The sequence below is a fragment of the Podarcis erhardii genome (assembly GCF_964252035.2).
Source record: "Podarcis erhardii genome assembly, chromosome: 1".
NCBI lineage: Eukaryota > Metazoa > Chordata > Lepidosauria > Squamata > Lacertidae > Podarcis > Podarcis erhardii.
Genome location: NC_138497.1, coordinates 61,728,402 through 61,872,580, shown reverse-complemented (window position 1 = coordinate 61,872,580; position 144,179 = coordinate 61,728,402). Strand labels below are relative to the sequence as shown.

The 144,179-nt window shown below is 42.4% G+C and overlaps 2 long non-coding RNA genes across 3 annotated transcripts; one reads left to right on the top strand and one right to left on the bottom strand.

Moving 5' to 3' along the window:
- Positions 1–18,736: 18,736 nt before the first annotated feature.
- On the bottom strand, positions 18,737–18,933 carry LOC309337756. The gene is made up of 2 exons (XR_014154535.1): positions 18,837–18,933; positions 18,737–18,804 (listed from the first exon to the last, which is right to left on the bottom strand). It is a non-coding gene; the product is annotated as an uncharacterized lncRNA (long non-coding RNA).
- A 13,901-nt stretch (positions 18,934–32,834) lies between these two features.
- On the top strand, positions 32,835–143,845 carry LOC309327615. Of its 2 annotated transcripts, XR_014150593.1 has the most exons (5): positions 32,835–32,988; positions 41,132–41,317; positions 137,859–137,939; positions 139,664–139,807; positions 143,392–143,845. It is a non-coding gene; the product is annotated as an uncharacterized lncRNA (long non-coding RNA). The 2 variants fall into 2 exon arrangements; XR_014150594.1 differs by lacking the exon at positions 143,392–143,845 and having other exon boundaries at positions 139,664–140,396.
- The last annotated feature ends 334 nt before the right edge of the window (positions 143,846–144,179 follow it).

The window sequence follows — 144,179 nt, the reverse complement described above, 5'->3', positions numbered from 1 at the left end:
GGACTCAACTTCTGAGTAAAAATGCTTAGGAGTGCAATGTAAAATTGTTGTTTCTGGAATTATTAGATGTTTGTAAAACCTGACATGAGCCGATCTCCATTAAACATCTGTCTGCTCCTGGATCATGGTGTTGGCTATCCAAAGCTGTTCACGGGCAGAGCAGTTTTCTATTGCTATTCTTTCCATGCCGTCCTCTTGACACTAGCCACGCAGGAATGCTGTAGATTTGCAAAAATCCAAATAATGAAAAGCTTTTCCTTAAACTGATTCTGACCCTGCTGTGTCAAGACTTGATTTCAGTTAAGTGATTCTTCAGGCTTCCTGAGCACAACTCAGGCGTAACAGGCATGCAAACAAAAACAAGGACTAAAAAGCGGCATTTCTCCTGCCATTTGGGCACTTCATCTCTCAGGTTCAGATCCATGGAAAACAACTTGACACGGTTGTTATCAGCAGACCTTCTGCAATAAAACAATTTGTATTTTGAAGGTTACAGCTCACAGATTCCTGCTGTCAGTTCTGTAGATGGATGATGAAAGTGTTCCAGAAAAGCTATCAATGTATTAAATCTTGAACCAAAAATAAGTTAGTGTGGCGGAACAGAGGCACCCTTCAGGTGAGTTTTCTCTGCATAGGAACCTCCTTCAGTGTTAATAAGGCTCTGTTGCAAGTGGTACTAATTAGGTGTCATTCTCATTTCATAATGACTTGCCACCTTCCTTGTCCTTTGCTGTTGCCTTCAGGCAACTGCTACTCAAAGGTTGGATACCAGAAGACTAAGCCCTAAGGAATGGCTGGGTTTGGCAGGGAAAACCTAAAGGCTCTCTGTGTGGGCCTAGAGCTAGGAAGGACTAACTGGAATGTGTCCTTATCTGAGAAGGGAAATAATGTTATGAGTTTGTGGGTGTCATACCACTATGATCTCTAGATCAGGCTAATGTTAGAATTTAGTTAAAGCTTGGGTGTTAAAACTGGGTGCCAAACCAGGAGGCATGAAGTTATGTGCTAGACACTTCAAATCCCCTGGAATCAGCAAGTTTTAAAAGCTAATTAAGCTAGGCTAGCCTTCTGTGTTATGGTAATAGGCCACTAAGACTCGGTGTGAGATGGCAGATGGTTGGGACCACTCTCCCTCAATACATAAAGCCAGAGTTTAGAATAGGAAAGTTTGGGGTTATGTGACAGAGCAACAAAATGGCAGAGCAGGAAGGCTGATGGTTGTTTGAATCCAAGGCTGCAGCTGTGGTAAAAGCAAGACCCTCTAGTGGTGATTATACTGTGAACTCCTCCATAGGCTCAGGTTGTATATATGTGTAAATGAACCATATAGCATGAAGACCCCACAGTCTCCACTGTGCCTCATTCTCAAAAGGAGACCCTGGTTAAGCTGTCTGGAACCCCTGAAATCTCGCACCACTCGGATATCGGGGTGACATGCAACAATACATATGCAACCCAGGGCTTCCACTATCAGGGGACAGGAAAATACTGGACACAATACATGCATTATACAGTAGTACCTCAGGTTACATACACGTCAGGTTACATACACTTCAGGTTACAGACTCCACTAACCCAGAAATAGTACCTCAGGTTAAGAACTTTGCTTCAGGATGAGAACAGAAATTGTGCTCCGGCGGCACAACGGCTGCCGGAGGCCCCATTAGCTAAAGTGGTGCTTCAGGTTAAGAACAGTTTCAGGTTAAGAACGGACCTCTGGAACGAATTAAGTACTTAACCCGAGGTACCACTGTATACATGAAGAGGCATCATGCAAATACAGTGGTGCCCCGCAAGACGAACGCCTCGCAAGACGGAAAACCCGCTAGACGAAAGGGTTTTCCGTTTTGGAGGCGCTTCGCAAGACGAATTTCCCTATGGGCTTGCTTCGCAAGACGACAGCCCATAGGGAAATCTCCGGGACAGTGGGGAAGCGCAGCTCGTCTTCCCCGCTGTCCTCGGACCTCCTCCGAAGCCTGGCGGCGGGGCGGGGACACCTCCTCCCGCCGCCGGGCTTCGGAAGGATGCCCCGATGCCGGGCGGCGAGGCGGGAACGCCTCCCCCCGCCGCCCGGCATCGGAACGATGCCCCGAAGCCGGGCGGCGGGGCGGGAAAGTCTCCCCCCGCCGCCCGGCATCGGAACGATGCCCCGATGCCGGGCGGCGGGGCGGGAAAGTCTCCCCCCGCCGCCCGGCATCGGAACGATGTCCCGAAGCCGAGCGGCGGGGCGGGAACGCCTCCCCCCGCCGCCCGGCTTCGGGGCGGGAAAGCCACCCCCGCCGCCCGGCTTCGGGGCATCGTCCCCATGCCGGGCGGCGGGGCGAGAAAGCCTCCCCGCGCCGCCTGGCATCGGAACGATGTCCCGAAGCCGGGCGGCGGGGCCGCGAAGCCTGGGCGCGCTGGCAACTCTCCGCAAGGAGCACTCCCGCTGCTTGCCGCGAAGCCTGTCCTGGACCTCTTCTGAAGGCAGGGGGGGGCAAAAGTCTTTGTCCCCCCTGCTTGCCTTCCCAGGGGCTTTTAAATCGCCCGGACAGCGGAGAAGTCCTCCGCTGTCCCGGGCGATTTTAAAATGCCGCCCGCCAGAAGAGGTCGGGGGAAGGCGGTTTCCATAGGAACGCATTAATTGATTTTCAATGCATTCCTATGGAAAACCGTGCATCGCAAGACGAAAAACTCGCAAGACGAAGAGACTTGCGGAACGAATTAATTTCGTCTTGCGAGGCACCACTGTAAAGGGTGTGTGGTTCTCAAAAAAGGAGCAAAGCCTAGAAGAGCGGAATGGAGGCAAAGACTCAAAAGGCCTCAGTCCACTTTTAACCTTGTCAGAGCAAGTGTATGCCCCTCGCTGCTGCCCCCCTCAGCTTGCTGGAAGGAAATGCAGTGTACAGCTGAATCATAAACTGGGAATTAAAATAAGACTGCAATCAAAAATTTAATCTATATGCTCTTACCTGCAAGTGAACACAATTAAACTCAGTAGGGCTTACTAGACATGCCCTTGATTGCACTATTAGGCAGCCAGGAATGTCCGTGTCAGTTTAGCTCAGTGCATGCACTGCATTACAGAAAGCTGGATGATGAAGAGGTTCAGGGCGGCTGTAATTTCAGCTAGTCCACAAAAGCTTATGCCATAACAAATGTGTTTCTCTTTAGCTATAAAGTAGTTAACATCTGCTTTCTAAGCTGCATTAACAACACTCTGACATAGGACAAATAGCATGAGCAAAGCTCCAGTGTGGTCTTTGTCTTAAATATGACTCACTTTTCAATTCACAAATTAATTCTGCTTATATCAATTCTTCTTGTTCGCTGCTGTAACCTGGTCAGATCAAGTGATACCATACTGCAATTTACCAGAAACAAAGACAAGACAAAATGAAAAAGCCAATTCAAGGCCAGCTTTTCAAGTTCTTTTAGAATACCAATTATTTTAAAGGGTACTAAAAAACAACAGAGTTTACTAGTCTTTTTGTTTTTTAAAAAATTCAAATTCTTGCTGTTCTTACCCAAACAAAGTACAGTGGGCATGACTTCATCACATGCAATCATTGCACGAATTTCATTTACCAGGGTTTAAGGCAAAATAATATTATTCTATGAATAATACCTGTTGTATTTGACCAGCTTTACAGCTGAACAATATTAGCTGAATAATTTATTCATTGAGTGGTGCTGTATATTTCTTAACAGCAAGCCATTGCTTATTCATCATAAAAATGTACATTCTTAATAACTCAATGCCCCCAAAATATATATCATGATTAAACATAAAATATGTATTAGTGTCAGACAATAGATTTCAGACATTGGGTGGATTTTCTAGAAGCCCAGGGTGACTATGGGGGAATATTTAGCATTAAAATGAATAATGAGTAATTCCTGTAAATAATCTCTGTATTTAAATACCTAAACAACAATCATGCTGTATATAATGTTTTACAATGCAGATCCTGTTGCTTCTGTTGAGGTCTTTACCCATTTACACCAGTAGCATAATAACACAATGGGCCACAGAGAAGCATGTGCATTTCTATCACACAAAGAGTGAATAAAACAGAAGAAAATGGTGCCAGTCAGACAACAAAAAATAGGCCAGTGAGGAAATGTTCAAAAAGTTTGGGAGAAAATGTTTCCCCTCATCCATCGTCCTTTCTGGTGGGTGGATTTGCTGATGAATTTAACTCTTGGCAAAACAACCATGGCTTAGCTTATAAGAACCTAAGAAGAGCCTGCTGGATCAGACCAGCATCCTGTTCTCACAGTGGCCAACCAGATGCCTGTGAGAAACTCACAAGCAGGACCCAAGCACAAGGACACTTTCTCCTCCTGTGGTTTCCAGCAAAGGGCAGTCAGAAACATTGCCGCCTCTGACCACGGAGGCAGAGCACAACCATCACAGCTAGTAGCCATTGCTAGCCTTCTCCTCCGTGAATTTGTCTAATCCAAGTTGCTGGCTATCACTGTCTCTTGTGGGAGCAAGTGCCACAGTTTAACTATGCTCTGGGTGAAGACATGCTTTCATTTAACAAACAAGCTCAGGCACTTACCTGGGCAGTAATTCATGGGATTCTTCCCCTTCAAATCAAAGGGGGAGCCCAAAGGTATATGGGACTCCATGTAGTATCACCTGAAGTGATACTGCATGTTCAAGGTGGAGAGGGGAGTGCCCACTACTCATCTGCCAGATAAGTCTAACTGCTGTCTAAGTATATGAATTGAGTTTGTGTCTTGTATGTGTAAGTATACATTGAGCCATGCTCACTTAAAAGTTAGTCATACAGGAGAACTTGCAATGATGCAGCTCATACTTTGAATGCTTGTGTCAGGCTGCTGCCAGAGACTCCTGGCTGGTTGCCCAGGAACATAAAAAGACAAGGAAATGTTTCTTACCGTCCACTTTCTATTCAGTATTTACAGAGAAAGGCTATAGAACCCAGCCTCTTGGATAATGGCGTTGTCCCGAGTGAATCTCTCCCACTTCCTCATTGCTCATTCACATCGTCTCTCCTATGGGTGCTGCTACATGCCCTCTGTCTTTGAGCAATTTGCTCTCCTACTTTCAAGGCTTGCCGGGTTCTGGGAGAGGGTGGGTGTAATGGCTTGGCTCTCCCACAGAAGTGAGACACCGGTAGTAATTATCTCAGGTTTATTGCTCAAACACATAAATCACTCCGGAGCTCCTTCACTCTGAGTCTGACTCCAAGTTTGCAGTTGCTGAGTCTAAACTCCGCCCCTTCCTCTTCCTCCAACAGGGGAAAAGCCCATTTGCTTTCACTCTTTCCCCCTCCTGTCACTGACATTTTCGCGCCTTCAAGTTTTTGGGCCGACTATTCCCGGCCTCCCTACCTCTGTTTCTGAGCTCAGACTGCTATTTTGTGTATCTCTGCTCTGGCTCCCCTTTCCTTGCTCACTATGCTCAGGGATCAGGTTACCATTGCTATCTGCTGCCTGCTCTCTGTTCTCTGAAGCCATGCCACTAGGCTGTCCCTCCTCCCTCTCACATTCCAGCTCACATTCCTGTGCCCTTATCTCTCTTTGTCTGTTCTCATTCCCAGCCTCTGTCAGCTCCGGAATGAAGCTGACAGGGTGTCTGGAATGCTTTCTAAAGACACTGTGTCCATCTGCTGTCGCCCCCCTGGTGCTTCCTCTTCCTCCTCATCTCCCATTATTTCCCAACTTTCCCCCTCATCTGATTCTGAGCTGTGACCTCCCTCAAAGGCCTGTTGTAAATCTAAACTGTCTTCCTCTTCCTCCTCCCTGGAAGGGTCAAAGCTGGGGTGGGAGCCTCCTCCATTCCTCTTCTGCCCAGTTTCTGACAATAAGGACGCCTGTTTGATCTCTGGCATCTCCAGTTAAAAGAGCTCAATAGAAAAGACTGTGCAGTGTAGTGCTCAATGTGCAGGGAGACTAATAGATCTGGATCAAATACCTGCCCATCCATGAAGCTCTCTGGGAAACCTTGGGCCAATTACCACTGCTGAGTCTAATCTACCTCACAGGGTTCTTGTGAAGATAAAAGGTCGGTGAAGAGTGCTGCATGCTGCCTTGAGCTCATGTGGAGATATAAATGTAATAAAGAAAGAAGATTGGGGGGGAGGGAGTAAAGAAGGCTGCGAAGAACACCTGTGTTGTTGAGAGAGCATGATCCTCCACCATTTTGGTGGTTTCCCCATTAGATTGGGCTCCAAATTTCTCAATTTTGCTTTGAAAAGTGGGCTTTTGCTCATGAAGGGCAGAAAGGCTTCAAGCCTCTGGTAGCCTCTCTTGTATTTCATGGACAAGGGGATTCCTACCATGGCAGAGCAGGGAGGCAACATTTGCCTGACCTTCTGGATAGTGGGTCACTGCTGCCTACTGGGTAGAACAGTGGAAGGGGCAAGGCAGCAGGGAGGTCAGTGCTGTGAAGACGAACTGGTGGAACAAGAACTGTGTTCCTACTCCTGCATTTACACAGTATATGCATATGAGCCAGCCTTTAGATATATACCAGTTTAGCCCCACTGAAACAATCCACTCTGATCCAGTAATTCCTTCTGCATCCAAGAGCTTACATGGATCTCTATCTCTAAATTGGAACAAATGAGGCTATGTTGTCTTGAATGGAAGTTTTGGGGTTAGCTGAGTTCTGGATCAGGTTGATAAGGTCATTAACAGAAAGAAGAGCATTCTTATAAAGGCACCTGATAAAATAATAAAGATATTGTTTGCTTGTCAACTGCATGCTTCATTATGCGAAATCATTATTCTGCTCTCACTTGGTTAAACCTGACAGCTGTGAATGTTATACTCTATAAGAGTAAATCAATTTAAAAATACAACATTTGGACCAAATTCACTTCTCAGTTGTAAATTCTGCTATTGACTGCCTTAAACTTTTGGTGAATTTACTTCAAATTCTGAACATGTGCACACTTGGAAAACACTGAGTGCACTCGTTTTTTCTGGCATAATGAAAGCAACATAGAAATATTAGCTAAAAGCCCTCTTGAGTAATACGTTGGCTTGTTGCACTGGCAATGGTAGACAATCATTCTTCACCTCAAGGCCAACAGTTCAAAATCCATCGTAGCATGATCGGAAATGAACACTGATACCATCTGTTGACTGTAATATTTTGAATATGAGTATATATCACAGTCCAATTCCCAGTGTGCAGGTGGCTGTAATACAGAAAGCAATTACAGCTCCAATGGGTTAATTGTTACCTCCATTACTCCCTAATTAAGGAAAGCTACCTAAGAATCTATGGGATAAAAAAGTCATGTGTTCATGCAGGTGGGCTTCTGGTGATTCCATATATTGGGAAGAGCGACAGTGTTCTATACTTGAAATAATGGATTGTAACAATGCTGTACTTTGACCATGAGAAAACTCCTGAGAAGATTTGGCAATACTACGTAATTGGGATTTAGGAAAGTGTTGTTATGATTTGTTTTTCAATTGTCGACATCCTTTGAAGCTGAATGTTTTGAGATTTGTGACAGATGAAAGAAAGTATGTTCTTAAAGCACCTGCTGAATTTCTATTGGCAGAGATTTCCCAAATACTGGGCTGATGACGCAAAAGGCTTGGTTTCTTGTTGTTGTCCAATGAGCCTCGGCAACGCAAGGAACAATGATAGTCTCAGTGATCAAGCTGGCATATAAGGGTTCATCCTGGACCTAAGAGGCACCTAAGTTGTTTAGGGCTTTGTAAGTTAGGACATCTGTCTCCTGAGAAATCTCTATGTGGGACAAAAAGCTACAGTTAGAACTGGATATGGAACAACTGATTGGTTCAAAATTGGGAAAGGAGTACAACAAGGCTGTATATTGTCTCCCTGCTTATTTAACTTATATGCAGAATTCATCATGCGAAAGGCTGGGCTGGATGAATCCCAAGCCGGAATTAAGATTGCCGGAAGAAATATCAACAACCTCAGATATGTAGATGACACAACCTTGATGGCAGAACGTGAGGAGGAATTAAAGAACCTTTTAATGAGGGTGAAAGAGGAGAGCACAAAATACAGTCTGAAGCTCAACATCAAAAAAACTAAGATCATGGCCACTGGTCCCATCACCTCCTGGCAAATAGAAGGGGAAGGAAATGGAGGCAGTGAGAAATTTTACTTTCTTGTGATCTATGATCACTGCAGATGGTGACAGCAGTCACGAAATTAAAAGACGCCTGCTTCTTGGGAGAAAAGCAATGACAAACCTAGACAGCATCTTAAAAAGCAGAGACATCACTTTGCCAACAAAGGTCCGTATAGTTAAAGCTATGCTTTTCCCAGTAGTGATGTATGGAAGTGAGAGCTGGACCATAAAGAAGGCTGATTGCCGAAGAATTGATGCTTTTGAATTATGGTGCTGGATGAGACTCCTGAGAGTCTCACTGACTGTAAGAAGATCAAACCTATCCATTCTGAAGGAAATTAGCCCTGAGTGCTCACTGGAAGGACAGATCCTGAAGCTGAGGCTCCAATACTTTGGCCACCTCACGAGAAGAGAAGACTCCCTGGAAAAGACCCTGATGTTGGGAAAGATGGAGGGCACAAGAAGAAGGGGACGACAGAGGACGAGATGGTTGGACAGCGTTCTTGAAGCAACCAACATGAGTTTAACCAAGCTGCGGGAGGCAGTGGAAGACAGGAGTGCCTGGCGTGCTCTGGTCCATGGGGTCACAAGGAGTTGGACATGACTAAACAACAAAATTAGGAGAAGGACCTTGAACAGGACTTGGTACCACATTGAAGGAACTAAAACTCACCAGTATGAACCAAATCTGCTCCAAAGCCTGTAGCCTTTGGTATCCAGGATCCAAGGCTGTGAAAAATACACAATCTCGCATTCAGATAAAGAGAACTGCAGAGTGGGGTGGCTTATACTTATATCCCATGCTAGAACCTAGTTCAGATGCACATCCAAAAGTAGATATTGTCCATCAATGATTCTGCTTTCAAATGCATGTGCATTCCAATGTATTGAGAAGCCAATCCACATTCTAGCACAATTAGTCACATGTAACTGTGTAACTAGAGCTGAACTGGGGCAGTTATCTGGTCCACAATCCCATTCAGAATCATAGACTTATTTCCTCACTATGCTTCAGTCTTTATTTATTATATCTTCCTTATCTTGCATTCTCACAGAATTCACACTGATAACAAACTGTGTTTATTACAATTAAACTTGGCCCTGTTATCCACGGGGCAAAACGGATTCTGTGATTTCCTCCCCTTTTTGATTTTTACATTCCTGCAGAAAATTTTAGAAATAATTGCTGAACAATAAAGACCAGTGTTAAATCTAAGGCGCACCGAATGCAAAACAGTAATTGCATAGGTGATGTATCCACAGAGACAGCAATGATATATTGTATTGTCTGCTTTGACATAAAACACACACTATAAAGGGCTTGCAAAATGGCCTGGAATATGCAAGTTCATGAGCGGGAGGAAATGAAGCATAACTATAGACGCGAAAGAGGATATCAAAAATATCTCTAGCAAAAAACAGCAACAACAAACAGTAATTGCATATATTAGTTATACCTAAAAGTCAGGAGCATGATAAATAGTACTTGTGGAGCATTTACTCCAGAGTGCTATTCTAAATGAATGTCTGAACTTAGCATATTGCTTTTAAGGGCGAAGGGGGAAAGATAATATTGATGCAGTGCACCTGCCTCTAAGGACAAATATGCAAAGTCAATGTGGCAGTTCTACTAATATTGGCCGATCTTCCTTTAAGACTAAAGAAAATCATTTTTCTAGTTAGCAAGATCAGTTTCCATGTCCCACCAGGACATGGTGATCTGGTTAGAATCATTCCATGGCTAGAACATTCTCCTCTTCTGTTAATTGGGTCACCTAGCAAAATAATGGCCTAGGTTCCTTAATGGTAGGTTTACACCAGGGCTAGGATTCTGTGGCCCTGCAGACCACAAACTACAGTTCCCACCTTCCCAGACCATGGGCAATGCTGCTGGCGGGGGCTGCTGGGAGATCAATGGCATCCATTTTCTAACATTAATTGCTGGAGACATGTGCTGTTGTTTCGATGGCAACTGGAGCCCCCTGTGCACCAGACATGCAGCAAGCCACACAATTAATGTAATGTGTCATATGTCCTTAGAGTAGGAGAAGGTGTAGATATGCCAGAAATCCCACCTGCATTTTTCAGCTTTCTTTATTTCTTTCTCTTAATATCTTATATCTGCAACTACACCCTGAAGGGGACACGGTTCGCAGCTACCGGTAAAAGCAGGATGGGTCCAGGCATAACAGGATAAATAGCTTTCTCTCTATGAATTTCAACACATGTGCAGTTGAGAGACTCCACAGTGCCTGCAGTTAGCAGTATTGATTTCTAGAGCATTTGTAATTTCCAAGTTTTTCTTTTTTCTGGCAGTGCCTAATTGCTCCGAAGCCAGAGGAGAATCTCATTGGAGTTGGGGTTTTGACTTACCTGTCAAACTTAACTGCTAAAGTTACGTAAATGAGATACTGGCCCCCCACCCCCCCAAAAAAAACTGTCCATCAAACATGAAAACTAGTGAACATGACAATCATTCCTTCCCTTGTATCTGTGTCAGCCATTGGTACTGAACCCACCTTGAGGAGTTTGCAGTGACATATAAGATGGACATTCTACTGTTCAAAGTGACTAAAGGTACAGTTCTGTCCATGCTTATCTTCTGTACCTATGGAATATAATGACACTTGGCATATAAAAGATTGCAGGCTGAGTCAAACACCCATGGTTTGTTTCATCAGCAGTAAGTCTGGTTCTTGGGCGGGGGAGGGGTAGTGCTATGAGTTTTTGGGTGCCAGACCCCTATAATTTCTTTATCAAGCTAGTGTTAGAATTTAATTAAGGCTTGGGGTGTTAAAATTGGGCCAGATCTCTGTGCATTAAGTTGTGTGCTAGACACTTCTAATCTCCTAGAATCAGCAAGTTTTTAAAAGCTAATTAAGCTAGGCTAGCCTCCTGTGTTGAGGTGATAGCCTCGGTGATGGGCCATTTAGAGAACAAAGCATTCAACCATGGAGACGGGGCATAGCCATCTAGCGATTGTGCTCTGGCAAAGCCATGGCTTCCAGATCCTAATTTCTTCATTCTTGGGATGTTTCTAATTATCAAGGGATCCTGCTGTGCACTATGAAAGGAAGGCCACTTTGGTGTGCGAGTTTTAATGTGACATGATGCGTCATCGCTTTGCATGTTTACTCACTCCAGCTACTGACAGCACAGCTTGGCTCCCATTTCTCCCTGCTGCTAAAGTTGCAGAGGTCCACTCTCTGCACAGAATCGGAGAATTAGATCCTTTCTGCAGTCCTTGCAGTGGCTTCTGCTGTGTTATCTGTGGTGGGTTGGAGAAGCTGTGACTTTGGAAGGGCATGAGATGTGGTCTTCCAGCCCTTCAGTAAGCATACAGAAGACTGAGTGTACAATTTAGCAAAGTTATCTCCATTTAGTGTGGGAGCTCAAACAACTTCCAATCACAGGAAGAACATCCAGGAAGTGTTAATGGGTTTTTTTGCTGGGTGGGGGCAGATAAAATTCCACTAGAATGTTCATGAAAATACTTGCCAGGTTGAGGCAACCAAATGTTTTAAAAACCCTGCACATAGCAGTTTGTGTCAGTGCTGACATATAAAATTGATCTATTTATTTTTTGCATATGCTACATCCTTCTCCTGGGAAAGCTGATCTTATCTTAACATGACATTTCAAACAAAACAAAACAAACAAGCATCTATAGGGGAGTGCAATACAAAAATTTACACATGGGCTGACCTGCTGTTCAGGTAAGCTTTCCAAAACAAATCACTCTAATACCATAAGATGCAGATCTTTTGATATGCATCAAAATCTGCAAACTCCTTCAAAATGATACAGTCTACACTTTTCAGGCAGGAGATATTGCAGATAAGAGGCAGAAGTTCATTGTGGTACATGAAATCTGTATTAATCACTCCCCCAGAGTAAAAAGCATACTTTTCTCCAGGTTCTGTGGCACTCCAGATGTTGTTGAACTACAAGGCCTATAATTCCCAGTCACTGGCTGAAGCTGATGAGAGCTGGAGTCCAGCACCATCTGGACGGCCACAGATTCCCCCAATGCAACTCTAAGATGTAAATCACCAGTTTTCATTTACAAGCAAGATACATGCCCCTGTTGCCATTTAGAGATGTCACATGAGAACTGCAACAAAATGTTGCAGTACGCCATGATGTTGTTCAAGATTTAAGTAATTTCTATACCCACCTGAAGCAGTTGGCATTTTGGGCTACTAAACACACACGTCCCACACTGGATTGTTTTGGGGGGGGTCCCCCTTAGGTCCCCCTAAATATTTAATATTTTGTAAACATAGCAGTCCCCCTCCAAGTCAGCTGCGTGGTACTTCTTTTGGCACTCACAAAATGAGCACTGGAAATGAGGTATGATAGGAATTCAGGGTAGATTGTACTAGTGGATGACTATAAGTGTCTGCTTAGAGCTGTGCTACAGATTCTGTGCAACAGACAACCATTTTATTTTATTTTATTTTATTTTATTTTTTATTTTATTTTATTTTTTTGCAAAATATTCAACAGAAAATACTTCATAAAACACTTCTCCTGTTCTACAATATTTACAAGTAGCAACTAAAATGTTTCTATGAAGAGGTGGAGAGGGTTTGAACGTATAAAGTTTCCATTAATAGTATATCTATACACAGATCAAGTCCTCCCTAGTCCTGGCATATTTATTTTATTTTAAGAACAAACTGACACTGTGTGTAGTAATTCAGAGAGAGCAAACACCTCTTGATGACTCCCCAGGTCCTGCTTATCAGCTTTTTCAGCACAATACACCAACCATTGCTACCTTAAGCAGCAGGGGAGTTCCTGCTATGTGACTGTTTCCCACACCTCTCAGTCACAACCTGAGGTCATGCGGGATCATTCAGGTCCTCTGGTTGGGTCAAGACGACATGGGGTTGGGGGGTAAACTCCCATCCCTTGCGGGGGGGCAATTAGTGCCAGCACCTTCTGTCAAGAGTCTGGGTGTAACCCTCAATGCTTCCCTATCTATGGAGGTGCAGGTTACAGCTACAGCAAAGGCGGCATTTTCCCATCTCCGCCGTGTTAAGCAGTTGGTTCCTTATCTTTCTCGCCTTGATCTAGCCACTGTGATCCATGCGATGGTCACTTCCAGGCTTGATTACTGTAATTCGCTCTACGTGGGGCTGCCCATGAAGCTGACACAGAAACTCCAGCAGGTGCAGAATGCTGCGGCGAGACTACTTATGGGGGTCTTCGCCATGGGACCACATCCAACCAGTGCTATATCAGTTGCACTGGCTCCTGGTGGAATGCAGGGTCAGGTTTAAGGTGCTGGTTCTAACCTTTAAAGCCCTATTCAATCTGGGACCCTTGTACCTATGGGACCGTCCCTTCTGGTATGCCCCACGGAGGACCTTATGGTCCGCAAACAATAACATCTTGGAGGTACCAGGCCTCAAGAAGGTTAGTCTTGCCTCAAGCACAGCCAGGGCCTTTTTGGCCTGGCCCCAGTCTGGTAGAACGCTCTGTTGCAAGAGACCAGGGCCCTGTAGGATTTGACATCTTTTTGCAGGGCCTGCAAGATGTTGCTGTTCCGCCAGGCCTTTGGTCGGGGCTCAGTCTGACCCCTCTCCTTTTACAAGACGCTGCATATAAGTGGCCTCTCTAACTCTTCTCACAGGCTCATACAAATAGCTGAGCCTGGTGAGTACTTAAGTTTCCCAACCCCTTTAGTTATAGTTATAATTTGCGGGTAGCCATCTGATCTTATTGTGATTTTAATCCAATTTTAAGCTGTTTTTCAGTTGTTTGCTGAATTTTATGTCTTAATGTATTATTTATATTTTTGATGTTAGCCGCCCCGAGCCCAGTTCTGGCCGGGGAGGACGGGATATAAATAAATGTTGTTGTTGTTGTTGTTTCACACTGTTAAGAATTTGAGCATTCCTGCTGTGGGCAGCATTCATGGCAAGGCCTGATTTAACACTCAAATAACTGCTTTGCATGTTCCATACACAGAGAAAGAGCTTTCCAGCCTACCAACTTCCCCTATACCAATAGTTCTCAACCTTTTGGGGGAGGAGTCATGGACCACTTTAAGAATCTGATGGGAGCTATGGACACCTCCCCAGAAAAATACACACAAAATCTTGCATACTATTTATTTCATTTCATTGCGGGGGAAGGACATTTTTTGTGCCCAGTTCACAGACTTCCATGGACCCCATGACCAGTAGACTGCCACCCTGTGATAGCTTTCTCCACAATGGCACTGAGCCTCTGGAATACCCTCTCCTGTATCACCCAGGGAGCACCAACTGTGGCATGTTTGAAACACTCTTTTAAAACTTATTTGTTTATTCAAGCTTTCCTTCATTATTTGAAAGGGTTTTTATTTTCCCTGATTGCACTGCTGAATGTTATAATTTAGTATTTTACTGCATTTTGATACTGTGTATCTCTCATGTGGGTTTTTGTTTTAGCTTTCTGCTTTTATAATTGTATTCCTTCTTGTAAACCAATTAGATATTTTTATGTTAAACCATATAGAAGGTGTATAAATAGAGATCGATCGATGGGTAGTGGTTCTCCAGGATCTCATGTCCTGGTCCTTTTAACTTAGGATTCCAAGGATCAAACCAGAGACCTTCTGCATTCAAAGCCTGTGCCCAGCTGATGAGCTATGCCCCTCCCATGACACCAATAGAGCACAGATTCACACAACCATTTCCCATCCAGTTCTGAAGACCTCTACAGTTCAGAAAAACCACTCTCTACTTAAACAGCCCACCATCCAACTAAAGGGCTTAAGAAACCTGGGCACAAGAAGTGTGCCACCCAAAGCCCCATTAATGCCCTGGACAGTGAAAGTCTCTCTCTCTCTCTCTCTCTCTCTCTCTCTCACACACACACACACACACACACATAAACACACACACATACGTATATGTAATTACATTCAGAGCTTTTTTTCAGCCAGAACTCACCAGAACTTAGTTCTGACACCTCTTAGGTGAGCAACATTGCCATTATAAGATGACAAGGGAAGTGTTCATGGTGAGTTCCAGCACCTCTTTTTCTAGAAAATTAATGTATTTTAATATTTTGTTGGAAGCCGCCCAGAGTGGCTGGGGAAGCCCAGTCAGATGGGCGGAGTATAAATAGTAAATAAATAAATAATAACAACAACCACAACACTGCTTATATCACTATAATACAATATATCAGGAGAAGACAATGTGGTCCCTTCTATTTTTTTTATTTTTTTTTTTTATAAATATTTATTAAGGTTTTTTTTTAAAATATAAATGCACACATAAAACAATCTTACTTTTATAACAACAAATTCTTCGCTTCTTTGGACTCCCTCACGTCCCCCTCTCCCATTTACATCATTAAAAAAAAAAATTTTTCCAAACAAATTATCAACTTGTTTACAATCTCATGTCCACACATTCCAATATGATTTAACACTTTTTCCAATGTGGTCCCTTCTAAATGCTGGGTAGATTCTAACTCCCACCAGTCTCAGAGAACATGGCTAGAGGTCACTTATGTGAATGGTACTCCATTCTGTTTTGTGTCCAGTCCTTTGGAGTCCTGTATCTGCTGCAGGTGTGCCTACACAAATTGTACTTTAACCCCTATGGCCTCACTTAATCACAGATACAGAGAGCGGCTTTTCAAAGTAGAAGCTGTTTTTAAAAAGAAGCCTGTGCAGATCGAATCTTTCCTCCGGTTTCTCCCTATGAAATATTGATGGTTCACATCTCACAATGACTTTACGGTGATGAGGTTTAGTAACACTAAATAGTGTTATTCCAAATGGTTGTCGATATTATGGAAAGCAGAATTTGGCCTGTCGAATTTGCTTTCCTGGGCAGATGTAAGTAAGACACCAATGTGGATCTATAGCGGCTAACTATTTTCAGCACGTCCAATGAATCAGTGCAGGGTGAATTCATTCATATAGTACATGTCTTCTTGCCCCGAGCTTCCTTTTCTTACAATAGCTGAGCCTGCTAGAATGTTTTGGCAATTTGGATTTTTAAAATTTATTTTACATTTGCTAATCTTGTCCAACAGGCCCGGCCCACTGATGAGGCAGGGTGAGGCAGCTGCCTCAAGCAGTGGAAGCCCAGGAGGCAGAACCTGCCTCACCACTGCAAGCAGTGGAGAAGAAAGAGCAGCAACGGTTTCTAGTGTGATCCTGCGAAAACCTCGCAAGATCTCACTGAGTGCATGAGATCTACATGTCATGTGACAAAGACACATGGAAGCAGAAGCAGCAAAGCAGGCTGGGAAGTGCTGGGACTTCACAATCATTTGGGCCTACTAAAGTTATTCAGGCCTAACTACTAACTGTTGTGTCATTCTGACATGTGACTTAGTAGTCACTTTCACTTTGTGCTCTCTGTAAGTTTTTCAGCAGTCTGTCTGCTTCAGTTGTAAACAGAGTCAGTATGTAATCTCAGTCAAACTGTTTGGAATCATGTTGTTTATGAAGAAGTTTATTTTAACTCAGTAAAGCTTTTATTCTTTAAAACTCTGCATTATTAATTTACGCCGCGTGTCACTACATTCTTCATGCTGCCTCCATTCCTCTTTAAGTAAGAGTTTTTTAAAAAAGTTTTGAAAAAGTTTTTTTAAAAAACTTTACAAAACAAGAACCTGGTTGTGTACACATCATACATTTAAAGCATGTCCCCAAGGATCCTGGGAACTGTATTTTGTTAAGGGTGCTTGGAATTGTAGCTCTGTGAGGGGTAACTACTGTTCTCAGAATCTTTTGGAGTGAGGATGTGCTTTACCTGTATGATGTACACAGCACCTGTCCACCAAGGGTAACTGCATGTTTTTTCTGTTGCTATATATGCATTTGCCACCTCCAGCATTATCCCTCTAACATCCAAAGAAGCTGAGACAAGCCTTGAAGTGGAAGGATAGCTTCTGCACAGAGAGAGTGAGAACCTTTTACAAAGTTTGTTTACAGAGTCATGCAGTCTACTGTTGGAAAGGACAAACATAATTTCTTAAAGAGGAAGGAGGAAATAAAGACAGAACAAAGGTATATCACTAGTAAGCTCTAAGAAAAGAGGTAATAATGCAACCAACAGATGCCACATGAATCTCACTTTAACATCTTTGCAACAAGGGGATGAAATGGCCACACTTTGGGGGATTGTGATGTATTTACCAGTATCCTAGATTAGCACCATGAAATAAAGTGCTACTGTGAACCATAACAGGAGTCCTTCTGGGGCAATATCATCCAGCTAGTTCTATTACTATAGCCTTCAGGCAGCACTTCTTCACTTCTTAAGTTTTAGCTGACTCCATCTAACTCTACATTCTCCCACATCCACTACTAAATTTTATCACTCCAATCCCTCAGTACTATCCTGACAAGTGTAGTAGCCAGCCTTGCCCACAGTGGCTGAACTGACCTGTGCTATGAGCAGCCACAGCTGCCAAAACTCAACCGCATAAACTGAGCTGACTACAGAGGAGGATTGGGTAGGACTTTTTCCACCTAGCCCAGGGTACAACCTTTCCCAAGACACAGGAAGAAGGTATGGTGTGAAGAGCTCCATCTTGGGTGCTGGCCAGGCAGAGCCAAGCAGCAGCACCAGTAATCAACCACAGCAGCTGCCACTCTTGCCCATATGAGACCTGAAGCTGGGAAGTCAGGAAGAAGGAATGGTGGTCCTTCCCTCCCTGTTGTGAAAGGATGGTGGATTGACCTGAAGTCTCCTCCATTTGAGATAGGACTTTCGTCATTGAACTGGCAGAGGATTTGCTCAATGCTTAAAGCCAGCAAGTCTTCACCACTAAGGCTTTCTGATGGAATCCCAATAAGTTCCTGCTTCTTTACACCACCCAGGGGGCATGGTTCTTCCAGATGCAGCCCTACTCCGTGGATCACACCTTCAGTCCCTGGTACACTGCTGTGTTGACCAGTCAAAGACAGATAGTGAACCTCCTAGTACCGACCAATTCATGTGCTTGATGCTGTCTGTCCTTGAAGAAGAATGTGAAGCCTGAATATAAGCAGTCTATAGTAGTTCTCTAGAGGAGGTCAAATCCTAAGACCGTAAAGCTTTTAGTCCTATGTGAGTGATAAGCAAAAGATTGTCAAAGGCTTCCTTGTATAATTTGGTGGCGCCTCTTTCATCAACAGTATTCAACTTTGAAAGAGCTTCTTTTTTATATAGCACAAGAGAAATACATAACTTATGGCCTGGTTTGCACAAACTTGAACTAACAGCATACTGGTGGTGCTCAATCATGCCCACTTCATTTTCTCCCTTTCCAGAGCCGAGAAACAAATCATGGTTTTGTATTATAAGCAAATAAACAGTCAGTTTGTTTCTCTCTTTCTCAAAAAAGAAAAAAAGCCAGGAGTGCAAGCCAAGGTTTGTTTCTGGCCTACTGAGGCATCTGATCAAGGCCTGTATTTTAAAATGAGCTTAAAGATATATTTGCAAATGTTTGTATGTTTCATGCCAGCCAGAAACCAGCTGGCTAAGTACTTTGGCAGTTGTTTATCTTCCTGCTCTCCTGAACAAGGGCCCCCCGATTTATAGCAGTAGCAGGAGACAAGTTTCTCAAAGTTGTAAAAGGGAATTACAGGCTGGGAGCAAATGTTACACTGACCCTACATATTACAGAATATAATCAAGCTGCAAAAACACTAATTAAGAGTTGGTAAATAGTAAGATTTATTGTTTAACAGAAAATAATACCATGTACCTCCCATCAGACTCTAGCCATATTTTCCTAAGGTTTAAGGTATACTGAGAGAGTTAAAGGGCAATAAATTTTGGGAAGAGCTAATGGGAAAAGCAGCTGGCTGGGAAAGGGGGGGTGTAAACTGAAGAGGCTTCTTTTGAAGCTGTTTTTTACTAAGTTCCTATCTTACTTTGCAAAGGCCTTTTCTTCTAAAAAGCTATCTATGTTATGTATGAGATTTGTTGGCTTAATGTAATTAGGCAAAGGATTTAGAAAGTAAGAAATGTTAGATTCTTATTTCATTGATGGTGTGTGAGAATGTGAACCCAAGATCTCTGTTTAGATAGAATTTAAAACCACGAACCATTTGTTTTAGCCATTTGTTTTGGAATGCAGGGGCAACAGGGGCAAAAGGTGATCTGGTAATTAAGGTGCCTTGTCGAGGCAAATGTAAGATATATGGCTACTTGTCTGCCATTTATGGATAGAAGGAAATATAGCTCTTTGTCTCCCATAAAAGGTAATAGGAAATGGGTGTATCTTTTATGATTGGTTCTAGCAAACAGCCAATAGGAATTTCAACCAGGCTGATTGGACAGAGGCAGCCAAAGGAGGAGCAAGGGGGCTGGGCTGAGGAAATATAAGTGCTGGCCATCAGGGCTGGAAGGGGCAGAGCTTTGGTAACCATATACCACTGTGCCTATCATTTATTTGTCTGACAAATAAATTATTATTTTAATTTCTCTATTGCTGCGTTGAATATTTCATTCCAGCTAAGCGTTAACCACAAGCAAGGTGCTACACTACCAGCCATGGTTTGTTTGAGACAAACCAGAAGTCCTGGGCTACATGTAACATTAAGCCAGAGGGTAAGGCAGAGTAGGCAAGGCTGAAAAGTCTGTGCCACATTCCTGGTGAATTATGGAATATTTTCAGCTGTGACTTAACATTACATGTAAAAGCAGCCACCTTACACTCTTTTGCCCAATAATAATAATAATAATAATAATAATAAATTTTATTTATACCCCACCCTCTCCGGCCAGAGCTGGGCTCAGGGCAGCTAACACCAGTAAAATTACAGTAAAAACATAATAGAGGGGGGGGGGGAAACCAATTTAAAATACAGGTTAAAATGCAATTTAAAATGCAGCCTCATTTTAAAAGTAGCCCATAGATCAAAACCATAAGGGGAGGGAAACATAACAGACCATTTTCTGTTTTTATGGGTCACTAGAAACTGCAGCAAATATAGCTTTTAATAAACAATTCAAATGGGAACAAATTAGGTTAGCACAGCAACTGGCCAATGTGGGGAAGCTTAAAATTACCCACCACAAACATTTTGCTAGATTTCCAGCAGTGACCCAGCAACTTTCTTCCATACTTTCTTTTAAATACTCTTTTACTGTGCGCCCTAAGAGTTTGCCGGTTGAACTACATGAGCACTGTATTCACAGAGCTCCGCAGATGGATCAGCTATTAGGAAAGTTCAGTGGTTGCATTTTATCACGAGACCTAGCAATGGCTTCTTTGTGGTAGTTAGCTTAAGAAGATGCTCACCAGGGGATCCTTATGCTCTTGCTCACAGACTTTAGAGGAAAGCTATCTGCTATCTGTGCCCAAAAAATCCAGCAGCTTTGCTAAGTGTGAGTAGAATATTGAAGCAGCTCAGGTTATTTTCCATAGTTATATTTCCACATTGCTGTGTACTATTGCCAGGATGCATACCCATTATTGAGATTATTTTCAATTTTTGGGTCACTAGCTTTGTTCCCTTGATCCTGCCAATTTGCTAAAAATATTATATTTTATCTTGCTTTTGTAAACCATCCTGGAGGTATTGCTGAATGAATAAACAAGGCTGCAATCCTATACCCTTTTACTTGGAGGTGAGCATCACTGAACTTGCATATATATCTACTCTGACTTATTTCTGGACAGACTTGTTTTATATATATTTTTTATTAAAGTTTTACAATTTCAAATACTCATTTTACATTGCTAAAATATCAATGACTTCCCTTCTTCTCTTTCCATGGTTCATTTTACATATCTTGAATCTCTCCATATTTTACAAACATTATAACAATCAGTATTCCATTAGTGCCTCCATCAAAACTTATTTACACTGTTGAATTTATCTTAATGCTGCCAGCGTTTTCAGCTATACAGAATTATTTCCCATATATTCAATAAATGTTTTCCAATCTTCTTTAAACGTATCTTCTTCTTGTTCTGATATTCTATATGTTAAGTCTGCAAGTTGTCCATATTCTGTCAACTTAAGTTGCCATTCTTTGGTTGGGACCTCACTTGTTTTCCATTTTGGGGCTAACAAAACATGTGCTGCAGTTGTTGCATACATAAATAACCTTTTCTGACATTTGGGACTTCCGGGTTGGCGCCATCGCCGAATGGCGGACTCCCTCCGAGCTCCGGAGAGAGCCTGCCCGGCAGGGGCTGGGTCCTACCGCGCCGGCGACGCGGGGACCCTCAAAAACCATGGGCGCTGAAACCCATGGACATGGTGACTCGGCTGGCACCTTTTGCGCCCCCCCGACCCGCGAAGGAGCCTTTTTAAAGGCTGCGGAACGGGTGACGGGGGGTGGTGCTTTGAGTCCTCCGCTTCCCCTGCCGAGCGAAGCCGCATGCCATTCGACGGAGAGCGCTGACTTCTTCTATTGAAAATTTGGACTTAAAAGAATAACCCGTGAGTTATTGGAACCTGGACTAAAAAGGGGGATAAATTTTTAAAAAATTCGGAGCGAGCGGGGGAGGCGCAAAAAGGAAGTCAGCCCCCCCCCCGTTGTAGAGGCGTTAAAGTAATGGATTTGACAACTAAGATCGAGTGTAACCCTATGTTGACAAAGTTACTAACTTTGCGATGGAAAATTATAAGACTGAGCTGGAGGAGAAAAGTGGAATTGAACTAAAAAGCAACCCCCCCCCCCGGAATCCTGGGAGCGATTTGTGAGAGCGCCGGGAGAAGAGAAAGAGAGGTTTTGACAGCTGTCAAAGAGCTGTCAAAGCGGAAGAACAAAAATGAGAACTTTGTTACGAGGACTTTGCCGGTTACATTTGTTATAAATTGGATACAAATTGTTTAAAACAAGGAATAACAAGTTATTTTGACTGGTGGGCGTGATCTGGAAGGGAACTGAGTTATTGCAATCCACCTAAGGAGCTGAGGGATATTACAAGTATTGTTGGCTTGGAATCTGAATAGAACTTTTTATCTCATGGGAAACTGCAGAAATGGAACACTATTTTGTCTACAGAGGTCTACACACTAAAGGAGACAATAGATTTATCTATTGAAGAATGGAAGGGACTTGGCATAATGTTTTGTTCCTGAATAACAGAGCCTCTGCAGAGGAATTAGAAGCTTTTGGAATTAGAACATTTGTGCAGGAGAGCAGGGGGGGGGGAAAGGAGAGAGATCAACAAGAACAACAAGAATTGGATAAAGTTGGAAGTGGGAACATTTGGGACATCCAGATTTGAAAGGTCTAAAGAAATAAAATTGGAGTTTTTACTCCTAAATATAAAAATCTGGATGGAAGAAATGGGCCTTTTTGAGATAGGCTCCTTCCAAGATTGGACATTCCAAATTAAAGATGACTGGTAAAGGACTATGGTCTAGATAGATGTGGGAGCTCCAGGAAGACATCAGACGTTGATGAACATTGGGAACGCAACCGGGAAAGGGGGGAGGGAAATTTGGAATCCAAAGGGCGTAAAATTATATTTGATTATTTTAATTATATTTTATAATTTTATCCTAATTAATTATATTTGATTATTTTAATCTGTATTGTGTATCAAAGGGGGGAACGCGTGGAAGGGAACAGGTCGATTTTAGGGGATGGGAAAATATTTTTAAAACTGGGCTAATGATAATAAGTTCAAAATCTGGGATAAGAACTTGCTGAATTTATTTGTAAGAATTGGAATACAAGAGGGGGAGGGGAGGGGAAGTCCTGGAAATATGTTATTGAAAATAAGATTTTAAATTCGGATGTTTTGTTTTTTTTATTTTGTTGTAATTGGAAATTTCTAATAAATATTATTAAAAAAAAAAAAACCTTTTCTGACATTTGGAGATTTCATTCTGAATTATCCCCAACAGAAAGGACTCTGGGGATTTTTTTGGGGGGAGGGAGTACTTTTAAACATTTTTTTCAATTCATTATTAATCATTTCCCAATGCTCTTTTACCCTTTTACATGTCCACCACATGTAACGTTCCCTCTGCCTCTTTACACCTCCAGCAGTTATCTGATTCTGTCTTGTACATCTTAGCAAGCCTACTCGGATTTAAATACCATCTGTGAATCATTTTCAGGTCGTTCTCCTTCAAAGAACAGCATGCTGTAAATTTCAAGTCACTTTTCCAGAGTTTTCCCCAGAGGTTAAGGTCTATACTGTGTCCTATATCTATATCTATTAACAAGCTTGTCTTTTGTTTCCCATTCTAATAACAAAACATACATTTTAGACAAAAGTTTATCTTATTTCTGGTCAAACTTGTTATACAGTTGTATACAATGTATACAAATCCTGGATCTCTCAGAAACTAGCAGCAAGGTCCTTGCACACAACTGTTAAACCAATGCATTAAGAACTAGTGTGGTACAGTGGTCAGAGTATGGGGCTAGGACCTGGGAGACCAGGGTTGAAATCCCTGCTCAGTCATGAAACTCAGTTGGATGAGTCCGTTTCTCAACCTAACAGGGTTGTTGTGGGGAATAAAAGGGGGCAGAAGAGAGCCATGTACACCACATTGGAGAAAAAGTGTGCTATGACTGCAATAAATAAATCAAAGCAACAAAACCTAAAATAGCAGTCAGTTCAACAGGACTCACTCCTTGTAACTGTGTTTAGGATTTGCAGTCTGCACTTTGCTATATAGAAGAAGTATCTGGCCTGTTGCACAAACGTCCCCTGCATTTCAGGAATGTCCCCTGTGTTGGGCTTCACCTTGGATGGAATATTTTTACTCCATTGGCTGCTGAAAACAGATGGTGGTTGTGGAAAATGACAAAGCTGTTTCCTTCAGCACACAGCAGAAGAAGAAACTCAGGGCAGAGCTTTCCAGAGTAGTTGGAAAGGGAGGTCAAAGCTTAGGATATTCTAAGCAAAACTGAGAGGGGGGAAACAAATTCTGCAGAAAGTAGAAGAAAAAACTTGAGATGTATGTAAAAGACATCATCTGTTGTTGTACTGCCACCAGACCTTTAACACCTCTCGTTTTCTTTTGGATAAAATCATAAAAAGAGTGTGCAGGCAGCAATGCTTTACTGCCAACTAAGATAACAAAAGCCAATCAGAAAGAAGTGATAGGGAAACATTTAATCTTGCCTGCTGAAAAATAACACCCTGCTCTTAACAGAAAAACAAATTGGCATAAAAATAATTCATGTCACCGTTACCTGCTCTTGAGGCACTCAGACAAGTAAAGATTCACAAGCCTGTTTTCAAACTTTTCTCCATAATAGAAATTTCCTTGGGTTTTTTTTTTAAAAAAAAAACAAAAAAAATCTGCCACCCTAACGATTTTTATCTTAAGCTCTGAATGCTTTTCAAAACTCCTCAAACTACATGAAATGTGACATTTTAAAACTCAGACCCTCTATGCTCCTTCCAACGTGTGGGTAGTTAAGAAATCAGACAATGTGCTATGTCTCTTAGCCTGTTGTGAAGCTGTCAAAAACAAAACAAAACAGGCTACTTCACATAGAAGAGGGCTGGGATGCAATCCTGATCTCTGTTTGCAGGAAAGGTTTTGGGGCTTTGCATGCGGAAAAGCAAGGGCAGTAGATGTTATGCTGGTTTGCCCTTCTTCCTACTGTGACATAGGGTAAAAATCTTAGGGACATAGGTACAAGTATCTAAGAAAATGGAATGTGTGGAAGCAGGAACACTCATAGCAACAGGTGCTAGGGAACAGTTGCTAGGGAGGAGAATTCAGTTAGGGAAAAGATGGTTGGAAGAGGAGATGGGGCGGGGGGACGCAAGTACCTGACAAAAAGGAAAAGAGTTTTGTCTCTCTGACGTGGGTGTCCAACCAGCCTTACAACTGATAGTACTGGCTCTGAAAACCCCCTGATCATAGAAGATTTTAAGGTTTTAGCGCAAGAGAATTCTATAGTAGTGAGAGAACGCTTAACACATCTCCCCATGGCTTTTTATTGTCTAAGCATGTTGAAGATGGATTAATGTAATTAAGAGGGTATTCTCCATAAATCAGAGAGGACACAGCAGGATATGGATAAGGAGGTGGTCTTCTAAGCACTGATGATACTGTAAATGGGACAAAACAGAAAATAAATGTGTATATATATTTACCTCCAGCAGGATCCAAGCATCAGAAAATGGTGACTTTCTCCCTGAATTGAGTCATTTTCCAATTTTTTAATGAGTATTTTCACATTGGTTTCATAAGAAATACTATTAAAACCATATTATCAATGGTGCATCCTTATCATTTCTCCTCAAATTGAACACGGCTTCACATAAATATTCATGGGGGGAAAGGCTTTCATTTGCACATTCTAAATCCTTGCTGGATGGTCTAGCGCTCAGCTTCCAGCACTGTTCAATGTCAAGGGCAATGCATCTTTCTCTGAGCAAAACCTTCACGTTCAGCTAAAAACATGTAGCTGTCACCTTTTCATTTTTCAAATAAATAAAATGAAGTTGTGGGTGTGTGTTGTGTGTGTGTGTGTACACACACTCTCTCACTCTCTCTCTCTCTCTCTCTCTCTCTCTCACACACACACACACACACACTAGCAGAAGCCGCTACCTCTTTCTCAATTTTTTGAGATGTAGTTCTCAGACATTCTAGTTTTTAAATCAGCCTTGCAAATTTATCCACCATAGTTTCTAGCCCATGATATTTTTAACTAGTCTACTTGCCCATATACATTAATTTAAGGCACACTGATAGCCTGAAAACAATATTTTATTATTTAACTCAGTCTAAACGTTAGTGCTTCCATTTACATACTTTATGGTCTGAGAAATTTCTTCCATAAAACCATTCTATCCCATGTCTCCCAAGGGCTTCCTAATAAACCATGGAATTCCCTCTGCACAAAAGCACACATGACACATTTGAAGCACATTTGAAGCACATTTCCTCCTTCAGAGAATTCTGGGATGTGTAGTTTACCCTTCACAGAATTACAATTCTCAGCAACCCCTATCAAGCCACGGTGCCCAGAATTCTTTGAGGGGGAAGAATGGGCTTTAAATGGGCTTTAGGGGTACAGTGTGTATTTACTCTATGCTTTAATATAAATCTCTGGATCACTGCTTCCCTAAATGTCAATCAAAGTGGCGACTATTTTCATTACAGTGGTACCTCGGGTTACATACGCTTCAGGTTACAGACTCCGCTGACCCAGAAATAGTACCTCGGGTTAAGAACTTTGCTTCAGGATGAGAACAGAAATTGTGCTCTGGTGGCGCGGCAGCAGTGGGAGGCCCCATTAGCTAAAGTGGTGCTTCAGGTTAAGAACAGTTTCAGGTTAAGTACGGACCTCCGGAAAGAATTAAGTACTTAACCTGAGGTACCACTGTAACTGAAAACACTGAAAGGTGTGGCTGGGCTTGTTTATTGCAAAACAAATGGGCAGGAGAGTGCCTACACAGTTTGTCTCCTATCTTTGAATCTACAAGGACTAGAGATTAGTTGTTTCTTAAAAGGAAGATTGAGGATTTGGGCCAGCAGCAGGGACCCTACCCAGCGAGGGCCCTGGATCAATGGCTCCAACCATTATAATCTGGCTTTCAGCAAGAGCTCTTTAAACAATGGAGAATGGCGTAGGAGAAAAGATCACCTACAGGAGTGTACCAAGATCTAAGAGTAGAGAAAGAATCATTCTCTGTTTGTATGTCTGTTATAAACATTTTTGTATAATTCTCTGCTTCTGCCCCAGATGCAGCACCCATTACTTCTGGTCTGATTAAGCGGAACTGCTTAATTGGGGAGGAGGGTGGCAGAATGGACTGTTACAGCACTGAGGTACTCCTTGTATATAGAACGTGTTGTTGCCTTGTGTGTATTTTGTTCACATTTATTAACGTCTATGAAATTAAGCACTACCCTCCATATCCTTGAACAGATTTGCTAGATCTCAAGTTATCTGCACTTCCACACAATGTAGAACTATAAATAAGAAAGGCAAAGCAGTTTCAGAAGCTAAAATATATTAGGCAAAGTGACACATCTGTTATGCTGATTGACACTTCATTATCTAAATGCCTAACATCCTTTTTGCTTTTCAATAATGAGTTGTCAGTGTGCTAAGCCAATTACATTTTAAATGTTGCCATAGTTATTGAAAGGACAAGGAAAACTTTCTTTGCCTTTTCTCGCAGCCGAATTGGTGTTCACATCTCAGCAAAATATATTGCACTCCGAGGGATATGCACTGGCAAACAAGAGCAATGCCTAGAAACCGTTCACGTCTCTCGGACAAAGCAAAGATAAATAACGTTTTCAGAATCAAGTTAGCACATGCTACCATGCTGAGTACAAAGTAATTCTTCAAACGGAATTACTTTGCCTAACCTTGTACTATAGAAGCAGACCATTTGTTTATCTTAGGTGCCTGGCCTTGTATGCAGGCTGTGTCTGGTTCAAGCCCAGTTCATTGGGGCTAATAATTGATTTGAAAGCTCACAGGAAAGGTGGAGGGAATTACAATTTGGATTATATTCAACAGCAAAAGAACAAGAAATCAAAAAGTCTCTAATGGCTGTGCTAAGAAGTAAGATTTAGACCATTTAAATGCCAAAAAATCTAGCAAAGGCAAACTTGTACTTGACATTGCATTTCTATCCTAACCTATCGCTTCACTTGGTGATTAAGTAAGGTTGGATTTTTTTGTTCCACTGAACCGCTTTGTGTTTTTGAAGGGTCAGTTACTAATGACACAAGTGCACACTGGAAGAAAATATTGCCAGGAGATGCAAGCTATTAAGTGAAGGATATTATCCTGGGCAGGAGCTGTCAATCAAGAAGACATTTCCCTCCTTTCTTTTGATATTTGCATCTCTTCCCAGTGCCAGATTTAGGGTGGCATGAACAGTTCTTCTGCACAGGGTGCTGAGTTGAGGGGGTACAAAATTGAGAATATCCATAACTGAGAAGATCCATTTGGGAGGTGCCAAATTTTGGCCTCGCACAAGGTGCTGTATTGTGAAAGATGACCAAAGTCTGCCACTGCTTGTCACACCATAAACTAAAGGCTGGCCCACTTTCTTTAGCCTTCCATCTAGCTCAATAGGGGCCTTCATCACATATTAGTGATGTGAAGGGGACACCATGTAATGGAGGAGGGTCTATGCTTCTTTCCCTAGTATTGGGCATGCTGTTGGCCTATGGTTGCTGACAGCGAGCTCATCTGCAGGAAGGAGCCTTTGCATGAGAAGGTGAAAGTTCCATGGAATTAGAACATTCAATCACTCCTAGTAATCCCATGATGCCTCATTCACAAGAATAACATGTGAAGCAATGGGAAAGTTGCTCCTTTATTGACAGAACCAGCCTATTTGAATCAAAGTTTGTCTTCTTAGCTCAGTTGGTTAGAACGTGGTGCTGATAACACCAAGGTTGCAGGTTTGATCCCCATATGGGACAACTTGCATATATCTGCATTGCAGGAGGTTGGGCTCGATGATCATCAGGGTCCCTTTCAACTGTACAATTATTTTATTCTTTTTTTAAGAAACAAAACAAACAAACTCCAAAGCAAGAATGTCATTGAAAGAAATGGGAACTGTTTTTGCAGTGCAATTTACAAGCACAGGAGGGGGTAGATTTAGATTGGAATCACAGCAGGGGACAAAGGGCTAAAGCCCATCTAAAGCCACATTAGGGTATCAATCCAAATCTCACCCTATGCTGGCATTGTGTGGGTTGTGGGGAAAACCATACTCAAAGATAGAACCACATCATTAAGGTCTTGTGTAATTTGCCTCTCATTCAGTCTTACATCAGGTTTTCCTATTCCGTGAAAAGATCTGGAGAGGGGAGCTACAGTACCTAACCAGAAAAAAATGGCCCTAGAAATGATACAGATCTAACAGCCCTACTGATCAAAATTAGCCTCAGTTAATCTGCCAGTTAAAGCTAGCAAGTTTAAGGACACTACTCATTGACCAAGGTCCGTATAGTTAAAGCCATGGTTTTCCCGGTAGTGATGTATGGAAGTGAGAGCTGGACCATAAAGAAGGCTGATCGCCGAAGAATTGATGCTTTTGAATTATGGTGCTGGAGGAGACTCTTGAGAGTCCCAGGGACTGCAAGAAGATCAAATGCATCCATTCTTAAGGAAATTAGCCCTGAGTGCTCACTGGAGCCTGGACAGATCCTGAAGCTGAGGCTCCAATACTTTGGCCACCTCATGAGAAGAGAAGACTCCCTGGAAAAGACCCTGATGTTGGGAAAGATTGAGGGCACAAGGAGAAGGGGACGACAGAGGATGAGATGGTTGGACAGTGTTCTCGAAGCTACAAACATGAGTCTGACCAAACTGCGGGAGGCAGTGGAAGACAGGAGTGCCTGGCGTGCTCTGGTTCATGGGTCACGAAGAGTCGGACATGACTAAACGACTAAACAACAACACTCAATGACCAGAAACAAGAGCCTTTTGTTGCCTTTGTAGGAGAAAAGAAGATGGGCTAACAATTCATACCAAATAACTAAGGTTTGGTGAGGACCCAATATAGAATCATTGGTTCAAGCAGTTAGTCACAGAAGCAGATGTGAATATTAACCTGGAAAAGGGTGGGCAAGAATAGAAACAGAAAGTCAAACAATTTGACAAAGTGTAAGAGGAACCTTTGCTTAGCTTGTCCAAAGCAGGCAGTGAACCCAGTTAAAGACTGTCACTAGAGGGGAGATAAAATTGAGAGACTCAGTAGGATAGAGACACCCCAAATTTGATTGCAGATAGAAAAGGGGATATAAGCTATGATCTGAGTCATGAAGAAAGAACTATAGGGTAAATAAGTAAGTGCAGGAGGAAGATCTGGACCTTTGAGTCAGATGAGTTGTTGAGGCAAGCGGAGGGCACCTCCGCTTGCAAGTTAAGAGAACATTGGGCAAAAGAACTTAGTGTGTAGCTTCACAGGCCCAATCACAAGCAGCACACTGCCCAGCGGTGGGGGCCAACCAAGCCCCCACATCAGTATTGAGATGAGAAAGGCCACAACTTTATTGATTACAGATGTAAACCAGTTTTGGCGAAGGCATTGGACATGTATCCATTATTAACCAGCCCACCTGCTGGTTAATAATGGATGGGTTGGCCCTGAGACAAGGAGGCCACCCCCCTGACGTACATCAAGTGTGGAGCTCTCTCTAGGGCTGCCTCTCAAAGGCATGCTCTGGCCAGTCGGCCGCTGTGTGGGCTTGTGGGCAGCCTTACCCCTTCACAGAGCCTAAATGTTAAAGATCCAGACACAACGCCTTAACCACCACCCAAGCTGGCCTTCCTTTGATGGTTCACCACCGAAGTGATCACATCTGCAACTAATCCCTAAGGCCCTTTGCCACATCCTGGAGCCAAAATTTGTTAGCCATATCGCTGTGGGGAAACAACTCTCTCTCTCTCTCTCTCTCTCTCTCTCTCTCTCTCTGTGTGTGTGTGTGTGTGTTGTAGCAATAGCTTTAAAAAAAACCTTCAAAAACCTTCGAACTTTTCCAATCTATCATTGCTCAGTTCAGAGGGTGGGAAGACTTCAATGGACAATAGGTAGCTATGGAAAAAAATATCAGTTTTGGTTTTTCTCTAGGAAAGCATAGGCATAATATTACATTTTAATTTCTAATCATTTTCCTAAATCAACCCTCAAAAACCTCAGTCTGGCTTTAAGTATTCAGAAGATGTTGCTGCACAGCCATTTGGGGTTGCAGGATAACATTCAGAGCGTGTTATTGTGATGAAGGGTTGCAACCTGCTCAGCTTTCAATTGACCCGACTGGTTCCCAGTGTTAAGACAACTGGCAGATGCACATATGCAAATGAGCCACCACAGGCAAATATGCCCTGACCTTTTCCTTCCCTCTAGAATATGTGAAAACATTGCAATAATTTTATTTCTACATAGAATCATAGAATCACAGAATTGTAGAGTTGGAAGGGTCCCCAAGAGTAATCTAGTCCAATGCCATGTAATGCAGCAATCTCAGCTAAAGCATCCATGACAGATACCCACCCAGTCCACCCTCTGCTTAAAAACCTGCAATGAAGGGGAGTCCACCACCTTCTGAGGGAGTAGCAGTAGCTCTCAATGATCTAAGTCTGATTTCTATGAAAATAAGAGCTGGTATGCTTCACTGAGAAGGTCAGAAGCTTATTACATAAAGATGTTTCTTTGGTGTGCTTTTCTTTGAGGGGGTTGTTTGTTCAGTTCACAAAGGGTTTGGTAGGCATGGTTTGCTCATAGCATGTGGTCTTAAATCAACACACAGTCTAGATATGGGCCAAGTTATAATTGTGTCCATGCTCCGGAGAAATTTCTCATAATGGCAGTTGAAAGGACAGAAAGATGAATTGGCGCTGCAGGTTTTGGTATTCAAATGCATCCTTTCTGTGCGGAAGTAACTAAATCACCACAGCCCCCTAAGGAGCGTTCAGTCCACTGACAGACTCTGCTAATAAAGGAGAACGCAAGGCTCAAATGTGCAAAGTTTCTCTATTGCAGAAAAGCTGCCACATCTCCTGCTATAGGAAAGCAGTCACATCAAACATGACACAGCTTACTTTCACAAATGCCACCTGAAATTGCAGGATCTGAAAAACACAGACCGCTTTTCATCTAAGCTTCTCACAATATCACAGAGCTCTGCACTTAAGGTTTATTCTGTGCCGGTTAAACAGCCTCTCTCCTTCTCGCCCCCACCCTCACCTCCTTTTACAAAATAAACTCACGTTACTTATTCATTGCATAGAAGCCCCTAGATGAAGTCTCTGAAGATAAAACTCCTGTGGTGAGTTTGCTTTATTGTCCCAATGCTCAGATTGTACTAGAGATACGTGCATTCATTTTGGGACAAATAGAAAAACAAACCAGATGTGCTCCATTTGGTTTAATCTCTGTTTGTCCTGCGCTGATTGCTGAGGGGGGATGAATGTCCATTTCGTCAGGTGTGGGGAGCTTCTCTAGCAGTGGAAGTACAGTGGTACCTCGGGTTAAGAACTTAATTCGTTCCGGAGGTCCGTTCTTAACCTGAAACTGTTCTTAACCTGAGGTACCACTTTAGCTAATGGGGCCTCCCGCTGCCGCCGCACAATTTCTGTTCTCATTCTGAAGCAAAGTTCTTAACCTGAGGTACTATTTCTGGGTTAGTGGAGTCGGTAACCCGAGGTACCACTGTAGCTATATTTGGCTTCTTTTTACTTCTCTCTTTGCTTTACTATGCTTTGTTGCTTTATCTGACAGCACAGTGGAGGCTCATTCTACAGCTTCTCCTGGCAGCCACCATTTTGTTTTTCCTACAATGCCTGAGATCAGGCATGACCAAACTTGACCCTCCAGCTGTTTTGGGATTACAACTCCCATCATCCCTAGCTAACAGGACCAGTGGTCAGGGGTGATGGGAATTGTAGTCCCAAAACAGCTGGAGGGCCAAGTTTGGCCATGCCTGCTTCAGATGATGCATTGTTTCATGGTCTGCCAGGAAAAAGATGATGCCCACTAGTGGAGGAGCTATCATTTCAGTAGCAGCCGCCATATTGTTTTTCCCACAATGCCATGGAATGAAGAGACCTGCAGGACCTTGTCGGAAAAAGTAAATATGGGCTGCCTGGATTGGTTAGAAAAGCCAACTCCTCCCACTTCTACTACCACGGCCAGCTGCAAAAAAAACAGCGAAAGGAGCAGGGTGGGGAGTATGCTAGCGAATGCCTGCCAAAATTAATTGAATGTTGCCTAATGAGATTAGAATTTCAGTAACCTAAATTTAACAGTAACCCCCTCCCTTCAGTTCTCACACATTCCTAAACTGTAACATTTTGACAGTGGAAAAACAGAGTTCTCCCAAGCTACAGCAACTATTTTCAATGCCTTATCATACACAGCTCAGATCACAAGCGCCATTATACACCATTCATTAATCATCTGCGATTTATTTATTTACTTGAAATATTCATATACAGCCTTTCTGCCTGACAACAGGGCTCCAAGACAGCTGACAGTAAGTGAAAATGAATTCCTAGGAACACATAATACGATTATTTTACAAGGCTGTGGTGTCTTATGAGGGCTCTGAGGGGATGGTAATGGAAAATGTCCACTCCTCAGGCCTTAGATATTGCTGCTGCTCTGTCTGTTTGCCCCACATTCTTATACAAGTCATTGATTAATTATATGATTAAATCTAAATAATGTATATGCTGCCAACTTTGCAATAGAGGGGTCTTTCTAAGATAGTGAGCTTACAATTTACAAGCGCTCGTTGTACAAGGCCGTCTGTAATATTATCTTCCATTGCTTCCACAGACAGGGAAAACCTTTTTATTTAAACAGGCATTTGGACTAGTGGCTGTTTTCTTTTGTTCTGCAGCTCTATAGTTCTAATTTGATTATGTTTTTTTCAACTGGCTGTCTTTTCTTTTTTATCTGCTTTTATCACTATGTGTGTGATATTAATTACTTGTTTGTGGATTGCTTGGTTTTATAATTGAGTTCATTGTTGTTTGCCACCTTCATAATATTTAATGGAAAGATGGAGTATTAATGTTTGTACTTTTTATTTTAGAAATATATTATTGGGATACATTTTATTGTGTAGTTCATATTTTTATGGTCATGATCACTCCAGGCTCCCATGAAAGGAAGGGAAATAAAATGAAATAATAATACAATTATATTCCTACAACCAAAATAACTGTAAAAAAAATTAGGCAAGTGTGCCTCTAATTCAGTAGGGTCCATCAGTAAAGACTAATTAACAAAATGTTAACTTGATTAATCTACTGGCTAAAAGTTGCAGGTTTTCTCACTTTTCTTAAACATTCTCCCTGCCTTGCACCCCACACATAACTGCTGTTCTCTCCCAACTGATAGATCACTTCAGATACTTTTACTAGATACAGTGGTACCTTGGATCACATACACTTCAAGTTACATACGCTTCAGGTTACAGACTCCGCTAACCCAGAAATAGTACCTCGGGTTAAGAACTTTGCTTCAGGATGAGAACAGAAATCGTGCTCCAGTGGCGCGGCAGCAGCGGGAGGCCACATTAGCTAAAGTGGTGCTTCAGGTTAAGAACAATTTCAGGTTAAGAACGGACCTCCAGAACGAATTAAGTACTTAACCCGAGGTACCACTGTATTTTTAATCTTCTTCTCAGAGTACCTGTCCTTCCCTTTGACTAACAGAACAGACTAAGGGGCAGATCCACACTGTACATTTAAAAAATATTCAAAACTATTGAAGCAAATTACTTCATTCAAAGATTCATAGGAACTATAGTTTTCCTCTCAAAGAGCTAGCCTTTCTAGCACCCTTAACAAACTAGAATTCCCAGGATTTGGGGAAGGGAGTCATGTGCGTTAAATGTGCTTTAAATGTATACTGTAGATCTGCCCTAATAGACACTTACCATATATGCTGAATAGAAGGCTTATCTTCCATTATGTAAACATGAGATACTACACCATCAACACTAGAGAGATCCACTGAGGTGGGTGGGGCAGACTTCTTTGTCATTATATGTCAGGTGCCATTTTGAATCAAGATGACAGATCAAAACATGACTTCAATGTCACTTCACCCATTTTCGGGCATAGGTTTGGTCTCCTCTTGAGAGATCCCCAAACTTGGCAAGAAGGTTCCTGTTGTGGATCAGGAAACTTCATTGTCATTTGGACACTGGGATCCATTTTAAATCAAGATGGTGGTCCGAAATATCACTTGAGCATGACTTCACCCATTTTTTACATAGCCATCTCTCACAATACCATTGCCAAACTCTGCATGAGCATCCCTGAGGTGGGGTTGGCAGTCTCTGTCAATGTTTAGCTGCCAGTCACTGTATATTGTCTCCCTGCTTATTTAACTTATATGCAGAATTCATCAGGCGAAAGGCTGGGCTGGATGAATCCCTAGCCGGAATTAAGATTGCTGGAAGAAATATTAACAACCTCAGAGATGCAGATGACACAACCTTGATGGCAGAAAGTGAGGAGGAATTAAAGAACCTTTTAATGAGGGTGAAAGAGGAGAGAGCAAAATATGGTCTGAAGCTCAACATCAAAAAAACGAAGATCATGGGCACTGGTCCCATCACCTCCTGGCAAATAGAAGGGGAAGAGATGGAGGCAGTGAGAGATTTTACTTTCTTGGGCTCCATGATCACTGCAGATGGTGACAGCAGCCACGAAATTAAAAGACGCCTGCTTCTTGGGAGAAAAGCAATGACAAACCTAGACAGCATCTTAAAAAGTAGAGAAATCACCTTGCCGGCAAAGGTCCGTATAGTTAAAGCCATGGCTTTCCCAGTAGTGATGTATGGAAGTGAGAGCTGGACCATAAAGAAGGCTGATCGCCGAAGAATTGATGCTTTTGAATTATGGTGCTGGAGGAAACTCTTGAGAGTCCCATGGACTGCAAGAAGATCAAACCTATCCATTCTGAAGGAAATCAGCCCTGAGTGCTCACTGGAGCCTGGACAGATCCTGAAGCTGAGGCTCCAATACTTTGGCCACCTCATGAGAAGAGAAGACTCCCTGGAAAAGACTGTGATGTTGGAAAAGATGGAGGGCACAAGGAGAAGGGGACGACAGAGGATGAGATGGTTGGACAGTGTTCTCAAAGCTACCAGCATGAGTTTGACCAAACTGCGGGAGGCAGTGGAAGACAGGAGTGCCTGGCGTGCTCTGGTCCATGGGGTCACGAAGAGTCGGACATGACTAAACGAATAAACAACAACACCACCACTATTTTGAATCAAGATGGTGGACTAAAATGTGATTTTGGCATGATTTTACCTGATTTTTGGCATGACAGGTCTCAACTCACAAATTGCACTATCCATTTAAAAATCACATTTCCGTGTGTCAGACACTCCATGTTGGTTGTTCACAGAGTATAGAAGCTGTGCATAAGCCGAAAAACATCAGAGTAGGAAGCAAAATGGTTAAGAACACCACTCTCCTTTCCCTCATTTTCTCTGGTCTATTTAGCAACTAGTTAGCTATAAGTTGCTAAAATTACACAGAGTGCATCTTATTCACCAAATTAACACAATTAATTTGCATAATATGCAAATTTTCTTGGCCTGAGCTGGGAGTTTTACATATGGCAACCTGCTTAGGAAGCATTCATAACTGTGTGTGGATTATGCATGCATGTTCTTAGCTAATGAAAATATCAGATGGCGTGCCCCAGGAAACAACAGCAACCCTATACATCAAAACCTGTTCGTTTTCATACGGTTCATGGTGTTAAGTGTAAATTCTTGGAATAAATGTACCAGCAAAGTATACACCAATGAAATTTTTGTTTTTTAAAAAGGAGAAATCAGTCTTAATATCCTACTGCATCCTACTGCAAGTAATGAATCCTTATGTATATGCATATACAGTGGTACCTTGGGTTACAGACGCTTCAGGTTACAGACGCTTCAGGTTACAGACTCTGCTAACCCAGAAATAGTACCTTGGGTTAAGAACTTTGGTTTTTTTTTAAATATAATTTTTATTAAGTTTTCTGACACATCACAACAAAAACAAAACAAACAGAACACAAAACAAAAACATATAAAACATGACTTCCCCTTACCTCCCTTTCCCTGCATCCTTATTTCACAATTCTTTAGCAACCCTTTGATCAATTTCCTTGGGTTAAGAACTTTGCTTCAGGATGAGAACAGAACAGAAATCAGGTGGTGGTAGCGCGGCAGCAGCAGGAGGCCCCAAATACCAGGACACGGTGTGTGCCTCACAGATTAGGTTTCTGAACGGAGGTCTCAAGACAACAAAACTTACTCAGCAGATCCTTACATAGCTTGGGTTATATCTGCATAGGAGTCAATTGGAGCAGCAAGGTTAAGCTTCAGTTTAATTATTGCACAAGTGCAGCCATTATTCAAATGAAAGAATGAAAAACAAAGTCACTGCAAGGGGGAAACTAGCAAATAAGTGCTGCATCAGACATCTTCTGTTTTTTACCTGCATAGAGATAATCCTGTGTATCATGTCTTGTGAGTATAATGTGTACAATGTCTTGTGTGTGTAGCTGTGCATGTTACATACTCTGCAACTGCTCTGTTTAGTCAACTGCACGGCTCGTAAAAAAGTGCGAGATCACAGTGCTAAAAAATGCACATGTATAAATTTTATGGGATAAATAAGAAATATGTAAGAAGGGGGGCGGGTGCGACAACCGAGAAGGCCCTCTCCCTGGTTCCCTGTGACCTCTAAGGGAAGGAAGAAAGGATGCTGTTTGTAGTTTCCTGGGAATTGTACCCCATCCCCACCCAGTCCACTGCAGTACCACAAAGCCAGGTAAGGGAACTTGTGTAACACCACTAAGAATAAAGCCGTACAAGATATGGAGAGCTAATTTCAAAACCTGCTGGAAGTGAGGTTGTCCTTGGTTTAACTCAATAGAAATTGGCGAGGAGTGGAGCAGCACAGCTTTACCTCTTGATAACCTGTGTTGTTTTGCAGTGGTCTGTCCTTTGAGTATGATTCCATTAACTTTGAAGTGACTTTGATAGCAAGACTCTTTAATGCAAAGGGAATCCAAACTTGCTCAGTTTATGAGAACTGATGAGCAACGAGCCAGAGGTGATATGAAAGTAGGCAAACATTTAGCTGCTCTTAATTACTATTTATAGTTCTTCTGGCAGTAGCTATCTTCTCACTTTATAAATGACTTGCATAATTGCATTAAGCAGGGTTGCACATAACACTTGTTGGTCAATTACTTCTTAAATTATGTATGTTTACTAGATTAGAAAACATTATTTTTTCCTTTCACATGTAAGCCTCCAGTTCTAAATATACACTTAATGTATCCACAATAGTGTTGGCCATTTGTACTTAGAGACAGTATGTGGATGGGTTTTTTGCTAACAGGGTAAGCTCTCGTATATAAACACCTGCCTTTATTTCTCCAGGTATGAAAGAGGTTTTAACTCAAATACGGACAAATCGATGGGTGCCTCATTCCAGTCTCCAAATTGTCTGTGAGACAAATGTGTTCGCTCCACCAGGGCAAGAAATCTGCATATTAATTAAAAGAGTAACAATACCAAATGATGCTGCAAAGTTAATGTTGTCCTGGGGCTTAATTGTCAGAAAGTTTAGAAGTTAACTCTAATAAAGTCAAATCATTTGTGATGTTATTAGAATTAACTTTTGAACTTCCTTACAAGAATGTTGAATCATTTCGGTTATGTGTACACTAATATTCGCAAATCACATGCACACACACGTAGCTCAGTGACTGAGCTGGTTAAACAGGAAGCAATGGAGTCCAAGGATTGGTGATGTAGCCAGTGGAGATGAGTCCATTAGGGCTAATGGGTCACTGCTGTAGCAACCTCACCCTGTCCCCAGCCAGCCCCCACTTGCTTGGCCTTTCATTTACAACTTATCCAGACATTGGCATAGGCTGTTATCTTCCTGCTCCTCCTTAGTCTCAATGTTGCGCTTGTACAAATCAGCAGCGAGGACAATGCAAACAAAACTAGAATTGGCTCTGTCTGTCATTGGCTCTGGCTCCACCTACTTTTGATCTCCACCTGCCTTATGTTCTACTGGTCTCCCTCCACCCCTAGGGAAGAAATGGCAGGAGCTGCCCTTTGGGGTCTCCTGGGCTCTGTAATTCAGAGCACCCTCCCCCTACAACAGCCTTTGATTCCCACTTCAACCACCCAGTTAGCTTGATTTGACCCCCCCCCCTGCCCTGTTCCTGATGTAAACCTTCACTCCCCCCTTCTTTTCTGGCTGGGGTGTGTGTGCCACTTTGTGGTTCACCTCAGGAGCCAAAATATATTGGGTCAGCCCTGCCTGTTGGGCAGAAGCTACAATTTTATTTTATTTTTGCACATCTGACAACATTCAGATGTGTGAACTAGTGTGTTAACTGAGTGGATGCTATCTGCATACCTGGTTATACATGATTGCTATCAGAGGCACCATCTTCACAAGTTGATTGAAGGGGTCCGTCCTGACGTTGCACATGCCACTTCATGCAGCATTGTGAGGAGCCAGGGGGCAGAGCTGAACACCCTCTGAATGCCCAGTCCCTTAAAAAAAGGGGGGTGGCAAAACTGCCTCGGCCCTTAGGAGTGTATGCTATAATTTCCAAAATTGTGATAGATCTTTGAAGGATAAACTCAGCAATCACTTGTAGACTAATGTTTTGTGTTTATGGCAGAGTGCACAAACACAAAAAGACAGTTGCTAAATTGTACAAAACCCACATAGTACACAAAGACACATGAGAAGTAGACAAATATTATACAATTTGTTACAAATCGCTAAATTGATTGAAAATACAAATGTCCTTGTGAAGAAGTATCTAAGAATGGATTGCAGATACATTGTTGTATTGCAGATTGCAGATACATTGTTGGACTCCCAACTTCTGGACTCCCATCATCTCTAACCATTGGCCACTCTGACTGGGACAGGTGGGAATTGGAGTCTAATGCACCTGGAGGGCACCAACTTGGCTATCCCTGAACTAGATCAAGGTGGGTGGAATGTTCTATCTCTTCCCCACCAATGCTACCATTTTATCTATTGTAGCTTATTCTAAACTTGGGGCTTGCCCTTTTTCACCGCAAACCAATCTCAGCCTCTAAGCACTTCCAAGAAGGGAAGAATACTGAGACAAATTGCCTGCCTTCCTGCTTGGACATCATTCCTGAGATTTTTTGGGGACTGGGGGAATATAGTTGTCTCCCTCACAAACTTGCAGTTATTTTCAGTTAGGGATGAAGCACATTGCTCCAAGGGAGGTCCATTAGCTCGAACAATTTATTCTTTTAGACATCTGGCAAAGCCACAACTGTTGCAGAAGGCTTTTAATTGATTGTTCTCTTGACGTTTGCCTCCATGATTGATGTTTTATTTGATGTTGTTTGATGTTGTTGTACTTTTATATTGTATTTTTACTTATTGCATGATGTGTTCTTATGTAAGATCCCTTTATTGCACTCTGGGAAAGAAAAATAGGATATAAGCACCTAGAAAACAGCTTCCTACCAGTGTGATACAGGCAGTGGCTTTCTCACTGTCTCTCTCCCTCTCTCCCTCCACACACACTGATTTATATCATACACTTGGCATGCACACACAGAAAGACTTGTATATTTCCATTGTGTGTTGTTGTGGAGGTGGGGGATGACTAACAAAATCAATCTTCCTGGCAAACTAGGAATATCCCCTCATGGACTCAAGTTTAGGATATTCCACCATTCTTGGGCAGAGTTTCTTTTTATTTGAGAAAAATAAGTGGCTCACGTAAATGTGAACTAAGCTTCAATAATGAAGAAAACGGTAACAAAATAACATGAGGAGAGAAACTAAATACAACAACTTGAGGCAAGTCTGAGGCAAGAAAACAAGGAGAGGCAGGGGAGGGGCTGATTCCGGAGCAAAACACACAAGCCCCGCCCAGCAGATAACAAGCACTCTACTATTCAAATTAGGCCCCAGTGTTTTTCTTACATGTGTGATATAAATTGGTATTACTGTTGGGGGTGTGGTGTGTCTGTGAAAAGACATTCAAGAAGGCTGGAACACCATAAACCAAGAGTGAAGGGCAAATTTTGCCACCACAGCAGGAGTGTCTCCCAGGACACCTTATTCAGTCTTGTGGGGAAAGATACTGGGCACACTGTTCTTTCTCCTTTATTTCTTTGAGGCGCTACTGCTCTTGCCATTGGTGACCCCAACTGAGAAACAAGCCCATCCCTTCATTTGTATAGCACCATCCTATGTTCTGTTTCTTGGTCACACCCATATGTGATGAATAGTCACAGATTAAGACAGAGTGTTGAGAGGTGGGAGAAAAAAAGAGACACCCTAAACTCCAGGGAATGCAGCAAAGCTTCAGAAATGCATTGTGGAACTGTAGCTATGGATACAGGGACAGATCTGTGGCAAAAAGTGGCGAAAATTAATTTTACATATCATACAATGTTTTTAAAGAGAGTTATGATTTTATATCACACTTGCAATAAATGGATAGAAAAGGCTTGGAATAAAACTGGAAACAGATTAGGCTGTCTTCATCCTCCCGGCAAAGGGAGGCCTGCCATATCAATTGTCTACTTTAGTTCCCTAATCCTGTCTCAAACACCTTCTTTGCAGCCCTTCAATCACTTCTCAGACACACATGGACTTTTTGCCACCTAATTCATTCGCCAATCTATCAACATTCGGGCTAATATATGATTCCTCTGAGCATCATCCAGCACCACCTGTTCTCTCTCACAACGTTGGGCACACTGGATGCATCAGCACAGATTCTGACAACTGGTCAAAGCTATATTCACAGTAAGCTATATTTGAAATCTTCTACATTGTATTTCTTTCTCTTCTTTTGTATTCTGTCTCCTTTATTCCACTGGGAGAACAGAGTCCATTAATTCAGAGATCATAGACAAGAGAATGCTGCTTCTTTTCATATTCATTCTAATGTTAATACACAGGAGGCTGTATAATTCCATAGGAAAAAATTCTACAGTATCTTATAATTTATCCTTTGTCTGTTTCACTTGTCTTAATGTTCTCTGACAACAAGAGCCCAAATATTTTTAATTACCAGTATCAGCCTTTCTATTTTTTATTATTTTTGCTTAACTTTATTTAAATTCTTAAAGCTCTATTATAATTCTCCAGCCAATTTCATTCCACAGTAATTGCATAAGTTTGATGTGCAGCCAAGAGGTGTGGACACTGGTGACATTACTGAGAGCTGTGGATTAGAATTTTACATTGTGTCGCACAAATATGATGGCCTTAAACACAGAAAACTACAGATATTCAATGTGGAATCTGGACCAGAGGCAGAATTTGACTTCCCAATAAATCCAGCTACCATTATGAACCAAACACATCACTACACCTCATGTCTATCTTGTCTGAGGATCTGCGTCAGTTGGCAACCAGATGAAATCACAGGCAACCAGTATCATAGGTCAGCAGTGTCTGGGATCCATACCCTAACAGAGGAGTAAGTAGCAGCACTAACTATAACCCCTGATATATGTGATATATTTGTGCTGTAATTCAGACATCAAATCTGTTTATAACCTGTTAGGTGAGCAAATTGTAGCTATCTCTTTGAATAATGTTGCTCTTCATACTTTGTGTTGCTGATTTTTTTATTTCCATCATGTTATTTTTCAAGGGTGGGAAAAAATTACAGCCTGAGGGCTACATTCCATTCTGGGAAAACTTTTGGGTGGGAGGGTGGGATTAAACTACTGTACTTTACTGTACTTAGTAATGGAAGCATTAGAATTGCAACAGCAGGGACCATTTAAGGGGTTGGTTTTGTTATTGGTCTGAATGACAGCAGTCTCTACTTAGCTGGAGGTTTTAGTCAGTGGGGGATATCAGCCATTTAGGAAAATGGTTGAGATTTAACAGCAGAGTTGGGTGGGGGGAGTCTGAAAGAGTTTTTCTACTGTGCAGGCTTATATATGTCTACTCAACATATTGTTCTTGTTCAGGTTACCTCAGTAAAGTAGGATCAGATCCTTTTTTCTTCTGAACTCCATCTGCTTTATCCCAGTCATTCTACTAATGCAAAGGATACCATTTTCCCTTCGGAACAAATTAGCATGACTGTGTTTTTGACTTGACAGTCCTCTATTTGAAGAGATCCTCTACTTGAAGGGCTGCTCGGTCCAAGCCTGGATGAAAAATAAGTAATCTTAAGAGGGGGAAGCAGGAGCCTTCAAGTTGTCCATCAGCAACTTGGTCCTCAACAAAAAAATTCCTTCCAGTAGCACCTTAAAGACCAACTAAGTCAGTTCTTGGTATGAGCTTTCGTGTGCATGCACACTTCTTCAGATACACTGAAACAGAAGTTTCCAGACCTTTCTATATAGTGAGAAGGTGGGGAGGGGTATTACTCAGAAGGGTGGTAGGAATGGGTGATTGGCAGATAGCTGTGATGAGCCTGTTGACGACTCTTAACGACTGCAATAGGTCTTACAGGAGGAAGCAAGGGGTGAAAAGGTGAAAAATGGCCATTTTTCACCTTTTCACCCCTTGCTTCCTCCTGTAAGACCTATTGCAGTCGTTAAGAGTCGTCAACAGGCTCATCACAGCTATCTGCCAATCACCCATTCCTACCACCCTTCTGAGTAATACCCCTCCCCACCTTCTCACTATATAGAAAGGTCTGGAAACTTCTGTTTCAGTGTATCTGAAGAAGTGTGCATGCACACGAAAGCTCATACCAAGAACTGACTTAGTTGGTCTTTAAGGTGCTACTGGAAGGAATTTTTTTGTTTTGACTATGGCAGACCAACACGGCTACCTATCTGTAATTGGTCCTCAACGTCAGCCTGAACAGAGATATTCAGGTCAGCTGGTCACAATCTTCCCCACTGTCGTAAGCGGTGCTGTATTTCTATTGAAGATAGCAATTATTTCTAAATTTGCACCTATACAAATAAATTAGCACATGCAATTTTCTGCAAATCTGTATTTTGTGATGCATTTCTTCTTCTTTTGCAATGTGTAAGTGCTTACCCTGGAACAAATCAGTTTTGTGAGTTTACCAGCTCAAGTGACCAGTAGGTCTTGAGGCTAAGCTGATCTGCATACTGTCTTACTCCTTAATGGTTGCCACAACAGATGTTCCAGGTTAGGTCTCTATTTGCCCTCTTCCAGCGTAAAAATCACACAGAGCACTTTCTATGAATCAAGATGAACAGCCTAGAAAGAAAGACAGGTCTTTAAGGCATTTCCGCTTACGCCAGAGCAGAGACAGGAATACCTGACCCAGACAAGCTATTTCCAAAAGGAAGAAGAGAACAGAGGCTGGAGGTCTTGCAGTGGGGAGTGTTTTGAGGTGAGGCAAGAGTGGGGAGGTTACAAATGACAGCCAGCAGGAATTAGAGTGCCGTCATTCCATCTCCTAAAAAGCCTTAGTGGACAATGATGCCTGTCTCTGTGGAGATGAGACATGCATTTCAAAGAATGAGAGCATAAGAAAGAAAGCCAAGAGATCTCTTGTCTTGTCTGAGGTGCAAAGGGCATCTTTCCCCTGAAAGTGCTTGGCAAGAGATGAGTGTGGAGGCCAATGTCATTCTCTTTCAGGTGAGTGCCTTTGTGTAAGGACACGTTGGCCATTTTTGCTCTCTTCTTTAGGTGGACAGCATCAGTGTGAGGGTGCATAGGCCAAATGTTCTTCTGGCAAGCAGCATCAGAAAGAAGGTGTGAAGCAGTGATCCTTTTCTAACCCCGCCCCCACCCCCACTTTACAACCCCAATTTAACCCATGGAACCTCCACAAATAGCAAAGTCTCCCCTGCTTCACAAGTTTACTCTCTACAACAGAGCTTTCCAAACTTTTCATGTTGGTGACACACTTTTTAGACATGCATCATTTTGCGACACAGTGATTCAGTTTTACTAGCAAACCAGAGGTAAAACTAACCCAATTCCAGCCCCAGGAGGAGCGCAGGGAGCATTCATATGACACACATACAAACTGCAGCTGACACACTAACAAGTCACGATACACAGTTCGGAAAGCTCTGCTTGAAGAGTGACAGGAGTAGCAGTGGAGGGTGGAACTAGTGTGTATCCCTGCTGCTCCTTCCCTCCTGTATCAGTGAGCTCTTTTAATAATGCTTGAAAAGGGATAAGATTAATTGACAATGTCTCAATTTGGAAAACAAATCTGAAAGCTAAGATTTAATTCCCTCCTGGAAACTTAATTATATCTGTCGGAATGGCAAAGTCAGGTAGAGAAGACTGGTAATTTCACTAAATGTGGCTAAAACTTATACCCATAGCTACATGTAGTTGAGTCCAGCTTGTATTCAACAGTTCACATTTCTTGCACATTCCAGAATCAAGAAAATGTTGCTGTAGCAAAATGATGTAGCCACAGATCATCTCTTATAATTCCCTAGATTCTGGTATATGACGTTTCATAATCGTGGCAGTATCATGCCATCAAATATACTGAACCTAACAATTCATTAGTAGGGTATGAATCACTGCCAAAATAGTGCCTGGTTATTGACCCAAATATGAAAGCAAGGTCTCCTTGGTGAAACAGATTGTAAGATGCAAATATAGCATCAGGCTTGTGAATAGTTTTGTGAGGTGTTTTTTTTCTGGGGGTGTGGTAGGCTGTATGCTTGAGCCCCTTCTAATTTCTGGATCCAGCAAGGATTCAATGGTCAGAACAGCCACGCCAGCTTCTTGGTGAATTAATGCCCCCTAAGTAACAAAGGAAGTAGCTTTGTGCCAGAGAGAAAATAGGTGGAACCCCTCCTTCACCTGGCTGTTGGTAAGAAGGACAAGGGTAAAGGTGTGAGAGAGAGCTGAGCTATAAGCAGCCTGTAAGCAGAAGCTGGAGAGGGAGAGACATGCTTGATTTCTGCTTGAACCCAAGGCTGTGACTATGGCAGAAGCAAGACCTTCTTGAGGTGTTAATGTTGCAAGTCACTCTCTCATAGGCTCATGTTGTATATATGTGTAAATAAACTATATATAATAAAGATACCATAGTCTCTACTGTCCAAGGAGACTGAACCTTGGGTAAACACTTCAAAAAGATAAACATTATTTAAATTCACATGCCCTATTTAAATTTACTTGTCCACGAGGTCGCTAAATATCTTACCTGCTTTCACAGGGGGCAAATGTTTCCACACTTAAAGGGGGACAGGGTGGTCAGCACACCTTTATTAAAAGTCTTGAAATAAGTCTTGAAATAACAGCAACTCACCTATTCATGTTAGCCATATGTGACCCCAAAGAAGATGAGAACCAACTTTGGTAAAACATAGTAACCTAAGAGGCAGTTTTTACACAACACAGTATACCAAGAAAATGCCTATTTTTGCACGCAACCCCAATCTCTGAGTGTGAGATTTATCTCTTTTAACATCCCTACCCCCTGCAGATCCTAAAACATTCTGGACAGTGACTTGGTTACTCTTGACTTCACTGTGTTTCTCGAACAGAATACCTCTCCAAATTATTTTGCATTATGATGTAATATTGTTTGGGGGTGGGGACAGCATCCTCATTGCCAAGGATAAATTTAAATTGATTATAGATATAAAAAAATCATTTGTTTTAAAAGTTACTAATAAAAGCTATTAAGAAGTTTAAAAGAAAAGGAGAAAACCTAAACAGTGGAGGGAAGCAAACAATCACTACAGTATCATCCCATACAGGTGTGTGTCATATTAAATGAACTATAACAATTAACATATAAATTATATCTACTCTTCATATCATCTATAAAAGGATGACATAAATCATGAAAGGTTTGGTTACACTTACTGCAAACAAATTAATATATTTGGACATTTCTGCTGTAAGCCATATTTTAGCTAACCAATTTTAATAATGAGACACTACTTTTCTCCCCGTTAGTGGGGACATGTATAACGATCTCTGGCAACGAGCTGGCTGACCAGCAGTAGGAAGACTCCCATCAGTTCAAGATAGTTTTATTTACAGAAACAAACAACCAGAGTGGAGCTTCGCACTCCCTGTCAGCCATGATAGATGCTCTAGTCTGAATCCTCTAGTCTGACCCTGCCCCCAACAGGAACTATGGAAGAACCTCGTCTTTCTGCCCCAATCTCCCACTCTTCTTTGAGCCTTTCCCATTGCCGGAACTGAGGACCGAGAGCCTGGACTGGCCCTTCCCCACTGTCAGTGGACAGAGTTTCTGAGCCTATCTTATCTGTTTGCAGCCCGGGTTCACCTTGGCTGCCTTCCAACTCTCCCTCTTCATCCCAGCTAGCAGTGTCTGGCCTGGAAAGGAGGCCTTGTGGGCTGTCAGCTCTGAAACATAACACTTCTCCCTCATCTGCAGAGGCAGACTCTTGCTCACTTACCGAGGTTGCCTCCGCTGCCAGGTCCTAGGGGCCCACGTTCCTGACAACATGTTTAGCTAATGGTAATAAATTCCAGCCTAGCCCGTGATGTTCCCTTTGCACAGTCCCCTCGTCCCATCACAACAGTATAATGAATGGGTTCAGAAGTTCTTCAAACTGTCACTATGTCGTCACTATTCAATTGCATAGCAGCCACTTAGGTTTGTGCAATTAACGTGGATTTTAAAATGTGCAACAGATCCACTTTTTTTTTTTAAAAAAGGATACTTTTGTGCCTAGATAATTGATGGGGGAAATGTACTAAAAGGTGTAAGATGGATGGAGATGCATACAACTGCACAAACAAATAAAGATGGATGCTCATTGTAGCATGACCTCCCCACAAACCAAACAGAATGAGTACTTAGTAAAAAGTGGGCATTGTATAACCTCTGCATAAGCTTTATGCAAGCAAATTAGAATTAATATTCAATCAACAGGTCATGTGGAAGAGCCCTGAGTGCCTAATAATAATAATAATAATAATAATTTTAAATGTGTATACCACCATATACCCACGGGTCTTAGGACAGTTCACACAAAAAACCCAACCTTTTGCCAAAAACAAAGTTATTTGGGGACACCTTGTCCATTAAACTGCTTCACCAGTATTTCTTGTGTCTCCTGTTCTCTGTGTGCCAAATAAGCCCAGGGACTTGCCGATCAGAAGGTTGGCGGTTCGAATCCCCGCGATGGGGTGAGCTCCCGTTGCTCGGTCCCTGCTCCTGCCAACCTAGCAGTTCGAAAGCATGTCAAAGTGCAAGTAGATAAATAGGTACCACTCCGGCGGGAAGGTAAACGGCATTTCCATGTGCTGCTCTGGTTTGCCAGAAGCAGCTTTGTCATGCTGGCCACATGACCCGGAAGCTGTACGCCAGCTCCCTCGGCCAATAAAGCGAGATGAGCGCCGCAACCCCAGAGTTGGCCACGACTGGACCTAATGGTCAGGGGTCCCTTTACTGTCCATTAACCTGCTTCACCAGTATTTCTTGTGTCTCCTGTTCTCTGTGTGCCAAAGAAGCCCAGGGGTACACTGTGGCTCTCCTAGAGTCACCCTCAATTTTTTTTACCAGAGTTGAATAATGTTTCAAGTCATTAATGAATTCTAGAGGCGATGAAAGAGCCAATGATCTCTTCTGCTATTTCACACAGAGGAATAAAAAATAGATTAACTGTCTACATAGCACTGCCTGCTGATAATAGCTAGACAGGTGGAAAGCTGGGAGAACTGCAGGAGATAGGCTTATTTGTCTCCATTAAGAAATATAAAATACTCTTTTTAGATACTGTGCACACAGGTGCTGATGAGGAAATATGCTGCTGTCAACTGCTGCAGTTCCATCATCCATATTCCCTCCCATGTAACAGTAGTTTCAGCCGAGTGTTATGCCTTCCATGAAGGTTTCACAGTCATCCATGATAAGGACTGGGCTATGATCAGTGATGGCACTGAAATATATAATGACCTGCTCTATGAGTTTGTGAAGGGACAAAACATGTAACTGATGTAATGTGTTTGGCCCACATATATTAGGTTTTGTGGATAAGTGAAAGAAAGTGCAATGCCAGGGGGTGGAAGAAAGCCAAAAACAACAAGTCACCTATGACAATGAAGGACATGATTTACAAATCTCTGACATCAGCACAAATTATCTGAAAATATGGTTATGCCAGGAGAATGAAATAAATGCCATCCCTCATGTAAATGGTCCTTTCCCATACAGAAGAAAGAGGCTCCTATTTTTGCAATCTATGATCCCCCTGAATAAAGGACAACCCTGGACTCTACCTCCTCACCCTGTTATGACTATTCACTTAAGAAAAGAGAAGGCCTTGCAGCCACTTATAGTAAGTACATTTATACTTAGCCAGTCTTTTATCAGCCCATGCCTGAGGTCTTGGGTTGCCTCTGTCATGTTAAAATCTTATATTTCAAGCAATGCAAAACAGATTCATGAAAGGATGAAACCTGAGAAAACCTATTCCAATAAAAACTCCTAGCTGGATATAAGTTATTGAAATGCAAACAGTTAATCAAATAAATTCTTTCCCATGAATTATTTGTTCAGCTGTGTTCATTACAGAGACAAATCCACAGCAGAATGAAAGTTATCTGCTGTATTTTTTATTTCATTTCTTTCTTTCATCTCCTGGTTTATTCGCAGGCCACAGGCATTATTCCTGTTTATCAGCATCTCATCTCTCTAGCTTCTTTTCATTTTCCTTTAAAAAAAGAAGAAGAAATATCTCCATTAGCTATAGAATTATCTTCTTGTTAAAGGCAGATGCTTACAAAACTGGGAAGAACAGCTGGCTTCCCAGTCTAGTTTTGCTTCCCAAGCTTTCATGTGACTCTCAAAATAACACAGTAGCTGAAATGATGTCTAATGTTGTACTTAGAATAATAAAACTATAGAGTTGGAAAGGATATCAAGTGTCATCCAGTCTAACACCGTGCAATGCAGGAATCTCAACTAAAGCATCCATTACAGAGGGCCACCCAACCTCTGCTTTAAAATCTCCAAGGAAAGAGAGTCCACCACCTCCTGAGGGAGTCTGTTGAACACTGTTGAATAGCTCTTACCAGCAGAAATTTATTCCTGATGTTTAGTCGGAATTTCCTTTCTTGCAACTTGAAGCCATTGGTTCGGGTCCTAGCCTCTGGAACAGGAGAAAACAAGCTTGTTACATCTTCCAAGTGACAGTCCTTTAGATATTTGAAGATGGCTATCATAGCTCTTCTCAGTTTCCTCTTTCCCAGGCTAAACATACCCAATCATTCCTCATAAGTCTTTGTTTCCACACCCTTGATCATCTTGGTTGCCCTTTTCTGCCCACGTTCCATCTTGTCAGTACTCCAGGTGTAGACTGACCAAGGCAGAACAGAGTGGTACTATTACTCCCCTTGATCAGGACACTATACTTCTGTTGATACATCCTACAATGGCAGTTGCTTTTTTTGCTGCTGCATCACATTGTTGACTCATGTTAAGCTTTTGATCAATGAAGACCCCCTAGATGCTTGACACATGTACTACTGACAAATCAGCTAGTTATCCCTGCCTAAGTTTGGAATCTTACATTTGTCCCTATTGAAAATCATTTTGTTAGTCCAGTTCTCCAATCTGTTACGGTGATCTTTAATCCTGGTTCTGTCTTCTGTGGCATTAGCTACCCTTCCCAGTTTGGACGAGCATCCCCTGAATTTGTTCATCCAAGTTGTTTATAGAGATGATGAACAACTGGTCCAAGAGAGAACCCTGTAGCAACCCACTTGTCACTTTTTCCCAGGATGTTGAGGAACCATTACTGAGCCCTCTTTGGGTTCAGTTAGTCAACCAGCTACAAATCCACCTAACAGTTGCTTTGTTCAGGCTTCCTGTTTCCAGTCCATGTGATGGCGGAGGCTCTCTACATTGGAGAGAGGTGCAGGCAGCAGAGAGGTGAGTGAATGGGGCTAAAATTGGTCTCTGAAACCTCCTGGCAGTACGGGAGGACTAAGGGGCCCACAGATGCCTTGATGCTCCCTTCCTGAGCAGATTGCAGTGGGGGGGGAGGGAAGTGCTGGGTGCTAAGTCCACTGCCATGACGCAAGCCCCCCAGGTCTGCCATCGAGAGCAGGGGATGACCCTTGTAATTTTTGAACTCAATTGGCATTAAGGGCCATTGCCAGAGAAGATGCTTGACATCGGAACTGCGGACTAAACAGATGTAAAGGATTGATGTTTGAGATTGGAAAGGATTCCAAAGGTGTTGGGAAGTGGAAAATGGAGAGGGGAGATTCTTTGTTAAATTTTGTATTTTGAAGTCTCTTGGGTTATTTGTCAACTGTCTCCTGAAATAATGATTATTGAAATAATGATTAATGACTACAAGTGAGAATCTGAATCTGTGTATGGAATGCTTAAAGAATAGAAGAGGGGGTGAGCCATTCCGTTTTGATTGGAGGATGTTTGAGAACTTGGGTCTATCCCCCTGAAAAGACTGTGGAAATTTGGATCTGGAAAATTTGAGATACACTCTTGTTATTCTCGATAAGGCCATTAGCTAAAGTAAAATCTTCGTGTGGTGGCGCAAAGAGAATAGACTGTGAACAACATGGAGAGATTCGGCAACTCTCAAGTGAGAGGCGATCCCTTGAGGAGGTTGCTGGAAGAAAGCAGGAAGGGAAGGCGGTCCCAAACTGTGGGATGGTACTAAGAGAAATACCTTCCCCCCTCTGCACTGATGAGATTTAAAGGAGATGAGAATGGAGAGATCTTGGAACTTGTTGAGAACAAAGGCGAGGACTATCATTTTTAGACAACCATGGACTTCTTGGAATATTGTGGGATGGAAGTGCCCAGCTGAGCAGGAGGAGCAACAGAGTTAACCTTGAGATACCAGCTATGCCCTGAACAACAACCATAATAGCACTGCAGGCACTCAGAAGGAATGCTGCTCAAAGTCATCTTTGGAAATGGAGACATTTGATATAAATGGCAGAGGATAAGGCCAACGAAGATTATATATGAAGGTTATATATCAAAACTGTCATACACAGAATGAAAGGAAAAGAAGTATTATATTATCATTTGAAGTTTTACAAAAGTATGTAAATGCTTTAAATAATGTTTCAACACGAATGGAAACGTCTAAAAATACAACTGACAATTAGGGAATAATTTTGGGTAATGGATTGTAACTGGAGACCATGTAAAATACTTAACGTGGTAATATTAGAAAGTAAGGTCACGTCAACAATGGTGAGTGGGAAGTCATTTAATTAAAATTGTATTAATTTGGTATTGATTTGTAATAATCTGTGAAGATTGGGCTGAAATTTGGAAAATCAATTAAAAAAAAATGGCAAAAAAAAGTTACCTCGTCCAGCCCACATTTTACCAGCTTCTCTGCAAGAATGTCATGGGCGACTTTGTCAAAAGCCTTACTGAAATCAAGATGCAGTACATCCACAGTATTTCCGATCCACCAAAAGAAAGAAATGAGATTCTTCTGGTATGACTTGTTTTTGTGACACCCATGCTGGGTCTTAGTAATCACAGCATTCTTTTCTAAGTGCTCAAAGACCAAGACCAACCATTTAATTCTTTGTTCTAAGAACTTTCACGGTATCAGTGTCAAGCTCACCAGTCAGTAGTTACCTGGGTCTTCGTTTTCTCCCCTTCTGAAGATGGGAACAACATTTGCCCGCCTCCAGTCTGCAGGGACTTCACCTGTTCTCCAAGAATTATCAAAGATTATAGACAGAGGTTCTGAGCTTACATCCACAACTGCTTTAGCACCCATAAGTGCAGCTCATCAGGCGCTGGAGATTTGAATTCAAATAAGTGTTCCCTTACCACCTCTTTTCCTATCTTGGGCTGCAACTGCCTCCTTACACCATTTATTGTGTTATCATCAGGTTGGGCACTGCTTTTCTTTTGAGTGAAGATAGAAGCAAAGTAGGTGTTAAGCGGCTGCACCTTCTCTCTGTCACCTAATAGCATTAACCATCTTCTCCACGTAGAAGACCTACCACTTGCTTGTTCTTCTTCTTGCTTCAAACCTAGCCAAAGAAACCTTATATTATTATTTTTAACGTCTCTTGCAAGCCTGAGCTCATTCTGAGCTTTAGTTCACCTGACATTCACCCTGCAATTGTTGCCTACTCATGTATACACCTCCTTTACTATTCCCCTTTTTCCCATTTCTTATACATGTACTACATAAATCTCAGCTCGTCTGCAAGCTCCTTATGCAGCCACACTGGTTTCCTTAGATGCCTCCCCCCTTTTTTTTCTTGTTGGAATTGTTTGCATTTGTGTCCCCAATACAACACAGAGCAAGTTTACTCAGCAACCCACACCCTGTTGCTTGTTGCTATATGCACAATCACTGAGACTTATTTCTTATGATGAAAAGATTGAGAGACACAAATTAGTGCTGGATCTCCCTAGCCTAAAGTAAGATTAGTTGGATCAACATCTCCCTACCTGCCAAATCCTAGATGAACACAGCTATCCATAATTCCATTTGCCGACATTAAAGCGTCAGCTCCCCATGGAGGGCTCAAGTCAACACACAACTTTCTTCTTATAAATAAAAGCAAATATTCAGTCACTAGAGAATTAGAGAATAACTCACAGGGAGACAAATATCCCATTCGGTTCCTTTGAATAGGCAATAAAAAAGAAAGCATAATATTTTGTTGAGTCCTTAGTCTAGTAATATTGTCCCTTAGCTACCACTTTTGCAACAAGGTTAGGAGTGCGTATAATAAGAAAATGGCCACCAATATTGCAGTGACTCCATTCTAGACATATGTGCATGCAAACACACAAGACCAATGCAAATATATTGAAATATGATGAAATAGATTTTTAAAATGGTTGTCTTGGAATCTAAAAGAAGAAGCCGGGGGTGGGGTGGGGGGAATGGGAAGGAACAGAAGCGTTGTGCACCAAGATGAAATGACATGGTCATGTTCAGACATAATCTGGACAGTGGTGCAAAATGGCCACGTGACACATTTACAGAGCTTATTCCTGTTGCGGAGATTTTAATTGTACTTGTGGATATTAAAATAGTACTTTTGACAGAAGAGATTCTGGCATGTACTGTGTGGAGTGGGCAGCAGTTTCTTTTTTTCAAGATTACAACTTCTGTGCTGACTCATTACTGGTGAGTAGCCTAGTGAGTAGTCAATAGTCATAGTTAGAAGTTAGCATGTTGAACTAGGAGTAGAGAGATGTGGGTTCACATACCCACTCAGCCATGAAACTTGCTAGATGACCCTGGGCCAGTCACAATCTCTCAGTCTAACCCACTTTATTGAGTTCTGGGAGGAAGAAGAGCCATGGACATCTCTCCTTCAAGGAAGGGTGGGATATACATATCGTTGCACGCCACCCCAATCTCTGAGCAGTGTGAAATTCCAGGGGTTCCAGGCACTTACTCAGGGTTCGGTTTCCTTGGAATGAGGGCCAGCAGAGACTGTGCTGCCTTTATAATAAATGGTTTATTTACACATATATACAATCTGAGCCTCCGATAGAAGGGTTCACAGCATTAACACACCAAGAGGGTCTTGTTTCTCCCATAGTCACAGCCTTGGATTCCAGTAGAAATGACCCTAACTATGTGGCTTCAGCCTGCTTCTTGACCAGCTCTCACACACTCAACTGTCCAGGCCTTTGTATTTCTTACTACCAGGCAGGTGAGGGAGGGGGCCCACCCCTTTGCCCTCTGGCACAGAGCAGCTTCCTTTGTTGGACTAACAACCAAATTTAGGGCCCTCAACTCACCAATAATCTTGCCTGGCTAGTTCAGCAATAGAATCCTCCATGCATCCAGAACACTTGCTGGATCCAGGACCCGAGGAATTAGAAGGGACTCAGGCATCATACAGGCTAGCCCCTCCCTTCAACCTCACAACAATGTGGACCACTTTGTGATCTTTTCTGATGAAAAGCAGTATATAACTACTATAAATAAAAAAGAAATAAAAATTGTAATAGTTAGTGAACAATAGAAGTAAAAAAAAATTATACTCAATAAAGATGGGGGTGGCCTTACCCAAGAATAAATCACATGGAACAGAGGCTAGTGTTTTTTGTCCATTTTCCTTGAAGTTCATGAAAATCATTCCAGTTAGTCCTTGAAATCAAATTAAGTTCAGTGCCACATCCGGACGCTGCTGGGAATTGGATGCTTTCATCTTAATCCCTTTCCTAATACTTCTACCTCCTGCCTGAGTTAGGAAGATTGTTGACACCAATCCAAATTTCACCTGCAGTAGAATTCTGGTGGTTTTCTCTGTTGTTCAAGCAACGTATAGGCAGCTGATATTTTCCTTCCATGTTATTCCCACCCTTAGGGAATGTAAGTGTTCACAAGGCTGACAAGTATACTACAACTGAGATAGCCAAAGTGTCTTTTTTATTTATTTCCTCCCCTTCATTCAATTCCTCTCCTTGCCTGTGGAAAAAAAGAGTTAGAAAGCCAGCAGAATTTAGTGAACACTGTTAAGTCAAGGACTGTCAAGAGCATCATGATAGACAGATGAGCTGTCGCTTGCATTGGGAGTTCAACTCAGAGCAAAAGATATCAGTATTTGGCCATAACAGAACCTTGAGAGATCTCCTTGGAACTTGTATAGTAAGTTATTCCCCTCAAATGTGCTTCTTCACATATATTGTGCAAACTTGTGGGATCTTCCCTGATATCTTACTGACACTTTTCAGAATGTACATGTCTGTAAAACTCCATCACACTATCACCCCTTTCTCCCCTGAATAACCTTTTCTAATCTATTGGAGAAACTTTCAGTGAATTTCCTTCTTAAGACACCGATGATTCCATACATATAGGAGTTTGGCTGATAAATCTTTCTGATATCAGTGGAAGAATATTAGCAGTCTGTGTGCTACATAAGGGAAGAAGCAATATTTCTTCACATACTAAAGAGTTTTATAGCAGTTGAATGGGCAATACTGTATTTTAAAAAGCTCAACCCATTTACTGTTAAGAATTATCTTATTCTTTTCTGGGGGAGTATTGATGAAATGGAAATAAATAAAGAATAAATAAAATAATAAATCTGCCAAAAATAATGTTCCCTTTCGGCCAATCTTTCCCACTACATTTACATATTAAAGCATGCCCTGGACAGATATTAATATTAATCACCGTAATGGGTTTGACAAATATACCTCCCAAAGCCACATATTGTTGAATACCCAACACTACTGAAGTGTAGCACAGCTTTGCTGAAGTAGATTTTCTTCAGAATACCAAAAATTGGGCTGCTGTGAATCTTTTTCATTGCTATCATTATTTAAGCATCTATATTGGTTGAGAAGAACTGACGAAATAAACAAAAAGCAAGCCAGGTTTTTTCCAAGAGAGCCAGGCAGGGTCTCCAGGTTCCAGGAAGGACAGAGCTTGAAGTGAACTTCCAGTCTGTTTACAGCTAATCTCATGGTCTATTAAGACGAGAGCCTAAACGTTTTGCTGCCCTGGGAGAAATATTAAGATGCCATGTCCACACTGAAATCCACAGCTCTTGATTTTAGCAATGAATTATTGACTTTTGTTGGTTTCCTTTCCTGCTTCATTCTCCCAGCCTGCTTGTCTGTGGACTGTGGCTTGCCATCTCTGTCCAGTTTCCCAGTGAGTTGTAGTGCGAAGGTTGGATGGGGCTATTTACACACTCAGGACCATGTAAACATTGCAAAAGATATAGGTGTCATGTGCAAAAATGTTATGTCTAGCTTTACATCTGCAGAGTGCCTGTTTCGCAGAGAACTATAGCAGATGCAAAGGGTTCTTGTCCAGCTAAAGCTGCAAAAAGCGGATGGAGTCTTTGTTTCAGTGTTGTTAATTGACTTGTCCCTAGGAGTCTGGGTCTCACTTATACAGTGGTACCTCGGGATGCGAACAGGATGCGTTCCGGAGCCCTGTTCGCTGTTAGAATATTTCCGTTCCACCTTAAAAGGGAGCAGGCTTTGTGAGTCACAGAATCTGCGTACTTCCGGCTCACAGGAAGTTTCTCTTTTGTATATTGCTTTTGTTCTCTCTCTGTGCCTGGACATCACAGACAGGCAGTCATGTTTTTTCTTTGTTCTGACCAACGCTGAATAAAGTTGTAAATAATGCTATCCTGGGTGCATCTTTCGTTGTACGAACTTTGCTGAAAGAGCATGCACAAGCCCTGGAATGTGGCAAGCTATTTCTGAGGCTTGTGTCGCTAATTGACTGATACTGCGTTTCTACGGGAGGTTGATGGATCATCCGGCATCGGCGTGGGGGCATGATGGCCTTTATCTCCCTGGCAGTATCCCAACATTCGCATCCCGAACGGAACGCAAGACGCGATAGCGCGTCTGCACATGTGCAGGTTGTGTTTCGCTGCTTTTGCGTATGATGTCATTTTGAGCGTCTGCGCATGTGTGAGTGGCGAAACCCGGAAGTAATGCACTCCGTTACTTCCGGGTTGCCGCGGAGCGCAACCTGAACACGCTCAACCTGAAGCACATTCAACCCGAGGTATGTCTGTACTGAAGAAGCAACTTGCTTATCTGAGTCTCTCTGGGACCAGAAAGAGAATACAGTGGTACCTCGGTTTAAGTACTTAATTCGGTCCGGAGGTCCGTACTTAACCTGAAACTGTTCTTAACCTGAAGCACCACTTTAGCTAATGGGGCCTCCTGCTGCCGCCGCGCCGCCGCAGCGCAATTTCTGTTCTCATCCTGAAGCAAAGTTCTTAACCTGAAGCACTATTTCTGGGTTAGTGGAGTCTGTAACCTGAAGCGTATGTAACCTGAGGTACCGCTGTAGTTCTTTGAAAACTGGACTGCATTGCTAGCTTTTAAGAGCAATGTGTAGATTTGTATTTTCAGTGCTTTTGTAACAAGTTTAAAGACAATATGCAGTGAAACTTTGGAACTCTTTCTTATGGTGGAGAGCTTACCAATTCATACTCTGCACAAGGTCGTCCCCCCCACCCTTTCAGGTTCGGTGGCCTGAAATCCCAAGAGGGATGAGCTCAGGCCTGAGTGAGGAAGAGGAGATAGTCTCCCCCTTCACCACCGTCACCCAGTATCAAGCCAGATCTCTTGCCTCAGCTACATGTGAAATGTGATTGTGCCCTTGTACTTGCTGGTTATGAGAAGCAGTGTTTGTGTGTGTGTGGTAGCTCCCCTTGTCCCCCCAGCCTGCTTCAGCCAGAGCCCCTACCTTCTGGGACTTCAGGCTACTGGTATTGAAGTGAGGGGAAGGGAGATGTTTAAAGCAGCTGACAGAGCTGAAGTGGCTGATAATCTGGTTTGTGATGGGGAGAATGCTGCATTCTGTTAACTATAACTCTGTCAAACAGAGGCTGCATGAGGATCCCTAACAGCAAGTAGGCAGTGGAAGGTAGGAAGTGCTGACATGTGAGATTGAATTCTTGGATCAATTTTGCAAAGGCATGGCAACCTATTCTTAGCGAATGCTGAGATGGTGGCTCTTACTGAGCTTGTGGGACTCACCGAGGACAGCAGAGGACAAATTACACACCTGTGTTTCCTTCCTAGTCGCTATACCAAAACTTTTATAAACACTGCACTGGCAAAACACACACGCCCCACAACCCTCTCCTTTTCTCAGCCAAAGCTCTCCGTTGAAACATTTTGAACTGAAACAATTATAGTTCATTTTCTTGATTATGGATGTTATTTAAAAGTGAATAGGCACCAATTAGAAACCACATGCACATGCATCAATCTGCCAGCCACCACCACCAAAGGAAACATTTTTGGGGATTTCTTAAGAAAAAAAATACTTCGGATTTAAAACGAACCCCATAATCACATAAGAGGGGCCCTGGTAGGCAGACCAAGAGACCATCTAATCCAGGATTCTGCTTCTGAGAAGCTTACATGCAGGATATAATGTTTTAGACATTCACTCCGTATTTTCCTAGAAGTTCTAATATAGTATCATAAATTTTATAAAGGACCCAAGCTCTCTCTCACACAAACCTGAACTGGTTGGGTAGCCAATTTAAGAGGTTGCTTGCTTGGTTCAGCATGATGAACTTTAACTAGTGTTGTTCTCTCCTCATTGGACTACAGCTCCCTTCACCTCTGACCATTAGCCATGCTGGCTGTGTCTGAAGGAAGTTAGAACACAGCAGTATCTGGAGGGCACCATGTTTGTGACCCTACTTAAACAGTTATTGTAATAAAGCCATACTCCAGTTATATCACTTTTCTGCATTTTCCTACATCCCTGAAGAATCTTTCAAAGGGCATAGACAATATCTCAGCTGTGTTCCCAGGCCACAGAGGGGTTAGGCTGGCCTCAACTAGAGCCAGGGCCTTCTCGGCCGCGGCTCCAATCTGGTGGAACTCTCTGTCACAAGAGACTAGGGCCCTGCGGGACTTGACATCTTTCCGCAGGGCCTGCAAGACAGAGCTGTTCCACCAGGCCTTTGGTCAGGGCGCAGCCTGACCCCCCTCCTCTGGCAATCTGCACAGAATTTTGCTTAATGGTTGCCATCAATTTGATTTTAATTAATTTTTATAATGAAATGTTTTTAGAATCGTTGGATTATTTTGATTGTTGTTAGCCACCCTGAGCCCAGCTTCGGCTGGGGAGGGTGGGATATAAATAAAATTTATTATTATTATTATTATTATTATTATTATTATTATTATTATTAGTGTTGCTTTCCCTCAGCATCTGACAGCTGGAGGTGTACTGCATCCCAGTATGGGGGTTCCATTTAGCTATTATGGTTAAAACTCAATGATAGGCCTACCCTCCATGAATAAATTATGGAGGACCTATTCTCCTTAATCTTCCATGAAAATGAACTTTGCACAGATTTTTTTTTCCCCAGACTTGCTTCCTGATTGAATTTTGCTGTACCTGGTTTATTAGATTTTGACCTAGAGAGAACAGCAATACTCTACTCAGTAAGCAAATTTCCAGATAATTCTGTCTGATAAATATTCTAATAGGCTGGACAGTGGCATAACAAAATGAAAAATACAACAGTGTTGCTTGCTGGTGCGCGAGCTATTTTGCTGGCTATGCAAGGTTGGAAGCAAGAATAAATAAAATGCACATAATTACTGACAGGCAAATCTAAGAGAAATAGGATTTGTTTCTGAGATCACTGTGCATAGGTTACAACTAAACTGCTGGCCTTTGCAGGAAAAAAATTGCCTGCAGATGAAAATATTAATTTGGGGAGCTCTTAATATGCTATAAGAGCCCATGCAGCAATCTTCTAGGTCAATTGTGTATTAGAATTCACTGGCTGATGCTCCAGAGTAATGTACCAACATTTCCCAGTAAAGCAAACAAGATTTCTTCATCAAGATGGTAGTGAAGCTGAAGTCTTGCTAGTTTGTCTGCAGCCAGCATTAATACACTCTGCTCTCTTTGTGGACTGCTGATGAATAAATCAACAAATATAAGCCAACCTCAATTTACTCTGAATGTCATCGTGTTTTTAGGTTCGATCGTAAAGGACAGTGCATCAAGACACCGCCCTCTTTCAAACAGGAAAATTAATTGCATCTTACATTAATATAACTGCAGTACGGAACATTACAACTAACCATAATAAGCTGAGTTTTGCATAGCTTTGTGCAGAAAGGTGGTTAGCTCATAACATAAGCGTACTCTCAAGAAAATAAATTGCTTTTCTCACTTTTGGTTGCGGAGTGAAGCTACTGCAACAATTTAGCCAAAACGAGGCCCTTAATTATAGCACCTGTGCAGTGTAAAGGGACTAATGTTGACAAAAGCCTTGGCAGATTGCAACAGAAATTCAATAGAACGAAAAGTTTAATCACCAGTGAAATGTGAATGAAATAGATTCCACACATGATGGACCTGTCACAGGCAAAAGGTTATTAACGATTGTTAGAGCAGGTGCTTGTCCTTGTGTTCTTACTAAACCAATGACAAATAGATCTGAGGGAAACACCCACGAGCCCCGGAGAATACAAAGCAAGTGTGACTGAATAGCTTAGTCCTGCTCCCGACACCAGCAGAAGTAGCAGTCCAAAATCTGTAGGAAACGGATGATATCTCATTAGCATGCAATGCAGCAAGTAACTTTTATGTTGGCCCCTTTGTACTGAAGCACAATAAACAAGCAGTTTTCTTCCCCTTTGATTTGCCCTGTTGACAAGAGAAGACCATAAGGCTGCTTCCAATCCAGGGACCACATAATGCTTGCCCATCACGTTGGTTAAAGCTGAGCATCCACAGTCCCTTCAGTGCCTGAATTTGGATTCGGAGTCTGTGTGAGTTTTCTAAGTAAAGTGGTCCTAGTCTCCATCACGAGGCTCCTAATTCAAGACTACAGAACAGGCTCTTTCAACATTTGCCATACTCTGCTCATCCAGGAGAAACTTAGACAAGCTGTTTTATTATGGAATGTATTCCTCGGGGGCAGTTTTGCACTTCCATTTAACTTACCTTCTTCCTTGCTTTCTGTATCCTTTTATCCTAACTTAGGTGTACATGGCCCCAGTATTATCAGACTGCTGGCCAATGTTTCCTTCCAGAGCACAAAGCCCAATGTGGAGATCGTCCTTTTTTCTATGGATACATGAAGAATGTGTTCAATTTTTCATTCACCCCCACAAAAGAAAAAAATCCCCGCAGCCAGATAATAAGATTGGAAAGTTACATCGCAAAACAGTAAATCTTAGTAGCATTTTGAACCTTTGAGCTAAAGTTTCAACCAGTGTTATAAATTCCCAGCATATTACAGCGTTAAAAGGATTGGAGTATTGTTAAAACGCTATAGCTGAGGGTTTGGACTGGGGCTTCAGAGTTATAATTCAAGTTTTATGCCATTAATTACAATCACTGGCAGCACAGTCCATGAACCAGTTAAGCCAGAATGATTATATCTAAGCCGCCTGCCTTCATATCATCTTACTTTTAATTGACTTCCATAGGGCTAAATTGGATTAGATCCAAGTACTCTAGATTAACTGGTCTGTAGAATAGACTGGCACTGACCTTAATTAATGGTGAAGAGCCCAAGTTGTATTTCAGTAGTTTCTGGAGTCCTGTTTCAAATTCACAGACCTACATCCGAAGCTGATGGAATTCTACTAGTTTTAAGGGACTGAAGATCAGGGTGTCAGTTACCCTGCTCATTGAGGTGGCATCAGAATGAATTGGTCGAGCAGCTAGTAGAATAGACACATGCTACCTGCCATAGGGCCCACACTCTTTCTGGGAGTGTAATAAGTTTCAAACTGTTTTTAACATTGTGTTTAAATTGTTGCAATCCACCCTGGGATCTTAGAGTGACGGGTGGGTAATAAATTGTTTGGTTGTAAGCAGGGCCGTCTTTAGCATATGCGCTGCCAGGGTGCAACGATCCACCCAGCGCCTCCAAATTTAGTTTAGCCATCCCCAGATTTGGGAGGGGGCAAACTCAAAGTTGTTGAGCTTCCCTTGGGTAACATAAAGTGACTGACAAATTTAATGAAGAGTTGCATGTTCAGACCCAGAAACTTCCCCCCTAAATAAATTCACACTTGACTCAAATTTTGGTTTTGGTTTTTGGCAGAATTTAGGCCAGAATTTATTGATTACAGAAAGTGAATGGTTGCATAGGCTCTGGTTCGACTAGCTCCCTGCCATGCAGGTAGCGCTTACCCAGGGCACCAGCATAGGTCAGCCAAGGGTGAACACTTGTATAAGCGGAAAGCCGGGAACAGGCTATCTCCGCACCCAAATGTCCCCCTGGACTCAGGCATGGGCACAACCCCCTCTCAGGGGTTTACCAAACCATCGAGTCCCTGGATTCCTTTAACGGAATACCCTTCACATAGGGATGGCAAGAGCGTTCTCCCATCCCTATCACCTGAACCAGAGCCTATCCGCAACCTTACAAGTTGTGACGATTTGCTACCCAAATGGCACCAGCCAATCAGCCAGGTGGGGAAATTCCTGCCATGCCCCTGTCCCATTGACAGATGACACACGATGGCATAGCAAGGTCAAGTGCACAAGCCCTAAAAGTAGGGAGAGGTGGGCGGGTGTTCCGAATGCACATGCCGAAAGAGGAAGCTCTGGGTCACATGCATGGGCATAAATAGGTTTGAACTGCATCCCATTGGCCAGATTGCACCCAGCTATGAGGGACCTACCAATCGGGTGTTGTGGCTGATCAATCGTACCCACCCACAACACAGGGTGTCAGTTTCCAGGTCTCACCGCAATACGTGCCCTCTTTAAGGGAGGACCCGATTAAGAATGAATTATTATGATAATATTTAAGAATACAACATGACTAATAATGACTGTGATATAATATCAACCACATAATAGTTATAATCAGTTTTCTTGGGGGATACGCAAATGTGTTTTTTTCAAATGTTAAACGTGTGGCACTTACTGTAACAGCTTCATGGTTTTTCCTAAAAAAGTACTGCTTATAATAAAGCCAATTCCCATTTGCTTGGCTCAAACACTAATATTAGAAGCAGCAACTTGTTCAGCAAGCCACATTATAGTTAAAGAGCACCTGAAACTTGAACCTGAATTGCCTCTAACATTTTACACACACTGAGCTGACCTTTGAACTTTGCAGAGTTGCCTGGCATTTGGGAGGAGGAAATTACGTTGGAAAGGTCCACAGGACTCCTGCTTTTGTTGCTGATTTAGGACTGCTTTGCTTTCCTGCCGATGGAGGCCTTCCCATCTTCACAACTTTGGGCTGGGCGAACCAGCACTCAACCAAAGGTCGCAAACCAAAAGCAGGAACAAATGAAACAAAGTGCAAGTAATAAGTTTAACTGGAAAATGTTTAGGACTCCTAGGACTCTTTATGCAGTTAGAGCTAACTGGGATACTGTTCACTGTGGATGAGATAATATCAGCATTGCAGCAAATAAGCCAATCACTGAATCCGTATAATTATATTTACACAATCATTCCACTCATTCCATTTTTTAAAAAAGAGATGTTCTTTTCTACATAATGTGCATTCATATTACAGTTGTTTGTGGGTAATTATAACTGATCTCACAGCTTTCCTGGCGCTTTTCTCTGGCCTATCCTTTCATCTTTTTGTTGTTCTTTAGTCTTTTTGTTGTGTGTCCACCCCCAGCCCCAAATTAAGTAGAGCTGGCTGTGTGGAAAGTGGTAAAATTATCACCACAGCTTTTCTTTAATGGTTGGTATCTGTTCCATGGACCTCATTCCAAAGACTCACCTTTTCTGAACTCCACAATAGATGACAACTGTTTTACACTGGCAGTTTCTTATTAACATCCAATTTAAGAAAGATCCACACATGGAGAACTCATCTTTTCCTTTATGGCATAATTAGACATAAACTGCTTAGTGCTGAGAAGAGCCTACATCTTCCCCATCCAGATAGGACTGCTTTTTTCTCTTTCTCATACTGAAGAGAAAAGCTGAATCTCCAAATGTTGTCACTACCTAGTAAAGGGAAGAGGAGGAAATGGGATCCGGCAGATGATGATCTGTTGACAGCAATACTACAAAGTTAGTCTGGATATAAAGCTTTATCCTATGAATTGAAGCTTTCTCTCTATCAGTAGAATTTCATTTTCCAACTCCTTACTGTTCTGATGGTAAAGAGAGAAGAAACGATTAGTAGTAGTAGACTATTTATTTGCAATAAAACACACACACACAGAGGCTGATCCCACAATGATAGTAATGGCTAGATGGGTATGTGATGCATTCTTCAAATGCCTTCTAAATAGGGTTCCATGGCAATGAGAGTTCTCATTGCTTCATGTCGATTCATTGGGAAGGAGTATATTGCATCAGAACCATTCACACAACACAGTTGCACATGTATCCTGTTGCTGGAACCATCACAGATATCCTGTGTCTGAAAAAGCAAAGTAAATGGAATGCAAAAATATGAAACAGAGGGAGGGCAATGTGTGAAAGAAAGGGGTTTGTACTCAAAGGAGTTAATTGTGTGTGCTTCTGTATTTAATTATTTAAAGTTAACTCTGCCCTTGAACAACAACAACAAAAAGCTCCCAGAGTGGCTTGCACAGGTAAGCAGTAACACAATCCGCACCCTTAGGCTTGCAATCTAAAATGCATGATGCAAGAAGAAGCGGGAAGATGGGGAAGGAGGAGGCACAAAGCAAGCTCAGGTGTCAGTTCTGACAAGTCCACTCACCCTCTCAATGCGGTGGCTTTGCAGGATGGTGGCACCTCCTCCAGAGGCCCCTAGATGAGAGCTCAGGGTTGGAATCCAACCTGGATAGGCGGTGGGGGCGTAAGCCTCTGCTGCCTATCAGGAGCTGGATCCAAGCTTGCTTGCTGGATTGGCCAAATGGTGCAGTCTTGGATACTGGGCTGAGCCAGGGGGTGGAGCTTATTGAGCAGGATGACTTCCCTCAGGTCTGCTCCCGGGCCTTTAAACAGCCCGTACCTGGAGCCTTCGCCTGGGTTTTCCCCCTCATCAAATCCCCCCATGCACCCACCAAACAGGTTTTGCTGTTCCTTGACCTTGCTATGGCTTGCTATGATTGGCAGGAATTTGTCCACCAGGCAAATTGACTCTGGCCTGGTGGTTTTGCCATGGCAATAATCAAAAGTGGCCTTGGGGATTGGGGCAATCCTAGTTCCGGATGGAGGGGAGCCTGTAATTACTGTCTGCTCCTCCAAATGCTGAGGTATCCTGTTAAAGGGATCCGTGGGAGGGGGATCTGCCAGGGGGGCAGGGCCAATGGGACACCCCCAGACGGCGATCCCTGCTGGGGTCACCCTATATGAAGAAAGTCTTAGGAACCCAAATCAACTGACTCACCTATGGCATCACTTTTGGCAGGCGAGCTGGAAGTATTTGATTGTCCCATGCCCAAGACTAACCTCTTTCATCTGTATTCAATAAAGTTGTGGCCTGTTTTGATCCAAACCAATATATGTTGTCCTTCAATTATTCTGGGGGATTGGGGATGGAGGTGCGCGATGCCTGGGCCTTCAATGACCACCTGAGTTAGAAAGCAATGATGTAAGGGCTACCATCAGCTGACAGTAGCTGGTATCTCAGCAGAGGCAATAGAATATCCCTGCTAGTCTCTGTAGCTGGAATGGCTGGTGTTAGGTTAGAGTTGGGAAGACTGCATCCATGCATGGAAACATATCCTGGTGACCAAATTTCCTTTTAGGCAACCTGCCAGGGGTCCATGTTAGTGGTGGTTGGGGCCAGAGACAAATGTGAGTGAATTAATAAATGTGAATTTCATCTTTGTACAGTAGGCTAGTTTCTTAACATTCACATGGCCCTCTCTGTACTCTACCCTGATAAGCAAGAAGCAATGACACATTCCACCCAGGTAAAAGCATTCAGAGACGATGCTAAGCAGGGCTGGCAAAGGCTGTGGCTCATGTGCGTGTGTGACTTGGAGAATCCTGAGGATCAGACAGAGAATTGGAGGGCTGCCTGTGTCCCTGGGGCCTGTGGGTCCCCACCCATTAATTAGTGCAACAACACTCATCTCTGCCCCGCATTTTGATCATTGAGGGCCTGGGCTTCAGCTGAAGGGGTTGTGGATATCTCTGATCTGGAGAAAGAAGCAACCATGCAGTTTTAAATGTCTTGTACTAGCAATTGAATGTCTCGTTTCACCACATCTTACTCCAGCACTGGTTCAAACTCTGCATTGCTGTTGGTCTGGGTAAAGTCGAGAGTATTAGAGAACTGAGGTCGTAAATGGGTTGAATGTTTGCAGATTCCTAGGATAAGATTCCAGCACTTTTCTCTAGGAGATGGGGCAGAACTTCACTCTTTTAATCAGCAGGTTCTATAGCTTGCATTAGCCAAAGGACTTGCAGGAGATATTCAGCAGTTTTCTCATTAAATAACAGACATCCAAATCTTTGTCTACAGTAGACCCAGTATCTTTCTTCCTTATTTATCAGATCTCTTGGATCAATGCACTGTGTTTCAGAGCCTTTGTCGGGGAAGACAGAGTCTGATATTCAGCAAAGTGCAAAGACATGCAAGCCTTGTGTCATGCCAGGATCCAACAAAGGATTCTGCTCCAATTCATACAAAGACTATTATTCTCCAATTGTCCTCTTCTACAAGAGGAGAGATCTTCAAATGAATACTGAAAGCATCATTACACTGTTCACTGTCATGATCTGAGCTGTATAAGGTGGTTAGAGAAGTGGCCTTGTACCAGCACAAATGTGATCTTTTCCATGCACTAGGGAAGACAGAACCACCCCCTGAAGTAGACCAAGTAACTTGAGAATCAATCAAACTGGGCATTGCATGAATTTAAAGTAGGAAGATAAGGGGCACTGCAAGGCATAGGAAAAAAAGGTGGCTGTACTGTGTGCAAGATCTAGACTATCAAGGGTTTTAAAGCATAGGAAGCAGCAGTACAAGGGTAGGGGAACGGAAACAACACCCTTTGCATGCTCTCCGCAGGCAGAGCACCCTTCAGAGGCAGCCTTGTCACTAGTTATGTGCTCTACATGTGCTCAGGAGTGCTGCCGCCTTGAGGCGGTCGCAGAAAAACCTGGCACCTTCCCTTGGTGGGCTTCTCACCCCCATGCTGATGGCCAAGGACCAGCACTGGCTCCTAGCACGGATCTCCACAAGGGGCCAGGCACACTCCCACAGCAGAATATCTTGGAAGAGAATTATGGCAGGCTATCTGGAATCCTCCACACTGAAACATTTTGACACAGGTCTCACTTGCCCCTATGATTGCCCATCCTCTCTTTAATGGAAACATCTTGAAGAGCAGATCCCAATGTGTCTGTCAGTCTTTTTCTTCATTGCTGTTAATTCTGTCCTGCAGGCACAAACTTGTACAAGAAGGCGCTTAACTGTGTTAATTAAAGATGCCAACCAAGCACGATGCTTAAAAATGATGCTGCCAATGGGATGCTCTCCTTTAAAGAGAGAGATTGATTTAAGGCCCTCAGCCAACTGCTCTTTAAATCTCATTGCCACTGGCTATTGAGTTACAAAAAAAACAGAAGAATCAAGTCTCCTTTGACATATCTGGACTGTAGCCATGCAGTGGAACCAGATGGAGACACTGACAGTTACTCTTCATTTTGGGGGAAGGAAATGAATTGTTTCAATTAGGCATGGCTTCTTGTTTTTCTTTTGTTAATGTGCTCCAACACCCTTCTACCTTCCCATCTGCCTTTAGATGCCAAGTCAAAATGTTATTATTTCAATGTGCTTTTGACTTGGGTGAACCTGGCTATCGTGGTTGTTTGTGTGGGGGCGGTTTTGCTCCTGCTGAATTGTGCAAAAATTTTCCGATTGGAGTTTAGTTCATAAATGCTGATCAACCTTGTTTTTTTAAAAGCACATTTATGTCTGACTAATTACCGTGACGATCCTATACAAAGCAGAGCAAATATCTTTTATTTACTATACTATATAAATAAAATCTTAATAATGATCAGTATGCCTTTTCCTATCCCCATGTTTTGCCCATACGTGAAAACTGAAAGACTCACAAAGTTCAACTGGCAGGAATGGCACTGTTCCCTCTGCTTTATTCACATTGTACTCCTGCTCTGCAGTGCTATCCTGGCCATGTTTTCTGAGAAGTAAACCCCACTGCGCTCAGTGGGGCTTACTCACTAGTAAGTGCACTTAGAATTGCAGCCTGAAAATATTATCATCATCTCAAGCAGACCTAGAGCATCTGATTCCCTACTGATACCAAGGAAGTTGTATTAATAGGATTCCGTGGGAGGACATTTAAGGCTTTCCTTACTTGCACTGGGGAAGCTGATTTATTGAATTTATTGCAATTGTGTATTTGGTTGATTTTTCCAAACCATTCAGAGGAGTTTGATCAATGGGTGGTCTAGAAATGGCAGTGATGATGTTGATTGTAGGAGAAAAGGCCTAAAGTAGGCAATCTCTTCCCTGAGCACATGCCTTTGAATTCAGGATTCTTACAGCACCACATTAGACTGTCAAGATTTAGCTACTTAATCTAAAGGGGCTGACATTCACTGGGGTTGTTAACATGGCAGCCTTATCTTGAGACAGCACTTGGCTTCTCTAAGGTTATACCAGGGCATTCTCATTCTCCTGCACACAGCCTATTCCAGCCTGTGCTTTAAAATAAAAAAAACCCTAGCATTTAAAGTATACGAAAAGTAGCCATTACTCAAGTCAAACATTCTTAACTCCAAATGGGGCAGAAAAGGAAATGATTCCCTTAGAGGAGGCATATGCAAATGAAATGCACGAACAGCTGCTGGGATTTCTCTTTGCACATCAAGGGATGTCAGTGCTGTGCCATTAATGGGAATGAAACTGGTATGCCCCCTATCTCCACAAGGATGCCTAATAATAGAGATTCACCGTGTTAAAACAAAGAGTACTGTAGTTCGTTTGGGATGGACTGGACTGTTCCTTCCAATTCAGAGGCTTTCCAGAGCTCGTTTCTGTGGCAACAGAAAGCCAACGCCACAGCAAGATTAAAAATACGCTCATGCATGAAACATCAGTTCTAGTCATCTCTAATTCTGTTATGTAGTCATGCAGGCTGATAATACAGCGGCAAGAAGTCGAGTGTCCCCACTCTTATGAATCCTTCAGCAAAGGGCATATCTAGAGCACAGCTTTAGAAAGGTTTAATGGCCTTTTCATAAACCCTGGGAATTGTAGTTCTGTTAAGGCTAACAATGTAATTCTGTCATTCTAACCATGAATTCTCCTAGCCAAACTGCCGCATTCTTTTTTCAAAGCCATGTCAGTTAAGCTGGTGGAAAACCGGAATGTATGTATATATTTGATTTATATCCACATCTATCCTATGGCTCAGAGTGGCTTACATCAGTTCCACTTCTCCCCCCACGAATAGCTCTGTCCCCCACAGGCTCACAATCTAAGGCAATCAAAATATTTGAGAGACAAGAGACAAACGAAATAAAAACGACAGTGTAGACATAAAATCTATTCTTCAAAAAAGCAAAGCAAAAACAGTTACCGATCCAAATAATAAGTAACCAATCCAAAAAATGCTTTTCCTCCTTTTTTTGGGGGGGGGGAGGAGGCAGCCACTTGTCAGATGTTTTGCTTGTACAAGAGGAGCTACAAAGTTGGAAGAGTGTAATGGCTATGGTCTGCCTTTACAGTTGGAGGCAGTGCTGCTTTTCAATACCAGTTGCAGGTAGCCATAGGAGAGCAGGATGCTCTTGTGCTTGAATCTTGCTTGCAGGTTTCTCAGAGGCATCTAGTTGGCCACTGTGGGAACAGGATGCTGGACTAGATGGGTCATTAGGCTGAGCCAGCAGGCTCTTCTTAACATTCTTACAGGTTTGCTGTCTCTGAAGCAATGCACAGGAAGTAGGTAGATTTTCACTTCCGGAAGAGAAAGAAGAGTCCTGCTGGATCAGGGCAAAGGCCTATCTGCTGCTTGTTAAAGAGATAGGTTTATTGCACATAACCCGTTATGCTTGAATATACAGTGGTACCTCGGGTTACATACGCTTCAGGTTACATGCACTTCAGGTTACAGACTCCGCTAACCCAGAAATAGTGCTTCAGGTTAAGAACTTTGCTTCAGGATAAGAACAGAAATTGTGCAGTGGCAGTGCGGTGGCAGTGGGAGGCCCCATTAGCTAAAGTGGTGCTTCAGTTTAAGAAGAGTTTCAGGTTAAGAACGGACCTCCGGAACGAATTAAGTACATAACCAGAGGTACCACTGTATTGTGTTTAAAATGCTATAATGGGAAGCCTACTGCAAAAAACTGGCTTTTCCATTGAGGGTGGGGTAAGCAACCTCATGACTAGTCTCATGACTTGTCACAGGTTAATCATAAGACTCAAGATGTAACCTGGGAATCTGTGTATTTACCTGTAGGCTGCTTGCAACGTACAGAAGCCGAGGAAGGCAAGCAGGCAGGTGCAGTTTGTGTTAATTGTGTTTTGGTGAAGATGCTCACTTTGGGAGCAGAGTGAAGAGTTTACAGGACTGAGACATGCCACTGACACATTAATGGTGATTTCGAGGCAGACTTATACTGGACCACCTGTTCTCTGTGCCGCTGCATGATTTGTTTCACGGTGCTTCCTCAGTGTGATGCTTCCCTTTTCACTGTCAGCATGCCAAGAATCACTCACATCATAGCTGCCTACTGTCCCCAACTTCTTTTCAACCCCATCAAAAGCACAAATCACCCTGAATGCACATTAAAAATCCCATCTGGAGAGGCCCATGGGGCCAACGTGCTTACGGGAGGCCTGCAAGTAGATTCCAAGCAACTGTTGCTCAGAGGCATGCTGCCTCGTAGTCCAGGTCCTGAATGGTTCTTTTCCAGTAGCAGCAGTGATTGTGTAAATTAAAGAAGGAATATACATGATAAAAGTCTACCATGTAGATGTGTCCTATTTTGTTTGGACTCCTGCTTTAATCTTCCTTGAGCTTTGAAATACCACATTATGCCTTTAAATACGCATTCACATGGTTTTTTTATTACCAGCCGGGAGGCATACAAGCCAGAAGACATGATGCTCTTTAAAGGACAACAAAATGCATACACGAGGAGACGGGGGTGGGGAGTGAAAAATCAGTAATTTGCTCAATGGTGCTGCAAATGAAGCATTTCTTCTTCACTCTGCCAACTTCCATTTGTTTACCAGAATCTAATTTGTAGAGTTATCGACAGTACCAAATAATAGTGGTGTTGTTCCATTAAGCGGAGGAGACTATAGTCCATTTCAGTGCCGCTGTATGATTTGTATGTAGTGCTGTTGGCTGTTGCACAGTCTATTATGAACAGTAACGGGCATTAACACCAATTGCCATACAGACATATACTATTAACTTTTAAATAATAAAGCAGTGGTGTTAAGCAAGCAGCTTGGGTGTATTTGTCCCCACAATGAAACAAATAGATTGTTCGTCTTTGGCTCGCAGAGGCAGTGAAAAGTATTTCATTACAGAGACAAGGCACCTTCCATATTAAACACATCCCTTCCTCCCAAGCTGCATTGGGTTAGGCTACCTGTTCAGGTTAGGCTACTGTATCTAATCACTCTACATGGGCAGTCCTTGAAGAATCTTCAGAAACTAAAGGTGATGCAGATTGCCACTGCCTATCTGTTATTAGTTATCGGTAAGGACACATTAAACCCGTTCTTATAAACCTCATTGGTTACCGCTTTGTTTCTGAGCCCATGTTGTTTGCTCAGAGATAAGTGCAAACACTTTAATTCCACTGGATATTTGATCAGTAGTGGTTTTCACAATTAGATGTATCTTTAAGGTTTCATGGTACAGCCAGAAGCCCTTGCGTCAATGAAACCACTTCGCTGGATACCTCCCATGCCATTTTTACTTGTGTTTTTAAAATTTCTTTCTAACTGCCTTGTGTAGTTTTATGTTGGCAGATGGCCTATAAATAGTGTAAGTAATTCTAAATATTTTTCAGAACAGCTAAAAATATCATCTTATACAAATCCTTAAACCCAACTAAAAAAACCACCCCAAAACTATGTAATGACTTTTAACCAGCAGAACAGCAGATAGCCTTAAAAGCAGAGCCAAGCAAGATTAAAACAATATCTAAAGGGATTGGGTTTGGCTGGCAGAAGCAGGATAAAAATAGGCAAACCCCTCTAGAGAAGGAATACCAAGAGACAGAGCAACTCCGCTGAAAGGCCCTTTGTCAGTTTACCACTTGTCCCACTTCCAATTCAGAAGGCCTGTAGAAGGGCACCTGAAGGTTTCAACATCCAAGCAGGATTGTCATTGGGGTCTTACGCCCTAAAGGGCTTTAAAGACGATGCACCACTGAAACCCCATGCACATGTTCCCTCCATGCATGATCTGGGAGCAGAAAGCAGGATCATGCTCACAGACCCACCTCACAACTAATGTCCACGCATTATCAGGATGCCTGAAATGGTGTATGCAGTGGGAGTGCAGCCCTGCTTCTCCCTCCATGTGTAGATTTAGAGGAAAAACCCTGAAAAGGACTTGAGTGTTAACCTTATGTAATTCTCTCACATTCATAGTTCAGTAATAGCAGGTGTTATGTAGTGAAGTTTCACCCTGGGCCAGCAGGGGGATACTGTATATAGTTTTCACTCAGGTCTGTCGATAGTTTTCACTCAGGTCCACGTCAGTTATTTTAGGCGGGAACTCTGGGCTGTTGTTGCTACAATGTTGACAGCCGGCTGCCTATAAAAGCAGGCCGTCTGAGCTGTTTGCAGTCAGTTCTATTCCAGCTTACGAAATAAAGAGCTACTTGGAGAAATCGCTGTGTTGTCTGCTATGTCAACCCACAACTTAACACTGGCGACGAAGGTGGGATTGATGGACATCAGAGCACAGCCAGATGCGGCCAGCCTCTGAACTGAGCTGAATCACTGAGCTGAATCACAGAGCGAAATCACTGAGCGAAATCACTGGACAGAACCAATTCAGAGCTGACTGTTCTGGCTAAGAGCACTGTGTTCCATCCATCGCCCTTCACGCCGGCATCGGAATCATGGCTTCACTTGTGCCTCTACCGCCGTTTGCGTCAGCCTCTGAATCATGGGACTCCTACCTCGCTCGGTTCGACTGCTACCTCCAAGCCAACGAGCTGACAGCAGTATCAAAGGATCGGAAGCGGGGCCTATTCCTCAGCCTCTGTGGGCCTGAGGTGTTTGAGACGGCCCGAGCATTGGTTGCGCCTGAAGCAGTCCAGGCAACACCATGGGACACGATCCAAGAGAAGCTCCGCAACCACTACGCACCAAAGCCGTCCAAGATTGCTGCCCGCCATGCGTTCTACCACCGGAACCAGGCAGAGGGGGAGTCAATCAACAACTACACCACCGCCCTGCGACAGGCTGCAATGCACTGTGAGTTCCGAGACTTAGACGATGCCCTGATGGATCGAATCGTCTGCGGGGTCCGGGACATCCATCTGCAACGGCGTCTCCTCGCCAAGCCAGACCTCACGCTGCAGAAAGCCATTGAGGAGGCTGTGGCCTCAGAAGCTGCTGAACGCTCCGCCCAGGAGATCCGCAAGTCCAGCAGCCCGCGTCTTGCTAGGGAGCCAGTTCCGGTGCATCACAAAGAGGCCAGCAGTGATGAGGCATCCTCCAGTGAAGACGATGACGTGCACCAGACAAAGCGGGAGCGCAGGAAGTTCCAACAGAAGTCCAAGGGCCAACCGGAATGTGCCGGCTGCGGAGGCAACCATTCCCGTGCCAAGTGTCGATTCAGAGACGCCATCTGTAGGAAGTGTTCCAGAAGGGGCCACATTGCTAAGGTCTGCCGATCGGCTCCGTCTGACACCCCCCCTTCATTGACTCGCAAGTCCAAGTCTTCACTCCAGTCTGCCAAGGAAAGTTGTTTCGCTCTCACCAACTGCCGCTGCCCGTCTGGAACCACGATTGGCCAAACCGACTCGCCTACGCGACGCAAGCTGAACGTCACGGTGCTCATTGAAGGAGCTCCATGTGACATGGAGATCGACACCGGGTCTGCCCTGTCCATCGTGTCATGGAGCACCATCAAAAGACTGGTACCCAGAGTGTCCAAAAGGCAACTCGACTCTCACCGCGTACACCTGAGAGACTACCAGGGAAACGACATTCCAGTGGTAGGCGTTGGCTGGTTCCGGATCGCCTTCAAGGATTTTTTGGGCCTGCTCCGGTTGGTGGTGGTCGAAGGTCAGCGGCCAAGCCTCCTAGGGCTAGACTGGTTTGATGCCCTCGGCCTGGAAGTCACCGGCATCAACTGCATCTCTAACGCAGAGACTGAGGGTCTGGTCAAAGACTTTGCCGACGTTTTTGACGGCACCTTGGGGCAATATACAGGTACGCCCATCTCCTTTAGCCTTGATCCACAAGTCGCCCCCATCAAGCTAAAGCCACGCCGGGTTCCCTTTGCTCTCAAGGCTAAGGTGGACGAACAACTGGACAAACTGATCGCCCAAGGAGTTTTGGAGCCGGTTGACCACGCCAAGTGGGAAACCCACATCGTCACGCCTGTCAAGCCAGATGGGTCAGTGAGAATCTGCGCTGACTACAAGTGCACGATCAACAAGGCACTTCAGCAGCACGCTTATCCGGTTCCTGTTGTCCAACACCTGCTGCATTCCCTGGGTGAGGGTAAGGTCTTCGCTAAGCTGGACTTTGCCCAAGCCTATCAACAACTGCCAGTCGATGATGCCACTGCTGAAGCCCAGACGATCGTCACCCACCGGGGGGCATTCCGTTGCCGCCGGTTGCAGTTCGGGGTGAGTGTGGCTCCTGGCATCTTCCAAAGCCTTATGGAGCGTCTCCTGCAAGGGCTTCCGGGCGTGGTACCATATTTTGATGACGTCTTGGTGTCTGCAGACTCACACCAGCAGCTGTTCGAGTGCCTCCGTGCCGTGCTGACCAGGTTCCAAGAGGCCGGGCTCAAGGTAAAGAGGGAGAAGTGCCAGATCGCCGTTCCACAGGTAGAGTTCCTGGGCTATCTTATCGATGCCTCCGGCCTTCACCCGACCACATCCAAGATCCACGCTATCCAGCAGGCCCCCACCCCAAAGAACAAGATGGAGTTGCAGGCGTTCCTGGGGCTGCTGAACTTTTATAACATGTTCCTGCCCCACAAAGCCACAGTGGCTGAGCCTCTTCACCGACTCCTTAGCACTAAGACGCTTTGGGCCTGGGGTCATCGGGAGAAGGCGGCCTTCAACGCGGTCAAGACTCTCCTTTCATCAGACAGTGTGCTGGTACAGTACAGTGAATCCAGGCCGCTGGTCCTTGCCTGCGACGCCTCACCTTTTGGCATCGGTGCTGTCCTTAGTCACTGTTTTCCAGATGGAAGAGAAGCACCGCTCGCCTACTTTTCCAGGACCCTATCTCCGACGGAACGGAATTACAGCCAGCTCGACAAGGAGGCACTGGCACTTGTGGCTGGAGTGAAGAGGTTCCATGAATACCTCTATGGCAGGACTTTTGACCTCATCACTGACCACAAGCCACTCCTGGGCCTCCTCGCCGGTGATCGTCCAACTCCACCGGTCCTCTCGCCACGCATGCTGCAATGGACTGTTTTCCTGGCTGCCTACCACTACCGGCTCATCCATCGCCCGGGGAAATCGATGGGCCATGCCGACGCCCTCAGCCGTTGCCCTCTTCCAGCATTTGTGGAAGACCCGGCTCCAGCTTCATCGCTCCTTCTGATTGAGGATCTTCCGGCAGCGCCTGTATCGGCTGCCCCTGTGGCCTCCGCGTCTGCCCAGGATCGCACCATCAGCCGGGTGCTCAACTGGGTGTGGAGGGGGTGGCCACAAGGGCCTTTTGCATCAGAGTTCCAGCCCTTCGCAACCAGACAACATGAGCTCTCAGCTCATAGCGGCTGTCTGCTGTGGGGAGACCGCGTTGTGATTCCCCAGGGACTCCGTCAGCGCGTCCTGAAGGCTCTGCACGTTGGCCACCCGGGAATTGTCAAAATGAAGGCGTTGGCTCGGTGTTACGTCTGGTGGCCTAATATGGACGATGCCATCACTGCCTGGGTGTCCGCCTGTCAAGCGTGCCAAGAGTCGAGGCCTGCACCACCGGCAGCTAAGGGACACACCTGGGAGACGCCAAAGACACCCTGGTCGAGGGTGCACATCGATCTGGCTGGCCCCTTTCACAGCCGGACCTTTATGGTAGTGGTGGACGCCTATTCCAAATGGCTGGAGGCCGCCCTGATGCCCTCCACCACTACCGAAGCTGTCATCCGGGTGCTGCGAGGCCTGTTTGCAACGCATGGGTGTCCTGATGTTCTTGTCTCTGACAACGGACCGCAGTTCACGTCAGGCACGTTTGAGCGGTATCTTTTGGGACTGGGCATCCGCCATGCCCTAACGGCACCCTTTCATCCATCCAGCAATGGGCAAGCGGAAAGAATGGTGCGCTCGGCAAAAGAGGCACTGGCGCGCCTGGACCGGGGAGACTGGCATGAGCGGGTCGCCGAATACTTGTTCGTGCAACACATCACCCCTCATGCGGCCACAGGGCGGAGTCCTGCTGAACTGCTTATGGGCCGCCGCCTCAGGTCACCGCTCGACCGGCTACACCCGGACTTTGCCGTGGCTGAACCCCCAGGCTGTGCCAACGCGCCACGGTCATTTGTCCCAGGAAACCAGGTCTTTGCCCGGAACTATGTGGGGGACATTCCTTGGGTGCCAGCCACAGTAGTGGGAGTCACTGGACCTCGCTCGTACCAGGTGGCACTCGAAGACGGACGCTTGTGGCGATGGCACATAGACCAGCTTAGGCGCAGGGTTGGGGACTTGGACACTACCGAGGTGCCCCCAACTGCGCTTGCGGCTCCAGAAGAGACACGTACAGATGGCGAGGCCCCACCTACACCTCCCTCGCAAACTGCCAGCGTGGAGCCGAACCGAGCCGCTTCAGAGGGTCTGCCAGACTTACCACAGACTCAGACCACTCCACTTGCGGAGGCTCCACCCACAGCAGTGGATCCAGGGGAGTTGGTTCCAACGCCACCTAGGGTCGCACCACAGCCTCAGCAAGAACTGTGTGGCCCTCCGGACTTGGCTACCAGTCCCCGGCGGTCTGGCAGAGTTCCCAAGCGCCCAACTTATTTAAAGGACTATGTTGTTGGACAGGTATCACTGTTGGTCTAAGTATGGGAAATGTAACCGATATGCTTTTGTGCCTAATTGAACCATTACGCGTAGTGCTGTATATAAGGAAACCATTACGATTGTAACTAACGCCTTATCTCGGTGGGGAGGGGTGTTATGTAGTGAAGTTTCACCCTGGGCCAGCAGGGGGATACTGTATATAGTTTTCACTCAGGTCTGTCGATAGTTTTCACTCAGGTCCACGTCAGTTATTTTAGGCGGGAACTCTGGGCTGTTGTTGCTACAATGTTGACAGCTGGCTGCCTATAAAAGCAGGCCGGCTGAGCTGTTTGCAGTCAGTTCTATTCCAGCTTACGAAATAAAGAGCTACTTGGAGAAATCGCTGTGTCGTCTGCTATGTCAACCCACAACTTAACAGCAACAATGAGCAAGCAAGCTTATGCTTTATTCTCTCTTTTTAGTTCTGGGACTTCTGCCCTTGATGGCCCCTGATCCAGCAGTTGTCAAGGTAGTGGAAACAAGAAACCCCCTCCCTCCATTGGCTAAGCACAGCCAACTCATAGGTCTTTCAAGAGTTGGCAACTGGTATGGAAGCAGGGCTCACTGGAAGGACAGATCCTGAAGCTGAGGCTCCAATACTTTGGCCACCTCATGAGAAGAGAAGACTCCCTGGAAAAGACCCTGATGTTGGGAAAGATTGAGGGCAGAAGGAGAAGGGGACGACAGAGGACGAGATGGTTGGACAGTGTTCTCAAAGCTACCAGCATGAGTTTGACCAAACTGCAGGAGGCAGTGGAAGACAGGAGTGCCTGGCGTGCTCTGGTCCATGGGGTCACAAAGAGTTGGACATGACTAAACGACTAAACAACAACAACAACAACAACAACATGGAAGCAGGTTGACATCCTCTGTGGTGGAGTGGAACCAGAGTGGGCCTAGGGCCCAAACTATGAGGCAGATGATGGTCTCTGTGCCCTAGATTCAGAGTTGGCAGGTATCAAAAAGAGCAAGCGGTAGGCACCAAATACAGGGAAAGAAGGGGCAGTCTCCAGGTGCACAGCAATATGTTTTTTGATCCCAACAATTTTCAGATATCCCTTTTTAGAGACACTGTTGGGTGCACCAAGTTTAGATTTGGCCTGCAAAAACTACTGCAAATGGGTCTTGCAACAGAGTTGTAGGCCCAAGCCTCAAGTTGATTGTACCTAAATGTGCCTCAGAAGACAATAATTCAAATTCACTGGGCTCAGTATTTCCATACCCTGAAAGAGAAGACCCTAACTGAATTGAGTCTGACAGATTCAGATGGCCAGTACCAAAACAACAGTGATTTGCTATCTTTAAATATGAAGTCTTCAGACAAAAATCTGGCTGCTTAAGTATGATTTTTAATTACATAAGAACTTGTTCATAGAAAATCCCCTTATTTACACATTTGTATGCAACACCCATCTCCTTGCTGGTTTTCCAATTAATGTTAAGCATTCAGAACTGGACTGTTTGACCAGTCTGTATCTTCCAATTAAGATTAAGCATTCAGAACTGGACTATTTCATTAACATGTATTACTGTTTCCATGTGTTGGTTGGGGTGATTTCTGGACCATTAGTGGCTCTATGGATGAGAGCAATGGTATTACAAGAATAGAGTCCTGGGTCATTTCACTGCAGCCACTGCTTTAAATAATCCACTGAGCTCCTTCGAGAAATGCCTCTGCATGTGATTTAAGGAAGATAGGGGTTTTTTGCTATTAGCCTTTTAAATTCTCTCAGCGCCTTGAGGTTACTACTGTTAACATTATACGAGAAACCAAAATAATGTGAAACCTGGTAACAGCACTCACACATACAATCATTTTGGGGAAATGCTGAGGAGATAGGACAGGGGGAAGGGTAGAAAGCATCTGCAGTGGAAAGCAAACTCAGAGGAAATATGGGTCACCCAAGAGGAAGGGCAGAGCAAGCTTGTACATCTGTCACTTTAGTAGCCGGGTTCCCCATGAACTTTTACTGAGATCCGATTAGCTCCACAGGGAGCATCCAAATGGGAAAGCATTAGAAGTGACTGAACTTGTGATAAATCCTTTTCTCACCCAAGCATTAGTCAGTTTATTCAACACCCCTTGAAGTATATTAGGATATATACTGATCTAATAAAAAAAGTGATGATGAGGTTTTTAATACTGAGTGCTACTTTCAGAATTATAGATAAAATGGATCATTTAGCGTTGACTTTTATAATTCCCAGGGGTAACTAACAGAAATTTTCAATTTGAGGCTGGCATTATATGAACTGAATGGTTTTTAAGAGACTATCGATACTACAAAACAGAACAAGATGGGAGTCATAGCAGGCCAAATTAAATGGTAGCAGGTTTAGAAAACTGCTTAGAATAATAAAGCCTCTATCGCTTCACAGGGATTTTAAACTTTGTGTTTATGGCTTTGATTTGTCTGGATTTATAAAGTTTGGTTCAGTTTCCTTTTTAGGATCTAAACGCTATGCTGACATTTATGCAGCCTAAAATTTCGTTTGCTTTTTTAAACAGCCGCGTCACACTGCAGGCTTGACTTTAGCCTGTGATAAATTAAGACACTGGAATCCTTTTTACATATACCATATCTCACTTATCCTATACCTGCACCCTTGTCCCTAAATGCAGAACTTTACATCATGCTGACTTCCTCTGCCATATACATTGCCACATTGCTCCATGGGGATCATAGTTCAGCCACTGCATACGTGTGGTAGCCCAGTCTATCTGTCGCAATGAATGCCACTATGAGTTTCTTTGTGATCGGCTAAATGTTTGCTTCATGGCAGCTGTTCCAATCAGTTCAAGCGAACTGAGGAAGATAGCTCAGTCAGTAGAGCATGAGGCTCTTAATCTCGGGTGGGGGGGTGTTGAGCCCAACATTGGTCACATTGCATCACAGGGGTGGGCTAGATGACCCTCATGGTCCCTTCTAGCTCTACATTTCTAAGATTAAAAAGTTGTAGCAATTAATTATATTCAGTCCTCAGCTTGTGGCTGAATACTCAAGCCCATGTCCTTTCCCTTAAAATGAGAAGCATTCCGTCCCCATGAAATGAAACCTTGCTTTCTCTTTGCCGTGGCTGGTCATTCAGCCACAGTAGGGCTGTGCACTTCTCAAGGCTGCAGGCCACAAGCTGCTACTGCTTCTTTTCAGTAGAGGTTTCACCACATAGGTGGTGACTGGGAGATTCACATTTTTCACACTTGATCACAGGACATGCACATTTCCTCCTGAAGGACTCAAGTAGCCCAAAGGGTGGACTCCCCTACCCACCTCTCTTGGAGTAACTGATCAAACAACCAGCAGGATGAGATCAGCCTTCTCCAACCCAGTGCCAGATGTTGTTGCACTCCAACTCTCATCAGCTTCAGCGATTATGGGAGCTGTAATCCAACAATATCTTGAGGGCCCCACATTGGGGCAGACTGGGGCAGGTTTTTGTAGTTGCAAAAACCCTTGGATGCAACCAATGGGAGGATAATAATAGCAACATATCCCCACCTCATTGTTAAATAGGGTTTTGTTTGATTGTGAAGTAATTTTATTAAGAGCCACTTTAAGGCAGCAGTGCACCCAAATGGGGCTTCAGACAAGGACATCTAATGAAACAGAGCATCTTGAAGCGACCTGAGTAAAGTGCTACCCAGAGCAGTAGAACTTTCCAGAGTCTCAAAATGTGCAGGACCCTCCATGAGTACAGAAGCCTCCATTGCTGCCGTTTATCACTCAGGAACACATGGAGGGTGATGGGAATAGAGGAAGAGCTTGTGCACTCATGCACACTGTCCCATCCTCACTTGTTCAGAATGCCCAAACAAAGCTCTATAGTGCCCTTTATTTACACCAGATAGATGCATATACAGAACCTAACAGGTAGCACAGTAGGTTTGGCGTAGGTTGCTATTCCCAGACTTACTGTTTACAGAGTTTATATCTTGTAGGAGGAGAGCTGGCTTCACAGCAACACATTGTAATGCTATAAGCTTGACAGCGCAGTCTTTTCATTTGTATAAGGCTTTGAAAATATAATTTAGCTTCTATTTGGGAAGCACATCAGTGTGGAGTTATCTAAATCCTGTTGATGGCTGTGAGATGGCTGCAGAGTAAACTGTTTGAGGATACAGCCCAGCTGTTTAAACCAAACAGCAATGTAATTGAAATCCTAACCACTGTGTACATTTTCATGCATCTCCCATTCATCTGACTCCTTTAGTTTTCTCCTTTTCCTTTTTATTTTGCTTCCCTGCTTTATGGTACATCTGCTCCCATTCACTTTGCTTGTTTACTTATCACCTCACCTTCCAGGATACAATCTAGCCTGATTTCATAGAGTCAGAGACTTGCAGAATTATAGATTTGAATGTATTTCTATCAATTTGTCACCTGGATGTACTACATTGCCCTGACATCCTACTTTTATTTGGGCCCATTACAACGATATTAACTTCAGGACGGTGCATGGATTGCTCACATACCCTGCTAATATTTTCGTGAGTATGACTAGCAGAGGCAGCTTTTCTGTTGCTTGTTCATATTCCTGCTATTTAACTTGATTCTTATCAAAGGATTTATTCCAAAATACACTGCATGGCCTAAACATAGACCAGGTTATGGGAGAAGGTAGATGGATGAATTTAAAGACATTGCTAGGGGAGAGACTAAAACAGTCACCGACTTTTGGTCACCCCTGTTACATGGAGTGTACCTTCCCTCCTCATTCCAACAGCGTATTTAAATGCATCCTTCTACTTTATCCCATGTGAATGTATGGCTAACATATCAACAACTGAATTCTTGCCAAGGTAGATTGGAGATGTGGTTTAGCCTAAATACATGACCATTCCCCTTTAGACAGCTGACAGCCTAGATCTCTCTTTTTAATGCCACCCATCAGGAAATAAAGATTATAGATTTTCAGCTTTTTTGACAATAGTCAAAAAAAATTAATCTACACCATCCTTTTATACCCCTTCTCAAAACTGTTGTAGGATCTACTCCTTTTCCCTACTTCAATCCTGTTAATGACATGTCAACAACACAACCTTGATATAAAGAATACAAATGGAATCTGCTGCAAAATGTTGCAGCACATTCTCTCCTCCTAGCAGGAGTGCTCTTAGCAGGGCTTACTGCTGACCAGCTTATCTCTGCTCTCCTCGAGAATACTGAATGTGGTGTGGAGCTCAACAGGCTATTCCAGCTCCCCACCACCATTTTCTATCTTCCTTTTCCGAATGACACTCAGTGGGCACCACTATGTGGCTACTGAGCATGCTCAATCTTCATTGGGGTATAAGGTAAAGATAAAGGACCCCTGGATGTTAAGTCCAGCCAAAGGTGACTATGGGGTGTGGCACTCATCATGCTTTTAGGCTGAAGGAGCTGGCGTTTGTCCACAGACAGCTTTCTGGGTCATGTGGCCAGCATGACTAAACTGCTTCTGGCTCAACGGAACACTGTGACATAAACCAGAGTGCACGGAAATGCTGTTTACCTTCCCGCCACAGTGGTACCTATTTCTCTACTTGCACTGGCATGCTTTCGAACTGCTAGGTTGGCAGGAACTGGGACAGAGCAACGGGAGCTCACCCCATCAAGGGGATTTGAACCGCTGACCTTCCAATTGGCAAGCCCAAGAGGCTCAGTGGTTTAGACCACAGCGCCACTCACGTCCCACTCATTGGGGTATATTGGGGAGGGGGACGTTGCCCCCTGAGATTTGGATAACCCTTGGGTTCTGCCAAGCATGCCAATACTCCATTTTGTTTCTCGGTTGCTTTATTTCGGCACTCATTGCTCAAATTTGCTATGGGAGAGAGGGAAGAGTAACCTTTAATTTTAAAAAAGAAAATAGGCATGTCTGGTTGTTAATGGCAGGTCAGAGACTAAGAATTATGCTAATTTGAAAACACAATTAGATATTCTTAATTGGTTCTTTACTTATATTTGATTATGCAAAACACTTCTACACACACACACACACACGCATTCAATTGAGCATTTGCCTTATATCTGTACCTCTGTACCAAAGCAGTGGGAGCTTAGCTAAATCAGTCTGTTCTCGTCAATCTCTTAGTTTGGCACTTTTGGTGCAACAGCAGCTTTGATAGTAGCTATAGATGCACATACATACACCCCATTAAAAATGCAGTGCGAAATAGTCTAAAATATTATTACACCTTTAAATAATCCTTCAGAAAATTAACAAAAAGGTGTGTGAAAATATATGCAATCACATTAATGAGGTGAATATTGCATTCCGTTTAAATAACTTTGACAAGCACAGTTCCTAAACCAATGGATTGTTGTGGATTCCTAAGAGTCCCAAGATGTCAGGATGCTGTCAGCTGCTCCTGGCTGGTTGCCCAGGAAAGTATAAAGACAAGGAAAAGTTTATTACAGTCCTTTTTTATTTCAAACTTTACAGAGAGATGCTATAGAACCCAGCCTTTTGAATACAGTGGTACCTCTGGATGCTAACGGGATCCATTCTGGAGCCCCGTTCACATCATGAGCAGAACGCAATCCGCGTCTGCGGGTCATGATTCGCCACGTCTTCATATGCGCGTGACATCATTCTGAGCGCATTCACCAGCGGCAAGACCCGGAAGTAACCTGTTCCGTTACTTCCGGGTCGCCACAGGACGCAACCCGAAAAAATTCAACCTGAAGCAAACATAACAAGAGGTATGACTGTAATGGTATTGTCCTGAGTGAATCTCCACCCCACCCCCCAGTCTCTCCCTCTGTCTTTGAGCTCTTTGCTCCCCTACTTTTAAGGCTTGCTGGGTTCTGGGAGATAGAGGGTCTGGAAAGCTTTCTAGTGACAACGTGTCAGCTGGGTGCTGTTCTGGCTCTCCCATAATTTCCCAACTTTCCCCCTCATCTGCCTCTGAGGTGCTACCTCCCGCAAACCCCTGTTGTAAATCTATACTGTCTTCCTTTCCCTCCTACCTGGAAAGGTCAGGATGGGGAGGCAGTTTCCACCATTCCTCCTCCTCTGCCCAGTCCCTGACACAAGAAATCAAAATATCCCAAAGTGTCAAGGAATTACTTGTTTCCTACTCCCCCTTTTCAAAGTGGCTCTCCCCCTCCAAGACTACATTTAAGGTTTTAAGGACTAAGTTCCCAGCTAGTTAGCTATTTAGTTCATTTGACATCCTATGAGAAATGTTGGAGTATATTGTATTATTTCTTTTAAGAAAGAAAAACAACAATCTAGGAGTACCTTAAAAATAAATATATTATTGCATAAGCGTTCATGGAACATGCTGACATTTAAAATCTGATAACGTGTACTTTGCAGTTCTGTTCCTGAAAGAGTTCTATTATACTAAAAAAGATCGAGTAGGTGGTATATTAGAATTCCATATAGTGTTGTTAGCCACTATTGATTAACCTCATCCTCTATCTAAAACGTGGAACTCACAGAATGGCTGTAATGTCCACTCTACTCTTTAATATGGGAATGGTAACAATATTCTACATTACAGGGCTTTTGTAATCCACCCTCTCTCAATCTCACACCCACCAACAATGTATGGATACTGTTTTACAAGTTTCTAATATTTTCATTAGAAATGACACAATTATTCATGTGCAAATTTACACAAATATAACCCACCAGAAAGGGACATTGAGCCTCTTGGGCTTGCCAATCAGAAGGTCAGTGATTCGAATCCTTGCGACTGGGTGAGCTCCCGTTGCTCGATCCCAGCTCCTGCCAACCTAGCAGTTTGAAAGCACACCCAAAAGTGCAAGTGGATAAATAGGGACCAGTCCAGCGGGAAGGTAAACGACGTTTGCGTGCACTGCTCTGGTTTCGCCAGAAGCGGCTTAGTCATGCTGGCCACATGACCCAGAAAAACTGTCTGTGGACAAAGACCGGCTCCCTCGGCCAGTAAAGCGAGATGAGCACCACAACCCAAGTTGTCCGTGACTGGACTTAACTGCCAGGGGTCCTCTACCTTTTTTAAACCCACCAGAGTAATCAACTAAAACTTTCTGAGTAATTGTAGACTTGTTTTCCATAAACCTGCGACTGATGTAAAATGTGAATTCATTAGTGAGAGAATATGAGAGAGCTTTCTTCTTTCCTGAAAACATGTTCAAAATTTTATGACATGAGCAGCTACAACATTCATTTTAATGATGTCACTGAGACTTGTAGTGCCAGGTTGGGGAATATGAGTCTCAGGTCTTGTAATGCTCACCTCAAATGTGATGCAAATATTACGACCTCTGGATTCTTTTCCAGATTTGATACACATCTGAACCAGAGAAGAATCCCCCTTCTGACCTATCCATTTCCCAAATCCACTTCTGTCCTTCTATCCACTGATTTTTCAATCCCACTTTCCATGTTTACAAGGCTAGAGCTCTTATAAGCAAGGGGGAGGGAAATAATGGAAGTTTTCTCCAGAGTCCAAGCATGATGGAGGGCAAGGTAACACTTTTCCTGAGCCTTTAGATACATGGGGCCTCAGCACGGGTTGAAAAGCCATCACCATGAGGAAAAAGTTGAGACTAAACTTCACATTATTTTTCTGTATTTATATGAGATGTCTATATATCTTGTAAGATTTTATTAGATTTGCTGGAACCAAATGGAAGCAACGTTAGACTAGAGACTGATCTTGTGATGAAATCTGGGACTTGTAATTTGAAAGTCAGAGGGACATGATCCTCTTTGCGTCATCACCCCTCAAGATACGCCTATCTATAAATGCAAATCAGGCAGCCTTAAATGCAAGGAGCTAAAACAAAGAGATCTACAGACACTAAAGGGCACCAATCAGTTTTCCAGTTTTTCAAAACAGACAAGACTGTGTGGAGAGGGGAAGTGAGTGTATGTTACAAGCGTATAGCAGGCCCAGAGAAATTATGCTTGGAAAGGTTGTTTTTGTTGTTTTTGTTTTTTTTTTTGTTTGTTTTTAAGGAAATATCTTGACACTTGTCTGTCATGGATTACTGTAGGGAAAGACATATCCAATATCTGATACCAACTGTCTCATTAGAAGCAAATGAAGTGTCTTCAACTCATATGTTCAAAATCATTATCATCTGAAAGGCAGTTGTTTGGCTGCTAAATTCCTTCTCTTGCTATGAAAATCCAGCTCATTAAAAATTAAGCACATTGCTATTTCTGTTTGGGAGAAAGTGTTTTTATTACATTCCCAAGCCTACTGCAATAGTCACTTAAATGTAATCACCTTTTACTTTGTAAGTTTGGGGAAATCACAGCTTTCCCCCCTGTATTATCCACGCAAGTTAACCTGAATGACTTATATAGTTTTAATTGTGCACAAGAGATACGTAACCAAGCACTTATGCTTTTGAGTTTTATTCTTATAGGGCTCTCTAAAGTGATAGCCTCATCTTTTAGGGAGGAAAAGTAGCGAAACTGCACACTGAGGATTTAAACATTGACTTTTCACCTAATTTGTCCTCGTTAAGCAGCCCAAATTCTAAATGCAAATCAGCTCTCCTTTAATAACGGTGACACTCCTGACAAACCTGGGCTTTGCCCCTAGCCTAGTGGTAGAGGATGACTTGTGCATGAAGATGCAGAAGGTCCAGTCCTGGAGATTTTAAGTGATGTGAGAAAGCTCTGCCACAGACCCTGGAGAGCCACTACCATTCAGTATAGACAATGATGGGTTAGATGGACAAATCCCCTGACCTCGTATATGGCAACTTCCTAAGCATTCATTCATAAGAAGATGAGAAGAGCCTACTGGAGCAGCCCAATGGTCCATCATCTTCTTCTGCTAGTGGCCACCCAGATGCCTTTGAGGAGGCCACAAGCAAGACCTGAATCCATACTGCTTTTGACAGCGGAGATAGAAGATAGCCATTGTGGCCAGAAGCCATTAAGTCCTGTGGCATCTCTGCTCCATTTATTTTTGGGAAGATCAAAATAATTTCATTTTATATATGGACCTGGATCTGGTACCTGGTAAACTTTGTGTTCCTCGGTGGGGGGGTGGACATTTTTAGACCACTAGGTATTGCAGCTGCCTTCAGGTACAAAGCCCTAAAACAGAAGATCCATTCTCCTTATTTCATCACCATTTTGAGTATGTTGGCATGCCATTTTTTTAGTCTTCTCACTCTGCAGTGTCAAAAAACATCTATGTGAAGGTAATTATAAACAGAAAGAATCTAACAAGGCATGAGCAGAAGGAACTCCCACTGAATTGAATGAAGCTGACTCCCAGATAAGTGTGTTTAGAGGAGGTCATTACTTTGTGGCCCTCCAGATGTTGTTGCACTCTAACTCTCATGAGCCCCAGCTAGTATGACAAATGGTTAGGAATTATGGGAGATAAACAACATCTGGAAGGTCACAGGTTAGCCATCCCTGGTGTTTAGAATGCCAGTCTGCAGGAACAGCTCTCCTATGTAGGATTCTTTGGATGAATCCCCCTTAGGAGGACCACTAATTGATGTATCCTCTGCATTTACCTGAATCCTTGTTATCGATCACAAATCTTATTTTTTCCCCAAAAGCATTTTCATTTCCCAAATTGAGAACTATGTTGATCAGGTTTCCAAATGTCAAAGTGAGTGGCGTGCTGAAATACTTTTCTCGGGAATGCATTGCATTAAAATACAAGAGTAGGCATAAAGAGCTTTTCTGAGTTTAATGCAATGTAGGAAGTCAATGATTAAAGTCATATATTGTTTCTGTGATTAATCTCTTTTTTTAAAAAAAAAATATTTTTATTGAGTTTACAGAATACAGAAAAAAAGAAAAAAAGACAGATAAAAGAGAAAAAATATAAAGGTTACAAATTTCCATAATCCTTTTTTAACAAACCTACTGAACTTCCCCACAACCTCCAGACCCTGCATTCTTTGTACTACAAACATCAGCAATTTGTTATCTTGTTTCGTAACTTATTGTATCTTTCAATTTATCATGTTACTGAATTCAAAATGTTATGTCCCAGTTCTTATATATTTAAATTTAAACATAATAAAGTTATTTCATAATTCCACCTCTGACTTCTTGTGCCTTGGTTTTCATTTCACCTATTACAATTGCTGAAGCTAAAATTTCTTAAATAGTGCATTTTCTTAACATTCGTACAACTTATAGTGTTTTTGCAAATAGTCCTTAAATTTTTTCCAGTCCTCTTCCATTGCTTCTTCTCCCAAGTCTCGGATTCTGCCGGTCATTTCGGCCAGTTCCATATAGTCCATCAACTGCGTCTGCCATTCCTCCAGCGTGGGTAAATCTTTTGTCTTCCAATACTTTGCTATGAGAATTCTTGCTGCTGTGGTAGCATACATGAAAAAAGTTCTATCCTTCTTTAACACTTTCTGGTCCACAATGCCCAGAAGAGAGGCCTCCGGTTTCTTAGGAAAGGTATATCTAAATACCCTTTTTAACTCATTGTAAATCATCTCCCAGAAGGCCTTCACTTTTGGACAAGTCCACCAGAGGTGAAAGAATGTCCCTTCCGCCTCCTTACATTTCCATGTTTCTGTGATTAATCTCAAGTCAAACCCTCCAAAACGATTCCACGTGATACAGCACAGGTGAGGGGAGTTTACTATACAGTAGGCCTGAAACTTTGTCCAATTTACTTCTGCGATCACAGTCTTGCATGCTTTGCCAAATGAATGAATGAATGAATCAAAAGAAGACAGGAGAGCCAGAGAGGGAACATTGGAAGGGGCTTTGCAAGATCTCAAAAGAGTTTCCAGAGCATAGCTGTCAACTTTTCCCTTTTCTTGCAAGGAATCCTATTCGGAATAAGGGAATTTCCCTTAAAAAAAGGGAAACTTTGACAGCTGTGTTCCAGAGCCTTGGGAAGCAAGGTGGAGGGCTTTAAAAGTTCTTTCAGTGACAGGAAAACCCAATGCAGAAATAATTTTTAACCCTCCGCCTCACTTACCAGCCTCTAGGAAGGTTGCAGTGGGGCTCTGGAAGGCCCTGTGAGGCTTCAAAGATCTCTCCTGCTAAGTGCATCTGGTTGCGCACGGGGTGGAGGGTGGTTTCAGGGCTCTTCCTGATTTTTCACGATTTTGCCTTTGCACACAGACCCCTGGAACATAACCCTGACTTAAGTTTTGGGTCTCCTGTAATTTAAATTGCATTTCTTGGTCTGGAGTAGTCCCATTCACATTAAGAGCATTTTTACAAGAAATTGTATAGTTTATGGACAGCAGCATACACTATACAGACTAGACTTCAGACACCATAACTCATGATTACACTTGAAAGAGAAATTCAATATAGCTGTACTTTCCAGTACATATACAAATGTGGGTAATCCCACAAAATTTAATTGGATTTCCTGCAAGTTTAAACCAACCCCATTTGTATATTTCTTAATGGATCTTGTCCTATAAAACCATGTATTGCTTTGAATGTTTTAGAAATGCTTGCATCTTGGCATTTGTCCCCTTTATTAACTCTCTAGTAAGGGAGAGATAGGAAAAAGAAAGAGGGGATAAAATTAATTAAACACAGTAATTTGTTTCGGAAAGCACTGAAGTGATTGAAGAAAGTTAAAATTGTTTTTAGAAGCAAAAGGGAGGAAACCCATTTTAGAAGCGGGTGAAGGGACATATTATCACATAATTGGTTTTACTAAAATAAATCACATAATTGATTTCCCTAAACTAAATCAAAGTATGAGAAATCTTAAAATGGGATTATTTTAAAGAATTGGGTTGTGGTTTTTTTAAAGGCTTATGAAGAAACACTGAAGAAAGAAACACAAGCTTTTCTGCCTAGTTCTCTTTTTTAAAAAAGAAAAGTACATTCAGCTTCTCTGAGCACCTGACTTGAAACACTCCAACTACATCTGATAAAATCAAAGCGGTAAAAATGATTTGCTGGAGCTTATATGGAGATGTTAGGCTCTTCTCATTTACAAACTCTTCTCAGATGTGGTACTTCAAACTCAACTTTCCACATTTGATTTGGTGTGCTGACATCAAATGTAGAAACAGAAGGCTTCTGGTTTATGTATAAGGTCCTATTATACCTCTTAGGCCACTGTCAGTAAACAAGAGGAATGAATGATCTATCGCTGCACAACAGACTAAAAATGTAAAAAGGTAAAGGACCCCGGTGCTCATCTCACTTTCAGGCCGAGGAAGCCGGCGTTTGTCCACAGACAGCTTTCTGGGTCATGTGGCCAGCATGACTAAACCACTATTGGCACAATGGAACACTGTGACGGAAGCCAGAGAGCACAGAAACACTGTTTACCTTCCCACCACAGCAGTACTTATTTATCTACTTGCACTAGTGTGCTTTTGAACCGCTAGGTTGCCAGGAGCTGGGACAGAGCAGCGGGAGCTTACCCTGTAGCATGGATTTGAACCACCAACCTTCTGATCAGCAAGCCCAAGAAGCTCAGTGGTTTAGACCACAGCACCACCCATATATACCTTGATTGGTATATACAGACCATATAAGGGAGCAGGAGAGGGAGCTAGAGTCCCCTATAAGATTGGCTGTGGGGTCACACACACACACACACACACGATGACAAATCCAAAATGCCATTGCTGAAGTTGAGAATAATTGGTAAAGAAAGGAGAGGTGTGCAGTGCTTTTCCCAGGACCCAGTAGCCAACTGCACTTCACCTTTTGCTATGCCTTGGCTGGGGAACACAGCTTTGCTGTGAAGGGAGGAGACAAGCAGAACTGAGGTGAGTTTGGTGGAGAAAGAGAGGGAGGGGGATAGAGTTGTTGTTTTTGTTAAAATTTGTATACCACCATTCATCCTAAGATCTCAGGGCACTTCACAGCAAAATACAAAAGTATTACCTGGAGAGAGAGAGAGAGAGAGAGAGAGAGTGTCACCTATTCAGATATCCAATCCTTAAACAGAAAAGCTGAGCTAATTTCCATTCTGCCATCCTCCTGACAAAACTTCAGACAGGAAACTAGTCAGAGAGAAGAGGCTAAGCCCTAAGAAGCCCAGTGTCAAGCCCAGAGTTGTTTTTAAATCCAACCTCCTAAACTTGGCCTCTCACCTGTTAAAATATTCAGTAGTCATTTAGTGCCTTCAATCTTTACCCAAATTTCTGTTCAGATTTTAGAGTTTCGAATAACCCAGTTATTTGTTTCTGAAGTGGAACTGGTGCTTCATAAGTCCCCCACTGTTCCTTTAAAAAAAAATTAATAATGATAATCTGAATCTTGCACACAGTGGTGTGCACACACAGTTTGTTGGCTCTTTTAGTTCTGGACTACATAAGCAATCGGTCTTGATGTGCTTGCATGTTTGGCAGCTTCAGTCTTATTTTTGCCTGCTGTTTTACTAATGCTCAGGACTATTAGCGAACATCAATAAAACGCAGCACAAAAAAGAACCTTGATGCAACCACCCATACATAAAATCACATCAAAGTGGATTTTTGGCAGCATTTTTATTGGCCAGTTATGCACTGCTAAACAGAGAGCACACATTACCCAAAAAGAGGACACAGGTGGTAATCTATATGTATGCATGAATTTTGAGAAATATTTTTTTATAATTCAAATAGAAATACAATACAACTCTCCATAGCAGGAAGCAAGTTTATGAGCAGGTGGACTTGTGTGCCTGCCTGCTGTCTGCTATCTAGGTGCTCACTGTGGGTAGGCAGCTTAAAGATTCCTGCTCTCCCTTTTTCATGATTCTCTAAAGTAGCCTTGGAATGGACAAGGCTTCAGATAGAAGATGCCTGAAAATAGAGGACTGTACTCAGCTCCGGCAGTGCTTCCAATATTGTATTTGGGACATGTGCCAACTTTATACATGTGTCTCAATAACAAGAAAGGCGGTGAGCCTGCGCTACATGCATAGGCTCCCCACAGGATCTTGAATCCTGATCATGCCAGGGTTTTAAAATTGGCCTCCACCAACTCTCCCTTTTCTCTCCCTCACCTAATTCTAACAAGGCAGTGCTACTATGCTGCCTGCATGCTCCTTTTCATAATGAAAAGCTTCCTGAGAGTGGAGTGGTGAGTTTCAGCTGCAGAAATGCTTTCCAAGCCCAGTTAATAATAGCCCTATGAAGGCAGTCTTTAGCATGGAAATAAAGAGACTTTTTAAAAAAACCTCGCTAGGTATTGGCAAGAACCACCCAAGAGGCAGCAAGAAACGTTGGAAGTATACTTAAAATACTAGCATGCTACCAGTCTTTTAATCACAGGTTTGCTTCTTCAATGGCCCTTGAAATGCCTCAAACCTCCTAATTACCATAAATATTTACTAACTGGATAATCATCTGTAAATTAATATCCTCTTTACATAGTGTAATTAAAAATCCGAATCAATAAAAATGCAATTGTGGGTGGTTATTTTATTGCTTTAAAAGGCAGCTTAATTGCAAATGAATGAAAGCAGTAATTTTAATGCATTTAATATCATTGCAAACCTCCCATTAATTTCTGTGGAACACCGAAAAAGCCTGATCAAACAGCTATATCTATAGAATTTTTCTCAACAAGAGTTCAAGGCATTGATATTAACTTGGTGGCAACAATAGTGGTGAACATTAACAGACCTCACTGTGTAGCTATATACCGGTAATCTGAGGTTTCTATAAAAGCAGTGGTACATTAGCAGACCTCACTGTGTAGCTGTTTAATCCAAGGTTTATATAAAAGTAAATAAAATTATTTTCATTTGGCTCAGTTTTTAAAAGGAGAAAAAGGGCTTAAAAAAAAAGAACAGAAAAAGAAATTTGTTTGTGTTAGGCAGATCCCTTTGTATTGCTGTGCTCTCTTCAAGGAGTGAGAAGCTTCAGGGATGCAGCACTTACCCGAATTCACTTTCCTTTGAAGGAGGTCACTGGTTTTATAAGATAGTGCTTTGCAGCATTTGAGTTTATTTACAAATATCCAAGTTGAGCACAGGTGGAGCCTCAGCTTAGCTGCAAATGACAACCAAATCTACTGTACCACATCAGATTTTAGGAAACAGGCAACCAACATTCCAAAACACTATTGGGTTACAGAGCTCCAAAACTCAGCGGAGGTGGATCTAAGGCAGTGTGGCCGCACACGGCACCAAGCAAAAAGGGGGCACACTGAAGGGAAAAGAGGGGGCGCTGCCAAGGGGAGGAGGGAGGAGCGGTGAACAGACAGCCCTCCTGCATGCCCCTGGGCTCTCCTGTGGACCCCCCTCCTTTGGAAAATCTTATTTCTTTGGGACCTTCGAATAGCAGATTGCACAGAGTGAGGGTGAGGATTCCGCAGCCCCACACAATGACTTCTGGGCTGAGAGGTTCCTGCCTCAGCTTGCTAGACATCAGGGCTTCCAGCCTTCACCCAGTAGGGCAGCACCTCAGTTCCTTCCTTTAGACTGTCACCTCCCGATTAGGCGGAAAGGCACTTCAGATTAGAGGCAGCTTAAGGCTCCCCAGATATTCCCTGTGTGGAAAAAAGACCTCACAAACAAAATCTAAAGGGCCAATGAACCACTGCCTTCTCTAGACAAAGCCTGACTTGGTTAATTCCAAGGAGTGTTTCACATACAACATGAACGTGTGTCTGTGTGTGTGTGATCCTGCTCCCCATAAGAACAACCCAAAAACTAAAGCTATGTGATTTTGTTTACAAAGCCAGCACCCTCATCCCTTTGACTAGATTAATTTTTATTTTAATAAATTATCTTGTTAGATGTCATGCATGAGAACAGTAAGGCAGGTTTGGAGACTGGAAGCCAAAGGTTTGTGCTTGGAATTTTTTTTTTTTTTTTTTAGTGAATGATGGTTTTGTTTTGTTTTTGTTTTGTTTTTTTGAGAAAAGGGGAAAGGAAAAAAAGTGGGGAGTTCTGAAGCTTTGACTATTGCTTTCTGCTTGAGAAGGATAGAAAGGAAGGAAGGAGGGAATCCAGAGAGATCCCTCTGATTGACTTCAAGGCAGGAGAAGGCAGGGAGAGCAAGACAGTGCAGCTCTGTCTTCCTCAGCCAAGCTTGCTCTTTCTCAGCCTTAAAGTAGCGAACCTTCTCTTTACATGCTTGTTCCGCCATCGCCGGGGGGGGGGGCATTGTCCTCACACAGGATGCCATATTGCCTGAACTCAACTATGAGTCTCTCCCAAAAACAGTCTGCTCCCCTCTCCAGCCACTCACACAGTCCCAGGTTACACCAGCAGTCACAGGTGCCAGCATGAATAAAATATTGGGATGAGGCAGGTAAGCCCCGCTCTGCATAATCAATCACAAGATGTGGTACACCCACCCTATTTGAATGGCAATGCCCATCAACTTTGGCAGGGGACCCAGGCCCCTAAACACTGGGTTCCAAAGAGCCCTGAGAGTTTCTTTTCCCTGCTATATCCTACCCCTTTACCCACTCATGTCATCCTTCAACTTGTCTCATCACTTTTATGCAGCCAGTCTGTAACCATATCTTCCTGTCATTCTTTTTCTGAATTGATACCGTTCATTTTCCATTTTCTTTTTCTCCTTAGACACCCTCCCATTTTTTTTTCAGATTTCACCAAAATATGTAATTGCTTGTTGCTGTTTCTCTCCATGACAGCCTCTCTCTCAATCTGTTTCTCTGAACTGTGCTGATCTCACTATCCATCCTTCTGCCCTGGCACATTCTTGGGATGAATTTGCCATTCCTTTGTTCCCCAGATCCAATCTGTTTCCAAAATCTGTTATTTATTTTCTCTTTCATAGTACATCTTCTTTGTCTATTGATATTTTTTCTTATTTCCCCCCTACTTGTTATTCGTCATCTCAGTTACTACAATATACTTTTAGTGATTCATCTACCTCTCACTTTCAGCCATTTATCTCTTGTTCTGAATGCTTTCACTCAGCTAGTTATTTCTGCTGGCAACCTTTCCTTCCCATTTTTCTTTACCTGGGTACAGGCAACCATTTCTGTAAGCTACTGGTTTCCCTATAAGTGCTACCATGATACACATTCTGACCCAGCAGTAGTAGCCTAGAGGAACCTAAGCAGAAATGGCATAACTCTGCATAATGTGGCATCCAAATCTGTATCCACTGCTAACCTGCCAGAAACTGCACTAAGTCTGCTCCCCCACAAAAATGGAGGGGGGCTGACAGAAACCCAGCACTGACTTCCACAAATTTCATTTTCCCCTTAGAAATTTCATAGCATAACTATTTGGTTTTTGGGGGCAGGTGGGCAGAGGGCTTTCACCGTTGCCACGGTGCTGATTTTCCTCTCATGTGTTGGAAGCTGCTGAGCATTAGGGCTGCTTTAACTGCAGCAGGGCACCTGAAGATGTTCTCCTCACCTAGCTGTGGGCATCGTCACCCATGATCACATTCTGACATAGAATTTATGGGTGGCCAATGGCCTTTGATGGTAAACAATTCAATCAAAGCCAAGGATATTAATAGCCTTTAAAGTATTTGGAGCATTCATTTTCATGTGACAAAGTGCATGATCTAGCCCAAGTTAAGCCTTTTTAATAGGGAAGTTTTGAAAGTGTCTTAACTCTCATATTGAAATCAATGGGACTGAAGAATGCTTGGCTTTGGCTGAATCATGCCTAGTTTATTTCTGGATACTTTAGACCATTGGAGGCTTGAAATCAATAATAAGAAATGAAGTGCTGTGTTTTTGTGGATGGGCTATAAAATGCTATTGCTGAAGCACCTGGAACTAACTTCTTATTAAAGGCTGAAATTCTAAGAGAACTTACTTGGAAGTGAGTGCCACTGCTAGCAATATGACATACCTTCAGTTAAACAAATGGATAGAAATGGAGCCAAGCCTGCTGTGGTATTTTTATTTTTTATTTTTTATTTGATATCCCGCTTTATCACTACCCTAAGGAGTCTCAAAGCAGCTAACATTCTCCTTTCCCTTCCTCTCTCACAACAAACACTCTGTCAGGTGAGTGGGGCTGAGAGACTTCAGAGAAGTGTGACTGGCCCAAGGTTACCCAGCAGCTGCATGTGGAGGAACGGGGAAGCGAACCCGGTTCACCAGATTACGAGTCCACCGCTCTTAACCACTACACCACACTGGCTCCCAGTATGGGTCTGCTTTCAGGATGCAGCACACCCCTTTTACTCTGTGCTTCTTTTCTTGCAAGAGAGAAACTGATACTTGAATGGATGTTATAATAATAATAATAATAATAATAATAATAATAATAATAATAATAATAATAATTTATTATTTGTACCCCGCCCATCTGGCTGGGTTTCCCCAGCCACTCTGGGCGGCTTCCATAAAAACCAGAAATACACTAAAATATCACAGATTAAAAACTTCCCTGAACAGGGCTGCCTTCAGATGTCTTCTGAATGTCAGGTAGTTATTTATCGCTTTGACATCTGATGGGAGGGCGTTCCACAGGGCGGGTGCCACTACCGAGAAGGCCCTCTGCCTGGTTCCCTGTAGCTTTGCTTCTCGTAATGAGGGAACCGCCAGAAGGCCCTCGGCGCTGGACCTCAGCTTCCGGGCAGAACGATGGGGGTGAAGACGCTCCTTCAGGTATACTGGGCCGAGGCCGTTTAGGGCTTTAAAGGTCAACACCAGCACTTTGAATTGTGCTTGGAAACGTACTGGGAGCCAATGTAGGTCTTTCAAGACCGGTGTTATGTGGTCTCGGCGGCCGCTCCCAGTCACCAGTCTAGCTGCCGCATTCTGGATTAGTTGTAGTTTCTGAGTCACCTTCAAAGGTAGCCCCACGTAGAGCGCATTGCAGTAGTCCAAGCGGGAGATAACTAGAGCATGCACCACTCTGGCGAGACAGTCCACGGGCAGGTAGGGTCTCAGCCTGCGTACCAGGTGGAGTTGGTAGACAGCTGCCCTGGACACAGAATTGACCTGCGCCTCCATGGAAAGCTGTGAGTCCAAAATGACTCCCAGGCTGCGCACCTGGTCCTTCAGGGGCACAGTTACCCTATTCAGGACCAGGGAGTCCTCCACACCAGCCCGCCCCCTGTCCCCCCCTGCTTGGCAGGGGGTTGGGCTCGATGGCCCTTGTGGTCTCTTCCAACTCTATGATTCTGTGATTCTGTCTTGTCAGGATTCAACCTCAATCCATTAGCCGCCATCCATCCTCCAACCGCCTCCAGGCACTCACACAGGACCTTCACCGCCTTCACTGGTTCTGATTTGAAAGAGAGGTAGAGCTGGGTATCATCTGCATATTGATGGACACCCAGTCCAAACCCCCTGATGATCTCTCCCAGTGGCTTCATATAGATGTTAAAAAGCATGGGGGAGAGGACGGAACCCTGAGGCACCCCACAAGTGAGGGCCCAGGGTCTGAACACTCATCCCCCACCACCACTTTCTGAACACGGCCCAGGAGGAAGGAGCGAAACCACTGTATAACAGTGCCCCCAGCTCCCAGCCCCTCTAGACGGTCCAGAAGGATGTTATGGTCGATTGTATCAAAGGCCGCTGAGAGATCCAGCAGAACTAGGAAACAACTCTCACCTTTGTCCCTAGCTCGCCGGAGATCATCAACCATGATGTTACTTTCTTCCCATTCTTCCCTGTACAGACAGTGGGAAGTGAAATTGTGCTTTCCCACTAGAAACATGGGCATAACATTTCATGAAAAGTCCAAGACACATCAGCCTAGTGGCACTGTTGATTTCACAAATATATGAATCATGCCCATTGGATAATGGGCGCATCAACCCTGCTCATATGTTATGTTATGCCCATGCATGGCTGGTGTGCAGGATGGCATGGAGAAAGTACATCCTGGCCAAGTGGTTTGTTTTGATCTCAGTGCTAGAAACAGTCTTCATTCTTATGGGTCATGAGTGCTTCTTCTTCCTTTCGTGGTTCTAATAATAGCTTTATTTAACTGTAATGTTATATATCATTACAGTTGCATAACAATGAAAGGTTTAAATGTCTTGCACAACAATTAATTTGAGTATATGTAATATCTCTCCACACTGACTCAACATATGCTATGAAGATCTGGTTACACTTGCATAAGCTTTTTTGGGTTACATAAGCTTTTCTAAGTCATCTCAGCTCAGAAATAGAACTTGATGGGAAGGTGGAGGGAGAGAAGCAGATGCTGGAACTAATTTTGTGGTGGTCAAGGGGTAGGCAGAGGCATGCTTCTGGAATGTTTTCTGTCAAATGCACTATCCAGTGCAAAAGGGCACCCAGGGAGATTCTTGTTATGTTGTTCGTGGAGCCCATGAAGGAGGAGGAGAAGAATTGATAGAATCCCACTCCTTTCTTGGGAAATGGGATAAAGATGCACAACCCTGAAGATATTGTTCAATCAATAGATGCCCTCACTCCACACTTGACTTTCTTATGGAGATACAGTTGGGAGTTAAGGGCTTTGGAGGACATTGGTGGGAAGCACACTTTGCCAGTTGCACCTTGATAGTACAGGGTAAACTTCTGACTATTTTACAAGGGCTTAACACCAAATGAGACCATCTAATATGGTCAGAACCACAACCATTTCCATTGTGCAGAATTAAATAATGCATAGTTGATGTTCATGTCGCACCCGCAGCAAATTTTGTTACTCCAATTATTGAGCTTCTTGAAAACTAGCTTAGGTTTAGACAGAGTTAGGATAAGGCAGGCTCGTTGGGATAATGAGAATGTGTCAAAAAGGTCAGGCTCTGAAGGAAATAAATATCATAAGCAGTCATGGTGTGATAGGGTACTATTAGGAAACTTACCTATTCATTTCTCATTGCTACTGGAAAACAAAGTGATGAGAGGAGAGGCAGGCAAAGACACTGCAAGCAGCACCTCCGGCTTTGAGAAATCTCAATAGATTGAGTAAGAAAGTATATCCCTTACATAAGACATATAAACTCTCAACATGTGGACAGGGGCAAAAGTGTGCACACAGCATCCTCAGATGCCTCACGTCCCATATCCCTGACCATCCTCATGCTGCAAGGGCTGCAAAAGGTTTCCACCTGCATTCATTTGAATTCTTTGTCAGGCTCCTCAGCTGCAAGGAGCACTCTACTTGCACTCAAGCAAACCCAAGTAGAATGCCTCTGCAGATTTTCCTCACTACTCAGTGTGGGGATGGTTGGGGACCGAGCACATTGAGGAATGTGCACAGAGACATTGGGGATGAGGCTTGCCTGTATGCCTCTCCTCATACCACCACCATTATTCATAAATGCAGAGTTCACCTGTTCAGGCAAATGCATCAACATGCCTATAGGAGATGGTGATAAAAAAAAGTTGTATGACTTCTTCAGAGAAGCTCTGGAGACATGTTAATATTTTTTGTTGCCAATGAAGTCACAACAGTCAGCAATCAAGCATCCTGATGCTGAGACTAAAGTTATCATCTCACCTGCTACTGGAAGTGTGTGACAGCATCATCAGTTTCTTTCAAGGCAGCACGGTGGCTCAAAGAGGAGTTTATGAACCTTTATCAATCAACATCTGCCACTCAGCCAATTGCATTGTGACCACTTTGTTTCAGTAGTTCTGACGTTGGAACCTCGTTAGGAACAGGTGTGTTCCTAATGCATATCCTGCTGAAACAAGCACATTTCTGTGGATGGCTGGCAGGGGACAAACAGCAAGTGGGTCTTCAAGGCTGAGTCTCTCCTTGCCTTCACCCAGCACTTTTGATGCCTCTTTCAATGTACTGTTGAAAGCAATTAGAATATCATTGATTTCAATTGTCCCAATTACATTAGGGTTTTGCAAGGGTTTGTCAAAGTGCTAGCAAAATCTCTCAAGCTATTGTAAGCATTCAAAGGACACTCTTCAAACCCCTATTCATTTTGGAGCCTGTAATTGAGATATTAATCCATTCCTCATGCCATAGCATTAGAGAGGAACATGTATCTGAAGCTATGGGTGCTTTTGTTGAGCATCCCGCAATGAAGAAGGAAAACATTTGTTTAATTAAGGAGATACACAAGAAATGCATGGTGTGGTTGTCTAGAATCTATAAATGCAGTTTTGAAGGTACAATGTACACATATAATTTAGCTTTTGTAACATTTTGGTGATAGACTGATGAAGAATGGAAGCAACCAAAGAAGAGGTAACATTATTTTGAAGAAATTGGAAGCAGCTGTACAGGAAATGTCCAATGGAAAGAACATTGTTGTGATGCAGCATTTGTTCTATATAACGAAATTCTAAAAGTTTCCAAGTTAACTTTAACATAAAACCCTAAAAAGAAAATATATCAGTAAAAGAGGAGAAAGTGCTTCTGAACTTGCTGGACACACTTATGTAAATATTAGGGGTGTGCATCAGATTCAGATGAGTCCAGAATCAAAACGGGATGTTGGACAGATCCAGGCTTGTTTGAGCCAAAGCAGGCTCTTTCCAAAACACCCCAAACTGCAGCAAAACCCCCAAAGTACTTTAAGGCACTTTGGAGAGTTGGATTAAAAATAACTCTGAAAACATGAAACATTCCTCTCCTTGTCTTCCATATAAATAAAACACCAAGGTGGGGAGAGAAAGGATAGTTCTCTTGTGACAGACAGGTCTGGCTTCCAATGAGAGGGAATAATTACAAGAGCTCTACTCACAATGTTCTCAGGAAGGGATAATAAAGCAATGCATTACCTTGTTCCTGTCTGTTCTGCATTCTTGGCCAGTTCTGCTAGTGGTAGTTGTTTCATTCAAGCCCTACTGCCTCTGGGACACATGCCTACACATCCACTCAAGTCAAATCATCATTGCACTTACTTTCTGTGACTTTGGTGTCAATTGAACAGAGCACAAGCCTGAAGGAGTTTTTTTCATTCATCATAATTCCATGGCTCCTGACCTCATCCTTCTGAATTTTTCCAGACTACTTGCAAAATTTGAAGCCTAGGGGGACCTCTATGATGTATATTCTATGTCATTTTCATAATAAAACCATTGCCCAAAAACCACAGGAAGGAAAGGACATTTTAATGCTTCCCCAAAACCCTTTAAAGGTGCCTAGCACACACACAAAAACTCCTGTGTCTATTTGTCTGCAATTTGACTATTTTCTTACCTAGGGGTATACCACTTTGGTGTATGCAGTTTTCATACAAATTGCCCATAAACCATAGACGAGATTAAGCGAATCTTTTGTAACTAACTCAAAACTTTAAAGCATGTCATTTCAGGAAAACCACTGCAGCTGTCCTTCTGAAATTTGGTAGAATTGTTTGTATTTGGACGTATGAGGCTTTATCCATGCAGGACTTCAGTGACTGCAATGTCTACCCAATTCTGTCAAAAAGAAAAGAAGTTGTATCTGATTCTTTAAAAAAATGTTACTCTATTTCCCTGTGATAGTGAAAGGGGAATGTATGAAGTTTTGTTTTTCTGAATGAGTATCCAGATTTGGACCCGAAGCCCTCAAAGTGCTTCCGACATAATTGTGCTTTTCCCCCTGAAGCTCCCAATCAGAGTCTAAACTGAATCTTGCATTGCTGGTGCAAGACATTTTGCTGCTTGAAGCAGAGAAGCAAATGTTCCCCCTTTCCATTCACAATAGGCAGCAACTGAGGCTAACAAAGTTATGATAGTAATTAACATTGCAATACAAACTATAGGAAGTCAGCCCAATTTAGGCTAACGTGGCACTGTGGTCTAAACCACAGAGCCTAGGGCTTGCCGATTGGAAGGTCGGCAGTTCGAATCCCTGCGACAGGGTGGGCTCCCGTTGCTCGGTCCCAGCTCCTGCCTACCTAGCAGTTCGAAAGCACGTCAAGTGCAAGTAGATAAATAGGTACCGCTCCAGCGGAAAGGTAAATGGCATTTCCGTGTGCTGCTCTGATTTGCCAGAAGTGGCTTCATCATGCTGGCCACATGACCCGGAAGCTGTCTGCGGACAAACACTGGCTCCCTCGGCCTATAGAGAGAGATGAGCACCGCAACCCCAGAGTCATCCGCGACTGGACCTAATGGTCAGGGGTACCTTTACCTTTTTAATTTACACTAGCATAAATTATCCCTATTTAAACCTTTATCTTTAAACCTCTTTTGTTGACCACCAGCATTACGCTTTCCATTTTTAAGTTCGGAATAGAGTAGTTGCTTTGGAAGACGATCATCAGGCATCCGCACAACATGACCAGTCCAACGCAACAAAATAGGAGTAGGAAACCAGTAGGAGAACACTCCAATCTCCCAGGACATTCTATACAAGATCTCAAAGTAGCTGAGAAGCTGCTGAATTGCAACTTATTACCAAACTTAAAACCATGGAGAGACCTGGTCTGAACGAAGACATTGGATTCTTATCTCATTATACATGACAACGCCATTTTTCACCTTCTCACCCCTTGCTTTTTCCTGTAAGACCTATTGCAGGCATTAAGAGTCGTCAACAGGCTCATCACAGCTATCTGCCAATCACCCAATCCCACCACCCTTCTGAGTAATAACCCTCCCCACCTTCTCACTATATAGAAGGGTCTGGTGACTTCTGTTTCAGTGTATCTGAAGAAGTGTGCATGCACACGAAAGCTCATACCAAGAACTAACTTAGTTGGTCTTTAAGGTGCTACTGGAAGGAATTTTTTTTATTTTGTTTTGACTATGGCAGACCAACACGGCTACCTATCTGTAACCAGTCCAACGAAGTTGATGTTGAATAATCATTGCTTCAACACTGGTGATCTTACTGCCAGCTGAGTATGGGCCTGAGTTTTGAGGGTTGGTGCCTAGGTGATTTAACAAGTTGAACAGGGGTTGGAGTCCTTACCCTGCCATGCTTCTTTTAGGGATTTACATCAGATGAGTGGGAGTGGGAGATTTATGCTAGCATATCTCCAGTTTCGCTAGGGTGAGGGACTTAGTCAGTGTGAAAACTCAACATCTGCTAAATCCAAACTGTCTCATCCCAGTGGATATTGGCTTTGGATTGCACTTTTAATAAGCAGATAACAATTTGCTGCCCTTTCACGACACCAAAAATTAGCTTTCTGAGGCAGCTGCCACACTTTGCATAATGATAGGGCCAGCCCTATTCGTGTGAGTAATGTGGCAATGCCTGAATGGGGCCTTCTGTTTCTATCACATTGAATTGTCTCCTCTTTCCCCCACTCCCAGTAATATATATTACAGTGTTTTCCATGGTGAACATCCATCTGAAATCTGATTGTGAACACTTCTGAAAATTGACATAGCTCTTCAGTGAAATGAGTTCTTTATTCAAACAATGAGTGAGTCTTTGGGAATCAGTCTGAAAAGTCCAGCTATATATTCTCCTGACAATATCTTTTAGCAATTCTCCATGAAGTGAAAATGAAAGATGGTTAGTTGATCATATCTATTCAAATTCAGTTAGTAAATGGTATGTGCTAGAAGTACATCCTGTCAAAAATATATCGTGTATAGGCAGCTCTGAATATGAATATGGAAGGCAAAGATGTGTGTGCCTGCTGCAAGACAAAACATGTATAAAGTCATCTCCAATGCTTCTAGCAAAGGTTTAGAGTTCACCATCCTGCTATTGAAAGTGGGGCTGTGGGCTTTAGATGTTGAAAATGCACTATAAAACTTAATTCTGTTACCAAAAAAAATGAATATCCCATTTTCCTAATATTAGTAATATAGTAGCTTTATCATAATGGGAGGTTTAACTTCTCCTGGACTGACAGGAAATCTGACGGGATCCTCCTCCCACATAGTCTTCAAATTGTATTGTAATGGCCTTGGGGATTATTGCCGTTCTCCTGAGGGATTGTGCATGATGTACAGCTTCAATAGGATCAATGAGATGAAGTTCTCCATAAAAAGCAAGCACTGCCATTCTAAGGGGTTAGATATTACTCTGAGTTTTAAAGAGAGAAGCAGCAGGTAGGGGGAACACAACTCCAAATCGCCCCTCCCAAGGCTGCTTTTCCTACACAGCCATTAGGGCTTCGTTACAAATGTTTATATGTAATGTGTGGTTCCTGCATCTCCTTCCCCTTTGGGCATACAGACTTAAAGTGGTTTAACTATCATCTCTTTCTTGAGAACCCAGGGGGGTGTAGCTTTAAGAGAGAGATTAGGGATCTGCAGAGTAAATATACTCTTAAATTAATAATGTTACACAAGTCAACAATATATGTTATATAACAGCTTTTTACAGAATTCCCTGTGCCAAACATTACTTGGGAAAATATTTACTTGGATATTTCTAAAATCAATTAGCACCCAAAGATGATTCATCCTCAGAATTTAGTTGAAGGGTAATATATTAAAGCCCATAATTAAGTATATGAAGCATAGTTATTTCTGAGAGTTGTAGAAAGTTTTCTGCAGGATTAGCTGTTTCATGCGCCTAGATCTCAAATGTTTGGGTTTCGTGAAATATATGTCTAGGAAGGTGCAATTTAATCCCTCAGAAATAAGCCCCACTATGTTCAATACAACTTGTTCCAAGGGTAACTCTGTATAAAAAGGTAAAGGACCCCTGACAGTTAAGTCCAGTCGCGGACGACTCTGGGGTTGCAGCACTCATCTCGCTTTACAGGCTGAGGGAGTTGGTGTTTGTCTGCAGACAGTTTTTCTGGGTCATGTGGCCAGCATGACTAAGCCTCTTCTGGCGTAACCAGAGCAGCACACGGAAATGTCGTTCACCTTCCCGCCGGAGCGGCACCTATTTATCTACTTGCACTTTGACGTGCTTTCAAACTGCTATAGAAGTCCTAAAATACAAAATTTAACAGCAGGGACTATCCTGATAAAGTGACCTGCATGTTCTTAACACATATAAACTTCAGGAGAATCGTGCATTTTTTATGCTCAGCCCAAATAAGATCAATGAGGTAATGTTCCTCAGAGGTAAGTGCCATGGATCTTTCACAGAAGGATGTGCATGACTCTGAAGCAAAATCAGGAATGAAAACTGTAACAATTAATTATGACCCTACTTTTAAAAAATGGGAAGGAGACCTGAGTGCAGACATAATCTGGTAAAGCTGCTGCTTGAAAGACTATAGAAACTTAAGGTTTATTACTCCTGGCAAATAAAGCCACTCAAGTACAGGCTTACTTCATGTAAGCCTCTGATCAGTTAGTGTTAGGGTAGAAAATGTTGCCTTTCTGTCTATTGCTTCCCCCATTGTAACTCATTGCAAATGTTGTTGCTTTACTCCCGAATGTATGAATAGCTGGAAACTTTGCTGTTGACAAGGTTGGAATCCCCTGAAAGCCTTTCAAGCATTTACCAAGCATTTCACATGGAATTAATTAGGCTTTTCTTACATTCCCTTTCCAGTGATCATGGCTGGTTTGGCTCCACATTTGAATTGGTTCCTCACACCCACAATGGCACTGACTTGCTTACTACTGGCAAATGTAAATCCCCCAAGAAAGCTTAGTTGCCTCTAATGAGTATCAAGGGATACATTGGATTGGTTGGTGATATCTCCTTTGACAAGTTCCTTCACAGATGTCTGGGTTAACTTGAAAAACATTTGATATGTGGCAACTCTGTTGACTGCTTCAGTCTCTCTCAATTCCCAAACTTCTACAAAGCCTTTTGAAATTACTTGCTATCTCTCAGAAGCAATATGTGCTACAGATTTGGAGGTTACCATTCTAATGGAGGACAGGGGGTGGGCAGGTGTGGAGGACGCCCTGGTCCTGGTCTTGAATGGGGCAACTGTGCCCCTGAAGGACCAGGTGTGCAGCCTGGGAGTCATTTTGGACTCACAGCAATCCATGGAGGTGCAGGTCAATTCTGTGTCCAGGGCAGCTGTCTACCAGCTCTATCTGGTACTCAGGCTGAGACCCTACCTGCCTGCAGACTGTCTTGCCAGAGTGGTGCATGCTCTAGTTATCTCCCGCTTGGACTACTGCAATGCACTCTATGTGGGGCTACATTTGAAGGTGACCTGGAAACTACAATTAACCCAGAATGCGGCAGCTAGACTTGTGACTGGGAGCGGCCGCCAAGACCACATAACACTGAGACTGAAAGACCTACATTGGCTCCCAGTACATTTCTGAGCACAATTCAAAGTGTTGGTGCTGACCTTTAAGGCCCTAAATGGCCTCAGCCCAGTATACCTGAAGGCGCGTCTCCACCCCCATCGTTCAGCCCGGATACTGAGGTCCAGCTTCTGGAGGTTCCCTCACTGCTAGAAGTAAGGTTACAGGGAACCAGGCAGAGGGCCTTCTTGGTAGTGGCGGCTGCCCTGTGGAACACCCTCCCATCAGATGTCAAAGAAATAAACAACTATCTGACATTTAGAAGACATCTGAAGGCGACTGCTTAGGGAAGTTTTTAATGTTTGATTTTTATAGTGTTTTTAATATTCTATTGGGAACAGCCCAGAGTGGCTAGGGAAACCCAGCCAGATGGGCGGGATATAAATAATAAATTGTTGTTGTTGTTTGTTAGTTCTCTCGGGCACATACCTGTTGCTATTAAATAAATAAATAAGATGCTGTTGGTAACACTATAGCACTCTAGAGACTGGGAAAGGGAAAGGGAAACCACCAGTTGTCAAGGCTGAGTCATGGGAAGCAATCTGAGGTGAGGCAGGACAGAAAGTCAGGAATCGACACCAAAGAGAAAATCGGGACCAAAGGACAAATCAGGAGGCAGATGTGAAGAACAAATAAGAAGCCAGGCCTGGCAGTTAACCAAAAGATACAGGGAAAAGATACAGGGTTCCATTAGGCCTGGGATGAGAACCATCCTGAGGACCACATTATCTCATAATGGGGCCATATGCCAGCAGTGGGTGGGATCAGTGGTAACAAGTGGATGGAACAACAGAGGTGACTATTAATCTTTGTCCAGTAAGCTATAATCCAGCCACACAAATATAGATGTTTCCTTCTATACATACATGCCCCACTTCACCCCACCCTCTCTCTGACTCAAATGGCAATGGTGCCCACCTGAGAAGTGCTGGAGCTGATGCAAATAAGACTACAGACCAATTCAGGTATTTGCCTGAATTTGCATGGATTCAAAGTAGGGATGGGCCAGGTGAGTGCTTTCAAGTCCCATGCCCAGCTTACCCAAGCATTGGGGCCTCTTTTCGACCTTGCTGAGTTTAGTGAGAATGTCTGCATAGAGTTTCGAAGTGTATTCCCTCTGGGTTAAGCATGCAAAGGTCTAAAAAAGAAGTCTACACACCTGGGGATATTGGGACAGAGTTTGTGGATGCTCTTCTGCATTGTACCCACTTTAAGCCTATGCACAGTGTTCTTTTCTGGGGGGATACATACCCCTAAACATTTTGTGAATTTTAAGTTTGGCCTTATTGAGGGGCAGTATTTCAATATGAGTAGGAAAATGAGAATACCCCTAAACATTATCTTAGGAAATAAAGCACTGCCTGTGCATATTCAAACCCCAGAATGGGGCTTATGACATGCATCAAACATTGATTAATACAACATGGTCATTGGTCCAATGCAGTTAGTTGTGGGTGACTTTGTGGATTGGAACCATTGCATAAGAGTGGAAATAATTATTGCATCAAGTGTTGCCATCATATGCCTGCTTGATTGGGGATAAATTCAATTCAGCTTAGTAGGACTTTCTTCTGAGCATGCATAAAATTAGGGTGAAGTTACTTATTGTAAATCTTTTTTCATCTAGCCACATTTAATAGCATACAATCCTTTAAAGGGAGGCTATTTACTCCAAAATGGACCGGGGTTTTGATTACTCAGTTAGATTAATACATTTTCTGTGAACTTTAGAGTCTCTTTTGCACCATAATACCTGTAGGTCAAAGGACGCAGGTGGTGCTGTGGGTTAAAGCCTCAGTGCCTAGGACTTGCCGATCGAAAGGTCGGCGGTTCGAATCCCTGCGGCGGGGTGCGCTCCCGCTGCTCGGTCCCAGCGCCTGCCAACCTAGCAGTTCGAAAGCACCCCTGGGTGCAAGTAGATAAATAGGGACCGCTTACTAGCGGGAAGGTAAACGGCGTTTCCGTGTGCGGCTCTGGCTCTGGCTCTGGCTCTGGCCAGAGCAGCGATGTCACGCTGGCCACGTGACCTGGAAGTGTCTTCGGACAGTGCTGGCCCCTGGCCTCTTAAGTGAGATGGGCGCACAACCCCAGAGTCTGTCAAGACTGGCCCGTACGGGCAGGGGTACCTTTACCTTTACCTTTACCTGTAGGTCAACAGAGTAAATTATGCTGGCTTGAGGTTATAAGAAGCTAATAAATTTGCAACTGATGCTCAGTTCATTATGCTCTTACCCTGTCTGTCATTATCAGGTCAAAAATTTTGAACATGGAGGTAGAGGAGAAATTAAAGACATTCCACCAAAATGAGCCTCTATTCTAGAGTTTTTCCCATTAATAAATCTGTCAGTCTTTCCCAACTAAGAGCAAAACAGATGGCAAAAAGTGACGCTGTTGCTAAATTAAACAAGTTGCTTTGTGGTTAAAATGTTCTGAACATCTCTAAACCAAACTTTTCCAAATGCTAAAATAATAAGTATCTGGGTCAGGTTTTTTGCATATCCAGGAGAGTGTCAGTACTTTCAAGTGAATAATTCAGTTGCCTTGTAGCAGTGGTTCTTGGTGGGTTTTTTGTGCTTTTTTAAAGTTACAGCATAACAAAATGGAAGTTCTTGAAGTTCTAAACAGCCTAAAATCCCTTTAACTTTAACTGATAATTGTGGTTTCCCATAAATCTCTTGAAATTCCACATAATGTTGATATATTAGCTCACTTAAGAAAGCATTTTTAGCAGCTGATTGCTTATATAATCTTTCTGGCAATTTTCTACATTTTACTTGCCCTGATTTTGTGGCAAGGAAAGATTTTTTTACTTTAATTTGGGCCATTAATTTCCCTAAGTCATTTGGACAGTGAGGTACTTAGCCAGCCTCCTACACACTTGGAATGAGATACTATTTCTAAAGCACTTCAGCTGAGTGCTTATTCTAAGGTTTAAGACTTTCATTAGGAATAGACTAGACTATCCGTGAAAGATTTATACTCTATGAATAGGGGTGTAATGTAACCAGAAATAGAGGCTCTATCTTCATATAAAAGATTGGGCTTTCCAAAAACCATGCTTGAAAGGATTAAAGCTTTCTACACCATCCACCTTCTCTTATTTTTTTAATATCACCATTAGCGATGAATTAAAAGTAATTATCTGCTAATCACCATACGAGTCAGGTCAGATGTTCTATTCCAAATCTATGATTGCTATACAGTAAAAGCCAATGTGAGCAAAGGGAATATTCTTTGGCCATGCATGGAGTGGAAGATGTGATTGGCGACCTCTCAGAATGCTGTGCCTTTTAGATTTTTGCTTGCCTTTGGGGCTTTGCAGCTGATGAGCAAAGTGGGAAGATTTATACTGCTTTTTTCCTCCCTGAGCTCAAGCCGTTTGCTTCAGAAACTGTGTTTTAGCAATTTGTTGATACAGACAGAATCTTAACTAGACTCCTTGAGGTACTGATTAAGCAAAGCCCACCTCTCTGCATTACTGTGCAGTTAATAAACAGGTGAACAAGGACCCTCTTATTTGTGCCACTTTCTTGTCAATGCTCACTAATGTTAGGCATGGAAATAGAAATGCAATCAAAACAGCAGAGGGCAAAACAAAAAAATATATAAAACCTGGATCACAGATCATTGCAATGGGCAGAGGTGGGGATTCTTCCAAAAGAGTTTAATTCAAAATAATAGCTGTGCACTTTTGGTAGGAACCCTCTTCCATGTAAATGATTGCATATATATCTCTATATCTGTACAGATATGTGAAATAATTTAGTATCACTTTCATATTCTGATCATTGATACTATGTTGCCAAGTAATATAAGTAGCTCAGATCATATCAAATTGTGCCAGTTATTCTAAAATCCACAGCATCCTCCAATCAATTAATTCTCTGTGTTAGCCAACATATCTTGATGAAACTATGTGCAGAAAACCCAGCTCTCCAATTTATTTGAACATGGGGTGGTCTTTTAATTTACAGCTATCTCCTTGAGCTATTAGGATAGGCAAGGTGGAACTGTAATGAAAGTTTCTTTATTGAGTGCTCTAGGTACATATGAATACACAAAAGTTTGGTCACATGGTTTATGGCTGGGAAGCAGAGGAGAAATCCACAGTCTCTACTGCAACTAATTATTTCTTACTCTTTCAAAATGACACAGAAACTGACTTCTCTTTGAGGTCTGCTGGGGATGCACAAATTCCATGTCCCATCAGAGTCTACCAGTGTGTTGGTACATGGGCAATCTTGCCCCTTTCCCTTTCTCTCCTGATAAGAAGTGGCACATGATTGACCAGAGCTCAGGTGAGTACCACTGCCCCGCCTTGCCATCCACAACTGTAGGATGTGAACCTGGTTCTTCAGGGAGAACACAACCCATCCAAATCAAGTTTCACTTGTTTCATCCATCTGTCTAATTGGGGTGTCTTAATTTTTGGAACCTAGTGAAGCCCATATTGTTTAGATAGGCTTTTGATTTGAGGCTAATTTTCCTCCTTCCCTGGGCAGTTGGTTTTAATATGGTCCTCTTATGGGTTGTGCCAAGATGAGATATCTGTGCTATTATGTTTGTTTATCTTTTATATTGAATTTTTAATTTAATTGTGCAGTGCTTTGGGGGCCTTGTTGGCTGAAAAGTGGTCTGTAAATTTGTGTGTGTGTGTTTGTACAGACACACATACACACACAGCCTGCTGGAAGATAATTTCTATCTCACCTTTTTCTTTTCCTCAAAAGAAAACATCTCTTGCACATGCCACAATCTGAATGACACTATTCAGAGTTCTAGTTACAGGTAGGTAGCCGTGTTGGTCTGCTGTAGTCAAAACAAAATTAAAAAATTCCTTCCAGTATGACCTTAGAGACCAACTAAGTTTGTTATTTGTCTGAGCTTTCGTGTGCATGCTGCTATCTGAAGAAGTGTGCATGCACACAAAAGCTCATACCAACAACAAACTTAGTTGGTCTCTAACGTCCTACTGGAAGGATTTTTTTGTTTGTTTGTTTCGACTATTCAGAGTGTTCTTAAAATTGAATCTCACCGTTTCACCTATCTATCTATCTCTCTGTGGCTGTGTCACCATTCACTTATTTTTCTCTGCTGAATTATGGTCATAATGCTTCAGCCTGACTGAACTTGCAACATAGGAAGCTGCCTTCAAGCAAGTCAAGACCATTGCACCATCTAACTCAGTATTCTCTACCTGGAGAAGGCAGGGCTTGAACATGGCACCTTTTGCATGCAGAATGTGTGCTCTACTACTGAGTTAGGGCTCTTTTCCTCAGATGTATAGTTGCATTAGCTGAATGCTTAGTTATTGTTTTTTCTTATTAGGCACTAGATCTTATTGAATCCATATAAGAATTATGAAAAGGAAGTCAGTGCAAGCACCAGGCTCACTCCACAAGAACTTTGGTTTTGTAAAGCAAAATAGAAATAGGCAATATACAAAGAAATATAAAATGGGCTAAATGGGCTTTTGAAGCATTCCAGTAAAATGCATAAACATCCCCAAATATGCACCCCATCATCCCTGTCCTACCCGTTTTCTCCAAGCAAAACCTGACTTTCTGTGGGGAAGTACAAGGCACAGGAAAGGGCTTTACTTAGGGAGAAATGTTGCTCTGTACAGATTGTCATCTCCTAATGGAACATGCATAGGAACATAGTCTTAAACTAAGTCATACCACTGGCCCATCTTCCCCAATATGCTCAATGCCAATTGGTAGCAGCTCTTTAGGGATTCAGACAGAAGTCTCCCCAACCCAACATGGAGTCACCAGGGACTGAACCTGGGCCTTTTAGCATGCAATGCAATGCACATGCTCTAGCACTGAGCTATTGCCCTTCTCCTAATGGAGAGTATGGGACTTGTAGTTCTTTCCAGGTGGGAAATGACATTCCATTGTTTCTTGCAACCCAAGATTGCTTTGTCTTAGAAATTGCATGAAGGTGGGGGTATGTAGCTGCAAAGTTGAATAGCACCAGGGGCAGGCTGAAAATCCCATTTTCAAGGAGGTCTGTCTTGAAAGGCTCTGCACTTGACTCAAAATAGAGTCAGATATGCATTTCAAGTCCCCACCCCCCGTGAAGTATCATGCAATGTCTAGTCAGTGTTATCATCCCCATATTGAGTAAATGGTTTTAAGGTGAGTCTTGTCCTGATAACGAAGGGCTAAAGCAGCATACTCAATTCATGGCAGAAACAAGTGTTGAACTGAGGCCTTCCTCCTTCATAGCTCAGCTTCCCAGTCACTATCCTAGATCACCAAATTTTTGCTTGATGACACTCAGACAGATGTGTGACACACAAAAATATATTGTGTTTGAATTACAACTGGGTGGGTGAAAAGTTTAGTCTGCAGTGATTAATCTATGGCGGCTGCTTCAGTCATGATTGTACACTAGATCAGCAGGCTGGATCCAAAGCACCATGAACAGAAGGTAAATAGCTGCTGGCACCATCCTACAAATTGTTTCACATGTGTAATTATTGCCAGTGCTATAATACATAGATTCTGTGGCAGTGCTGCTTGAACAAAGGGTTGTGGATGCTCTTGTCCAATCATTTAAAAAAGCAGTAGAACTTTTCTGGATTTGTTTTCCCTTTTTTGTGCTCTTCTGCTCTACTGTACACAATTTACTCTACTGAGAACCAGTGTGGTGTAGTGGTTTAGAGTGGTAGAATCGTAATCTAGTGATCTGGTAAACCGGGTTCACGTCTCCGCTCCTCCACATGCAGCTGCTGGGTGACCTTGGGCTAGTCACACTTCTTTGAAGTCTCTCAGCCCCACTCACCTCAAAGAGTGTTTGTTGTGGGGGAGGAAGGGAAAGGAGTATTTTAGGCGCTTTGAGACTCCTTTGGGTAGTGATAAAGTGGGATATCAAATCCAAAAACCTTCTTCTCTTCTACTGTGAGTTTTCAATGTAGTTGTTTTGTGATCTTGTGCATATAGAAAGACGCCTGCAGATGATGCTCAGTGAGTGCCCATTTGAACCAGTGAGGATGAGTGGCCTGGTGAACTGCTGTTGGGAAAAGAAGAAGAAGACGATCTCAGGAGGCCACTGAGAGGTGGCATAAACTAGATTTTTTATCACCCAAAGCCACCCTCTCTCAAGGAGATAGTAACTTATAGCCAAGTCATTAATGCTATTTCCTCACCCAATTGTACCAAATGAAGCTTAACACGAGACCAGAGAGTTGCCCAGAATATTGGCCTCCTTTTTAAAATGCCTGTATAATGCTGTATTCAGCCTCGGCAACACTTCATTAACTTTTATTTCCTTATTGATCTATAAAATATGGAGGTTTGTGTTTGGCTTTAAACCTTTAATGTACAATTTCAGGGACAGTGACTCCTAACTTTGTAGCAAAACTATCTGTAACCATGCAGATAGATATACAGAAACTGAAAGGGGTTAATAAAATTTATATGTTTATGCTCTGAAGAGCATAACTCCTTGTGTCCATGAATATTTACTAGATAGATAAAGGAACTTTGATCTAAATCAGCCTTCCCATTTTCTTAATGTGTTTTGCTGAGACCACAGTGTTTTACCATCCCCAAAATTGGATTTTGCTGGCCAGGAAACCAATGGTACACATAAAGTATTTCCCAGCACTGGAATAATATCACATAACTTTGACAAATAAGGCTTGTGGAGAAAGTTCTAACAGAAAGTACAGAAGGCCATGCCAAGTGGCAATATCATAAAAAAAGAAATGGGGGGAAAACCAAACCCTTCTCCTTTGTAATTTCCTTACATGATGGCCACTTGTGTTTGGAAACACACCAGTTTTGCCTTGTTGGCCACATTTGGATCTTTTATTAGAAGGATTTGTGGTCATATTCCAAAAGACTCTAGTTTGATCTATCCCTTCTCATGCCACGCCTAGATGGATCTTTGGCCTGATCCAACAGGACTGCTCTTAGGTCCTGCTATACTTTTGTAATTTTGATTTTTCTTATCAAAAATACAATGGAATTCCATTAACCGTGCAACTAAAAGAAAAAGGCAGCTAAGTGTGACAGGTTTTTTTTAAGGGTTATCTGATATGGATTAAAAGCAAAAACAATCATTACAGGGATGAAACTCAGGTAATTATGCAATTAATACAATTATCCATCCCACAAGGTGCGCCAAATGTCCCTGTTCCGTGGTTATTGCACTTGTCGAGAGAGGGGTCTTTGTCTCTGAAATAGCAAACAGTATTTATAATAAAGACACTTGATTTACTGAATCAAAACTTATAATAATTCCCAATACTGCAATCCCTAGTCAGGTGATTTGTTAACACAACAGTATAACAAGAAATCTCCATAATATCCTTGCAAGCCCCAGTATGTAAAAGACAAAATTTGAAACAGATATGGCAGACATTTAGAGTAGAAAGGCAATAGAGAATAAAGAAATCTACGAGAACAAATGAAAGATTCTAGTTTTGAGTGTCAGGACTATAAATGCAATGACAATAAATATAAATGACTAAGAAATCCATTTTCTTCTTGGTTGGTTTTCTCCCAGAGCACAGCAGAGGCACAAAGGTACTCAGTACCAATCACATTCACTCAGAGACGCGGTGAGGGTTCATGGCTTGTGAATACAGCATGGAGTTTATAAATCAGGCTTCTAGTCTGATCCCCATCTATTCATGCTTTACAAACAAATTCTGAAATCAAATGCCTGCTCTAAATTGCATCTTTAGGACTGCCGCCCTTTGAAATGACATGAGTTTTGTCAACAGAAATAAAATGGCTGATCTGTTGGATTGATATGCCTGTTCATGCTTAACTTCAAAGAGCCATCATCTTTTTGGCTCATCTTTATGAAAATTATCAGCCCAGCTTTTGTATGAGATGGCCTTTGAGTGAAGGGCAGCATATAAATTCTCTGTGTGTGAGAGAGAGAGAGAATGTAAAGATTCTGCATGTGTAAACCATTTCAAGTAGAAGACTAGCTCTCTGCCAGTAATGTAAATTTATACACCAACACATCCAAACCTTGAGGAGATCACGTAACATTTTACACTCACTTGAAGTATCAGACATACCTATAAATATGTATTTATTTACTTATTTATTAAAATGATTTTAATTCCACCTTTCATTTCAAAGACATACCACAGCTGGCAGGGGTCAGAAAACTTTTTCAGCAGGGGGCCAGTCCACCGTCCCTCAGACCTTGTGGGGGGCCGGACTATATTTTGAAGGGGGGAAAAAAAGAACGAATTCCTATGCCCCACAAATGTTCTCTCCCCCCGGTCTTTCTTTCAGGAGCTTCAAAAGCTTTCTTCAGCTCGAACATCATAGTGACCGATGCCAACTGACATCGGCACACTTAGGGATCCACAGAGTCTTTGCAACTTGCGTGACAAACCTCAGCAACTTAGCATTTTGGCTAATCTATTTTTATTTACATATAAACACACATGGAGCACTGCAACATGGCTCCCTCTCTCTCTAGCATCAGACAGCAAAGAGAAAAATGAAACAAAGGACAATAGTCCCACTTCAGGAAACATAGTAACACAAACATCCTGTTTCTGTCACTTCCCACTCTGTGGCGTCAAAACATATAATGTCATGTGATAGCCAAAAATCCCATGACTGCAATCATGGAGCAGGAATTCTAACAAAAACACCAGGCAGGCCCCACAAATAACCCAGAGATGCATTTTAAATAAAAGGGCACGTTCTACTCATGTAAAAACATACTGAATCTCGGACCACCCGCGGGCCAGATTTAGAAGGCGATTGGGCCAGATCCAGCCCCCAGGCCTTAGTTTGCCTACCCATGCCATAGCGGTTTACAGAACAGTAGAACAATAAGGACCAGGCTGGCTTTCTCCCTGGTAGGCATTTGTTTGATAATACAAGAAACATTATTGACATTTTGGAACTTCTACAAACAAATTTTAATACTAGAGCGGTTTTAATCTTTATTGATGCGGAGAAAGCCTTTGACAACATTTCTTGGATGTTCATGAAGAAAAATTTGGAAGGGATGGGAGTGGGGCGGGGGTTTGAAAATGGAATAGAAGCAATTTACTCAGAACAAAAAGCTAAACTGATAGTAAACAATGTGGTGACAGAGGGGTTTAAAATTGAAAAAGGGACACGACAGGGGTGCCCCCTATCCCCCCTATTGTTCATTTCAGTTCTGGAGGTGCTATTGAACATGATTAGAAAGGACCGGTCTGTACAAGGAATTGAGGTCGGAGTGAAACAATATAAATTGAAAGCTTTTGCAGATGACTTGGTATTAACATTACAGGAGCCAGTCTCTAGTACTAAAAGAGTGTTAGAATTAATTTCTGACTTTGGTCGGGTGGCGGGATTTAAGCTGAACAAGCAAAAAACTAAGGTTCTAGCAAAAAATATGACAACTACAGAAACAGATGAGTTCCTGAAAGAAACAGAATTAAATGTGGTTAAAAAAGTAAAATACCTAGGGGTGTATCTGACCTCCAAAAATTTGAATTTGTTTAAAGATAATTATGAGAAATGTTGGTCAGAAATCAAAAGAGATTTGGAAATATGGTCAAGATTGAAACTTTCCTTGTTGGGCCGAATAGCAGCTATAAAGATGAATGTATTGCCGAAAATGCTATTTCTGTTCCAGGCCCTACAGATCGTGGACAAAGTGGAATGTTTTGGAAAGTGGCAGAAGGATATTTCCAAGTTTGTTTGGCAGGGCAAAAAGCCCCGAATAAAGTTTAAAATACTAACTGATGCGAAAGAAAGAGGGGGATTTGCCCTGCCAGACTTGAGGTTATATTATGAATCTGCAGCCTTCTGCTGGTTGAAAGATTGGATCTTATTGGAGAACACTGATGTCCTAGATCTGGAAGGGTTTGATAATGCTTTTGGGTGGCATGCATATTTGTGGTATGACAAGGTGAAAGTTCACAAATTGTTTAAAAACCATATTGTCAGAAGAGCAATTTTGATGGTCTGGACAAAATATAAGGACTTATCGGAGAGTAAGACTCCGAGGTGGCTCTCACCGGTGGAGGCCAAGGCACGTAAGAGACTTAACATGGAAGCCTACTGGCCTAAATATTGGGAAATAACTGAAAAAATTGGAGACAATTGGAGGTTGCTGAACTTGGAAAAATTAAAAAACAAGGTGCGAGATTGGTTGCACTATGCTCAAATCCAGGAGGTTTTTAAAGTGGACAAAAAGGTTGGATTCCAGGTGGAAAAATCGAAACTAGAGACAGAACTGTTAGAGCCAAAAAATAAACTACTTTCGAGAATGTATAACTTGCTGCTTAAATGGAATACACAGGATGAGACAGTCAAATCCGCCATGATAAAATGGGCGCAGGACTTGGGGCACAACATTATGTTTGAAGACTGGGAAAGGTTATGGAACACCGGAATGAAATTTACGGCATGTAGTGCCTTGAAGGAAAATATTATGAAAATGATATACCGGTGGTACATGACCCCAGTCAAACTTGCTAAGATATATCACCTGTCTGACAATAAATGTTGGAAATGTAAAGAGGCGGAAGGGACATTCTTTCACCTCTGGTGGACTTGCCCGAAAGTGAAGGCCTTTTGGGAGATGATTCATAATGAACTAAAAAAGGTACTTAGATTTACCTTACCTAAGAAACCGGAGGCCTTTCTTCTGGGCATTGTGGACCAGAGAGTATTTAAGAAAGATAGAACTTTTTTTATGTATGCTACCACAGCAGCAAGGATCCTGATTGCTAAGCATTGGAAGACACAAGATTTACCCACACTGGAGGAATGGCAGACGCAGTTGATGGACTATATGGAACTGGCCAAAATGACTGGCAGAATCCGAGACTTGGGAGAAGAAACAATCGAGGAAGACTGGGAAAAATTTAAAGACTATTTGAAAAAACATTATAAGTTGTATGAATGTTAAAAAATGCACTTTTTAGGAAACTCTAGCTTCAGCAATTGTAAATTAATGAAATGAAAATTAAGGTACAAGAAGTCAGAGGTGGAATAATGAAATAACTTTATTATGTTTAAGCTAAAACGTATAAGATTTGGGTTACAACATTTTGGAAACTAGGTAACATGATAAAATGAAAGATACAATAAGTTTTGAAATAAGTTAACAAATTGCTGATGTTTTGTATCACAGAAAACGCAGGGTTAGGAAGATGCGGGGAAGTCCATTAGATTTGCTGAAGGAAAGAATATGGAAATTTGCAACTTTTCTATTTTATTTCTTATATCTGTCTTTTATTCTTTTTTTCTGTATTGCATAAACTCAATAAAAATATTATAAAAAAAAAGAACAGTAGAACAGCAGTATATAAGAATAAAGTTGAACTAAAACATCAGTGTCAATTACAGGAGCCAGAGTTGCAAGGAGGAGCTTGGGTAATGTTTTTAATTACTGGCAGAAACTTAAAGCTTTACTTTTAGTGTTCTGCAGCAGGATGAAACTTTCAGTTGTTTTCAAATACAATCCCATGGAAAGATCCTCAATTATACTTACAATTTGAGCTCTATAGGATATATGTTTTAAGAATTGCATACAGCTGGGAATTTCAAGTGGTGCTTTCATTCATCTCAGAGATGGGAGAAGAAACCACAACTGGCCCAACACACACACCCTGCAATAAATCCATTTTGGGGATTTAAATCTAGTGATCTTTAAAAAATATATATTAATTACATTATCAGTATTAAAATTAAAATGCATCAAGAACAGTTGGAATCATATGCCTGATTTCTGGGGAACTCGTGGAACTTTTTCCTTAGTCAATATGTAAAAAAAAAAAAAAAGAGCTGCACAATTATTTAATAACATTAAAGCTGAAATCCTATAAGGATCATCGACAGCAGCAGGGCTTATTTCTGATTAGAAATTCATTGGATTGCATTGTAAATGTTATAAAAAGCTTGTATTGACTTCTTGGCTCTTTCACATTATTTGAGATCCTGCCACCCACTAGAACCACAAAATATCTTGCTTTAAGTGTGTTTTCACAAGCCTGGGATCAAAAATACTGCATGGGGTCAAGCTTTCCTATTTGTGAAGAAATAGGTAATAAAATTGTTGGAAAAGGAAAGGATAAAGTCAAAGCGGGCTGAGGTTTGTGTTGTGGGAGGTTGAAGAAGAGTGAGATTAGAAAGGGCACAAAAAGAAAAGGAGGCTTAAAATAATGGAGACTTTCACCCTGATCCAACCGTGCCAAAGCTGCTCATGTAGCCCTTTAAATGAAAATTATATGGATCAAGGGTTTGGTGGAGAATCAGAAAGACACAATAAAGTCTCCTCTTTCCCCTTATGAACAGCTGAGCTGTAGGACTGTACAGTAGTTTCCTTTAAAGAGCTATGAACATATAACCCTAGCTGTTGAATCAGGTTAGAAAATCACATGTAGGACACAGCCACTCATTTAGGCGGAGCTCAAGGTGTGCATAGATAAAAAGGTGCTCTTACATTATTATGACCTTAATCAAGGTGGCTGTTAATGTCTTTATTTCTGGATGTGTGCAGTTCCAAGAACCATGACTTTGTTGATTCATCTATCAATTTTTCCTCAGTTATTTATGTGATCCAGGTTAACAAAAGTGAGGGTCAACAAAACTGAAATCACCACGAGACTTAGGCTGACAAATAATAATAATAATAATAATAATAATAATAATAATAATAATAATAATTTATTATTTATACCCCGCCCATCTGGCTGGGCCTCCCCAGCCACTCTGGGCGGCTTCCATAGAAAGGCATCTCACAAAAAAGGGAAAAATAATGTGAAAGAACTATTACAATATTTTAAATACTGCTGTATTCATTAAGTATCCGTGCATCTTTTTAACGTGCACCTAACAAAGCATGCACAGCTGCACACACAAGAAAATTAGGCATTTTCAATTTTTGAATGGTCCCATTAAATATTTTGCAAGAGTTGTACATTAAAAAGAAGAAGATATTATTGAACAGCAAGTAAGGCATCTCACTCTTTTACCACCTCGGAGAAAGTGTAATTAAAGTTTAATCATTTTTCCCATGTGTTATTCGTGAGCTAATTGAATTTTTACTAATCGTAACTTTTATTCAAATAAACATTAAGTGAACCATTTCATTTCTAAATCTTAAGAGAACTCAGAAACTTGGGGCACAATCTGTCTCCTAGATTGCTTTATGAGAGGGTCAAGCATGCCAGAAGTATTTCTCGTGGTGGGGAAGCAAAGGGAAGAGGTACAGAGCTCTCTGAAGCCCTTCTTCTAAGTGTGTGGAAGAACAAACAGGAAAGGTGGGTCATGTTCTTTATTTGACTTGATTAGCTAAAGGAATTCTTAGTGCAAAAACAACAACCCCTAGCGCTGTGCTGCAAATTTATTCTGTGCTCCCCAACCCACTGCAACCATTCTCCATCAATTAATGAAAAACGGAATTGGGTTCAAAAATTATCAAAGTGGACAGAACATTTCCATGAAATTTTTATGGGTTGAGATGCTGGGATTTTGTCATTCCAAGGAGTGTCTCTGAGTGGCCTTTCTTTCATTTGACAAATCATCACACCAAGTGGTCTGCATTCTGCAGCATTCCTGGCTACCCACACTTCAATTAGAGCCCAAGGAAAGGCAACAGAAATGACCCGGAAGAGCATCTTTAAAATGCACATTTAGCCATGCTTTCCTCGACTCATACTCTCAATTTTTAATTCTCTGTTTTGCACTCTGCTCGGTTTTAGTTATGAAATGTAGTTTTGTTCTATTTGCATCTTGTTTTTCCAGAAAAGTGTATGGGGTGTTAGGGGAGGGCTAGTACTTCTGCTGGGGGACATGTCAAACCCTCAGTGAGTTAGAAAGTCCCCCTGCATGCAAGGACAGGCTCCGGCGGATTGAGCAGACAAGACCAATAGTGGATCCAATGGTCAAGAAGGTGGTTTCCGCTCATGCTGTGGAGGGAAATGAGGGGCAGCTGGGGCTCATCAACCTGCGAGGGCAGCTCATCTAGGAGATGCCTCCTTCTGGCAAGTCCTGCATCCAAGCTGGTGCCAAATGAATTGCTCTGCCTTCCTTTGGACCACACCAGCAGGGCCAAGAGGGTGGTTTTGTCATCTGGGCAGCCCATGACCCCCATACACACTGCCCAAGCTTTCACCCCAGGGAGGTCACTTCAGTGCTGATAATGCAGTAGTGTGGCTTTGCCCCCAGGAGGCGCACTCCATTGTCTCTTGAGACAGATGGAAGCCAACATTATATTATTAAGATTTAATTTCTAATAATATCTAATTTAATACTTGCATTGAAATTCACACACAAAATCAGCATGCCAAACATTGTCACTGTTCAAAGCCCTTTTGCTCTTCTAACTCGGGGATAGCCAGCATGGACCTCTCCAAATATTGTTGGACTCCAACTCCCATCAGCCCCAATGGCAGGGATAACAGGAATATGAGTTGAAGGACATATGGACAGCAATATGCTGGCTGCCCCTGCTCTAGCTACTGACTCTTCTTTGTGCTATTTCTCCTTCTTTGCTCTCACTTTGCTCAGACCAGTTATTTGACCAACCCAGCTGTTCAGTTTGATTGGCCATCGTGACCCACATGGTTTTGTTTATGAACATCTGCAGGATTTTGCCATGAGTTGTAGTGACATGACATCACCAGCATGAGCAGCTAGTTGCCAGCATCATTAGGATTAAACAGCAGTGTGAGCAAATGTTGTGAGGACAAAGATAGAGAAAGGGATTGTGGTATACAGAAGAACAGTCTTGACAGAGCAGGAATGGAACAAGTACTGTATTGGAACAAATACTGAAAACTGCCAACGTTGAGGGGTGAAAAAGACTACAAAATGAAGTATGTTGCTTTGCTGTAATTCTGCTTTAAAGTCTCACATATTTAACTAGGAGTTAAGCAATTTTGAAGTGCTCCCATTGAACTCAATGGGACACAAGTGCTTAATTTTGGCTGTATCCTGTCGGTGTTCTAGAATCAATCCCCCATTCTCTGTTTTCAAACAATTAAATTGCTAATTGCACTGATTATTAGCACCATGGTGGCTAATGCTCTTCAACACCTTTCTGCTTTTTCATTATCATCCCCTCAACAAACACCTGATAACAAAGAATCACTGCACTTCTAGACATAAAAAAGTGAATGGATGGAAAACTCTTGACTTCTGTAGCTTGCTTATTTCCACGGCACTTTCCAAAATTACCCACTTTGAATCCATTACAAGTATGGCATCAACAGAATCTGAATGCAAGCAACCGTTATTCCTTGGCAGTAGGGATGCCTCAACAATCTTAAGTGGACAGTTATTGACTTCCTGTCTAAATAGGTTGTTTCATACAGTAGTTACCAGGCTCATCTCTTTATTCTCCCCATAGGAATAACAGAAGGCACCTGCTCGACTTGATAAGAACCAAATTATGCAGAAGAGGGAACTATTTTTTTAATAGGAACACTAGTATAAAAGGGGGGGAAGTATAAAATATTTAAAATGTGCTCTTTTGTGTGTGCCTGTATATATAATACCTCTTCTATATTTAATCAAAGTGTTTTTCCATTTCCCTGGGCTATAAACCAGGAAATCATCAAATCTTACAGGAATCCACGTTAGCTCATGATAGCTCGTGAGTTTTTATGTACCTCAGCTCCCAAGATGTACATGAAAGTCTGCAAGTATGAAGCCTAATTTGCCCAGATTTTTCTTACCTACAATAGATTCATACACAGATACATACACAGTACCTTCGTCATATCTGTCTGCTAAGGTGGCTGGTAACTGGACAGTGGCGACTAATGGCATTAATGGTATTATTGTTGTTGTTGTTTCTTTCATTCATTCAATTTATATACTGCCCTTTATCCAAAGTTCCCAGGATGGTGTACAACATTGGAAACATAATTTACATAGCATAATAATAAAAGACAATAAAGCAATAACCGGGGGGGGGGGGGATCTTATTAAATGCAGGTGGAACACTGTGGCCCACCAAATGTTCCTGGACTACAATTCCCATCATCCCTGGCCTTTGCAATCTTTTTGACTAGCACAAACTATTATGACCTCCACATGGAGCTGCTGTCAGTTGGAAGGATGTTGGCAGGTTACTCTGAAGGGAACTTAAATACAGACCCATCTTCCAGGATTTGCTTGTTTTCCAAGTCTCCCCCCACAGTCTCATGGCCGACTTCACAGAGATCTTGATTACAGTAGATTAGAGTATGTTTTTGTAGGCTATATTTATGGGGGTGACAACATATTTCATCTCCTTCATGGTAGCATGTATGCTCTTATGGGTGAATAATGCAAAGATGGTCAAGATGTTTGTAACAGTCTTGTCCATTATATATTGCAAAATGAAATAAAAACAGTTGAAGAAAAAGACATCTAATACACAGGAAGTGCATTGAATAACTGCATTGCAGAATTCAGATTTGTGCAATTTCCCAAGAAAATCTGTTTTGTTTCAGAAGTACAAATTTGATAGATTCACCTTTAAATGGGAACTGATTTGGATTTCTCCCCCATCCCTATTTCAGGCAGATGGGTTTCAACACTAAGAACCTTAAAGTTTAATAGGACACCTACAACTTTGGTTCCCGTCCCCCTGCAGAACTGGATAACATTTTACAGATATTTTTGTTTCTTCTGAGGGGATGAATATTGTCAAATTTATAACCGATAGTCTAAAATGTTGAGGTGAAATGGATTCACTTACTCTGTAATGCTTTTTAGGGAAGGCACTTTGTAAGAAAATGGAATACATCTTAGAGGAGCCCTTAGGTAAGTAACCTGCAAAATATTAGAGGGGTAGGCAGAAGAAATATGGACTTGTGATGAATGGAAGATAATCTGAGGCTTTTCTTCTTGTTTTCTACTCAATTGAAGCATTGTGATTGGAAGTAAAAAGTACAGCTGTCACTCAAAATGCTACCTGCTCCATAATTAAAAGGTTATAGAGATGGAAAGTCCAAGACTGTCTCTGTGGGATTTCTCAGCTTCAAAGTTGCCTTCCACACTATATTCTGTTCTGCTCTTTGTTTCTCTGAATTTATCTGTGCTATTTTAGTCTGATCACAGTTGTAGTCTGCCTCAGAAGAGAAAAGCTATCTTCTGTCTGATGTGGATGACCCATCAAGTTTTCCTCTGAGATGGCACTGGAGCTTTGGGAGCAACACAGTTCAGTTCAGGTTGCCACAGAGGACATCTGCTTTGCCTCAGAAGACCCTTGAATAACTCTGAAGCTGCCCATTATCAATATGATTACTGTATCAAGAGATATCTTGATGCAAAACCTAACTGAGCTGTATTCAAAGTGGCACTAAACAGCTCTTTGCATGTGTGAAACAGTTTCTGTTGGATTTGGAGACAGATTTGGGGATAGCGCTGGTCATACATTGGGAAAGCAAGGGGAAGTCCTATTGCTTTCCTGAGGAAAGCGGAAGTCCTTTTGCTCACTCAGTTGAAAACCACCCACAGTGCCTAAACAGATCTAACCCTATAGCAGAGAACTTCATGAGAGAGGTTATGTTGAAACTATAATGGAAAAGAAATGAGAAGGAAGTTAAGGTTACCTTTTTTCAAATGTTTCAAAATCTAACTTCCAGTTTTATGTTTGCTCAATACAGGTGCCACATATATAAGCACACTATTTTAAAAAGGGATGATTATGATTAATAATAATAATTTATGAGTCACCTTTTGCATATGTGTCACAGGGCAATTTACAGCCATATCATAAAAACAGTAAAAATAGTTTAAAAACAGTACTAAAACAACGGAACATAGGCTAAAAATACCACAAAATGAATACCTAAGGTGCAGACCTTTTCATCCAGCTGGGAATGCTTTCCAAAACAAAATTCACTGCAAGTGAATGTGGAGCAGGCTTCTGTTGTGTTGGGGATTTTAAGGATAAAATCGACAACATAACATAGTGACCTACTGGATATATAATAGATAAGGCAGTCTCTCTGGTCCTGAAATATATAGGGCCTTCTGTCTCGCACATATATGCCAACATTAATATACTTCAATTAATAGAGATAATGATATTTTAAAGTACCAGTAGAATTTTTGCTGTAGCTGATGATATAGGACTTCATACTTTAGATTTGAGAACTGGGTGAAATCTACACAGGGGGATTCCTGACCTGTATATGGTGTCCGGGAGGACTGCAATACCAAAATGCCTTAATTTGTGGGCTAGGGATTTAAACAGGGGTCTGAATAGCGCACAAAAAACAAAACAAAAATAACCCTGTCAATTATCCTATTAATGTTAGAGCTAGCCTTAATATTCAAAGTTCAGAAGGCAGATGAGTGAATTTCACAGACTGTAGAAACATCTCTTGCAAGCCCGGCAATGAAAATCAGGCTCTTTCATATCAATCTGTTCTCCTAGAAATGGAACTAATTTGATTGTTATTTTTATTTACTTTTGTTGAAAGGAGATGAAGGCTTTTAATCATATATGGTAAAAACTCATTAGTGCTGATGCTGTCTGCCTTTATCCTTTATGCTGGAAAGAAGGCTCTACTCACTGGCTCTCACACCTGTAAGAGTATTTTCTAACTCGTCATTTTCTTCTCTAATTACTTCTTGATTGTGGGGTAAACTCTGAGCTGCTGGTGGAAAGGAAATCATTGTCTTTTTATCCTCTCTGTGGGGAATTGATTCCACTTGTTTACTGATGTGTATGGCAGACTGAATGAAATGATTCCTAATTAGCATATATGAAATAATCATTGGTCTATCTGGAGTCATAATTAATGCATTAGAAGAAATTTACCGAATGTCAAGGAGAAAGACATTAGCATAAATGAGCTTATTTTAGATAGGCTGTGATGGAGAGAATACTTTTCAGCAAGAATGTTTACTAAAATTAAGCAATAACAACATATCAATTTACTAAGAGCCATTACCACGCATGATTGGAAACATTAACTTTTGAAGCTGATCTCCATTTCCTCCTCTTCGCCACTGTGCTTCGTCTAAGCATCTTCATGACATTTGAAAACAGTTAATATACATCCATCACAGTGTGGGGGCAGGGGAGGGCTAAGGGAGGGAGTACCTTGTCAGTGTAACTATTTCTTTAAACCTTTTTATTTCACATATTCACAGATGCGTAGAAAAGGATTGGGGGAGCGCAGAGCTCTGCGAGATAAATCTGAGCTTCAATTGTTTAAACTACTTCCTCCTGCTAGAAGTATGACACACCGAAGAGCAAAATAGTGTAATTATCCACCCACAAATTAATGTGAGTAAATCATGTTAATTTCAGCGATGTTGCTGTTTGTTAGGTAAAGTGACAAGCCGTGATTACACATTCTGAATGTTATCTCTTTCCGATGAGTCACTTATCTGCAGATCTGAACTTCGGTCTGAAAATGAGCTGATATCATGAAACTAGATGCTCATTTTGAGATAAAGTTTCAAAACTAGCTTTTGTGTTCTACGACTAATAAATCAGAATCCCAAGTGACTATACAGCGCTGAAATAGACCACACTTCAAGCATGATATCTATCTTGCTATCGACATATGCACATGCGCACACACACACAGGGTTGGATCAAAAGGTTCCATTTTCTCCTGTTAAAAGAGCTTCTTCTGAGGGAAGGAATGTTCTGTTCCTTGGAAGACGATGCCTTCCTTTGGAGCTTCTGGATTCAACCTGATAACAATTTGATGAGCAAATTAGGTGGCTGTTAGGTGGCTTTGTAGCTGGTTGACTGACTGAACTGCAAGAGTGCTCACTAATGGTCTTCATCATCCTGGGAAAAAGGGACAAGTGGAGTGTCTCTTGCTCAAAATCTTTATAAATGTCTTGAATGAAGGAATTGAGGGGATGCTAATCAAACTTGAAGATGACATAAAACTGAGAGCGGTAGCTAATGCCGCAGAAGACAGAATCGAGATTCAAGATGACCTTAACAGATTGAAGAACTGGGATAAAACTAACAAAATGAATTTCAGTAGGGACAAATGTAAGGTTCTGCACTTGGGCAGGAAAAACCAGCTGCACACATATAAGATGGGGGACACTTGGCTTGTCAGTTGTAGATGTGAAAATGATCTAGGGGTTGTAGTAGACCCCCAGCTTAACATGAGTCAACAGTGTGATGCAACAGCAAAAAAAAGCTAATGCTACCCTCCAGAGATACTATAGCCAAATATTTAAAGGTCTGTCACATGGAAGATGTAGCAAGCTTGTTTTTTCCTGCTCTGGAGGGTAGGACCCAAACCAATTGATTCAAGTTACAAGAAAGGAGATTTTGACTAAACATCAGGAAGAACTTTCTGATGGTAAGAGCTGTTCAACAGTGGAACGGGCTCCCTTGGGAGGTTGTGGACACACCTTCCTTGGAGATCTTCAAGCAGGGGTTGGATAGCCATCTATCATGGATGCTTTAGTTGAGAATCCTGCATTGAAGGGGGTTGTACTAAATTACCTTAGAAGTCCCTTCCAATTCTATGATTCTATAGTCTAATTTTTTTCTGTCTTACTTTGGCTCAAAAACACTCAAGTTTTGCTTCAGAAAATAGAAGCTATCTACATTTCCCTCCAAGGTCTTCAGGAGAAATATGTTCAGTCCAGGACACAGCAGATGACATCTGCTTCACCTTGAAAGAGCACTGAATCTATACAAAACTGCCCAGGATTGATACATAATTAATCTGGTGTTTAAAGTGCAGAGATCTCTTGATACACTAACTAATTAAGCTGAACTAATACTGTTTAAATAATCTAACCATATAATAAAGTTCCTCATAACAGTGATTATGTTGAAACTATATTGGAAAAATATTTGGGCAGGAGTAGAGGATGCCTATTTTCAACTGTTTGTACACCTAAGTTCCAGTTTGATGTGTGCTCATTTTAACCACATACTTTTTTTAAAGCTAGGGAAAAACTTTCCCTAGAAAGCTGCAACATCCATTGTGTGAAAGCAATAAAAGCATAATCATCCTCATCCTCATCTTAATCTTCATCATGTTTCCTACCTTAACTTGTACACCATGTAAGAATATAAGGTAAAGGTAAAGGGACCCCTGACCATTAGGTCCCGTCGTGACCGACTCTGGGGTTGCGGATCTCATCTCGCTTTATTGGCTGAGGGAGCCGGCGTACAGCTTCCGGGTCATGTGGCCAGCATGACTAAGCCGCTTCTGACAAACCAGAGCAGCACACGGAAATGCCGTTTACCTTCCCGCCGGAGCAGTACCTATTTATCTACTTGCACTTTGACGTGCTTTCGAACTGCTAGGTTGGCAGGAGCAGGGACCGAGCAACGGGAGCTCACCCCATCACGGGGATTCGAACCGCTGACCTTCTGATCAGCAAGTCCTAGGCTCTGTGGTTTAAACCACAGTGCCACCAGCATCCCTGTAAGAACATAAGAATAGCCTATTGAATCAGGCCAGTGGCCCACCTAGACCAGCATCCTATTTTCACAGTGTACAACCATATGTCTGTGGGAAGCCCATAACAGGACATGGTTGCAATAGCATTTTCTGAACTTGTGACCCCTTTGGCACTATACATTTAAAGCCGTATCAGACTACTTTATACAGTTAGATCTTCCCCCACAAGAATCCTGTATACTGTCATTTGTTAAATGTGCTGAGCATTGTTAGGAGACCCCTCCTCTTCTCCCAGAGTTACAATTCCCAGAGTTCCCTGGAAAAAGGATTGATTATTAAACCAAACAAACAAAAATTCCAGTTTAGGTGCCCAACAAACAGCTGCTGACACTTCCTTGGTGCAGAGCTATACCACTACTGCCATATAAGATATAATTCGTAATAGGCGTCATGAAAGAATATTTTTAATGGTCTCAGATATGCGCAACACAATTTCCTTTTGGAAGATAAAACTGCAAATAGGAAATGACAAGAAATACAGTGCACATGGGGGGATTTTATAGTACTATTTTTATTTTATTTCTGTCTTAGATGTTATTCTGGAGAATCTTTCTCCTGCTTCATTTTAAACTGTTAAATTAGGGTAGTTTATTCGTATTGTTTCATACGGTGCTTCATGGATTGATCTTTTTAAATGATTCTTTTACTTATTGACATTATGATGATTTGTAATGATTCTTATTATTTTTAGAAATCATTATTGCTCTTCATTTGATGTTTTACAAGCTGCTTTGGGTGGAAAGTGGTATAGAACTTATGATGACCATGCAGTATCATCTGTTGTAAGCTATCCTGGAGGATCTTCAGATCCCTCAAACTGGATCTAAATGTGGCAAAAAGGTGTATAAATCAAAGGCTGGATGATGTGGAGCTATACCAAAATTTCGTAGCTGGTGGTGGAGCCTGCTCGCCGTTAAATTTCGGCATAACCCCTATCTACCGCACTCCATCCTACTTAACATCGCTTATGGCCGCGTCTCACCGATATGCCTTCATTAGAGCTAGGTTTAATGTCTTTCCAACAAACGTGCTGAGACATAGATTCACTAAGGGCCAAGTCCCTTCAATGTGTGCTTGTGAAATGAAAACATCTGAATCTCTACATCATGTTATGTTTATCTGCCCTTTGTACAGTTCAGCCCGTGCTAGCATACTAAACTCCATAATCCAGCCTATGGCTGACAAACCAGTAGACCTACAGCTTGCCTGGGTTCTTCAAGATGTGGATCCTTATATTACCCTACAGGTTGCTAAATTCCTAACAGCCGTCCTCTCGTACAAGAGACGGAATGGAATGTTAGCTGATTATTGATAGTTATAAGAATTTTCTATAACGACATCAGATATTGATTTTAGTGTAGTGCAATTTTTTTTTAATTTTAATCTTAATCTTAATCTTAATCTTAAACTTTTCTTATGAATTGGCTAATATTTGTCCTTGTGAGTTGTGAACTGTGTTATACTACTTGTGGCTTGTACGAGTCCACTGTTTTATTTGATTTGTTTTGTTGTGTTGTGTTTCATGATGGGCGTAAAGCCGAATAAACATTTGATTGATCTTCAGATCAAAAGGCAGGCTATAAATATTTAAAGCAAAATAGACAAATACTAATAAAATTACATGTGAAGCTGGGTAGACATTTCAGTTCAGCCATATTTTTCATGTTATTTCTGCAATGCATCCCCATTAAGGGTGGATAAATACATGTACTAAAATGCTGCTGCTATTGTTCCTGCTATTAAACAGTACTAGTTATTACTGCACAAGCCTCATCTATAGCCCAGTAGTCACATAAATGTCTCCCATACATTTTTATAGGGTTTGGATCAAGTTTATCACTGTGCTCTTTGTAATAAGCTGTGCAAATCACATTTTGCGGTATATGAAGCAGAGCATTTTACTAGCTAAGTTTGAACTAATAATTGTTTAGTCAGTCAAAACGCCATTTGTGATTATTCCATAACTGTACAGGATCAATGGTAGCATAAAATGAAAAGATATATTGATTTACATGTTCTCTTATTTTATGGCTCTTTATAGCTTTAAAAAAAAAAACTTTTTTTAAAAAAAGCTAAAATATGGCATTTTATGTTGACTAGGTAATCACACTGAGTGTGATTTATACACTGTTATGTCCTATTTGCTGTTTTATCTTCCAAAATGGCATTGTGTTGTGTATATTTGAGACCATTAATGTAAGCTTTCATTACACCTACTACTACTGCCATATGAAATATAATTTGTAATATAGTTCTGAACCAAGGGAGTGTCAGAAACTGCTGGTCTGTGACACAAAACTGGGAATTTTTGTTGTTTGGGTGTTGCTGCTCCATATGGTTTCAGTCTCTATATAGGCCAGGAGTCACCAACTTTCTTGAGTCTGCTAGGGACAAAATGGCTACCACCTCTAAAAGAGCAAGAAAAGAGAGAGGTTCATAAAATGATGTGAGCATGTCTTCCATCGACTCCCATCAGTGGGGAAAATGTACCTACATCAGCCACCACTGCACTCAAAGAAACAAGCTATTTTTACCTCCCCTGTCATGAATGAGCCAGCTCCCAGGGAAGGGTTGCTGCCAATTGAAGAAAGCAGCCAAGAACAAAGAGGGTTAACTGCCATTCAGAATGAGCATCAACTAGTGCCAACTCCACCGCCTCTTGGAATGCCGGCTGATAAGGGAATGGCGGGGAGCAAGCTAGAACGCAGCCAAAGCTTGACGGAAGCACAAACAGGTGGGAAAGAGTTAAGAGACAGCCTCTCAGAGAATGGGGAAGAGGCGGGAGCTGACCCACTCAGTCCGAGGTCTCGATGAATGGGAGGGCTGCAAGCTAGGAAGCAAAACAAAAGGCGTGTGAAGCAAAAGTTCAGTTGCTCCTGGTCATGCCGGAAGCAGTCTTCAGAAAGGACATCTTGATTGATGAGAGTGGAGGCTGTCTGAAAGCCATCCAGAGCTACCTCTTTGTTTGACAATAAATCATCCTTTTTAATTAACTACACTCACTGTGTTATCAAGCCGGGGACTGGACTCCTGAAATCCCCTCTGTTGAGAATAGAACTGAATGTAGGCATGTTTAAGGGGCCATGTTCAACGTAAGACCAAGAGAGCCAGTACAAACTGGAACTGAGCAAGAAGAGGAGATACCCATAACTGCTCACAGTATTCCAAGTGTGGTTGCACCACATATTTATATGAAGGTTCTCTAATGAATGTCAGAGACTTCAGCATTTTAACCAACTCTGTTATTGTCTAATGATGACAACAGAACAGCCCTAATAAACTCACTAACACATATCGTCTTTGCATTTCAGTCATCTGTTCTAGTTTCACTTTCCATTCCACGCACTCTATAAAGCCTTGCCTATACGGTGGTACTTCGGGCTAAGAACTTAATTCGTTTCGGAGGTCCGTTCTTAACCTGAAACTGTTCTTAACCTGAGGTACCACTTTAGCTAATGGGGCCTCCTGCTGCCGCTGTGCCGCTGCCGCACAATTTCTGTTCTCATCCTGAAGCAAAGTTCTTAACCGAGGTACTATTTCTGGGTTAGCGGAGTCTGTAACCTGAAGCGTCTATAACCTGAGGTACCACTGTACTGCATAAGCCACTGTGGTCTGTTCAGGATCACATTTCACTACAGGCATTTTATTTTCGATCCATTTCTTAATGATCCCCAACATGGAGTTCCGCTTTTTCACAGCTGCTAAAAATGTAATACAATAAAATGTGAAACAAATGTAAAAAAACAAAAACAAAAACAAGCAAGTGAAGCTTTTCCTGCTATTGTATTGGAAAGAACTTCATTGCCAAGTTAATCTGAAGATTTCTGCACATTCAGCTGCTGTTATAGGCAGAAGCGGGGCCATTAAAAATAGGGGAACTTGGGCAGTTTCTGTGGGTCCAAACCCAAGATTTGTTATATTTTATTGACCCCCAAATGTGTGTGTTGTGGCTATATTTTCTTTGGAATGAGCTGCTGTATAAACAAAGTGTCCCTGTCTACAAGTTACCTATTCTGGGCTTCTGTCCTCCTGTGTCTGGATGTAATTTTCATGGAGCGTGAAGTAAATTCTAAGTAAATGTGTTTAGAATTGAGTACCCATTTGTGGAAAGTGCCCTGAATGCCGAGGGTGCTATTTTAGATGAAAACAATTAAGCATTTATCCAAGTGTTTATAATTGTTTGACTGGCTCAGTTCATTGGCAGTACAGGAACAAACAGCAAAGAAACTTTGCACCTTTTTAAGAGTCGTTTGCACTTGCTTGAATAAAGAGCTTATTTTAGCCTTTCCTGCTACTTTCTTATTGCCTTTATAGCTAATATATTTTGCAATAGTTTTCCCCCTGACATTTTCTAATCAGGTTGCCTGCCTTTATACAGAGGAAACAATGGCTAAGAAATCAGCTCCTAGCCTATTTCTATTTGTTCCTGTCTGAGGAGATCTTTATGGGGGCATCAGCAAAGGTGATATTTCCAGAAATATATGCAAACTGCTGTAAGTGCTGCTACCCTGTTCTTCACTGACATTTTGGCCCAGTGATAAATGCTGTAGCAAAATAAGGCCATTCCGAAAAGGTCAACGGCAGAGAACCGATTAATGTGGCAGCTGCTTATGGAGGCATGTTAGTGTGATGGAATATACTATTTGCTTCATTTTTCTTTGGGGCTTCCATGCCATTAAATAAGTAGAAGGGGAGGGGAAAGAGAGGAAGCCACTGTAGTAGTCTGCTTGAATATGTAACTTGGCAACAGCAGAAAAAGGAACGATCTAGCAAGGTTGATGGAAGCTCAAGTGGCCTTCACAACAGGTCGTTCCTTTCACTAGCTTAGGCTGATATGCCTTCTAGCCTTTCTTGGATAGGGATTGCTTGGCTACAGTGATCCATTAATTTATTTTGTTATTATTAAATTTATATCTCACTTTTCCTCCCAAAGGAGCCGATGTCATGGCTGCCTCAAGACTGAATTATTGCAGTGCTATTTACCTGCGGCTGTTCTTCTAATTGGTTCAGAAGCTGCCTAGTTCCAGTGCATCCATTTCAATGTACACTATTGCAATGTATTCGATTTGTACCAGGATCTGAAAACCACATACACTCTAGATTCTGCAAGGCTGGGTCAAGGGCAGGAAGAGCCACAGCTCAATGGTGCTACTCCTGGTTTGCATGGAAAAGGGCCCAGGCACAACCCCCAACATTTCCCCAGTGGGATTGAGAAAGACTTCTCTGAAACCCTGGGGATTTGCTGTCATTAAGAGCAGAAAGTTCTGTGCTAGCTGAACCAATGGTAGGACGTAGTATGAGAAATCTCCCTATGGAGAAGGGGTGTCACCTACAGGCATCACAGGGGCACTTCCATCAATCACATCATCATCATCATCATCATCATTTTTTATTTGTATGCCGCCTTTCCACAGTTAAAAAAACAATGCTCAAGGCGGCTTACAGCATAACAAGATTTACATAATTACAAAAGTCATAAACAATAAATAAACCACATCAAAAAAAAAAAATACACAACCAAATGGGAAACAATTTCCACATAAATCAAAATCTAAAACTAAGAATACACCCATTCATATCAGAGTTTAAAATGACATAGGTAAAAAACAAAAACAAACAGAGCCCTCTCTGCCCAGAAGCAGCAGTGGCAGCAGTCCTTTATAGAGCCCATCAGGCCCCGCCCTGGGCAGGACTGTGAGTGGCAGGACTGGGGCCCTCAGGCGCTGAGCAGGGGAGTCCTCATTTTAAACCAGCCCTCAGGCTCAGAGAGTAAGATGAATACCGTATTTTTCGCTCTATAGGATGCACCCGACCATAAGGCGCACCTAGTTTTAGAGGGGGAGAACAAGAAAAAAAAAAACCCTCTCCCTCTTTGCGCAGCGCCCCTTCAGCGAAGCGGCAGGAAAAACAGAGACCCTTCCATTTCTCCTCCCGCGTCGCTGAAGGGGAACTGCGCAGAGAGGGAAAGCTGCACAGTGCCTCTCCAGTGAAGCGAAGCCAGGAGAGTAAGAGGGATCGGTGTGCTCCGTAGGCTTCGCGTTGCTTTCACTGAAGCCATGGAGCCTGCATTCACTCTATAAGACGCACACACATTTCCCCTTAATTTTTGGAGGGGAAAAAAGTGTGTCTTATAGAGCGAAAAATACAGTAAGTACATGAGTCGTACTGTGGATCAGATAGTATCGTGTTTGTTTGTTTGTTTGTTTGTTTGTTTGTTTGTTTGTTTGTTTGTTTGTTTGTTAATGAAATAGCACAACTCATTTTCAGTTTTTGGTAAGCACACCCCAGAAACTTTTATATACTTCTATTGGAGCATCTTGGTTTTAGAGGGGGGAAATCATTTAACTTAATGGCTGTGGAACATGCAAATAACTTAATAACTAGAGGTTCATATAGCAGTGCTATTTACACAGGCTAATTAGATGGGAGACACATGGTAGATTCAGATAATCAGCCATTTCTGAGATGCGAGGTTCACATAATGTAGGTAATATTTTATAACATTTACATTTTTCAAATACATCATTTAGCATTTAGACTTGTTCATTTTCCTAACACATGGCTTTCATGCACGGATGGCTCTGGGAAATTTCTTTACATATTCATACTGTTTTAATTTTCCCCCTTTGCTGACTTAGGAAGACCAGGTGTGCAGAAGTATCTTTGGAAGAAGAAAATTCTCATCTTTTAAAAAGCATTTCCATTTCGAAGTCAATGTTAAATATGCAAATTTAGGCAATAATGACATTAACAAACATCTTAACATCTCTTTAGAAGGCTGAAGTTTGACATGTAAAGATCTTCCAATCAGAGAGAAGAATGACAGAGAATATTTTCAACTCTACAGCCGGGGTTCTCAGTCTCTACTTTTTGTATTTGAGTATTGATAGTTGGTTACAAAATACCTGCAGGCCCACTGGGGTTCTGTCCATCCACTTATGGAAGAATCTTTGACTCAGAAGAAGCTTCCATAAGGGAGGTGCTCTTTATAAATTCTCCCTTCCTTCTGCACTCCTCTGTGCTACCTGCCACACTCTTCCAAATCTTTAGAGCAAATCTAGGGGGCTGCATGGGAAAGGGAGAACCAGTGAAAATTGGTTCCACCCTTTCCCACCAACTGATGCTTCCACTAATTCAAAGAGCTTCAGTGCTGGGTGCAATGGGACCCAACCCATTGGGCCAAGCCATGTAGAGTTATATAACTCCTCAAGGATTTCGCATAGCTCTTCTGTTACTGTTCATGCAGGGCCATCCTACCATTAAGCAGAGTGAAGGAGCCATCTCAGGTGGCCGATGCTGGGGGGTGGGAATGGCAGCAGCATCAGTCTCCCGGCCATTCTTTCTGAGCCCCCTGAACATTCCCTCTGTTGGAGGACAGAGCAGTGCGGCCAGCAATGTGCTCCTTAATAGCCTACTGCCCTCAGGTGTAACAGAGGATGCTGACCCACTGCTGGTGAAACTGGGTGCTGCTGAAATAAGATCCAGCTTCCAGTCTGGTTGATTTCTTTATATGGAATGGAGTCAAGATGCCATTTTTTCCTTTGCCTCAGGCACCAAAATGACTTGTGCTGGCCCTGCATGCAACCAAAGAGCTAAAACCTAAAATGGCTTCTTATGTTTTTCTGGCAAAGAAAGAACAATTATGTTGTTTCGTGGGCCATTTTGTTGTCATTTATATGCTGCAAGAAATAAGGAAGCCACTTGTCTTTTCTATGCGGACAGCAAGTATAGCATATTTTCTATGTTGGAACCCCCTATAACCCATAATAAAGACCCAAATCTCGATAAAGCCTTACAAACCTAGACAGAACCTGGCACTATTAAATGCTTAGGAAGCTGGTTCATCCAACCCTGGAAACAGCAGGTATCTATGTACATTTGTGATCATTTGAGACAATTAAATATTGATTGTGTCCTTGTACAGTATATACACATGTTGATATTTCTTCTGGCCTCCCTTTGAACCTCATTTTCCTTATGAGATTTTTCATTTGCTGTATAATTGCAACTGAGGAATTATAATGCCTTTTTGCAATGTAATTCATAAAGTCACTTACGGTCTTGCATAATTAAAATGGCCATATTGCACAGCTCACTGCACTTTGAAATGCATACTTTTGCTAAGAAAGTGTGTTTCATACAAGGCCCTAACAATGTGTGAAATGCTAGATACTTCGACAAACAAAATTATTCCAACATAAACTTTTACAATAATACACTGAAGGTGGATGCAGAGTTAGCTAAAGATGTTTTGTTGGATGATGCAGAAAATTCAAATACCTGTTGCAGGAGAAGATAAATGAATGAAATAGCTGGTAGTTTGCCGCCTTTGCATGATACCCTGCAAAATATGCCACCTGAATCAGGTCTCACTGCTGTACCTTGCCTAATAGTAGGGCTCGGCCTGAAAACATCATTTCCATTCCAGGAAAGGAACAATGTAGATAGATTAGGGATTTTGGCTTGGTGTAACATGCCTCTGGTAGGCCAAACCTTTACAGTGCTTAATAAATATTTGCCTGCAGAATAACTAATCAACTCTTTTGTTTTTAGAAGCTACACAGCTTTTGATTTTGAGTAAGCCAGTAAATCTACAGCATAAGGATAAAAAAAACCAAAACTTTCAACTCTTGTAACAACTGCTTTCACCTCTGTAAGGAGGCCTGCCTAACAGATCCATCACTGCCAAAGCACTTCTTCATTTGATTAATGATATGAAAAAAAGAATCTATAGTCAATTTAGTTTTCCCCAAGCCAGTGAGATGCCTTGTGCAGTCTAATCTTAGCCATGCTTACCTGGAAGCAAGTCCCAATGGATTTACGTTAATGGGGTTTACTCCCAGAAAGGTATTCACCGGATTGCAGCCTAACAGAGCACTCTGAGAAGGGAAGAAGAGATATACTGGCAAAGCAACAGCTGCGCCTTGTGTCCTGCCATTTTGTTGTGGGCAGGGTGGGAGGGCAGCTTTCTCTTTTGCCTTCCACTGACTACATTCAGATAGAGAGCTATGATGCACAACCTATGCTTGCTTGTTTGTCAGAGAAAGTCATACCACGCCCTTTAATAAAATCCCCCATGCAGTTTATGTGATTTTAAAAGACACTAAAACTGATTGAGGAAAAAGACTTAAAGAGCAAAATCACTAAGAGATGAGAACCAGAATATATTCTGTTTAGAATGGAATTTTTATTGTGTGACTATGCACCTGGTTCCACTACCGGAAACCAGCAGATGGACTGCCACTCATGCAATGGGGCTTTCATCTCCCCACACCCATATTTGCCCTCCCCAACATCCACTCTGAAGGGGTCAGGAGAACCCCCAGAACAGCATATGGGTGGTGGAAAGGTCCGCTATTCCACAAGACAGCCAGAAATCCTTGCACCAACAGAACAATCTCCTTAGTACTACATTGAATTCCATCCTCAGTCTATGAGCATTCAAAAGAAACAATGGCATTGTAATGCATGAAGAATTAATATTCTTGCTAGTTCTGTTTGAAAACAGAACCTTTGAGAAGCGAAACACGCAATGGTGTTAGTGTGCTGACTTTGACAAAGTTTTACTCTCTTTCAGATCTCCTGCTCTTTGCCATTTCCTTTAATTGAGGAAGACTCCAACGTTCCAAATGAGGCTGTTGTAATCCTCATTTCCCAGGTGAGCCAATGGAAACTCAAGAAGATCAAGCTGTATTTCAGCGAGCTGGTGTGATATTTATTCCCATTTCTCACTCCTCAGTCTTAATGCGCACACACCGGCTCTATTCCTCGCTGCCATTCCCACAAAGATGCTGTCCTGCCGCTTCATAATTCATTATGAGGAGTGTGTGTAAAATGCACGCTGACACATAACAGTTCTCCATAGTCTAATACCACCGCAGGGCTGCTTGTGAGCCAACCCACCCAGGACCGATCTACAGTGAGCTCCAGATTGAGAAATCAAATCCCAGGCTGATGTCTGTGTTGCCTTTCTGGCATTTGCAACCAGCTGCATTAGCATTTCCTACAATACAGAGAGCAGTTGTGCTTTTGGAGGCTGCCCCAACGGGGACTCTCTGCTACTTCTCTCCTGTTTCTCAGTTTCCCAATAATATCTTGAGAAAACATTTATTGATTTATATATTTTTGTAAAAAATAGGTAGCAATTCTTGTCAGAAAATAAAACAAGGATGGGTTACCTATGGCCCTCCAGATGTTTCCACTACAATTCCAATCAGCCCCAGGTAGTGGGAACGGATGATGGGAATTGTAATCCGAAACACCAGGAGGCCACAAGGCTGGGGAAAGCATCTGATATCTATTGCATCTGATAGTGTGATGTCGAGTTTACAGACAAAACAGCGCATCCAGCCCAAGACAGTTTGCTGCCCGAGAAGGGCAAGATTACGTTTTTCCTCCCATTCCATGTACTGAAACTGATAGAACTAGTGGTTACTGCTAGTTCATGGGTACAAGACAAGCTGCATGCAGGGGCGAAGGAAGGGGAACCGGCACTCGGTGTGGGGTGTTGGGGGGCGGGACATGCGTGTACGCCGTACGTAGGGTGCATGCGCAGCACAGTAAGTAGCACTGCCATGCATGCGCTGCCAGGCAGTTTGCTGACAGTTCCACTTGAGCGCCGCATGGACGGCAGCGGAGGGTGCAGCCATGAGCAGAGGATTCTCCGCACACGGCTGCAGCGGAGCGATGGCGGTGGCTCATGCCAACGTGCCCAGGGGTGGTGGGGTGACCCCCCGGCAGGGTGCCTTCTTGTCACCCCCCTCAGAGATGGCACCCGGGGCGGACTGCCCCCCGCCCCCTTCCTCTGCCACCGGGTGCACGGCCCACACAGCTCAGTGGTTCCAAACCTCATCACAACCCACCAATATCTACTAATGGTAGGGCCAGCACTGCCTTTTCCAGATATGTGCCTTTTCTAAACATCCTGTTTCTAAATTATTCACATTGATTCAGTAAACTAGAAATAGAAAACTGGGAGGAAGTGGCGTCAATAAAAATGCCACCATTGTTCACAAGGAATTCATCCCATCCTCTTTTGTTCACAATAATTTGTGGCTCAAAGGTTTTTTTATTATTATCTTGACTGTATTTTCTTTTCATATTCATGAACACCTCCTAGCTGTAAGCCATAGCGAATGAGTCTACTGCTTAAAAATATATATCTTGCTTTGCTTTTCAATTTCTATTTTTATTTATTTCACCCACCCACCCATTTATTTCTGCAAGTCTTTCCCTATGAGGAAAGCTACCTTCTTATCAAGAGCAATCTGAAATCTTGTTCTGTAAATGGGCAAAATATTTTGCTGGCAATTCCCCAGAAAAACTTATCCATCTCTTTCTCTTTCTCTCCCTCTCCATCCACCCTTTTCGATATTTTGCTAGGTGAAGCCAGCTCACAGCAATGTTCTCTGCAAGGACCCCTACTGTGAGGCACCCTAAAAGAAACATGTCAATTGTATAGTGAAAGGGACGTTAGTCTGGAACAACATTGTTGACATGAAGTATTGCATTAAACATGAAACAAAAGTAAGTATCCTGAAATTCTGTCCAATATGAAAGCACTCTTGGGGGGAAATGAATAGCCAGACAGGGGTTCTTTCACAGAGGTCAATGCCTTGCAGAATTCCCAGCTTTGGGTGTGCACTTGATCATTCCAAATATTAGATTTTTCGAAAAGAATTCCTTGAATATACTATTAATATATGGGGAAGTACTTTAATCTATAGGAAAGTAACTTCAGGGGCTAGAGGCTCAAAGTCTGGGAACAGAATGTTGCACTGTTGTACATTGCTTTGGCTACTTTAAGGGACTGAATGGGCAAGTGGTCTTACCAGCAGGATACATTTTCATGTATTATGTGATCACTGGCAACGGATTGCTCTTCACAGGGGAAACATATCTTTTGGAGGCACTATTCACTCTTAATCCTGATTAAAGACAGCTGGAGTTTCAGCAGTTTAGTATCTGTGAACATCAGCCCCATACTGTACAGCCTCATTTTGGAGATAAATTAAGATGAGCAAAAATAGAGAAAAAATATATATTCAAATTAGGATTACTGCAGATGACAATGGATAATGCCCTGGGGTACAGGCTCAATATCATTTGTATCTCGGGCTCATTTAAATGTATGCAAAATTTATGTCGTATGAATGTCCGTATTAAGATTTTATAGCATACATTTTGTATGTCATTATTTCTTGGCATATTAAAAAGACTTATGGCTGGTAATGTTGCTTTTGCTTGTAACATAAAGCTGGTGAGAGCACTGAAGTGCAAGGATACCAGTATCATAGCCATCTCTTTGTGGCATATGTAAGACTTTTAAAGGCATCATGATGAAATGAACTTTTAAAAGTTTTTTATTATGTTAATTCTCTCTGTCCCACCACCTACTGCCTGCCCTATAACCCCTTTGGTCACTTTCAGCAAAGTCTGGGCTCATTATTAGCATCATTCATCATCAGTTCATCATCAGTTTATTTGTATGCTGCTAATTTTTAACACACACACACACACAGAGAGAGAGAGAGAGAGAGAGAGAGAGAGAGAGAGAGATACCCTGCTTTGTGCAACTCCAAATCTTGTCTACCATGTTGCAGACTTTTAATAAGTTTCTTGGGGTTGTATCCAACTAAGTCCTGTTCAGAGCTGACCCATTCAAATTACTGGATCTAAGTTAGCAATTTCTATTAATTTCAATAGGCCTTCTCTGAAGAGATTAAACACTGGATACAACGCTTAGCATGTAAAGGTGAAATTAAGCATTGTGCTCTTCCAGTTCTTCCATCTGCACAAACTTGCTAGATGGAACAAGCCCCCTGCTTCCCCTGTGTGCTATTCTGGGGGCTTGGCTCACCCCCCCACACACACATTTGGAGGGGTACAAAAGGAGGAGTCAAGGAAAAGCCCGGTTGCACAAGCAGAAGTTCTTATGCATGGCATCTACTGACAGGGCTCATTAGGTGAATCCAGCCCCCACCCCCCCATTATTTTCATTCTTCGGGCAAATTTTCTTGCAATGAAGGCCAATTTGCCATTTTTCCATCCAGGAAGGAGTTGGCAAGGAAGTTGCAGCATTATTATACTATGAATAGCAAGGGATGGTGGCATGATGCACGGGGTTCTTCTCTGACACCATGGGCAAGCTAGCAGTCAGAGGAAAAGATGGGGCAGTTTGGTTCAGTATTTGTGAGTAACCCCACACATTGTGTGATGCAGGAGAGCAGGGCAGTATAAACCTTCATATCCTTGGTGTTATGTACTGAAGTTCTCACCCTGGACCAGCAGGGGGATACTGTAGGCACTGCAGAGAGCGGTATAGGAACACTGACAAATATTTAGAGATAAGAAAGTACACAAAATGAGAAATGCTAGCCGATGGCGGCTCTGATGCAGGAATAAATAAGAATTTCCACAAGCTGCTGAGTGTAAGAAGATGTCTAGGTCTGGTGTATCTGTTAAAGTAGAAAAGGCCTCTCCCTTTCCTGCACTAAAGATAAGAACAATGGTCTCCCCTTCCTCCTGTTTCTTCCATTTGTCCATAACTTAGATGAAAAGAAGTTTGGGGAAAGAATAGCAACCATTAATTCCTGGATGCTACCAAATAGCACCTATTTGGTTTATTTTAATGCATTTCTGAAATATATAGACATCATCGGCACTTTATACCAGATCACATCATTGTAAGAATGAGTTACCTGGTCCCCATGACACTGTAAGTCAAACTATCACTTGCCAAGCCCACACTGTGCTGCACTGAGCTAAACCAAGGTTCGGCTTAGTGTGTCATCCCAACCTGGGCTCTTGGTTAAGCTCTCTGCTAGCTAACCATGACCAATCTAGGAGCTGCTAGCTTTGCATGGCCCAGGCGGCTTGGTTGGTTTGGCATGCAAACTAGGCCAATGGAAAATATAACATGATAATTTAATTTGGAAACAAAGAATGAGATCCAACTTTGAGGGCCACTGCCTTTTGTTTTAGTGAGAAGGTTGCAGGCAACAACTTATGTTTGTGCAACAGGACTTCTCCCCCCCTCCCCTTCTCCATTCTATGCACCCCTAAACCTGTTCTAGGGAATTGCCCCAACTCCCTGGAACAGATGTGGGGGTGGTGTGGGGCACCCATGAGAGACGGGAGAGGCCCGCTGCACAGTTATCCCACTGGGGCAATTATTCTGCTGAATACCACCCAAAGTTTTTAAAGGCATAGGTTTAGTTTAATAAGAGGCCCATAACAAGATATGCATTTAAATGATAATGACACAAATGTGCAGCTGTTGAGGATATAAAGAACATTTTCAAAGCTTTTATTTTGGAGTCAATCTTTCCAGAACATTTCCAGATCTATTTTGAGTCTCGTTTTTGTATCTTTTACAACTGACTGTCAATACACATCCTATAGATGTCTGCTCAAAAGTAAGCCCAACTGAGTTTGATGGGATTCATTTCCCAGAAAGTGGGTATAAAATTGAAGTCTAAATCTCTCTTGCACTGTATGTTTTCCTTTGAGAATGTAAACCGCTCACCACATTTCATCACAGCTGGTAAAAACTAGGTCATTAATATTTCTAATCGGAGCTGAATCCTGGAAGGGAAATACTTTTAAAACGCAGAGTCCATCTTGCTTAGCAGTATTATTTTAAACATCCCTAAACTGTATTGACAACATGTTGCAATACAGAACATTGCACCCACAGTTATTCCTTCATTCTGGTGCTGCTTGCATTAAAGTGTAAATTGCACTGTTTGTTCTTTCCCCAAAAGAATGAGTGATCAACACTGTAAATGACATGCAGTAATTATCTTTGATTAGCAACTATGCTAACTTTAAGGAAATAAAGTAGATGTTGATTACCAATCACTAATGTAGTGCTTTCATGAACATCCATAATTCCACTCATGAATATACATTAATCTTATGCATGAGCTGTTATCTTTATCTGCTAATGAAAGGCACTAACAATTTCATTTTATTTTTCAACAGGAACATATTTTTTTTTTTAATGGGGAGGCGAGTAAAAATGGGTATTACCTAAAATTTCAATGGCTCATTGCTCATACTTCACCTGAAACTGTACCTGTGCTCTTTATCTACTAAAAAAAATGCAGCACTTTATTAAGCTGGCTGATAAGCATGAATAATTGCTCACACGTGAGCTGTGTAGCGTCAAAGAAGGTACTCGTGGCAAATTGGAGAAAAAAGGAATTTCTGCTTTCCATCATGCCCTTTTCGCAGAAGAAGCTGCTGCACTTTTTCTTCAACATTACTCATGCGAGGAGCCCTCTGCGCTTATCAGCCAGCTCTTACGAGAACAAGTTCTAAAGCAGGAAAAGGCAACAAAGCAAAAACCCATAGGTATTTTTTCATTTAAAACTTTCCTCCCTCACTTTTCTTTATAGATTAATTTCAGGCAGCTTACGGAATGAGTAAAACACATCCCAAAAATAAAAACAAGAACAACATCCAAAAATTGCTTTAAAATAGTATTGTAAGATCAGAGCAGATTAAAATGAGTTGGGAGCTTGAGAAACATCTTCAGATGAACAGTGCAGTCCTATGCATATTTACCGTATTTTTCGCTCTATAGGACGCACTTTTTCCCCTCCAAAAATGAAGGGGAAATGTGTGTGCGTCCTATGGGGTGAATGCAGGCTTTCACTGAAGCCTGGAGAGTGAGAGGGGTCGGTGCGCACCGACCCCTCTCGCTCTCCAGGCTTCAGGAGAGCCCCACCGCCAGCCCCACAAGCTCGGGGGACAGCGGGGAGGCAGAACACCGCCATCCCGCTGTCCCCCGACCTGGTTAGAAGGCTGGCGGCAGGAGAAGCCTGCTCCTCCCCGTCGCCAGCCCCGCAAACTCGAGGGATAGCGGGAGAGGCGTGGCGTGCCTTTCCCGCTG